General features: G+C 30.4%; 3 protein-coding genes and 1 long non-coding RNA gene across 6 annotated transcripts; 2 read left to right on the forward strand and 2 right to left on the reverse strand.

Moving 5' to 3' along the window:
* Window positions 1-4255: 4255 nt before the first annotated feature.
* Window positions 4256-6130, reverse strand: LOC111639058. The gene is made up of 2 exons (XR_002759002.1): window positions 5987-6130; window positions 4256-5557 (listed from the first exon to the last, which is right to left on the reverse strand). It is a non-coding gene; the product is annotated as an uncharacterized LOC111639058 (long non-coding RNA).
* Window positions 6131-6745: 615 nt separating this feature from the next.
* Window positions 6746-38314, forward strand: LOC111639054 (diacylglycerol O-acyltransferase 1-like). Of its 2 annotated transcripts, XM_023384825.1 has the most exons (15): window positions 9595-9806; window positions 16778-16865; window positions 21571-21611; window positions 21678-21763; window positions 23317-23369; window positions 25270-25372; window positions 30147-30287; window positions 30383-30463; window positions 30570-30673; window positions 31552-31632; window positions 31705-31749; window positions 32901-33013; window positions 34392-34545; window positions 37456-37518; window positions 37604-38314. In XM_023384825.1, exons 1-15 carry the CDS (start codon window positions 9685-9687, stop codon window positions 37751-37753), a joined length of 1425 nt encoding a protein of 474 aa, XP_023240593.1. In that variant the 5' UTR covers window positions 9595-9684; the 3' UTR covers window positions 37754-38314. The 2 variants fall into 2 exon arrangements, 1 of the variants encoding a protein (XP_023240593.1); XR_002759000.1 differs by lacking the exons at window positions 9595-9806; window positions 21678-21763; window positions 23317-23369; ... (8 more) ...; window positions 37456-37518; window positions 37604-38314 and adding exons at window positions 6746-7080; window positions 7163-7347; window positions 7639-7815; ... (2 more) ...; window positions 8352-8703; window positions 8791-8957 and having other exon boundaries at window positions 21571-21597.
* A 1398-nt stretch (window positions 38315-39712) lies between these two features.
* LOC111639061 (methionine-R-sulfoxide reductase B2, mitochondrial-like) lies at window positions 39713-63895 on the reverse strand. Of its 2 annotated transcripts, none has more exons than XM_023384835.1 (5): window positions 63451-63895; window positions 50737-50840; window positions 47368-47444; window positions 42039-42186; window positions 39713-39908 (listed from the first exon to the last, which is right to left on the reverse strand). In XM_023384835.1, the coding sequence occupies exons 1-5, from the start codon at window positions 63623-63625 to the stop codon at window positions 39807-39809; spliced, it is 606 nt and encodes a 201-aa protein (XP_023240603.1). In that variant the 5' UTR covers window positions 63626-63895; the 3' UTR covers window positions 39713-39806. The 2 variants fall into 2 exon arrangements, with proteins under 2 accessions (XP_023240603.1, XP_023240602.1); XM_023384834.1 differs by lacking the exon at window positions 63451-63895 and adding an exon at window positions 56954-57347.
* A 20425-nt stretch (window positions 63896-84320) lies between these two features.
* Window positions 84321-87627, forward strand: LOC111639052 (tubulin beta chain). Its single transcript, XM_023384823.1, has 5 exons — window positions 84321-84481; window positions 85539-85647; window positions 85991-86346; window positions 86433-87069; window positions 87136-87627. Exons 1-5 carry the CDS (start codon window positions 84425-84427, stop codon window positions 87315-87317), a joined length of 1341 nt encoding a protein of 446 aa, XP_023240591.1. The 5' UTR covers window positions 84321-84424; the 3' UTR covers window positions 87318-87627.
* Window positions 87628-144179: the final 56552 nt, after the last annotated feature.

Genomic DNA, 144179 nt, shown 5'->3' on the forward strand with positions numbered 1-144179 from the left:
TAAATAAATAAAAATGTTTGAAATTACATTTTTGTTATGTTCTAATTTAAACACCCACATTATAATATCCAATAATAGTTCTAAATTTTAACAGATAATAGTTTTGCAGAATTATTTTAATCAGAATACTTTTATAGACTAAAAATAATCATTTTACATTATTGGAAATGAACAATGTACAGTGTGTCCCATTAATAAATGTCCACAGGAGAGTAATGCTGCAAAGTTCATGCGGTATGTCAGCAGGACTGGGTTTTGTTGCATGAATAGAGGGAATGTTCCAGTTAATTCATTAATGCCAAAATTTAGTGTTGATAATTGAAAGTGAAACCACATTAAAGGGTAATTAGAAGATAATACAAGTGATAAGAATTTAATATGGTGAAGTACGATTACAGATTTAAATTTTGTTACAACTTATGTTCAAAGTGGTGACAATTTTCAGCAAGACAGTAATGAAGTCTGTACTTAAATGAAATTGTAATATTTATGCAACAAAACCCAGCCCCTGCTAACATATAGCTTGACCTTCAGCATTGCTCTCCTATGGACAATTATTGTTGGTGCATCCTATATATTTATTCATGAAAATTAAGACAGTGAAACTAAATTAACCATTCAGCAGTGACCGGTGGATATATCTGTCGGGTGATCGTATGGCACTGGTGAATGACAGATATATCTGCAAAATTCTTTTGTGGATATTGCCAAAAACTACCGCAAAAAAAAATTCACATAAAAAAAAATTATGTAACAATTAAAAAAAAACATTTCTTTACTAGACATTACCATTTCGGAAAAAGATTTTGTAAACAGTTATGAGAAAAAACGTGTGAAAAAATACTTTAAAAATTTCCCATGTTTATTCTCCATTACATAGGTATAGCACCATACCTGACTAACCCACTGCTGAAAGGTTAAATGTCAGTATACAGAATTTTTTAGAAATAACTATTATTAAACAATTGTTGGTAACATTGTTTCAAATTACAGTATTATATATTTATTACTTATTAATATGTTAAATTTTAGAAACTAGATTTATTTATAAGAAGTATTTCTTAATGTTTACAGGTTTTATTATAAAGATATGGATAGTTTTCCTAATTCTTATCCAGAACTTGAGTATGGAGATGGTGATGGAACAGTGAATGTAAGAAGTTTACGAGGATGTTTAAGATGGACAAACATATTCTATAGAGAATACAAAAGTATCGATCACATGAAAATCTTACAGCATCCACCAGTTTTGGATTACATTCGTAACCTTGCTGTTGGAAATTAATAATGAAATTAAAAGATTTTAAAGTGTTATTTGGTTATTACTTTTCCTTTCAACATTTAAATATATCTACTAGCTTAAATAAATATATAACTTATATATCTATAAAATCTTATTGAATAACTAACTTTCATTACCTTTTAGACATGTATCATGTATATTTTTTAAACTGTTTAATTTTGAAAATGTCATTCTAACTTCATCTTTTATTATTAAAGTAAGCTTTTTCATGAAACTATTTATTGTATTCAATTTTCGTAATAAATTGTGCCAAATTTTATTTTCAAATATTTTTAAAGTTTTTAATATATGTATGTATATATAAATATATTTATTTTTAATACATTCCTGTTAATTGTGATTGTGAACATTCCACTTTTTCAATTTTTTAGAATGTGTACTTTGTTTTTATTATTACTGATAAAAATATAGTATGTAGTATTACTTTTTGTAAATATAATATAAATTTGAATATGTAATTCAAATAAATTAATTTATAAAAGTTTATTAACCCTTTTCTGAGTGATTTCTCAAATAAATCTTCTTCTTAGACCTTAGTCCCACTTACCAGCAGGGTCGGCACATCTGGATTTTATTTTGAATCTCCATTTGGTCCAATCATGGGCCTGGTCGCTCTGGGTGTAGGCCTACAGCTTGCAGATCATGATGTAGTGTGTCCAGCCAACGCTACCTTGGGCGGGACCCAGGTACCTCCAAATTTAGGCCCATGTGAATGATGGAGTCGGCGTCAGCGCAGAGCACATGGCCATAAAGGTGCAAGCACCACTCACATGCTTTCTCATTGATCTCAGCAATGCCATACCGGGCTCTGATGTATACGTTGGGTTTCTCAAATAAATAAAACTTAAAAATCTGAAATTTAGTTAAACTATAATGAGAATTTCAGTTTAAGTACTTATCTATGTTAGGATTTCATCATCATTAGGAAAGAATTTCATCATAATCATAATATCAATTAGTATTTATTTTATATCTACGAAAGAATATAACAAAAAATGGATTTTGGAAAATAAACTGTTAAATTTGAAATTGTTAGGCTACTGCAATAGTTACCTGAACATTTTGAATCCTGTAAAACAATAGTCTTGGACTTTGTTCCAAAACAATTTATTCTAAAACTTTAGAATAGCATTGGGACAGAATGATAGATATTTTATTAGAGTTTGATTTGTGAATAGAGAAGGAATGTTACATTTAGAGCAAGAATAATGAAAAATTTGATTATTTCTATTTGTTATTTAAACAAAATGAGTCAGGCAACCATTGGACTTTAGAGTTTACATAGGATATAGGAGATTATGTCAGAAAATCAGGTGATGGGTGTTTAAAACACCTGAGAATTTCAGAATGGTCAATGTAGTTTTGAACTAGGCTTGCAGAGATGTCAAATTAGACATCCTAGATTTTACTGAAAGTTTAATGTTTTAGTACATTCCTTCCACTAATGCATGGTAACTTAACTTGTGCCAACAAGTAGCAGTTTAGGTGAAATTACCATTTAAACTTTTCCATGTACAGTATGTTGCATATCCAGTTCTATAAACAAATCGTAATAAGTGTGGAGTAATGAGTCCAGGTTGAAAAGCTTGACATTGTGAGTTTGTCCTGCTTTTTTCCAACTTTTTTCTGAAGTTTGCAACCCAGTGAATTATTAGAAAATATATTTGGCCCAAAAACAATATTTTGTAATTATTGAGGCTCATCTACATAGTTTTAAATCAACAACTGTGAATAGTTAATACTTTTGCTACAGTTGTTTAGAGATAGTGTAGAAATATGGAGAAGCCATGAGTTAACCATAATGTCAAAGTTATTCAACATTTCTCAATCAAGAGAGATTCAGTGAAGCAGTGTTCCACAGCACAAGTAAATTTGAGTTGCCTAATCAGGGTTGTTTTTTTTTAGTATATCATGAAGTGGTTTTGTATATGTTTCAGATTATATAATCTGTAAACATGTTTTATTATTTTTATACAAATGACTATAAATTTCAAAAAGAACTTTTTCATGTTCTTTGAAACAGAAATCTAATAAAGATATCTGTTTATAAGACTGGAGAACAACAGTAAATATAACTGCAATTTACAGTACAGTTATATTCAAAATACAGAAATTTATTTATTTACAATGATAAATATAAAATTAACTTACATTGTCAATTTTTTATCATTTATTTACATTAAAAATATAATTCTGCTTTCAATAATTTTGATTTAGAGTAAATGATCTATTTGTATGTACTGTACAGATGTAGGATCTTACATCTACATATATTTTGAAAAATCAATTCCCTTTGATTTTCAACAAAAATAATAAACAAAACTGTAAAACAGTTTATAAAGCTAGTAGTACAATAGCATGGAATGTTGGACCGAATACAGTATTTGGCATTATTCTGTATTCAGGTGTATTGAGGACCTGATAGAATATGGATTTGCAGTCATGATATGTACATAACTTTATTGATTTTATTGAAATTATAAAAGTTGTTTATATTTTTACATATATGAAAATCTATGAAATGGCTTTGTTTTGTAATCTCAGCATATCAAAGATGTGGCTGGAACAGGACACAGCAAGACTTTCATGGCCTACAGTGCTTTTCCTTTCTGACAAACTTTCAAATGCACATGAACGTTTTGTTCTGTCACATCTGAGATTTGAAGTCTTGGATGTTACAAAAAATTCTCCAATGTATTTTCGAATAAGCCTCAAATCATTTCCTTCGAACTTTTGTATATCAATCATAAACATAACGAAGAATATGATTTACTCAGTGAACCAAGCTTGGAACTCTATAAAATCAACTGAAATTTATATATGAATTTTAATGGCTTTGTTTTGCCATTATCATGTCTTGTACTGTACATATATTTTAATATTCATAGTAAATTAAAATTAGACTAGTTAATTATTTGCAACTTGTATGTTGAATTAAGAAAGATTATAAAATAAAGTTTTAAAAAACATATTATTATTTGTATCATTTACATATGCTAAAATAATTACAACTATTAAAGCATAAACTGAATTACAAAATACCTTACATGTGAATATCTAATGTTTAAATTCAACTAAATGACAAAATATGACAATAAGACTTATACAAAATCATTGAATTAACTTTGGTACAAGCAGATTTTTAATTATTTCCACAACTTTTGTTCTCCCACAATGAACTTTCTTGCTAATTTCAGAGCCAAAATTTTTCGTAATTTGGAATTCATTTTTATATCAAAGACAATGCTTAAATAACTGCAATTATGCTTTAAACCATTAAATTTGAGATAAAGAGTAAAAAAAAAAAAAAAAGAGGTAGCAATAGATTATGTCCTGTAGGCACCAGAGACGCACTCAAAACTTAATCTCAGGGAAGCCCATTTAAACGGATTAAAAAATGTTCAATGCAAACTTAAAATTCCCATCTAATGTGACTGCTGGTTCATAAGTAGTATAGAAATAGAAGACAAGACATAATATAAATAATAATTTAATTTTGATTAAGAAAAGATTTTTGGAAACTTCCTGGTATTTGTTTTCCTTTTTCTTTGAAGGCTACCAGGCCCCTTGGCCTCTCCTTTGAGTGCCTTCTGGTGGTCGTAATTGGGAGATAAATCCATTGTCATTGACAGAGTGTTATTGGGAGACAAGTCCACAGTCACATCCAGGAAAAGGTATTGAGTCCAGGTGAAAAGTGTCTAATCCAGTAAGAATGTCACATCTGGGTGCAGGAGGACGAATTGGGAAAATCGCCGCCTAGGCCAAGGGAACCACAGACACCACGGTCCCTCGAATTCGGTGGCTCACTACTCCATTTCCTCCCCATTCAGACTTCCGGAAAGCAGTGGCATCTCTGTTGTGGATGGAGAAACAGAACTCGACAAAACAGGAAGTGACAACTGTCCGAGCTCTCACTTCCTACATCCTCCACAATAAGGTCTGTGGCAAGCCAATTTTCGAAGACCTAGTACACTGGAGCATGGAGGTATCCCTACTCCGGGAGAGTGCCACACCACACGCACTTGGGAAGGTCATCACCCACTGCCTCTTGCTTGACGGTTCCAAACGACACCGAACTAATCGATTGGGAGGAGACATGGTCGAGCCCTTGGTACTCCAACGTCTCTTTGGGAGTGGTAAGAGTCAGAGAACCTCGTTGCATGCCATCGGAGCCTGCCGAGAAATCTCCCCCCCCCCCGGCACCACAGCCTTCCTCCGTGGGAACCTCCTGCCGATCCACTCAACATCTTCATTCTGTAAAAAAGAAAATTTACAATTAGTCGCGTCAAAACAAAAGCTTAAACTACATCTACGAGAAAAGCAAAGTGCTCATCGCAGTTCCCTAATTAAATCTAAAAGATTCGAATCGAAAACGAAACAACCGACCATCGAACAATGGGCCGAGATGTCTTCTGGTAACAATTCTTCCGGAAATATTAAATAAATTGATTAAAGTCCAGATACGTAGACTATCATGGCGGCTCATGTCTGATTTCAGCAAACAGAGGGGACGCACGTTCTAACCTAACCTATTCTACTAATTTGATTGGTAATAATTATGGTAATTTATTAGAATAGGTTAGGTTAGGTTAGGTTAGAACGTGCGTCCCCTCTGTTTGCTGGAATCAGACATGAGCCGCCATGACAGTCTACGTATCTGAACTTTAACCAATAAATTCTTACGTCTAGCGTGAGTATGGACTAAGACTTTCCTCAAAAATCTTTAGCAAACTCCGCAAGCAGCAAAAAAGCAACACAATCGGAGAGCTCAACAAAAACACGTCCGACTCCGAGCAGAAACACAATCGAACTGCGAACAGCGTTGCCACAATGAAATTTCAAAACGTACTAAAGCTCCTTCAAAAAATGTACTATTTCTATGGTCGGTTGGTTGCTTTTGATATTAATATACTGTATCATCATACTCAATTTTTGTGCTTATTTCAAATTCATATTCATGAATACTTTGAAATTAAATATTTCATAAAAAGATTTTATGAAAATAGTTTGTATGTTTTTTGTTAAATACAGCATTAAAAATTGATTTTTTAAAAATATAATAGTGATGGACAAAAAAAATGATAAATTAAATATGCGTGGACAGATTCAAATTAACAAAAGTTATTTCTTTTACCAAGATTACTAAAATTGAAATTTAAGAATTAAATTATAGTGGTAGAAAATAATATAAAAGTATTTATATTATTTATGTTCGTACAATTTCAAAATTATTTTGTGTAATAATTCGACTCTGACTTAACAGATATTTTGATATTATTACGATCTATGGGGCTCGGGATATAAATTCAGAATACAGTTTACCGAAACTGACACTTTTATTTAGATACACTAACAACAAAAAAAGTTATATCACTTGTTAAAAGAAAAACATCTCAGATATATTTTTTCCTAATATTAACTCTAAGAATTTCATTAGCAAAAGTGCATAGTTGCAAAATAATTCATATTTATGTTTGGGTTACAAATAGTTCAAATCGGCTACTTTTAAAGCACAGTTTTGTTACATTTTTATTTTCAGATCTGGCAACACTGTTCGTCAGTCCGTATCACTTTCAACATGTCTTTGAACATGACACAAGATGATATTTCAGCGGCTCCCGTCGTGGATCCCGAAGAAATTTTTGATAACTTGACGTGCTTTAATTTTGCACGCTACTTTCCCACCGAAGAGGCAGCGGAGAAATTTTGCCACATGGTGAGACTCGTTCCCCATCCGGACCTAACCGGCTTTGTACCGTCGTGCCCAAAGTGCGGAGGTAAGATTTCCTTGATTTCCTCCTATACACGAGTGCCGTATGCAGGTATCTGTTAGCTAATTCAATTTGACATATTTTTCAGGCGTGATGAGGAAAGAGCTGGCACCAGCGGATAGGTTCGGATTCGTCTACCGCTGTGAAAAACTACAACAAAAGAAAAAAATGCGCCGGCGGACTGGCGGCTCCGTCTGGCGGGCCGTTTGCACCGGTACCCTCTCTTGTACCCATAACACATTTTTTGAAAGAGCTCAGCTCTCAGCTCAACAGGTATGATATCGTGGCAGTATGCCATATTTATATATATTATATTTCTCATATTTCTTCTCTTTCTTTGTTCCTTTGTCTTTTGCCATTCTGGAATTTTACTGTTTAACCCTACCCTTAGGAGTTGATGACTCACATCTAAGACAATAGAAACTAGGTAGCTTTAAGGGGTTAACAGGGTGAGGGAAGGACACCCACAGAATCGGCGGTTTCACGTTACGTGCTTCTATAATTCGATCGTACCGCTTAAGATGATGTATGTTTTATGAGATTTTTTTTTTTTGTATTTATCAGGTGCTGATGATAATTTATGAATGGGTCAAAGAGGAACCGGTCACCGTCGCCGCAAAAGAATGCGGCGTGGCCCTGAAAACAGCGGTGGACTGGTTTAACTTCTGCCGGGAAATTGCGGAGGTTTTCGTCTCCAACAACCAAAATCATCAACTTGGCGGTTACGGAAAGCACGTCGAGGTGACGATCGATCCAAGTTTCTGACTTCGCCGATATGTCTATGTCTCTATATCTATATACATATGTTTTCTTTTCAGATTAATGAAACTTTTACTAGGAGACGAAAATACAACCGCGGGCGCGTTACCAAAGGCACCCAAATAACTATATTTGGTGCCTATTGTCGGGAAACGCGAGAGCCTATGTACTGGCATGTAAGTAGTAACGAAACATTATTTCCTATTATTTTTTTGCTTTTAGTGGAAGTTTTGTGTTATATTTTGTCGTATTCTTTCAGGTAGAGAACAAAAGCAGGCGCGTTTTATGGAGCCACGTGTCCAGATACATAGCCCCTGGTTCCATCATCGTTTCCGACAGCGCGCCCCAATATCGCGGTTGTACGACGATGGGCTTCTCGGAACAAAAGACCGTGAATCACAGCCAGCAGGGCTCCGGGAGGTAAGGAGGATGATACTGTGCTATGTGTTAAGTGAAAGAAATGAACGAGCGTTATTGAAAAGGATACCGAAAAGTGACATTTTTCTTTTTTCTTGCAGATTCGTCAACAGCGAAGATCCCGAGGCCCACACTCAAAACATCGAGTGTAGAGATCGCTGGCCGAAGAAGTCCATCAAGTCGCTCCGCACGGACAGGAGCCTGCAGGGGAGTTACGCTTGCAGCTACGTGTACAGGATGCGGTTCCTGTCCAAGTTGCCAACAATATCGGCAAAATTCCGGCAGTTTATCGGGGATATCGTGGCCGTCTACCCGGGCCCCGGTCGCCAGGGTCTCCAACTCAAGACGATCGGTGTGCCCGTGGATCAACATCCGCCGCCAGACGAGTCCTATTTCGATGTTCCCGTGCACGAGGGCGACGAAGAGGAACGACAGGGTGATGACGATCGCCTAGTGAGTAGTGCAGCTTGTGTATAGTGCGCATGACCAAAGGATACTTCTTTGCGAATGTGAAACCTGGATTATATGATTTTTTTTCAGACAACATCGGGCGCCACCAACACCATTGTCATCGACCCCCAGGACCTAGCCGAGGCGGGGACTAGCGGCCTCACCCCGTTCTCACCTTCATAACTTCAGAAACAGGCTAGGCGTCGCCAAGTAGCGAGAGGACGTCGCAGGAGATGCAAGAGGAGACGCTGTTGAAGGTGAGTAGAATTAGTTTTCTTCGCCTTTTACATTGGCAGTTAGAATGTGTGGTACAGTGCTTTTCGGTTAGCATGGCGCCAGTCAATTGATGTGATCTAACTCACGTGTATTGGGTTGATAATTGGTTCAGAGAGAATTTCTCAAATGGGTAAGCCGGAAATGATTAGTGAGTTTAGAAGCGGTTCCTATCGCTCGCGATCTCGCGCGACTCGATTTCGATCGAATCGCGAGCGATCGAAATCGAGCGACTCGATCGAAATCGGAACAAGCCTCTCGGAGTACCACTAGACTCCATATGAATAAGCCTATCGGAGAAAGAGCACTTTACGTAAAGCTAGAATCTCCATATAAAACCATTAAGTAATAAGAAAGTTCTGCACTTCCTTGGCAGATCGCAGGAATTTTTCCATGCGCGATAGGTATAGAAAAAGATTTTTTTGGTACCCGTAAAACGGAAAAGCCAAAAGCTTAAAAAATAAAACCATGTTATGTTTTTCGTTATTAAGATGCGTTTTTAATTTATTTTTTATTTTTTCCATTGTGTTAAAACGTAAATTTAACTCCTTATAAAATATTAAAATTTAAAAAAAAAAAAAAAGTGTTTTTAGAGGAAAATATAGATGGCGCTAATTTGTAAATTTAGTAGATTTTAGAGGATAATTAACTACGTTCCGCCTCTTTTCGAAGTCGTGAATGGTCGCTTGAGTGGTGCGTTGTTATTTAAAAATGTCAACAACAGATGTTACTCGGGACGAAAGAGTTAGACTCAGGCGAGCATTGAGCGTTACAAAAGCTCAAGAAATATCAGAAAAGCAGAAAAAAGAGCGCCAAGCTCAACCTGATCAACCGTAAGTTCAACATCACTTGTTAATCAAAATGCTTTATTTAGTTATAATTAAATGTAAATATTTTATATAATCTTAAAACTTAGATAATGGATGAATAAGTCTTTGCTTTTTTTTATACATAATAATTATAAAGTTTGAATCTACAAGAACAATATATGATACAAGATTCTAGATATAAAGACGACCTTTATCCTCTGTTGTTAAGATTATGTACTTTAAAAGATTGCAGATTATATAATTTTAATGAAAGCTATTACATTTTATTGATTAGAAATCAGAAAAATTAATATGTAAATTTCAAATGTTTGCTTTTGATTTTATTTTCATTCAAATTCTTGCTATTTTGCATGCTTCCTGTATCCTGTAAAGACACCATAATGTTTAAACATCCCTACAAATCCAATTTAATGCAATAACTCGCCAACAACTGCCGTAAATCATCTGGCTATAATTTGGAATAAATAATTCCAAATTATAGCCCAGTGATTTACAGCAGTGAGTTATTACACTGTAATGTTCTGTCGGTGAAAAAGTTTTAAGTTATAATTCCTTATTTATAGCCATTCATATTTTAAGGGAGTTTGCATTATTGCATTTTAATGCTTATTTTTTAATATGTAGCTGAATAAGGAATAAAGATTCTGGAAGAAAATGGTGTGTGTCGATAAATAAGAATTGTGACTTCGTCTACATTTGTTTTTCAATTTTGTAATGCAACAACCTCAAAACCTTAATATTTTAAAAATATAGATAAAGAAATAGTAAAAACCGCCCATTTCTATCTATAAGAATTCAAAAAAAAATAATTAACGTGAAAATAACTCTAAGTTTTTAAAAAATACAACTAACAAACTAATTTACTGGAGTTTATGGTACTTATAGGTTAAGAGAACGCCAGTCGGAAATAGCAATCAAAGTCGCGATTTTGAATGAAAATATCAAAATAACAATAGACTAGTAAATTTAAATCTAAAAAGGTTCTAAAAATGAAAAAAAAAATCAATTAGGATGATTATAGATATCACCTATTTGCCATATTTGCTGTATACACTACAAAACAATTTGCATATTCAAGTGGTTTATTATTAGAATTTGTGAGATTTTGTTATATCTTTATAAATCGTAATTACAGTATTGTTTAATTTAACAATTATATTAAATTTGACAAATAAAAAAAAATTGCATTATTTGGAAAAAACGCTATTTCCGACTGGTGACCTCTTAACCCATAAGTACCAAGTTTACTTTAATAACACTTTACTCAAGTACTTTTGGGCAACTAATGTATCTCCTAACAATTTGGGTTTGATTGCCCAAAAGTACTTGGAAGAAACTTCTTGTTAAAGTGAACTTCAGTACAGTAAAGCAGTTTGTTGTATTTATAAAAATTATTAGTAGTAACCAAATATTGGACTTTTCTGAAAACTGCACTTGTCATAAATTACAGTACCACTACTCAAATAATTAAAAATGTAGTATATTTTAATTGTCTAACATTTTTTGTTGTCTTAATTGAAATTTATTTCTTTGTCCTGAGGAAGGTCATTTAAGATCAAAAATGTTTGAAAATTAAAATTATGTTGCGTTTTTAAAGGTTTAGTTAGTAGTATTCTGGTATCAAATTTTTGTTTTTTTATTCTAGTTAAATGTGTTATCTGTTTCTATTTTAGTATGTCTCACTTAATCTTAAATGCCAATATAGTTTTCCAACTGATGTATCTAGTTTTAAATAAGATTGTGTTTCTGCTAAAGACCATCAACACGTTTAAAATAGACAACCCTACTTGAGAAAAACTAAAAAGAACTATAGAACCAGAAGTGATCTTTCACAAGATTGGCATCCAAAACTTGTTTCTGCAGTGCTAAATGACACACAATAATTTAGTGAGCATAAAAAAATTTAAATAATTTTAAATAGTATTTAAAATGTAGAGTTTTCTTCTTTTCTTCTTTAAAAGAACTAAGTGTTCTATATAATGGACCATATTTATGTTTATAGTATAGAACTATAAGAGGTGTAAGGAGCACTTTGCAACAGACTATACTGTGAATATTGTACCTTTTTGTTTTTTTTGCTAGTTTGATAATAGCTTCTAATTTCTTCTGATTCTATGTCACGACTTGGTGCATTTATAGACACTTGGCAAATAATTCCATCACCTACATTTACTTCTTACAGAAACGCGTTTCGGGCTTTCGCCCCTCTTCAGTCTGTTACGTCGATAGTTGACAACTATCGACGTAACAGACTGAAGAGGGGCGAAAGCCCGAAACGCGTTTCTGTAAGAAGTAAATGTAGGTGATGGAATTATTTGCCAAGTGTCTATAAATGCACCAAGTCGTGACATAGAATCAGAAGAAACAAGAAAAAGAAGACACGGTTTCGACAAATAACTAAAACAAGCTTCTAATTTTTTGAAATTGCAAATAGCCTCTGGAACAAATTGTCATGTTTTATTTTTGAAAAATTTTTATTTTACTACTATTTTCAGTTCATCTAAAATTTTTCTTTGAACCATGCTGATAATTTTTTTTTATAAAGATACACTTTTTTCCCTGAAACAATTTTGTTTTGTCAGAAAACCATTTAATCAAAATTGAAATATGTTAAACTCCTTGACTTATACAGCAGTCCTTCAAAGTACCTGAGTAAAGTTTATAAAAAAGTTAGAGAACTCAAAATAAAATAAGCAACATAAACCCAATAAAAGAATTGTTTTAAAAAAGATGGTTTTTTTTTCCAAAAAATAGGCATGGTGACATCTGAAAATGTCTGTTGAAGAGATCATAAATAAGATAATAGGCCTATATGTTAAAAGTTTAAAAACTGGTTGGCAATTGACAAGGAAATTTCAGTGTCTGCTTTATCATCATAAATATATCAAATTGTTACTGAAGAATGATCTTCAGGATTATCTAGATTAAGAAATTTAATAATTAATTTAGAAGATTGTTAAAACAATTAAAAATATTTGATTATATATATATATATATTTTTTCAAATTATCTCATTGAATAAAATTAGAATTTCCACTATTGTGATCTAATTTCACTGAATAGTGTTAGTACTCAATTATTATGAGTATAGGTTAATCCCAAAATGATTACAATGAACAGCATCTACTTTACAATCTACTGTATAAAACTGAAAAAATGGGCAGTCTCTGTCAGTGTATAGAGTGCCAGCAAAGCATAGCGACAAACCTAGGAATTGCCTGAGTTTGTGTGCAAGTGCACTACAGTGCAATTTGTAATGATGATATTTAGTATGCTCTGATGCCTGCATTTTTTTATTACTTTAATTTTGTCACTAAATATCTTGCAACAATTGTTTCTTTTATACAATTTGAAAAATTTTTGATATTTGAAACTTGCATAGTAAAATTTAGATAAATGAATAAATTCTTAAACTGAATAATATATATATTTAACTAAATTAAATATTTAAAACAGTCTCTATAGTCTTTTGATGAACATAGTGTTTCAGTGAACATATTACAATGTAAAATGAAACACTATGTTAATTCTGCACTGTGCATGCATGCACTGTGGTTAAGCTCTGTGTATATGCCTTGTATAAATAAAATGTTTGTTACATGAAGTGCCAAAAGTTATTTAGTGTTATTTTTACAATGTTTTTTTAGAAAGTTTTTCAGAATATCTGGTTATGTCATTCTACTTAATTTGCTTGCATATATCCACATGAAATCCAATTTAGTATTGTGATACATCCATGGAATTGCTAAATATCTCTGTAGTAATAGTTGAAAAAAAAATAGTTTAATTATGATTGTTTTTGTACTTATATATATCAAAATATTTTAGTTGAAAAATAAGTTTTTTCAAATTAAAATTTTTTCTTACTTTTGTACCTTATTTTAATTATCTTACTCTCCCCTATGGACATTTAAAGATACATTTTCTCAAACCCAATGTGGAGGCTGAGGTAGCCAGGGCTGCCCAATTCTCCATAAACTGTGGTGCTTTTTGTCCATTTGGGATTCCTTCCCAGATAGGATAAAACTACAGAACCCTGATTGTGATTTCACACCTTGTCAAATGGCTGGCTATGTGGAGTTTTCCTGCTGTTCATGTAACATTTAAATAAGTGGCAGTCTCCCAAAGTAAGTTCTCCCTTGATAGATTGCCAATGTGTTGTGTGCTGTTATTTCATGAAACCAAAGCTTTGAAAATTGACATCGAACATAAATGTAAAACACAAATTGAAGGAATATTCATTGTTTATGTTCGCCATTAAAGTTGTACAAGGTATACATGTTATATACAGAGCTTAGCTGTGCAGCAGATACGAGGTACATTGTGCATGCATCTCTCAATGATTTCATGTTTTAAGCCCACAAGTAAATTGGGGATTTTCTGATGGGATGTTTTATTCAGTGATCTTCCTTATTTTAATATATGCTAAATTTCACTTAGAAAAATTAACTAATGAAATACTTATGCTGTCTATTATATTAAGTTTTTCAAGTCTTATGCTAATTCAGACCATTGTGATACAACTTGTACAGATCTGAGTGAGGCTCATGGCAAACCTGAGCTATTGCTTGAAATTTTAAAATGACTGACCCTGATTTAGACATGAGCCACAATGGAATGGCCCATGCATACTGACATTGACCTATCATGATTACATTTAAACATATATTATAGAACATTAGATCTACTCTAATAGATATACAGTGTGGGCCAACGAAAACAAAATGAAAACAGAAAAAAGTAAAACAAACTATTAACAAACATAAAAAAACCTTTTAAGCTGGACCACATATGCAAGGAAAAAATAGATCATAAAATTAAGGCTGATAATGTGTTATCTGTTTCCAGATGTTCTTTTTTGTAGTGTTCACATTAAGCTTGACCACTTAATGATTCAACCAGAATTTAAGATTATTGTTTGTTTATTATGAATTTTGTACAACATAATCGTTATGGTTTACACAATTGCTGAAAGGGTAGAAATAGTAACTCTTCATTTCAGAAATCACGAGAATGCTTATCTTACTGCAAATTTATTTAATCAACGCTATCCAAACAAATATTGTAATGCAAAATACATTCTGGAGTTGGTTCAAAAGTTTCAGTTAACGGGTTCTGTGGCTAACAAAAGACACAACCCTGGACGTGAACGTCCAGTAAGAAATGAATCAACAGAGAGGTGGTGCACAATTCAAATATTTATTGAATACTTGATAACTTTTTTCTTATGTTTGTTACTTTATTTGAAATAAATGTTTGTTTAGTTAATAAAAAATGAATGAGTTTTTAAAATTTTTTGTTATCTGTTGTATTCAGAATCGCAAAAACTTTATTGCTGAAGATGTTCCCTTTGAGAATAAAATTGACCTGTCCGAGCGATTTGCTTGGACAAACACGATAACTCTGCTGTTTCGTTTTCATTGGCCCACCCTGTATATCTGGAGTGAAAGTACTACTAAACCAGCAAAAAATTATTCACTTGACAAGGTTGACCCCTTTTTAATACTGTTTATTTTGAAATACAGAAAAATTCTAAACCTTTTTCCAATTTCTTTTTCAGTTAAATGTTTGTTTATTGATTGGTCTTTTTTTACTTCAAAAATAGAATCTTAACCAGCAGATGAATTTAATCAATCTCAGTCAACCATGATTAATTTGCTGGTCGAGGTTGAACTTTTTTTTTAGTTTGAATAGTTTTAGTTTATATCTTATTCATAATTAATCTGTGGAAAGTTTTGGTTTTAATTAGTTTATTTATAAATATCATTATTAGAGGGTGTCTCTAATTTTTTGGCCACTCAGTGTATATACATTATGATTAAAAATTTTAAGTAAAATTTATGATCTACATTAAATAAAGTTCTATAAATTTATTTGTTGAAAGTTTACTTTAAATTTACTGATTCTAATTTTCTTGTGTGAATGAATTTAAAAATTTTCTAATAAATTTTGGCAATAAGTTTCATATCAACTGTCATCAAAATCTGTTCACCTAATCCACATCTATGCACCAACAGAATAATTAACTGCAGTTAATTAATAAATATTTCATCATAATTTTGGACTAAAGTTAGAAATATTAGTAAGAAATGAATTTTTGAGACATAATTACTTTGTATTTTAAATCCACCAAACTGAAATATAGAGAAATTCAAAAGTCAATATATATTTTAAGATTAATTTGCATGTTATTATTTGTGATTCAATTTCTTCCAATGAAGATGTATTAACATTCTGCTATTCTAAACCAGTTTTAACCATTCTTAAAATAATCTGAAATTATATCTTGGTTAACTGACATTTGGAAAATGCCATACAAAATTCCACTGATAAAAAGCTTGAAACATCACTATTTAAATAGATAATTATAGCTAATAAAATAATGTAGAAACTATAAAAACTTAAAAGTTATTGCTAAAAATGTATTTTCTTATTTATTTCAAAATTTAATGATGTATTCATGAGTATTTTGTTTCTTAAATATAATAAATAGAAAATTAAGCATTGAAATTTTAAAAAGTAATTAAATAATTGTGTAAAATATTTTTTTACGTTACTAATTTCAAAATTCACTCATTAATAAACAATTTACTTAGAAAACAATAACATTTAATATTCTACTAAAAATTTAATTTAATAAAAAAATAATATAATAATTTAGTAACTATTAAAACAGAAAATATGCAAAAATATCACAAAACGTCTAATCTTGGCATTTTTCCAAATAGGGTCAGACTAGAAAAAGTATCAGTAAATATTTAAACAAAAAAATGCATGATTTAACATTATTGTGGGAAATCTAGTTTGTACGAAATCTGGGAATTACACAGAGATATTATGTTAGTTCTTTTTTTCTTTAAATATTAATCTTGAATCAAATAAAACTTAAAAAATTTTTAATCAAATTTTTATGACCTAATGGATNATGAATAATAATGCACTTAAATTTTTTCCCATTTTATATTTTGTTTCAGATGCCATGTACCTCGAGATTCATTACTAAGTTCTTCTAGTGGATACACAAATTATAGAGGTTTATTAAATCTTTGTATTGTGTTATTAGTAAGTTTATTTCTATTCTAACTTTATGTAGACTAAAGTGATTACACACTTTAAAAACAAATATTAAATAAATGATTCCATGTTGCTTTCTCTTGGCATACAGAAAATTTAAAAAATGCATTAGAACTTTTGAGCTAAACAGCTCATCTTTGGAGGCAAAAAACTAAATTCAAACATATCTATAAAATTTCAATAGTTTGAAAATCATCACTGTTCTTAACAAGCTGACACTTTTTAAATTATTGGAGTTTTGTGGATATATTGAAATTTTAGATTTTTGTGTTGCCTCTGAAGATTTGTTTAGCTTGAAAGTACTAAGGCATTATTATTTTTTCTTCTGTACTCCTAGAGAAAACAGTGCCAAATCATTTATTTGACAAACCCATAAAAGTTGTGTGTGAATTAAATATTTAAGAGCATGAAATTAAAACATAATTTTATAATTTAGTAAGTAAATAATAGTAATAAAACAAGATAGCAGATTACAGTAGTACCTCAGGATACAAAATTAATTTGTTCTGAAACTGATATCGTATCATGAAAATGTTGTAAGGTGAATCATTTTTCCCCCATATGATTACATGTAAAACCAAATAATCCGTTCCAACACAAAAAACACACTCGAATTAAAGCTAAGTAGTACATTGAAAAAAAATAACTTTAGTAAGGAAAACACTGAAAACTGCATTTTGTAGTTGTAAATGTATGTATATGTATAAATAACCATAATAGAATAATAATTGATTTAAAAAAAAAGTAGTTTTATTTGCACTTTACCTGTGAGGATAGATGACGGTGGAGGTGTAAACTGGTGGCAGAGGAGAGGGAGAAGGGAAATGATACTAAAACTTAACTTACATAACATAATGTGACAATAACTTAAAAATAATTTAACACTAATTTTTTTATCTTTTCTGTTTTATATATTTTTTTAATTTTTTATTCACTGCTTTTTGCTTTCTTTCCTTCACTTCCACCTTCACTTTCAATGGATAGAAGTTGCTTGGTAAAATATCTAGCCAAAGAGGTTTGCCTACTTTTTAAAATGTGTCTAAAATAACTTAGGCAAATGTCATTACTCTGAGCAGCGATACGGCCAGTGTGAACCTTTTCTGGATGTTTCTTTACAATAAAATTAGTCACTTTCTGATAATACCTCAAGATTTCCTTTATCAAGCGAGAACCTTCCACAACGAAGCAAACACGTGGACTGAGACCAATGAACAGAAGTGAATAAAAAATGGCGCTGTGAACTAATGTAACGTCGTATAGTGAGTTTTTGTTTGTATCCTGGAGCAAAATTATGTTCAAATTTCATGTCGTATCCTGAAAATTTCGTATGCTGGAGCATTCGTATCCTGGGGTACTACTGTATATGAAAAAATTCGAAGGAAGTAAGTCCAGATACAACATTTAAGACCTACCCGGTGTGACAATTACTTTTACAAACTTCATTTGAATTTCCTGAAATATTTTGTTTTGAGTTTTTCACATTTTTTTGTTATGTAGCACTTAACAGATAATAAACCTTTTGATGACTTGCATAACCTCTATCAGCAGTCAACCAAGCATTGTTGGAGAACTAGGAAATAAATAGGCATCATTCTGCCAGGTCACTGTCTACTAATTTACCAACTATATATATAGTATATACAGTAGTGTTGATTATCCGAATCAATTGGGGACCGGGGTTGTTTTGAAAATTGATCTTTCAGATAACCAATTATGTACGAAAAAATACATTATTAATATAGTATATTAGCATATCCCAATAATAGCATATTAATATATCCTATGTTTAAATTTTTCTTCATTGTGTGTCGCTTTCTGTTGAATTTTCGTCAATGTTAAGCCTAACGAAAATTATAATAATCGTGGCTTAGTGGTACAAAATAAAGAAATAATAAAAATTATTTCTTTATTTTGTACAAACGATATTCAATAAATATATTGAAAAATATAAAAACAAGATTTATATTTTAGAAGTTAATCTAGTATCAAAAACATTTGATTCAGAACGACACAGTCTGACTGGAATGCTTTCAGTTAACCAACATTTTGGTTGATCGACATTCAGATAATCAATGCTCTACTGTACTTACAGATATGTACAGTACAGTTTTGCAAGCATCCACTTTTATGATTGGTACACATTTTCTGTTAGCTTTACATGAAATGCTATATTTAAATATCATATTTTTTGATGATATTAATGAAGCTTCAGTTGTATTTCTAGAAATATAACTTTAGTTTCCCACAAACTCAATGCCACAAACTAGAATGGATTTCATAAACATACATATATAAATGTTAAGTAAATTTTTTTTTGTATAATGTAGATCAATTGGCTTGAACTGCTATCTTGATGGACATTATAAATTGTATTAAAAAAAGTGTTTAAATAAATATTATTGCTATATAGTAATATATATATTTATAGTAATTGTGTGTGTGTGTAGGCAACTCTGAAAGTTTCTAGATATGTACAAACCATTAAATGTAATTTAATGATCATATCTTCTCAAAGTACTCCCCATCATATTCTATACAGTATTTTATCTTCTCAAATCAAGCAATTATACCATTGAATTTCTGAGATGATTTTTCTAGTTCTGAAGAAGCTGCCTCTCCAGAACTCTGGAAACTGTCTGAAAAGCAGTTCTCTGACTTAAGAATAGAAAATAATTATAAGATGCCAGAATTAGATTATGGGGGGAATTGAATACTTAATTCAGTCCACTGTCCTCTTTATCATATGTTCCAGGACATTATTGTGAAGAAGAAACAGACTAAAGTTTGGTTCCTTTGGACATCATCAACACATCTTTGAAAGACTTTTAGTAGACAAACGTAGAATACTAATTGGCAGTTTTTCAACCTTGTACATATGTTGCAACATAGCTAGTCCTTTTCTTCATTTTTGGGACATTTCATATTTATAGGTTATAATGGCTTATCTAGGAATCCTATATTGATAAATGATGATTCATCACCAGTGACAATCTCTCAAACATATTTTGATTGCTTATTTCCAAATCTTAGGATCATGTAGTGGCATTATTTCTCATAAGCATCTTCTTCCTCGTCTGATAGGAGGAACACAATCAACATAGCATCTTCCTAACAAACCATTCTTTTGTGTAAAATCTTGTATACAGCTGCTGATTTATTTCCTAGATTGATTTTATATGTTACATATCTGCTCTAACTTTAACATAGTCTCAACATGACTCATCTATTCTGTAACTGTTATTACAATGATCATTTTTGTCTCATCTTTGAGTCATCAGGAGTGTATCCAGAGGGATGCTTTTAATGCTGTAGTATCCCCTCAATAACAAAGCAATCAGTTTTGTTACTTCAAAATAAAAATAAATATAATAATTCATTTTAGTACTTATGAAACCATGCTGGTAATTGTTGTGCAACTTGAACACCAACTATATAGTGTATTTGAATAAAAATTCATATTGCATGACTTCAGTTAGGTGAGATTATGTAATTGAATAACATTCTTTGAAAAACAATAGTGGACTGGTGCCTTGGTCTCAATTTGTCTTGAGCAATGCCCATATTCTCAATCTTGGATATGCCACTGAGTCATTTACATCAAAGTGCACCAAAACACCTTCATATAGTACAAACTAAATTTTGTTAGTATCTTGCAAATACTGGAACAGTTGGTCCTCCTTTAAACCAAATTTAAAATTGTAAAACATTGCTGCCCAAAAATCAGTGCTGTAACTAGGCAGGTGCAATGGGTGCACCTGCACAGGGCTCACTTGGAAGGGGGTCCAAAATGCTGTTCACAAGAAATTATATTTAAAAATTTTTCTGCCTTTCTACTGCACAGTTTGGTGATTAGATTTTTGCCTTACTTAGACCCTAGATATCTCTGCTCACCAACATGAACATTTGAATGAATGGCAGAACAGACTGATATTTCAACGTGCCTATGTTAAAGTACGAATTCACATGTAAAATTGAAAGTTTTAAGTTTGAAGTGACAACTCTTATACCAAATATAGAAACTGAATCTCCACTTAATATTCTACAGGCTCTTCATGATTTTGGTTTAATTGAATCTTACCCAAATATCAATGTCACTCTTTGAATATTTTTAACTCTTTCCATTTCTATTGCTTTGTGCAAGAGAAATTCTAGCAAGTTGAAATTAATAAAAAATTATTTAAGATCAACTATTGGACAAGAGCAATTATCCAATCTTTCTATTATTTCAATAGAATACAATAACATTAAAAATATTAATTATTATGGTGTAATTAATGAATTTGCTGAAATGAATGCCAGAAAAGTGCAATTAAAATAAATCTTAATAAAACAAATACATTACAATAGCTTTTTAATATTTCCCCAAACTTAATTAATTAAGGTGCCTAAATGCAAATTCTTGCACAGTGCACAAGAATGGCTAGTTATGGCACTGCCATAATCAAAGACCACTCAATTACAGACAATCATAAGACCACTAGATATATTTTCTGCTGTTCTTAGAATGGCAGTTTACAAGAGAAACATCTATTGAATCAGAGCTGTTCCATTAAATACACACATGTAATGTTGCACAATATGTACTTTCTCCCCTATGATAACTTTCAGTGTGGCTTATGTATCAGTATATTGACTATAATTAATAAATAATTGTTTCGAAGAAATTAAATTAAAATTTATGTTTATAATGTAGATATTGTCAAATTCAAGAGTTGCACTTGAAAATATTATTAAGTAAGTATAATACACTTATCTTATTAAAAATATTAATAAAATATTAATATGATTTTGATTATCCAGATATGGAATATTAGTGGATCCTATTCAAATACTTAAAATTTTTGTTCATCGTCCATCAAAGTCTCCTACAGTTCTTCTGTTGCTAGGTATGTAAAAAGTTATTAATGATGCATTTTATTTAAATTGTAGTTTCATCATTTAAAATTATGATTATTCTCCTAGTCTTTTTTAGTTAATTAAAATAAAACATTTTTGAAAAACTTTTGGAAATTATATACATCTTACTCAGATAATGCTAAATTTATAAATACAGTAGAACTTCACTAATTCATGCATACTGGGAGAAAATCTAGTTCAAATTAGTGAGGTTAAATGCATTTTGTATGGTTGAAAAGTATACTTTATTCAAAATCAATTTTGTTGTGCTGTATTTGTTATACTGCAGTTTGATAAATTTTTACAATAGTTTTGAAATGACAAGAATAATGATGCTAGTTTTGTAAAAATAGCATCATTATTCTTGTCATTTTAAACATATTTACTAATTTGAAAAGAAGTTAATTCATAAAATTTTTAAAAATATACTTAAATATAAAAATATAATAAGATGATAATATAGATATGAATTTGAACTCAAATTCATTTATATACAATCTATCTGTTGACAATTTTATTAAAGTTAGAGCTTTAATATACAGCAATGTTTCTCAACGGGGGCAATATTGCCCCCATGTGGGCGTTTTTCCACGTTGAAGGGGTGATTAGTAATAATTTATATTTTGGGGCGAAAAACGATTTTCTGGGTGATATAGTAAAACATTATAGTAAGAATAATTAGATATTTTATTCATTATATTGTACAATAATTAAACAAATAACATTATACTAGTCACTAGTCTATTCAATGCACTACAACTTTGGCGTTAGTCTTGGCTTTTGGCATCGGAATTTTGAAGTGACGGAGGTGATACTATGTTGGAGGGGCGATGATTCGTTACAGATTGAGAAACACTGATATACAGTATACACTATCCACTTGTGTTGTCCTAACTGTAAAGTATGATGGTCTAGGACTGTTTGTCATGGTTCAAGCTGGATCTCCTGGTTCCAGTGATAGAAAAGTTTAAAGCTATTAGCTATAATGACATTCATGACAACCATGCATTTCCAATATGGTGAAGGCCCACTTTTGTACTTACATGAGAAAATGAACGACTCCTCAACAAACCTGATTTTTGATTAAAGTCAGATGATCTCATTCACAAAGCATGTTCTATTGAAGAATAAGATTGTTGAGATGACTGCTGAAGAATTTGACTGGCCTGTGCAAAGTCCAGATATGAACCATATTGAACATCTTTTGTGATGAACTGGAATGTTGACTACAAGCCAGGCAACAATGTCCAATGTCAGTGACTGACCTGACTAATGTTCTATTGGAAGAATGGAAGACTATTCTTACAGCAATATTCCTTCATCTAGTGAAAAGCTTTCCCTGTAGAGTGGTATCATGATAGTAGCAAAAAGTTGACCATCCCCATATTAATTTTCATCCTACTTGAAGGAAACTGTCCATGACAGGTGTTCAAATAGATAATATCAGATGGTATAATATAAAATAGATAGATTTTCTATATAATTACATTTTACAATTGAAAATTATGTAATTAATCTTTTAATTATGTGTTTTAATTTACAGGACTAAATATATTTATTTTGGGATCTCTGTTGATTGAATTAATGATGGCTAAAGTAAGTAAAATCATTTTTTATTATTTTTTTTCAAGAATTTTAAAAAAATTTTATTTATTTCTACTGACATACTTATCTGAAGCTATATTTAACTTTAAAATGTATTAATCATGTTAGCAGTATTTAAAGTATGGTCATTGGATCAAATTTTAAAATACAAAAAGTATCTCCTCCTTTTTCTTTTCTATTGCATTTTGTTTTGATTTAGATTTTTAAAAAAAAACTGCCATTACTCTTCTTCCTCCTTCCACAGCATTATTCAACAGGTACCGTCACCTCAGAGGTAAACAATGTTACTTAGTTTAAAATGATAACTTATCATGTCATTCACTATAGAGGAACAGAGAGCTATGGTGTGATTTCTTTAGGCAGAAGAACAAAAACTGTCACAATCCATAACAAAGTGTTGAAAGTATATACTTTCAACAATTGTCCAAAATATTCAAATGAGCAAAGAGCCTATGCAATCAGCAATGATCTGGCTGTTCAGTTTCAGCTTTGGCAGAAAGGGAAATGGAAAAAATTGTAATCTATGGTTGGGAACTTTTGCAACAGCCATCTTGCCACTTTAACCTATAGTAGTGTTTAGTGACTGTGTATATTTGGTCCAATGAAAAAATTTCTCAGAAAGAACATATTTTAAACAAAGAAATAAGTTGCATAATTTTGAATAAAATACATTATCTAAAAGTGTAAAAGTTAAAAAAAGAATTACTTTTTGAAATACCCTTGAAGATGAAATTACAGGTATTCCTTACTTAATATTAGTAATCTGTTCCTGACATTAACCACAAGACTGTATAATTTTTCCCATACAAATTAATGAGAAATAATGTGCTACAATGTCAACCCAAAATTTTCAACTAATTTCTGAAATTATAACTAAAACATCTGTGTATAAGCTGCAAACTATCATATTAGAACATAAAATGATAAATATATTGCTTTCTGATCACCAAATAGTTAATATGATTAACAAATGGTTGCTTTGTATGCAGTAACATGTGCATTCTGCAAACCATACCACAAATATTGTTTACAGTACAACATGCAATTAATATGCATAAATAGGGAGATTTGTTTTAAAAAAGTGCAGATTTCAATAAAAACAAGTTATAAATGTCATTACATTCTTAACAATGTACTGGTACCTAACACTTGTAAATTGGAAAATTGATTAACTACTGTTGGTAATATCATGAAAGCATGTTTAAGCTTTATTATAGATGATGATGGCATCATATGACACTGTGGTGTCTTTTCCAGATCAGCTGTACTTGAGATGCATATTCTATTTGAGAGTCTGGGTGCTTTACAAAATATCTACATGTGATTTCTAATATTCAAACCAATTGTATTTGGAATTTAACTTTAGACTTCTTGCATGTATTGCATTGTTAAAAATACTGAAATGAGTTTTTGGAATGTAAATGCACAAATTTTTCTTACATAAACATTGGCTAAAAAGCATATCTGAGAGAAATGTACTGCACAGTAAATGAAATTTGTGTATGAAACACCAAAAGGCATTCTATCAAGAAAATGTTAAGTAGAGGATGCCTGTATTTCTATATTTTATTGTTTTTCTCTTTGTTAAAATTTTTAAGATTAGAAACCAATACAATATGTATTTTATATCATATTTAGTTAATTTCACATTGAACCTATTGTAAAAAGCAATTATTAATGTAATTTAATAACAACAGAAGTTCAATCTTTGTTGTGAGTATATTTACTACATTGATTTAAAACTATTAGTATTATGTATAATTATATATTATCTGATTAAAATTTGATTTTCATAATATAGTCCTCCTTTATAAATTAGAATATTGAAAATAATACTTAGATATATTCAAGGATTTATATTATGTAGTTAATTCTTAAATATTTTATCCAGGAAAAAATCAAAGAAGAAAAGGGAAGACTTATCACTGTTGCTCACTTATCGGCACTTATTGTGCTACCACCAATATTTGTATACATTTTGGATTGCCATCCAGGTATAATTTTATGTATTTAAACATCAATCAAAACCTTGACAATCTAGTAAATAATTTAATGAAAAATTTGACAAACATTTTCAATCTTACACAAGATCTGCTTTAGGTCAACAACATTGAAAGATCAAAAATGTTCGTTGAATTTTACATTAAATTATTTACTGGGTTTTCAAGGTTTTGGTTGATGTACTTATTGTTCCAGTTATCAGGAGGAAGTTAATTTCATTATTCATTATTTTATAAATTCATTATCATCATACACCATTAATGAATTTAGGCCATGTTGACTCATTTCAGTCTCAACTAGACAGGATCTAGGAGTTGTTTTAGTGGATGTCCTGGTTGTCTTTGTCCTCATGGATGATACTGTAAAACTGCATTAGGTATCTTACCTAGTAGCATTCAAGATACATGTTGAAGCCATTTTTCTCTACGTGTGGAGAGTTTTTCAATTAATGGTTGTGTGAGGATAACCAGGGATAGTATATATTGTGTCTACCTCTTACTGGCAACAGATCTGTAAGATCTGTCCACTGAGTTGTAGGATGGCATTAATTATGTGGTCATTAAAGTTTGGGAGATAGGCGATCCTGAGATTGTCCTCTCCATTGTCAGGATTCCCGGCACCAGTTAAACTATTGTTCCGCGGTTTAACTCTTATTCAATTATTAGTGGAAAAATTTAAGTAGAAGGGCTATTTCTGCGAGTGAGGAGGATATGTAGGATATATTTCAGAGTCATGGCCCAATTAATTAAAACAAACAAGATTTAATAAAAGAAAAGTAAAATACAACAATACAATATTGCGAGAATAATAATTCTAATCTATTCTGTTCACGTGAGAGAGAGCTTACAATATTAGATTTATACTACCTTAACTCATATAGCATCTGTAATCTTCTGTAGAGGAGGACAGGAGATGGAGAATGAATGGAGGATCATCTTCTCTTATGAAGGTGCACAACATTAAAATATTGAGATGGAGACTGTTTTTTATGGCAGCAGACTGCCTGGAGTTATGTGGCAATATCTGTCATGAGAACTGCCTCCTATGGCATCTCAGGGTCTTCGAGAACTGTCCTTCTATGTGGCAATATCAATTATTATGAACTGCCCCAAATGGTGGGAAAATCTTTTTTTAGTTCCTTCTTTGGCCAATCTAATCCAAGACACACACAAGATGTGTAACGAGTGCAGAAAGAGTAAACAGACATATGGCCATCAGAATTATAGATAAGGCCGTATGGGAAAGGATGTTGATTTCTCTTTTCTCCAAAAATGATGAATGTAACTTCCTTTCTTGATAATAATATTTAGAAAAATATATTTTCTTGTAATAATTAATCTAACAAATCCCAATTTTCACAGTTGCATATTGAGTTCTTCCAAAATGTCCTTATTTTTTCAGTGCTCCAGTAGTGTATATCCAACTGTTCAGCACATAAACCTCATTTCAGCTGCCTGTAATCTGTTAATATCTTTCTTCTTTAGGGCCCAGATTTCACTTCCATACAAAAGAGTTGGAAGAGCCAGAGTTTTATATAATTTTAGTCTGGAATGTTTTTGTACAAGGTGGCAACAAGTGCATCCAACAATGTTAAAAATTCTTAAAAATAGAAAAACATTACAAAATCAGATTAGTAAATGATAGAATAATAGTTCTGTAAACATTTTTATATTACTAAACTATAACATTGTGCATTAAACTTTTCTGGAATTTTACTTTCAAGGTTCAGAGGTGTGCATTTTTTAGGATATAATATATTCCAGTCATACAGTGTTTGAACTATAACTTAATATCCTAGGATAAAAGTATGGTATTTAATAAAATATTTAGATTTGTAAATGAATTTTTAAGAAATCTTAAACAGAGTTATTGAAAAATACTATTCTATTTTTCAAATTGTTTCATCCACCTGATCTAGTTAAGAACTGTTAGAACAGCCAAGTATTTATATGCTGAAAGTTTTATAAGCCATGAAACATATACTCTGTATCTGTTGTTATCAGTTCATGATAAATGAATAAATAAAATAGTGAACTCATTTATTGGTCTTATTCTCAAAACTGCATGCCCTTTGTCCATTTTGTTTACTAAACTGTGGCATAGGAGTGGTCTTCTATGTCAATATTTATCAACTTTGCATGAGTACTTTTATCTCTTGTAATTCCCTTTGCTTGAGAGCAAATTTTTTTGGAATTATATATTAAAATATTTAATAACAATTAATCCCAACAATGTCAATAAACTTTTTTAGTAGTTTTTATATACATAGCTAAATATATATATTAAATCCCAACAATGTTAATAAACTGAAATGCTATATATTCCGTGGATGAATCTTCACACACAAATTTTCACTCCTTAGATTTCATTGAGAAGTCCAAGGTAGTCTTTAGAACGTATGAATTAGATTGGCATATATTTTGTCACCTTCTCTATGTCCTCAGTAAATGTGCTCTTCTTTGTTCAGTGATCTCTTCATTCAGCTCTGTGGATTTGCATTCCAGACAAAATAAAGTCCATCAAGAAGAAAAAAAGAAAGATGTAATTCCCTCATTTGATTTGTTCTTATGTCCTTTCGAATTGTCACAAACATCTTTCCCCCAATCAGTATGCTCCACAAAGATGGCCTGGTTGACCTTGATCCTCTTTGAATGCACACCTGGCAAACTGAGACCATTTTCACCTCCAGTAATAGTGTTTGAATGAGGCATAATAACTGCTCAGGATGGAAAGAGAAAAGAAAAAATAAAAAACAAACATGAAATGGGAGTGCCACACTCTAAATAGATGCACAACATTCAAAGAGATAAAATACCAATGTAAATCTCTTACGGGTTTGGCATTATGGTTCTATACTATTTCTGTCATTCAGGAGATATTACAAATGTTTAGTTTTTCTTAGCTTCTAAGATTTATTTAGGAAATACAGTGGGTGATCGGTTAACGAACATAATCTGTTCCAAGACTTTTTTACTATCCGAATTGTTCGTTAACCGATTATCGATTTACCATAGGTTTTAATGGGAATTTAATTTGTTCTGGAGACCCCCAAAAATAAAAAAATATATACTTTCTTACTATGTTTATTTATATGTAATAATAAAAATACATACATACATAGTCTTGCATTTTTATTAGTCATGTTTTTTCCATTTGAAAAGGTTAAAGAATCTGTCTAATATCGATTGCTTTTCTCTCTTCTTCAGGATTTTTCATAAGTAATTAATAGCATTGCAATTGTAGAAATCCCCAAGCCTCAACCTGGTTTGGATGCGATTCTAAGATCGTTGTTCTGACATCCTCCCACTTCTTCTTCAAAGGATTTTTAATAACAGATATTGGCATTAATTTTTTTTTTTCAGAAGAAAATATATCTTGTTGAATTTCTTGGTGTTCCATTATGAACTCTTCGACGTTCTTTATTTCTCAGATGTGATTTTTTTTTTTTTTACTCCTTTAGCTGCTTGAGTCTTCTTGATTATACAGTATTTTTCTTAAATAAGATTGAACTGCGACCTACTGTAGACCTGTTCACACCATACTTCCCAGCAACATTAGGCATCTTCTGCCCAATCTCTATCTTTGCTATTATACTCTCACCTTTCGAAAAGAAAAACAGACGCAAAACTTAACGAGTCCCTACCCAACAGTCTCGCAATTACATAAAAGAATTGTTTTGTCAGAAAAATAAAAGGCTGGAATTACAAGGGAGAGTTTCAAAGTTCAGAGGAATACTATCCAATCGGTATATACCAGCTTGAGTGTCAATGTTGACGTCTCTCACACTCCGAAAAGTTTCGAATTGTTGCCCAAAGATAAAGGAAGACCAATCGGTATTCATTATTTTATGTCGCTTCTTCTTGTGTTTGTTCTGTGGGGTGTTCATTAACCAATCACCCACTGTATATATAACAGTGGCGTGCTGTCCGTGGAAGCTGTGGAAGCATCACTTCTCTTGTATTTTCAAAAATATAAATACCTATTGTGTGATTATTTTCATATTTTAATGTACTTTGAATTCATTAAAATTAATATTTTATTATAACCGCATTATGTATCTTATTACAAATATCTATACATGTAAAAAACAATGGTAACATTGCTATTGTATATTTCAATATAAATTTGTATGCATACTGTATTCCCAATGGAAGCGCTGTATTGTCAAATATGGGCCAGCTTTCACTGCAAAAAAATATCTGAATCGTGTGAAGCAGCCAGATTGTACGATTATTTGTGCATGCGCTTTACAGAGCATCAATCTCACATGGTTTAGCTGGTGGATGCTACACACCAAAATATCATATAATGCTTCCAATGATTCTATCCAGGACCATCAAGCTTCCCTATCATCAAATGTCACCACACGCCACTGATGTAGGAAATCTAAAAATTTCCTTATATACTTATGTCCTATTCTTTTATGGTAATCTTAAACTCTTTCTCTCTAAAAAGAAGCATCCATAAATCAACCAGCAGTTTGACATAGTTCTGTCAATGTAATCCTGGTTGAGATCATTAGGATATTTATCATGGATCTCCTCCAGTCTGATAATGTCTGTACATATTGTGTAGGTTTAATGGTGTACTGATTTTGTCTGCAAGAGTTACTGCTTTATGCAGTTGTGATGTATCTTGTTTTCTGTAAAAAAATTCAGTGTCTCTGTAATGAAGATTTACTATAATTTTTGTACTGTTCTCTAAATTATTAATTCTTAACTATTTGATAATTTATTTCATTCAAGTTATCTTATATTGTTTTTATAGTTGCAGCCTCGATATTGATGGGAGAAGTTAGCATAATATTTCTTAAATTAGTTTCTTATCATATGGTTAATTATTGGTGCAGAAAAAGCCAGAAGACAATCACTAACCGCACACGTGGTCGATCATACACTGCAGTTGGTGGTTAGTGTGCTTTCATTAAATAATAACTGTTTAGGTTTTTTAAATTTTAACATTTTTGATAACATAATCTTTTTATAATTTTTACTTTATATTAGAAAGCATAGATTATTTAAATGGTGATTCTTCTGATTCAAAGTCTTCGTTAGTACATTATCCAGATAATTTAACAGTTAAAGGTAAAAATCTTATAATTTATTTAAATATTGTTTTTAATTTATAAATTTTTAATTTTTTTTTGTTTTGTAGAACTACAAAGCATAATTTATATTAATTTTTTTATAGATTTATATTACTTCATGTTTGCTCCTACTTTGTGTTACGAACTCAATTTTCCTCGTTCTGATCGTATTCGCAAAAGATTTTTGATTAAAAGGTTGTTAGAAATGGTAAGTTGTACATTTAAAAATTTATTTGATTTTAAATTATTTGTGATTTATTATAATTAGTTTTATTTAAAGAAAAATCGAAATTTTAAAAGATTACTAATGAATGAATTTTGATGAATACATAAAAGGCATAGTTAAGATAAAATTCTAAATTAAGAGAGTTTTTTTATTTTTATAATTACATGCATGATATTGAATCCTTTTGACATTCTTGACTTCAGTTATTTAGATTCAAAAATAATATGTATATATTAAATTTATTATTACTGTTGTGAGAACCAAGGGGGTATAGTGCCGAGCTTCTCCCCACTTATTGACTTCTTTGTCAGGGTATTTAAGAATATTTAATATATATAATGTCAGGCTTATCTGCTAGTTCTGAATAAATTAATCAATTTTAGACTGAATAAATATAAAAATTTTGTTCAATTTGATATCTACAAATGTAAATATGTAATTTATTATATAATTTAAAAATTTTTTAATTTCTGTGTACAGTCTTCTTATCTTACATTTTATAGTTTTTGTGCACTTCTATTGCTTGAAAAATAATTAATAGATTTTCACAAACATATTCTTATGATATAAGACAATAATAACTTGCATAAACTTATTTCAAGGTAATGTTTTTTAAATTACTGAACTTTTGAAAATATTAGCAGAAAGTTTGTGACTTTCCACAATAATTATAAATAAATATTTATATTTATAAAATGCCTTCATTACCTCTTACTTATTTAGCTGTTGCACTATAAATTATAGATAGGAGAGAATATTCAGTTCTGAAGAGAAATAGTTAGCCACTTGTTAAATTATATATTTTTTAAAAACATTGATTACTTCTTTTTTAATCTGCAAAAACGTTTTTTTATTTTCAGTTTATTCTTATACAAGTGATACTTGCACTTATTCAACAGTGGATGGTACCAATAGTTAACAATTCTTTCAAACCTTTGCAGGTATCTAATAAAAACAAGATTTTAAATTTGAAAATATCCTTTACATAATAATAATTATAAAATTTTTAATAGGAAATGAAGATTTCTCATGTCATAGAAAGATTATTGAAACTAGCAGTAAGTTTGCATTTTGTTTAATTGCAAATAATTGAAAAATATTTCTGAAGACAATTCTTTAAAGAATTCATCATTTAAAAAGAAAGAAAGAAAACATATTTTAAGTAGAGATTTATTTTTAGCAATTTCAGCTTGCCACGTAATCATATGAGGAGAGAACTCATGTAATGTAAGGAGCTGGCTTTGTTTATTACTTTCCAGCTAAATGCCATGAGAAATTTTTAAATCTTGAACAATTATTTACTTAAGGGATAGCATTGAACTTTACATAAATAAACAACCTTTGCTTTTTATTCATCTTTGAATGATAATATATACACACACTCCCATTGTGGTATGAAGTTAAGAGCAGTGATTCTTGGATTTGAAAAAAAAAACTTGTTAATTTAATTACATATTAAAATTAACAGGGTATTAAATGACATACATACCAGAAATTTCCTCCATTAAATCCAAAGTCCATTAAATTGAGGCTTTACTCTAATAACTAAACAATGCAACACTTTGGAGTTAGTTATTTATGTTAGTCAGATACTACAACTTAGTATCACCAAACTCCTTGCAAGTTCTCTTTTCATTTGATTACCTGGTGTAATGTTTTTAATTTGAATAAAAAGTAGGTAGGTATCAAAGTTTTGAATCTGAATATTTATTTTCAATACAGTATATAGAATATATAAAGATGTCAAAACTTGACTTTTATTGGATCATGATTAGACTAATTAAGAAAGTATATTGAACAATTTTTAGCATTTAATTATTTCCATGTTATTACATTTAGAAAAACACATTTATAAAGTATATTTAGCTTCACAATTTTCAGAAATTTAATTTTTATTTTAGCTAACTTTAAATTTTAAGTGAAATTTTTAAAATATTCAAATGGCAAATGCATTATAATGAAATTACAATAACTATTAATTATTTTTTTACAACAATAATACTATGATAAACATTATATAATAAAAATATTTCACACAATGAATGATGAAAACAAATTATTCATTTTATACATTTATAATTGAAATTTATATGTATAATTTTAAATACTGTTTTAATATCTGAATGAATGTAATTCTTTTTGGGGATCTTTACTAATAATTTTTTTCAGATTTTAACTTTCTCTTTAATTAAATAAAATATTTTAATAGGTTCCTAATCACTTCATCTGGCTACTATTTTTTTATTGGCTTTTTCATTCTTGTCTAAACTCATTTGCTGAAATATTAAGATTTGCTGATAGACAATTCTATAGAGATTGGTGGTAGGTATTTCCTGCTATAATTATTGTTCATTACTAACAATTTATAATTTTTTCCTTGAGAATACTAATTTGTTATCACTCAGATTAGTGAATATTGATAAAATATAATTCAGTGAATTACAGCTTTTGGAATATATAATTTAAATATATTAAAATATTACGTTTATGATTTATTTTTTTCATTATTAATTGCTGAACCTTATAATCTAATTTGTTGAAAGGAAAAGCAAAGTTATTCTCTACTGATTTCAGTCATGTCCTGTTCAAACTATAGTTATTGGTATTATTTCAGTGAGATTCACAATCTAATTGAATTTCATAGGCAGGCAAAATTTTTTGTCTTCAATTCTCAACACTAATCAGAATGAGTCGCAAGATTTTTTGATGACATTGACCAAAGAAACCCAGAATGCATTTTTGGATCAAGGGAGTAATCATCAATCAGTGGTGGATGTTGAATAAGGTTTGTCCATTGTTGAACTTGGATGAGAAGCATTTATTAGATAAGTTAATTGTACCTCATGCCAAATAATGATCTAGTTTAATGTTATGATATATTGTATTGTCTTATGGCATTAAAAGCAATGTTTTATTCAAAAAATTGCAACTCTCTTCAGGCTGATTTAATTAGACTCAGACTGACACAATTTTTCATATTTTTGTTTTCATACATTTCAAATGAAAAATCCTGTTTGATCTAATGTAATCAGCCTGAAGATGATAGTTGAAAACTATTGAAAATATTTGCAATTTTTTGAAAACATTGCTTTTAATGCCATAAGACAGCCAATACATTACATCATAAAATTGTTAGAAATGGATGCTTCTGGTGTAAGTATGTTAAATTGTCTTTGACATTACACAGTAAAAAATTACAGTAAAGACTGCATTACTCATACTTTGGTACTGAGATCAAGTTGTTGATCTTTACAAATTTTTCAAGTTGATCCACATCCAGCATGGTGTGACTATTATCTAGCTATTTTGCATTTTTGATCTTTCCTCATAATTTCCATTGTTTGTTGATATTGCTCCTAGATTGATAACATCATACTAAAAAAATTCATACATCAAAATTAAAGTTGGAGGAAGGATTGATTATCTTGATCAATTTTCACTATTTGGCACTTGGAATGGTTAAGGAAATAAATAAATTTTGTACATTTATTTTACTTGTATGATACTAAAGTTTAAATTTGAATGAAGTAGAAAGAATAATTATTTACACTTCTTAGTAATTACCAAATTTTAAATTTTGATACAGAGCAATAGTAATTTACTATATTTTAGATTATATATTCAAAGCACTTGTAATTCACTAAATTATATTGTCAGAATTACCTTATTATAACAAATATACTAAATGTTTTATTAATAGGAATGCTGAATCAATTAATCAATTTTGGAGAAACTGGAATATTCCTGTACATCAATGGTGTGTTAGACATCTTTATAAACCTCTTCTTGTTCAAGGATTTTCAAAACTTCAAGCAAATATTGCAGTATTTGTTGTATCAGCATTTTTTCATGAGGTATTAAAAATATATGTTGTTATTTTTGTAATCACCAAAAAAGAGGTTTGTGGGCAAATAAACAAATTTGTTGTCCTTCCAATCTGACATTCACTAGAGGTCAAGAACTACTCGATCTGTGAATTAAAATTGTCTTCTGAGTGGTTCTTGATTTCTGATGAACGTTGGATTGGAAGGACAACAAACCCCCTTTTTGGTGGTTACAAAACTAAGATAATATTCAGCAAATATTCCTGATATTAACTTATATATTTATAATTATAGATTATTTACATTATATATTTACATACAGATTTATTTCATATTACAATATTATCAATATATAAAAATACAGTTGTCCTGTCTATCTCAATCTCAGAGAAGGAAAAAATTCAAGATAGACAGGTTTCAAGATATAGCAGTAATAGTAATAAGTTTGATTGTAGGTATGATATTTTTTTAAGATATATCAAAAAAGTACTGATTTGTTTTGGTTTTATTCGTAAGTCATTATCAAATAAGAATTTGATATTATGATCAAAAAAAGAAAACTTATTTTTTTATAAGTCCTTCCTTATACAGTAGAGCATCAATTATCCAATTCAATTGGGGACTTGGGTTGTTCAGAAAATTGATTTTTCAGATAAATTAAACATTATATTAAATTATAATATCAGTTAATATTATGTAAAGAAAATAAAATACGTATGCATTTTAAAAAAGAAACATTTAATCTTATACAGTCTTGGGTTTTATAAATCTTGGGTTTTGAATGCCTCACTTTTTGAACAATTCGGTTCAAGAGCAAAATTTTGAATTGCTGTTAATCCTGGTTGCCATATGATAACTTGGTTGCTGAACAAGCTACTTGGCAAGAGCCTGCCACAGATGGTCAACTCCCTATACTTCCAATGTTAAAGAAGTCAATAGACCAACCAATCAATGACAGACTACTAATTCAGAAGTTATTGGTGCCAAGATTTCCTCGCATCATTAGTTGTCATGACGTGAATCATCAATTATGTTGCTATTTCAATTAGATTTTAATGTGTGTGCAGGAAATATACTATTTTCATTTTTTGGTACATGCCACAGTTGAATCTAAATCTAATTAATTAATAAAACCTGCATTAATTGACATTTGTGTAATATAAACGACATCCAAGAATTTGTGTTCAAAGATACTTAAGTTAAATTAACTATTTTTATGGATGATTTCTGAACATGAAACTTCTTTTGCTGGGAGACCTCTGACACCATTCCTTTGCTTGTTCCTTTGTTTCAGAATCATAGTAATGAAGCCACATTTCATCTATAGCAGTGGTTCTCAACCGGGGGTACAAACATAAATCGAAGGGGTACATCTAACTTTCATTATAAAATGGCGTATGTTAATCAGTTTGCTGTAAATTATTAACACAAAAAACAAAAAACGACAAAAACTTGCTTTAAAATATCCCAGTGTGAACACCGATTTCCCTTTTAACAGTCTAAACAACTTGTTTATCCACTTGATTTGCCTGTCTATTTGTGCTGAGTGAACATGTAGTCTAGTAAAATTACGGTTTAACCGATGATTTTACTAGACTAACTAAATTTTTAGGTAAATTAATGTTCGGTTAAACCGAGTATTAATTTTAGAATAGAAAAAAAATTTTCTTTTCTATTCTATAATTATTGCTCGATAAGATTGGGTCTTTTCGTGTTGTTACTGGACTACTGGTATTAGGAATAATGAGGCCTGGATCGTACCCCAACCATGAAATGCGTGTCACTGCATGCGCGCATTACTTGATATTTAGCAAATTTAGATGTTACATTTGTTACAAAAATTGAAAGATTCCTGTATTGTTCCGCACATTATAAATTCGCAGCCATTACTTTCGAGGTCGGTACACAATTATAATCTCTATTTAACAACGTGGGAACCAAATTTTGAAAAAATTTCTGAAGATTTATCGCAACAAATATCCCATTAAATTTTGTTAGAAATTATTTTAAAATAATTTAAATTTTCTTTATTGTTAATTATAATTATTTATTTTTAGGAAATGTAATTTATGCATGTATTCTGTGATTTTATATAATATACTTATCAAATAATAATAAATAAATGTATGTACCTAATTAACTTTATTATTATTTACGCAAAATAAGTAATTCACTTTTAGTTATAGTTAGTTAGTTTTTTATAGCGCTCAGTTATAAGGACTGTATACATCTAACGCAGTAATTATAAAATTTACATACAAAAATATAAGGGATACTGGAGAAACAACTAATGGGCTAATGGGGTACATCAACAAAAAAGGTTGAGAACCACTGATCTATAGTCACTAATTGGGCCATGAAATCCTCAACACCAACCTGGAACTATGCCAAAATGGCTTTGTAGGCAATCATGTAATTCCACTTCTGGTCTGCACTTAAAAGTTTTGTTTTTAAACCTATATAATACTGAAATCATACATATATTTATGAAAAGAGATTTTTACTTATGTTCTTTGAAAGAGAAATGTTATCATCTACTATGTTAATTCAGAACTACTAGTGTTTATTTTATTTAATCATTTATTATTAACAAGAGAAAATATTAAAATATTTAAAAAGTTACAAAATGATGTTTATAAAGCTGTTTTAAGGTATAAAAGTTTAAAATCTCTCATATACAAATTATTATTATTATCTAATATATTGTATATTATGAGAAATATATTTTTCATATTTATAAAAACTTATTTACATGTACAATTTCATACTTCAAATGCATATGATGAAAATAACTTTCAATGTAACCAATAATTATTGAGACATGTTGATTATTGTTTCAGAATAAAGATTTAAATTTTAGCTTCATATCTGTATGTAATTTCATTCAAAATTATCAATTACAGTATTCTCATTTTTACTAACATTCTATTTGCTTTTTAGTACTTAGTCAGTTTTCCGTTGAAAATGTTTCGATCGTGGGCATTTTTTGGAATGCTTAGTCAAGTATGTTTTTCATTTCACCTTCTTATAATTGTATGTAATTCTGAGATACTAATAACAAATTTTTTACAAATATCTTTTCTTTCAGGTGCCATTTGCTTTGGTCATTAGTCGATATCTGCATAAAGATTACGGAAATATGGCAGTTTGGGTGTCGTTGATTATTGGCCAACCCTTATGTATATTGGCATATTATCACGATTACTATGTCATTCACTATAATGAAACTACTACATAAATGTGTTAACAATGAAGGAAATTGCCAAAGAACATGCCAAAGTGTCTTAATATTTAGTCAGTATTTTTAAATGTATAATTTGCTTTGTTTTTTTCAATTGTTGAATACTTTAATATTAATTTTGTTAATAGAATTTATAATTGTTAGAAATTTTCATCTCTAGTCATTGATTTAAAGCACATTTAAAATTATTATAGCTATATAAATAGTTGTTGTAAGTAGAAAATATTGATTGATCAAGTCAAAGTGATTTTGGAAGAGAAATTAAAAGGAAAATTTTTATTTAAATTAAGTAAAAATTCTTCAATTTTCAAATGCAAATAATAATTCTAATCATGATTGTATTTGTTTTAAAGTATAATCAAATTAGATATATGCACTTCTTTAATTTCAATACATTGTAAAACTGCAATTTTTATAAAATTACAAATTATTTAATAGAATATTTTTTTATATTTTAAAAATAAATTTATTATGATTGTATATAACATTATATGATTGTATTGTGTTGTCACTGCTAAAATTTATATAATTTTGAAAATAAAATCATTACTTATTTCATTGTTCTATCTATTATAAGCTACTGATATGGTTCTTCCATTTTTTTCACAGCTGTAATTGGAGACCATAGATAAATATGATATAATGTTTAGTCAAAAATGAAAGGTATCGTGTCATAAAGAATAAGTTTGTATATGACATCAGTATAATGGTACGATCATAAAATATTGTATTTCTGTGAATATAAGAGGTACTATATTCTGAAAAGTATCTAAAAACAACTTGCATTTTTTTATTAATTCTTCCAATACTGTAAAAAAAAATTGTTTTGGCTGCTTAGTTTTAACAATGGTTATTGCAGAGATGTTGCTGAATGGTTATTGTATCCATACATTTAATTTACATGAGACAACAATACAAGCTTATAAGCCAAAACAAGCTGGCTGTTCTTATATATGAGGTATATTCTTGCAGGACATGTTTCAAAAAGAAGCAATTTACACATAAGAGCATATTCTTGTTTGCTTGGAAATACTATGTATAGAATTAAGTGTTTGAATTCTAGAGAGTAAAAAAAATTTAGTTGTGCATATAAACTTGATATCATGCCTGAAATCTTACATAAAAAAAGTCTATAAATTTTTTGCTGTAATTACTGTTTTTTGGTCAACACATGATTATATATATAATCATCATGTTCAGTAATTGTTATTGAACTAATTCATCCTTGTCCCCTTTTTTAAAAGGGGATAAAGATCAAATAGTCATATTCAAAATAAAAAATATATAGGCTTATTCCAATTATTAACAGAATAAAATTTTTAAGTATTTTGCACAGAAAAATTAGTGATTTGGAGAATGTATTTTCAGATCAGTCACTGTATGGGATATTTCTGATTGTTGGAATAAAAATATCTATAGGGTAAAGACTACTACTGTAAAAGTGAAACATGGCTGCCTCTATCTTTTTTTTACATTCCTGGCTGTTATAACAGGGAAAGTATAGCAATGTCAAAAAAATCTCCCCCCCCCCAAGATTTTTATATTTTGGACTCTGGACTTTGAAACAGCAAGAAATGGGGGGAATTTTCATTGTATGGGGAGCATGATTTTCTTTCACCCACTTTGAAGCTTAACTTTAGAAATTTTCGATAAAAGGAACAAATTTTGCAGGGAGGTTTGATGCTACTACATTTTTATGGGAAAAGAGGGGCACTTATCATATCTTGAGTGGGGTTGGACTTAATGAAAATTTTGCTCATTATTAGCATTTACAATGTTATTTTATAAAACTTCTCTACCCTCAAAATTAATAAAATATCATAAGCTTTTTGCCATTTTATAATAAAACTTTGGTGCCACCATCTGTTAAAATTAAGTGTTTTTGCCAGGAAAGTTATGCAACTCATTGCTGGATTTTAAAAATATGTAGCACAGCATATTTTATTAACAATAATGTAACTGAACTAAACTTTATTAAATTTTAAATCAACAACAAAATTCAACAATTATAACCATCATATACTTATAACAAAATATAATTGCTATCATCTCATTTTTTGGACTTGAAATTTAAAGCCACACTATTGATGCAGAAACGTTCACCAGTTGGTTGCGGACCATCTTTGAAGACATGTCCGAGATGAGCGTTGCACTAGAAGAGTTTAATAAATTATTAAACATGAGAAACATTTTACAGAAAATGAAATAATTCTGTTTACAGATGTGGAAATTAAACTTTATGATAAAATACTAAATGGTCTAATACTGAACATTAATGTTTGCTAAAAAATGAAGTTAATAGTTCTTTCTTCAAGAAACTATGAATGTGCTGAGATTTATATTAATCTACAGTGAACATCGCAATATGTTGATTGTCACACTGTAATTAGAATACCATCTTCATTACTCAAGAAAAAATTTACATTTGATAATGTCATTCAACCATACATATCATAATACAAAATAAATGACAATTTGCATGTTAAAGTTTATATACTATAATTTTGACACCGTGATCTTTGTTAAAATATACACTTATGAGAACCTAACTTTTATTAAAAATTTCACACTTTAAGACAATGCAAGGAAAAAAAAAATGTAAATAAACATCAAACATTGGTATAATTGGCATTTTGTATTAATAATGATGATAATTTTCATTCAAATAAATCTAAAACTGTTTTAAGTAGAATGCAAACTACAGACCCGTCTTGGTTAGTTAATGTAAATAGAGTATGCATGGTATAGAGATTGCAATACCAGTGTTCAGATTTTTCTTATATTGCATTCAATTCAACTTGCAAAAAGTATTAATGACTGGTTTAAACTAATGTTTTTTGAATACAGAATTAGTAAATTTTGTTACTTCAGGTCAATGTGATCCCAAAAAAATAATGAATCTAAGCTCTCTACAAAAGTGTTATCCCCAAAAGGAATGTTATTTATAGTTGGTATTCCAAATATTCATATGCTCTAAAAAAAAAAGGCAAAATTTCTGGATGGCAGAGGATTATTGGCTTCATTACAGCATATCTACTATAGAAATAATGAGACTAATGCATTTTTCAGCTGTTGTTGAACTGCTAGCTTGAAGACTCCAACTTCGTGACAACTTAAATGTTAGTCTGCAAAAGGTTGAAGTCTATCTATCATAATTATTAAGTACCTACATGGTGAATGCTAATATTTATAAACTTGGTGAATACACTTTAATGAAGCCAAATCTTTTCCTATTTCTTTTTTTCATGGAATATTATAGAGCAAAGAGATTTGCTGTAATCTCCATTTTCCATATTGTGCTAGAAGTAAAACTGTGCTTGTAACATATGAAGATCTTCAGACATTCAAAATACATTGGAGTTATTCCATCAAAAACTAAAGATTGGCTAATTCTTGATCTGAAACTTTGGGTCACTTCTGGAGGAAAATAATAATTGGTCACTTTTAATTTTAAACTTGAACACTTGTTTAATTTTTAAAATCAAAAACACATTGCAAATGAAAAACACAAGTATGAATACTTCAGATTCTAACCCTCTTTTATACAAGTCAACCATGTGCATATTTACTTCTAGTAAATCTTGCAGTTTTAATTATTTTGGCACGAGTATTCTTTCTCTCTCAGATGAAAAATACAAAACTAAATTAAGTGCATTACTTTTTTGATTTCTTCAAATTCCATTTTTTACAATTGCAAATTCACTAATAAATACCAGTACATGTATGAAGTATACTGTATAAGTGAAATAAATTGGTATTTAGACTATTGTTGAACTCAAAAACTTCTAAATTAAATGATAAGAAAGTCTACAAATGATACCATTATGTAGTGTAAGTTTCTTATTCCTATGATATGCTGTCTATGCCATTGCAATAATTAACAAACAAAACAATGAAAAACTGAAAAATATTGACAGATGATTTTATTAAATTATACATAATTATATTTTAGCACTTTATTTTCTATGTGACAATTGTTATTAAAAGGATAAGTATGTTTTATATAATTTAAACTTATTTTCAAAATTAGAAAAATACCAAAAAAGTGATATTGCAATCTCTAAAGGTATAACATTGAATCAAGGAAACATTTCATTGCAAAATTTAAGTTTTTACAAATTAAACAAATGAAATAGCAAAAAAATCTATTTCAGCTTTTCAGACCTGATTTTCAATTACAATTGTAAAATATTCATAGGTCTTACTAATGCAATAGATTTTCTAACTATATTAGTGTAAAATATAGTTAAAACAAAACAACAACAAAATTATTTAAAATTACCTGTTTACAAAGTACTTCGGTACGCTTTCGCCCAAGAGAATTATCGGGTTTTCTGACTACATTGGCTTGGGATTCATCACCAGATTTAGCACCATGAGCAGTATGAAAAGCTGGCCATCCACAACCAGAATCATATTTGGTATCAGAACTGAAAATTTCAATCATCAATGATGATCAAATATTACACACAATTATTTAATAATACAAATTTTTAAAAATCTACTACTACTACTAATTAAAAGCTTTAAGATTTGACTAATTGTTATAGTGCAGTTTAATGATACAGAAAAAATGGTAAAGTCATGTTTTTAAATTCTAATCTTCAAATCATTATGAAATCTTCCAGTCTAGTCTCTCCTTTAATTCTTAAAATTTGGTATTGACTAAGATCTATACCAAATTTTTAAGTTTTTCCTGTTCATTGATATTCAAAGTTAACCACTCAGCAGTGAGCGATGAATATATTCATCAAGGGCGATCGTGTGGCAGTGGTGAGGGACAAATATATAGGTAAAATGCTTTTGGGAGTATCACCAAAAACTAGCCTAAACTACTGTGAAAAAAAATTCACATGAATTAAGTCTTTTTTTATTGTTACATTTCTTTACTAGACATTACTCTTTCAGAAAAAGATTTTGTAAACAGTTATGAGAAAATTTTGCATATTTATTCTCTATTACTAAGGGGTGTAGTATCATACATGACGATTCTACTGTTGAAAGGTTAACAATTAAAATATATTTTTCACTAGATGATCAGGCACTTGTAATATTTTTGTTCCGTTTAATGTGAGATCAAGAGATGACAGCAAATGGTTAGTTTTGGTACAAGGATCAATGTAGGAAATGTTTGACATTGACATTTTCATTCAATTTGATACCCTTAAGTCAAAAGTTAAATTTTACATGGCTATGTCAATCCTATATCCCAGATGTTAAGAGATCACTTAGATTAATGAGTTTTAATGTCAGGTTCAATATATAAATCATGCCCAAATTTTTTTTTTTTTTTTTTAAATTGTTTAATACAAATAACAGTTAGGGCTATAAAATAATTTATTTATTGACTATACTGTTACATTATTCAGATATTAACAAATAAAGTCATGCACTATCATCATTAGATTGATTAGTGTGTGCATGAAAAAATCAGCAGTATGCACTGGTGTAAAATGTACAGTAATATTGGAAGTGTTCAGATTGCATATAATTTAAAGATTTTTGCAAAATTCAATAAAGATTTGTGAAAAAGCCGATTATTGATTTTTCAGGACTATTAAAAACCATGAGATTTACTGTATAGACATGTTAAACATTAAACAAAATAAAGATGGATTATACCAATGTAAAGATAAGAAACTCAGTTTATTCTTAGTAAATTAACTAATTATCATCACTTCATAAAGCACTCAAATACTTTTGACATACACAAAATATTTAGAACATTTCAATTTTAAAATTCTCACATGCCAAGTAAAAAAATTAAAATAACCAATTAGTGTCTTATAATTGTTAGTATTATAAAGAAATGTAAAATATTTAACCACCACATAAATTTCTAGTGAATTCATATTCCTGTGTGTGAGAGTGTTAGTCTGCCTGCATAGTTGCAGTGAAGACAGTAACATAAAACAAATCTTTATTTTGAGAAATGTCAGATACTCTAACAATGTAACATCCTTCTAATGTAGAGTATATCCATCTTCCAAAACATGTTTTGCAAGCTCTGTATAAGTTGAAGGAACAATCAATCATACGTATCCATGTTTTTAAATATTGTAACTATCCATACTGATAATTTAGTTACAAAAGAGATGGATGGTGAATAAAAACAATCAAGTTTAAAAAGAGACATCCAAATGGGAACAACAAATGTTGCACTTTAGTAAGTTTAACTACATATGCTGAAACCATAATATCCAGACATGATCAAAGCAAATTGGATAGTATTCATTTCTTTTTGTAATAAATCAGCTGAAAATGTTGGTCTGCATATCATGTACTGGCAACCATATCTTCTATGTTTATATACTTGTGTCTGGAACAATTTATTAGGGATTATAGTGGGTGAAATATTAAACCTGTCATATATAACAAAACTTAATTATTATTCATAGAGATACACAATTTCCTTTTTAGATTTAAATTATGATTGCTCAGTTTCACAGTCAACAGAATTTAATGGTAGGATCTATAGATAAAATACGACTCCCATCAACCATTAACCAGTGTGAATATGGTTAACATTTGAGTGACAAATGTTTTCATAACCCCTTCTGGGCTTTTCTTCAGGCTTTTTTTTTTTATGGACCCGGATATTACGGCAGACTTCCCTGGAGCCCAAATTATCCTTACCACCCTGCACCCAGAACACCAAGTGGTTGGAAGTGATTGAAATTTTTAAGGCTTGCTGCAGAACTGCCTACATTAATTTTAGGGAAGAGATGTGTCTTTCAATGGCATAGTAGGCTTTACTAGACAACAATATTTAATTTTCAATCTTATTTAAAGAGTGCACATATGGTATTCGAAGCCTTACCATTCAATTTTATATTCAAATGTTAACTGCCAGCTTGTTTCAAACTAAAAAAAAAAAAAAGCCTGAAGAAGAGCCCAGAAGGGGTTACAAAAATTTTCGTCACTCAAATGTTAATTGTATTCACACTGGTTAATGGTTAACAAAGTCGTATTTTATATTCATCCCAGTGTGTTGTGCAGTTAAGGATCTATATATTTAGTTTATGTACAGATTCAAACAAGAATTTCTGTTGACACCTCCCATGTAATAAGGATATTATCAACATAAATATAAGACTGGAAAATTAAGAGTGATGGAAATTCAGAATATAAAATATTTCAACTTCTCATTAGTATTTCTCCACCAACATTGAGGACAAGGAGAAACCATTGGGAGATCTGTTGTTCTAAATAAATTATATTATTGAGCATTAAATAATTATTGCTCAATATAAGCTCAATTGATGCAATTGAAAATATAGAAAAATATGCATTGGGAAGCCTTTGATTATCAAAATGTTGCTGATAGACATCATCACCTTAAACATAGGAACAGAAGAAAACAGATATAAAACTGAATAGTGAATAAGATTGATGTTGTAAGTGTTGATCTGACAGTTTACAGCATATAATCCATAGGATTATTAGAGCCAAAGCTGCTAATTTGACACCACCCATAAATACATCTTGTCCCAGATTGTTTTTTGAAGCCCATAAAAATGCTAAGTGTAGGTTTCTGTGTTATTTCTGTACTTGAAGAACAACTGAATTTATAAATAACTGTTCTTTGCACTCCATTTGGTTTCTATTTCAGTCTTTGTTTATGTTGTGTTGTTCTATGTGAGATATATTTTGTTTTTGTTGCATGAAGTGAGTATTTTCTAAAGTGTAGGAAGGCATTGTATAGTATTTCTGGTAGTGGTATTTTTGAGTTTCAAATATGTGATGCCCTGAGTAAGAAATTTTGGCATTTCTTGTGGATTTTTGATTGTGTAAGGAAAATGTTTGACTAGTCCCTGCTGCAGAGATCTGAATATTGTCTGTACTAGAATATTTTATCATCTGCCGTGTGGGCACTAAGAAGCTTGCCTCTTAGTGGACTCGCTAAAAGAGGTCTTTTAGCAAGCCCACAATATGGCAGCCAGGTGGTGAGGACAGGGATGACACATCTGGACAGACCACCACCTGAAAAATTTCTGGGGCTTTTTGACCCATCTGGATTTGATCCTGGGTCTCCCCAAAGTGGAGGCTGCCACCTTGACCACTCAGCCATCCAGCCATTTTTTCAGCTAGTTAGAAAAAAAAGCACTGACATCATCCATGCTTTCTTTTTTTTTTGGTGCTTATTATATAGGTAATGTCAATATTGCAGAAACATCAACATTTTAAAGATTTTTTCCAGTTACTAAAAATAGAAGTTTTTCATTGCCTGTCAGGTTTGTTTCCAAAAGAAGAGTTACATGTTCTTTTTATTTTTTATTTCTGTGGCATGAATCACCTTTGAACAATATTTTTTTAGGCAAACATTTAAAAAAGATCATTTCATATACTCCAGATGATTTTAGCATATGTTTCTGTACAATTTCTGGTAAACCTTTTCTTGTAAATCAGTTCATGCAAAACTCTCACATTTCTGTATTTTCACCACCGAGTTTGAATAAATTTAAGCAACATGAAATAGTTAATAATAGTCACACCCCACTTTGCTTTGAATTCAATTTGTTAACTGTTAGAAAAAAAAATTCAAACAATTCAGATAAGTTTTCCATTGGTAGAAATATTCTTGTCTCTACACTGTACAATTCACTTCTACACACAAATTTCATCATTTAGTTACTCATGTTTATGCTTACTTTTCTGTTCTGTGATTCTTTTCTGAAGTTTTCTAAAATCTCCTTGCTTATCAGATATATAGACAAAGTAGTTAATGGAATATTATGTTTCTTTTTGCCTTCTTCCATGTCATTATGATAAAATATATTTTTTATTGATATTATCAACAATATCTTTTTCTCTTGTTCATCATTTCTATGTACCTACTTAGTAATGAAAATAGTGGCCATTAAATGTATTGACCATCAGTTATGAAAATGTCAATATGAAATTCAAACTTTATAGTGTGAATGTTTAGATCCATATAAGGAGATACATATAGACCAACCCATAAATTTAATTGGCCAATAATTCAGTAAGTTGTCAAATTACAAATATGTTCATTACATTTTTAAACTTTCAAAATTTAAAAAAATAACAATTTTATTCTTAGTGCTTTAAAACACAAATACCTTGAAAATACGAAAAAATAAAGCATACAAAATTAGACTTGAAATAAAGTCTCTGGTCTTTAGATATCAAGTTAGTAAAATGTGATCTATGAACTATATTGACTTATATAAACAGAATGCATTGAGTCTAAAGAAGTTAAGTTGAGAAAAAAATAACTCAAAATTTGAATTAGCAAGAATTTCAAGGAGGTTTGATTTAGACAGTCTACTGTATTTCTATTGTTTTCAAAATTCAAAATTTAATATTGCTAAAAAAGTGCAGAGACAAACAATTTTAACAATTACAATACATAAGTTTGTTTGAAGAATATCATTTTCATTTTGATCTTGTTTCTCTGAACAAAAATGACATTTTCTGAGCAAAACTTCTTAATATAATTAATATTTAACTCTAAAAGATATTTTCTTCTTGATTAAAGGTATAAAGTTTTTAAAAACCTTTCATCAGACAAATATTTTTGAAATTTTCAAACAAGAATAAATTTTATATCAATATAATATTAATTATAAGATTAATTTATATTATACCTGAATAATTCTACTCCACAGCAAACACAAGTATAAGTTCCTTCTTCACAATGATGATTGTACTCACCAGTAAAAGGCTATAAAAAATGAAATAAAAAATTAATATCTCAAGAAGACTATTGGAAAATCAAATCTTAAAAAAAAAAACAAATAAAATGTATAGCTTTATATGTAATGATTAAATTAATAATGATATCAAACTCATCCTTGATAATGCATGAAATAAATGTTTCCATTTAAGAATTCCAGGACACTTATTCTGTTTTTTAAAAGAACTAATTTTACTATAGTAATAATTAATATTGTTATTCTATATTTAAAAATAAATTATTAAAAGAGAAATAGTTAAGCTATATTATATTTTACACTAAATTAAACTTGTAAAAACAAAAATTTTTAAATAGCTGAAAATCAGATTCAGTGAATGAAGTTTCAACAATAATTTCTATTATAGGTATACCTCGCCTTACGTCTGTAATTGGTTCCAAGAGAGGCAACTTAAGTCAAAAAACGACGTAAGTCGAATTTACTTGTCACTAAAAACACCAATATTGAGCAATTAAAATCATTAAATAAGACAACAATACAGAAACACAAATGTTTTCATGTTTTGTTCTCTAGGATTTATGATGATTATATTAACATTTACTGTAAATGTACATATTTTAATATGATTTTATGTGCTTTAACACTTTTCTAGTGTGGTGGATGGACATAAAGTCAAATAAAATGACTTAAACTTGATTTTTATTTTTCCATATATTTTTTGACAAACAACGTATAATCGAGAACAACGTAACTCGAAACGACGTAATTTGAGGTATACCTGTAATTTAAACTGTCCTTTAATGAAAGAAATCTGTTGTGAAAAAAAATCAGAATAATACTGTACTGTTATGTACAAGTTTTATAATTACTAAAAATTCATTCATATTCAAATTCTGATGATGTAGTTGTGTAATAATCATCATGCAATTTATTGTATTATAATAACATTTTATCGTAATTATTTTATTGTAATAAATATCATATCTTGATAAATATAAAAGATTGAATATATTCAATGTATATTAAAAAATCTAAGATAAATTGTTCTGTTAGATTATATAATTTTAAATCCATCCAAATCGATACAATACTCACTTTAAAAATTTATTAACTTAAGATTGTATATTGTAATTTTTAACATTTTAATATTAAATCCTTAAATGATTATAATCAAAGTAAGAATTTTATTAACATAATTCAAAATTTTAAATTCAAAATTCTGATTTCATATAAAAATTGTATAATAAATTGTACAATTAAAATTTTCACAAAGGCCATATTTACAATTTTTATTTATTTACTATTATGTAAAAATTATTAGTGTTTAATGATGGCAGTACCAGCAGAGATTTAGATGCAGGAAGAACTGAAATATTTGAATAACAGACTATAAAGAAAAGTGTTAGAGTAAGAGCTATTTCATTTTAGGAATCTTAATTTTAGTTCTACAATTTCTTATACAATTTTTATATATAAATTTTGATAAAGGCCAAGTTTATAATTTGTAATTGTTTATTATTATGTAAATGTAAATTTGATTTTGTAATATAATCTAATAAAATTATTGAAAAAAAAAATAAAAAAGATGCCATACAATCTTTTATTTAAATTTAATTCAATACTAAATTTGCAAATCTGAAAGAAATGCAGATTAGCAAAAATGTATGCAAGAAATATTATACTTTAGCTTACAGACTGTCTGCAAAACATTTATGGTAATCATTATTATTTACTACTATTGTAAATTTCCAAAATTTAAAGAGTTGCAGTACTAGAAATAAGCTACAGGTAACCCCCGTATAACACGGTAATTACGTTCCAAAAAATTGCCGTGTTATGCGAATCCATGTTATACGAAACAAAGAACTAATACGAAAAGGAGGGTTAGGTTCCAAAAATTAAAAAACATGCTAGTATATTTTCATAATTAAGATAAATATCTTCATTAAAATTTTTTAAGTGATACATATTAATATAAATTAAACAATGTTTTCTTCGTCATCACTAAAAACACTATTAATTAACCGAGAGCGTTTTCTTTTTGGCAAGTTATCCTTATCCTCTGAGCATTTTTCTGCATTATCTTCAGATCCATGCTTTACCTTTTGCAAAATGTATGTAATTTTAGATTGCTTGCTTCTAGTTAAAAGGTCTTTATAAATTTCCTTATATGGTGCTAAGCACTTATGAAGAATAAAGCAAGTATGGAATAAGGGAAAAACATTCGGCAACATCAGAAGCAGAAGCGTCGCGATCTGGCAACATTGAAACAAGTTTCGAGAAGGACCACGTGTATCGACAGAAGGCGAGAAGAGAAAATTTACATACTTAAGTACTAATAGTATTTACTATTATTACTTACAAACTATTATTACTTAAGTATGTAAAAATTTATTACATTTCCTGTTGTACAAGGGTTTTACCCAATTCTTGAACCATGTCAGAGTGAATCCGTGCTATAAAAGTACCGTGTTATACGGGGGATGGTACCAATTCTCGAACCGTGTTAGAGTGAATCCGTGCTATAGAAGTGCCGTGTTATACGGGGGTTACCTGTATATTATTTTCAAACTCATTAAAATGATAGGAAATGCTAAACATACATATCAATTACATACCTGTTGATTATCAGTTAAAATCATAGTATAAAGCATTAATAGTTATTGCAAATACTTTGAATATGACATGGAATTATTGATTAATATTGCATAAGAAATACTGAAGTAAAAACATTTGGATTTGAAATATTAATTAATTTAATTTTTATTTCAATATAACAATAAAATGTTTTCAAAATCTTCAAAATTAGATATTACTTTTTTAATAACTATTAATCAATTCTGTTAACAAGTCAAAATACTGTAATAAAACTTATAAAATTCCTGAACACATAAATATCATTATCTGAAAAGAATTAGAAATTAACACATACAATCAAATTGATTTGCTTACTAAAAAAAATCAGATAAAATTTTATTTAAAATACTATATTAATAACTTTCTAAAAATCTACATTTTTTTCAGAAATTAAATAATTTTTAATGAAGTTGTACATTTTTAAAATCAGTAAAAAATTTTAATAAAATCCAATTTTATGCTAACTTTTAATAATTTTAACAGTGGATATATGAATTCCTCAAAAATATTTCACCAAAACATTTTTGAAGATATGCTTTCTTAAGAAGTTTAGACAGAGAATTTGACTTCTGATTTAATTACGAATGGATCAAAACTATGTTTTACCAATACAATTCTATACAATATACATATTAGTTTTAATTATATGCACTATTTTTTTATATCTGTAAATATTATGCTCACAGGTTCAGTTCCTTTTTGGCGACATACATAATATTGCTCTGGGGTTAATTTTCTTTTCCATTCTTCTTCTGACAGTTTTATTTTAGCACGGTCAGTTTCATTTTCTGTAATATAATTTTAAAAATAATTGGAATTATTAAATTTATTATTATGATCTACAATAGTGCACTAATTAATAAGATACATTTATTTTAGAATTATTATGAATTATTAAAATTAGAGTCATTATTAATTTAATGAAGCTATCATCTTCATATATTTATTACTTACTAGTAAAATGGGTTATAGGAATAGTATTAACTATCTTAGCTATTGACTAAAATTAGAATTACAATTCTATCACCAGTTTTAAATATTTACTACAATATATATTACAAATTGGTACTTATTAAACAATACATTTTTCTTTAGTTTTAATAATTATTTCATATTATTGAGTTCAAATTCTATTCATTTCTATAAATTTATGTGTACTTCATTTTCATTAAACAATTCAGTATTAAAGCAGAAATCACATTTTATTTCCTGTAATTGTACAAATTTATTTCTGGTAATTCACCAACTAACAGCTGATGAATTATCAGACAGTCACATTAAAATTTTCATTAAAAACAAGGAATTCACCACTTGAATGAAAAACACAGTATAAGATTATGAAAATATTTTATTATGATCTTATACTATGTCTTCATTAAATTGGTAATTATTTTCTTAACATTTGTAAATATTTTTTATTTCTCATCACTTTTATCAAAATATAAGATGAAAGTATTCATTGTAGAAAATGAGCAAACATTTCTTTCTGAAAAATGTTTTTTAGTTTATTATACTAATTGTACAACTCGTGAAAAAAGAATCATCATCTTGTTTTCAAACATAATAATTTAGAAAAATCACTTACATTTGCCTTTTTAAATCAGCAAGCTTCAGTTCTTCAAAATGCAAATATTTTAGGTCATTAAAAATGATCAAAAACAGGTGAATGTAGGTGATTTTGTAATCAAGTCAGTTTGTGGTTGTGTTATAATAATTTAGTTAAAGTTGTTTTACACAAAATGTTTAAAAAGTTATACAAAAACTTTTAAGGATGATAGGTGCCATTCATTAATTACATGTTTACAGCTTAAGGAGAACTGGTAGCAGTGGTGTGCTATGAATGGAAGCTGTGGAAGAACCGCTTCCCTTGTACTTTATTTTCTAAAATGTAAACACATATTTTGCAATTATTTTCATATTTTAACGTACTTTGAATTAATTAAAATTAATATTTTATTACAACCACATTATGTATTTTATTACAAATTTCTACACATGTAAAAAACAATGATAAGATTGCCATTGTATATTCGATATAAATTCCTATATTCATATTCCCAACAGAAGTGTTGTATTGTCGAATATGGGACAGCTTCCATGGCAAAAATTTTTGAATGGTGTAAAGCAGCCAGATTATATGCATGCACTTTACAGAGCACCAACCTCACACGGTTTAGTTCATGGATGCTCATATTTTGGTGTAGCATCCTACGCACCAAAATATAGTATAATGCTTCCAATGATTCTATCCAGGCCCAGCACAGCTTCCCTATCATTAAATGTCACTGCATGCCACTGACAGGTAGTTATAAAAAGTACAGCATTGTATACAATGGACAGAAAGGGACATTGTCTACATGGACTTTTTAGTGGTATCAGTGGCATGTATATTTGTCTTTTAAGCCTACTTATTAGTCATATGAATAAACTATCAGTTAAAAAAGTTCTGCAAATATTTTTTAAGCCATTGTTTCAATATCAGAGGGTTCATAAACTATTGTACATGATAGGGAAGTTGTGCCAGCCCTGGATAGAATCATTGGAAACATTATACGATATTTTGGTGTGTATCATCCATGAGCTAAACCGTATGAAGTTGGTGTTCTGTAAAGCACATGCACAAATGCCTATAATCTGGCTGCTTTACACCATTCAAAAATTTTTGCCATGGAAGCTGTCCTATATTCAACAATACAATGCTCCCATTGGGAATATGCATATATGAATTTATATTGAATATAATAGCAATCTTATCATTGTTTTTTACATGTATAGAAATTTGTAATAAAATACATAATGTGATTATAATAAAATATTAATTTTAATTAATTCAAAGTATGTTAAAATATGAAAATAATCACACAATATGTATTTATATTTTAGAAAATACAAGGAAAGTGATGCTTCCACGGACGGCATGCCACTGCTATTGTATTGTACTGTACATGTAATTAAAAAGGAGGAGTTTGCCAAAAATATATCACAGTACACAGAGGGAGGAGATCAAAAGTCTTTTAAAAACTATATTTGAATATATTACATAAAAAATGCTATATAATTAATACCAATAAACTACCTAGAATAAATCACTGTATAAAACAAAACTATAACAACAAGCAATTATTTATTGTGACTTTGTCACAATGCCAGGCTGCAATTTTTAATCATATTTTTAATTTATTTAATTTAAAATATATGCTCTCCACCTCGAATTAGTACTATAGTAGCTTGCCCCGGGTACATAATACTTTTCCATTAGCAATGGAGTTGTACCAGTTATGTAGCTAAAATTTTTTAATTGAAGCATGACTTCCGGTTTGCATCAGAAGTTCATATATAGTTAATCAGGGCCTCTGCCCCTATGCTTTCCATATCTGGTCTTGAATTTCATTTATCTAACCCTGTTCTCCAGATTAAGGAAAGACAAATGGATGATAGTTGGAATTTATAGGTCTACAAATTCTTCAAACTGAAGCCAAAAACTATACATAATAAATGGATGGCCCCAAAGAACTCAAAATAAATAAAATATCCTATTAAAAAATCAGTTGACAAATCAACCAGGCTTGAGATCAAGTATATTTTCAGTTGCAATCTTCAATGTCAAATGTGTTATACAATATTGCATTTAGACATAAAGACAGTATTTCAAGCAGCTTCTGTAATAAAATTTATGTAAATTCTCTGCAAAAAACTTTGAAATAATGCAATAATTGAATATTAATATGAAAATATTAAACTATTACAGTTTATGTTTAGCAATTTCATAATTTTTCTTTATAAGAGTCTCCATTAACATTGTAAGTTATAACTGAAAATGTTATCTATCTTGGAAATGGATAAGATCCTTTTTTATTGAAATTTTTACCATAATTTTTATAATAGCACTTTATGTGTATACAATCTAATTATTTTTGTAATCATTATGTTCACCAGTTTTTAAAATTATAAATATAAGTTAATTAAACACTCTGGAGAGACGATGTCCAAGATAGAAAGAAGCAGACAAGACAGATTAAGGATGGAATTTTGACTCCATATAAACATGGGAGAAAGCAAAGACAAAAGAAAATGATGATGATGATGATAAAATAATTAAACATTATTATGAATCTAGCAAATAAGTTACATTTCTAGATCATTTTGTTTAAAAAGAACATGTTACAGATGGCACATAAGTAGATAATAGTTTTTGTGGCCTTTTTTAAGTTGCAAGAATTTACAACAGTATGTAAAAACACATCAAAAGAATTTTTGATATATCATATATATAGAAATGTATGAAATTTATTATCTAAAATTTTGGAAAAATACATATTTGCAGAGCTCAAAATTTCCCTGTACAGAAATTTATATTAAAGCATCAGATTCATAGTTAACTTTCAATGTTACTGCTGTTCTTTCAGTTTTATTTAAATGTATGTAATTTAAACACTACACACACTTGAATAAAAAATAAAAAAAAAAAAGACTCAAAGTGGATCTAAAGTCTATTTGGAGTGTTGGTTTATTCAAGCCTAAAGGGATATTTGAATCTGTGGGTTTATTTTTTCAAAAGTTGTGTGTGTTGGTGTGAGCAGCCACAAAGGTCATTAAGTAAAAATAAAAATATAAGTCTAAAAAAGTAACATGGAGAACAAGAAATGTGACACAAACAATAATTTACATAATTACAATTTTCAATAGATTGTTTACAGTAGTCAGTCAATAGATTGGAAAATTTGATTAGAATAAACCCATGTGGGTTTACTTTTTTTAAATGAAACTGGAATGTGGGTTTATTTAAGCCCACATTCCAGCTACCCTCGATTAGACCCACAGATTAATTTAAACCTGTGGGTCTAATCAAGTGCATACAGTATTTTAAATTTTCTGTTCCATGCTCTTTTGATACATTTAGATTTGATTTTTTATACTCTTTCAAATTGTTTCAATATCTTATTTCATATTTGTATGATTTTATAATTCACCAAAATTTTGAATATTGGATGAAAGACAAAAATATAAATTGTACATATTATAAACCATCATAAAATTTAAAATACAAAGAATAGCAATATTTTAATTTTGAAAAATGTTCACAATGTTTAATAAAATCTAGTCTAGTTATTTTCATGTAATCAGTACATTTGAATCTTAAACATGAATTGCAATAACAGTAAATTATTTATATAAATTAATTTTTAGAGATCTATTGATTATTTTAGAGATCATCTTTGTCATAAACTCTAATTATTGAGTCTTCTTTATATAAATCCATTACAAATTTAAAAATAATTCACTGCTATACATTTTATGAGGAAAAAACAAATTTTTATCCTAATGGAGAGAAAGATATCTGACAAAACCAATAATAAAGACAAAAGTACTTGTATTAATTTGTAGTCAAACTGCTTTTCTTTTTCATAAATTATTGATGTAATATTTTAAAACAGACTTTAAATATGTAATAACATTAGTTGATCAGTATTTGTAAGAAAATCATAGTTTTGTATTTTCTTCTAAATATATGGCTTTGGAAATAGCTTTAAACTTATTAACAAAATTATACAGTAAAAATTTAATTCATATATCTTTATTCCTTTTAATCGATGATAAACTATGGTTTATTGTCTTTTCAAAACACATTTCGGCAAAAATCATAATCAACGTTCATTTATTTGATATATCATAACTAACAATAAAGCACATCAAAGAACAGTTTTATATTTTATTGATAAGTTGTCAATACATGGAAAAATAGTACAATAAGGTAAATCAAGAAAATAATCAAACTGTTTAAAAGGTAGTAGTATAATCTTTTCTTGCTATCAGGACTAGATTTACCTAAGCTATAGATAACCCTAGGCATTCAAAATGTTTGGGTCCTAAGTGACTAACATGCACAAACTGTTTAGGAAGGGATACTTTTCAGTTAAAAAGAATTAAGAATGAAACATGAAAAGCTTTCAGATTTAGCTACTTTGTGCATCAAAAAGACAACCTTTAAAGCTTGTCATTTGATGATATCATGTGATTTTGATAAGTGATCTTGTATACCAAAAATCAAGAGAAATTTAAAAAGTACCCAATACTGTTTAAACAAAACTTAGTATAAAAATGCTCAGTATAAAAATAAAATAACATTTTTAGTTACAAATTTTTTTATTTCAATTTAAAATTTATTTTTAAGAATCTCGACAAAGTATGGGATCTCAGAAACACCCACAACTTAGGATCACGACCATGGTAATTCAGCCCCATCCACCGTGCCATTCCTGGATAAAACTAATCAAAACAATAAACGGCACCACCAAAATTAATAAATGAAGCCAAAACTAACACAGATAAAATGCAAATTGTTTCTAATATTCAAAAATACACTATATACACTATATACTAATAATAAATTCCTCAAATTTTAATCAAAGTAACATTATATCTCAACTGTTGATATTAATTCACATACACAACTGTAATTTTACAAACAGATTAATATTTAAATAATATATATATATGAAAACAGATTCATTGAACATAATGAAATGAAGTAAAAATTAGAATCAGAAAATTATCCTTATTATGTAATATTGTATTTGATTATACTAACATTTTCTATTTAAAGTATACAGTATTTTAAATGTTAAAATACATTTTAAATCACCTACACTAAAATTTAAACTTAAAACAAACAAATTTATATAACATAATAGGCTTGTATATAGATCATATGATGTTATGTAAGAGTGTAAAGGTACCAAATGCTTTGGAAATTCTTCTATACATTCATTTTTACATTTAGTATTTAATTAATTACTTTAACAATTGTTTTAAGAATTAAATTCATTGGAAGACAATGATAAAAAGTGGCCTTGTCCTTACATTATTATTATAAAATTAACTTTTTTTTTTCTGTATTTACCTGAAGCTTGGTTGCATTTTTCATCCTTAGAGTCCATTATGGAGCCAGAAGTGAAATTTCTAAAGCATAAAACTGATTTATCTTCTAACTTGAGATTTTTCTGGGAGTTTGAAAGCAAACGAGTGTAATATTTAACGGGGGAACGTATGGCACGACTTAAAACTATGCAATTCATTAAAAAGGAAGGAAATGCATTGGCTTATCAGAAAAACTGAAGGTCGACCAAATTCTACTCTACATTAATCTTATTGTTAAACAGGAATTTAAGATACTAAAAATAAATTGGTTTAAAACGTCTTATACACTTTAATTGAGTTTTGATTAGTGATTTAAATTTAATTTCATTCGTTAAAGATGATTAAATTGAAACATTTAATAAAGCGCATCTGCAATATGACGAAAAGACGACGATAATAATCATTAAAACTAAGTGAAATTGAATATTTTGAATAAATAATCTTTATTTCGTTTTCCGAGAATTGTTGTAATATATTAGAATGTTAATTATTCAACCCCCACCGCTCGTAACTCTAACTTTACTTCGGATGAGTCATTGATCACGTGGATGAACAGGANAAGTGATGCTCTTCCACAGCTTCCATTCATAGCACACCACTGCTACCAGTTCTCCTTAAGCTGTATACATGTAATTAATGAATGGCACCTATCATCCTTAAAAGTTTTTGTATAACTTTTTAAACATTTTGTGTAAAACAACTTTAACTAAATTATTATAACACAACCATAAACTGACTTGATTACAAAATCACCTACATTCACCTGTTTTTGATCATTTTTAATGACCTAAAATATTTGCATTTTGAAGAACTGAAGCTTGCTGATTTAAAAAGGCAAATGTAAGTGATTTTTCTAAATTATTATGTTTGAAAACAAGATGATGATTCTTTTTTCACGAGTTGTACAATTAGTATAATAAACTAAAAAACATTTTTCAGAAAGAAATGTTTGCTCATTTTCTACAATGAATACTTTCATCTTATATTTCTCATCACTTTATCAAAATATAAGATGAAAGTATTCATTGTAGAAAATGAGCAAACATTTCTTTCTGAAAAATGTTTTTTAGTTTATTATACTAATTGTACAACTCGTGAAAAAAGAATCATCATCTTGTTTTCAAACATAATAATTTAGAAAAATCACTTACATTTGCCTTTTTAAATCAGCAAGCTTCAGTTCTTCAAAATGCAAATATTTTAGGTCATTAAAAATGATCAAAAACAGGTGAATGTAGGTGATTTTGTAATCAAGTCAGTTTGTGGTTGTGTTATAATAATTTAGTTAAAGTTGTTTTACACAAAATGTTTAAAAAGTTATACAAAAACTTTTAAGGATGATAGGTGCCATTCATTAATTACATGTTTACAGCTTAAGGAGAACTGGTAGCAGTGGTGTGCTATGAATGGAAGCTGTGGAAGAACCGCTTCCCTTGTACTTTATTTTCTAAAATGTAAACACATATTTTGCAATTATTTTCATATTTTAACGTACTTTGAATTAATTAAAATTAATATTTTATTACAACCACATTATGTATTTTATTACAAATTTCTACACATGTAAAAAACAATGATAAGATTGCCATTGTATATTCGATATAAATTCCTATATTCATATTCCCAACAGAAGTGTTGTATTGTCAAATATGGGACAGCTTCCATGGCAAAAATTTTTGAATGGTGTAAAGCAGCCAGATTATATGCATGCGCTTTACAGAGCACCAACCTCACACAGTTTAGTTCATGGATGCTCATATTTTGGTGTAGCATCCTACACACCAAAATATAGTATAATGCTTCCAACGATTCTATCCAGGGCCAGCACAGCTTCCCTATCATTAAATGTCACTGCATGCCACTGACAGGTAGTTATAAAAAGTACAGTATTGTATACAATGGACAGAAAGGGACATTGTCTATATGGACTTTTTAGTGATATCAGTAGCATGTATATTTGTCTTTTAAGCCTACTTATTAGTCATATGAATAAACTATCAGTTAAAAGAGTTCTGCAAATATTTTTTAAGCCATTGTTTCAATATCAGAGGGTTCATAAACTATTGTACATGATAGGGAAGTTGTGCCAGCCCTGGATAGAATCATTGGAAACATTATACGATATTTTGGTGTGTAGCATCCATGAGCTAAACCATATGAAGTTGGTGCTCTGTAAAGCACATGCACAAATGTGTAAATCTGGCTGCTTTACACCATCAAAAATGTTTGCCATGGAAGCTGTTCCATATTCAACAATACAACGCTCTCATTGGGAATATGCATATATGAATTTATATTGAATATAATAGCAATCTTATCATTGTTTTTTACATGTGTAGAAATTTGTAATAAAATACATAATGTGATTATAATAAAATATTAATTTTAATTAATTCAAAGTATGTTAAAATATGAAAATAACCACACAATATGTATTTATATTTTAGAAAATACAAGGAAAGTGATGCTTCCACGGACGGCATGCCACTGCTATTGTATTGTACTGTATATGTAATTAAAAAGGAGGAGTTTGCCAAAAATATATCACAGTACACAGAGGGAGGAAATCAAAAGTCTTTTAAAAACTATATTTGAATATATTACATAAAAAATGCTATATAATTAATACCAATAAACTACCTAGAATAAATCACTGTATAAAACAAAACTATAACAACAAGCAATTATTTATTGTGACTTTGTCACAATGCCAGGCTGCAATTTTTAATCATATTTTTAATTTATTTAATTTAAAATATATGCTCTCCACCTCAAATTAGTACTATAGTATTTTGCCCCGGTACATAATACTTTTCCATTAGCAATGGAGTTGTACCAGTTATGTAGCTAACTCCTTTCATGGGAAAATTTTTGAATTGAAGCATGACTTCCGGTTTGCATCGGAAGTTCATATATAGTTAATCAGGGCTTCTGCCCCTATGCTTTTCATATCTAGTCTTGAATTTCATTTATCTAACACTGTTCTCCAGATTAAGGAAAGACAAATGGATGATAGTTGGAATTTATAGGTCTACAAATTCTTCAAACTGAAGCCAAAAACTATACATAATAAATGGATGGCCCCAAAGAACTCAAAATAAATAAAATATCCTATTAAAAAATCAGTTGACAAATCAACCAGGCTTGAGATCAAGTATATTTTCAGTTGCAATCTTCAATGTCAAATGTGTTATACAATATTGCATTTAGACATAAAGACAGTATTTCAAGCAGCTTCTGTAATAAAATTTATGTAAATTCTCTGCAAAAAACTTTGAAATAATGCAATAATTGAATATTAATATGAAAATATTAAACTATTACAGTTTATGTTTAGCAATTTCATAATTTTTCTTTATAAGAGTCTCCATTAACATTGTAAGTTATAACTGAAAATGTTATCTATCTTGGAAATGGATAAGATCCTTTTTTATTGAAATTTTTACCATAATTTTTATAATAGCACTTTATGTGTATACAATCTAATTATTTTTGTAATCATTATGTTCACCAGTTTTTAAAATTATAAATATAAGTTAATTAAACACTCTGGAGAGACGATGTCCGAGATAGAAAGAAGCAGACAAGACAGATTAAGGATGGGAATTTTGACTCCATATAAACATGGGAGAAAGCAAAGACAAAAGAAAATGATGATGCTGATGATAAAATAATTAAACATTATTATGAATCTAGCAAATAAGTTACATTTCTAGATCATTTTGTTTAAAAAGAACATGTTACAGATGGCACATAAGTAGATAATAGTTTTTGTGGCCTTTTTTAAGTTGCAAGAATTTACAACAGTATGTAAAAACACATCAAAAGAATTTTTGATATATCATATATATAGAAATGTATGAAATTTATTATCTAAAATTTTGGAAAAATACATATTTGCAGAGCTCAAAATTTCCCTGTACAGAAATTTATATTAAAGCATCAGATTCATAGTTAACTTTCAATGTTACTGCTGTTCTTTCAGTTTTATTTAAATGTATGTAATTTAAACACTACACACACTTGAATAAAAAATAAAAAAAAAAAAGACTCAAAGTGGATCTAAAGTCTATTTGGAGTGTTGGTTTATTCAAGCCTAAAGGGATATTTGAATCTGTGGGTTTATTTTTTCAAAAGTTGTGTGTGTTGGTGTGAGCAGCCACAAAGGTCATTAAGTAAAAATAAAAATATAAGTCTAAAAAAGTAACATGGAGAACAAGAAATGTGACACAAACAATAATTTACATAATTACAATTTTCAATAGATTGTTTACAGTAGTCAGTCAATAGATTGGAAAATTTGATTAGAATAAACCCATGTGGGTTTACTTTTTTTAAATGAAACTGGAATGTGGGTTTATTTAAGCCCACATTCCAGCTACCCTCGATTAGACCCACAGATTAATTTAAACCTGTGGGTCTAATCAAGTGCATACAGTATTTTAAATTTTCTGTTCCATGCTCTTTTGATACATTTAGATTTGATTTTTTATACTCTTTCAAATTGTTTCAATATCTTATTTCATATTTGTATGATTTTATAATTCACCAAAATTTTGAATATTGGATGAAAGACAAAAATATAAATTGTACATATTATAAACCATCATAAAATTTAAAATACAAAGAATAGCAATATTTTAATTTTGAAAAATGTTCACAATGTTTAATAAAATCTAGTCTAGTTATTTTCATGTAATCAGTACATTTGAATCTTAAACATGAATTGCAATAACAGTAAATTATTTATATAAATTAATTTTTAGAGATCTATTGATTATTTTAGAGATCATCTTTGTCATAAACTCTAATTATTGAGTCTTCTTTATATAAATCCATTACAAATTTAAAAATAATTCACTGCTATACATTTTATGAGGAAAAAACAAATTTTTATCCTAATGGAGAGAAAGATATCTGACAAAACCAATAATAAAGACAAAAGTACTTGTATTAATTTGTAGTCAAACTGCTTTTCTTTTTCATAAATTATTGATGTAATATTTTAAAACAGACTTTAAATATGTAATAACATTAGTTGATCAGTATTTGTAAGAAAATCATAGTTTTGTATTTTCTTCTAAATATATGGCTTTGGAAATAGCTTTAAACTTATTAACAAAATTATACAGTAAAAATTTAATTCATATATCTTTATTCCTTTTAATCGATGATAAACTATGGTTTATTGTCTTTTCAAAACACATTTCGGCAAAAATCATAATCAACGTTCATTTATTTGATATATCATAACTAACAATAAAGCACATCAAAGAACAGTTTTATATTTTATTGATAAGTTGTCAATACATGGAAAAATAGTACAATAAGGTAAATCAAGAAAATAATCAAACTGTTTAAAAGGTAGTAGTATAATCTTTTCTTGCTATCAGGACTAGATTTACCTAAGCTATAGATAACCCTAGGCATTCAAAATGTTTGGGTCCTAAGTGACTAACATGCACAAACTGTTTAGGAAGGGATACTTTTCAGTTAAAAAGAATTAAGAATGAAACATGAAAAGCTTTCAGATTTAGCTACTTTGTGCATCAAAAAGACAACCTTTAAAGCTTGTCATTTGATGATATCATGTGATTTTGATAAGTGATCTTGTATACCAAAAATCAAGAGAAATTTAAAAAGTACCCAATACTGTTTAAACAAAACTTAGTATAAAAATGCTCAGTATAAAAATAAAATAACATTTTTAGTTACAAATTTTTTTATTTCAATTTAAAATTTATTTTTAAGAATCTCGACAAAGTATGGGATCTCAGAAACACCCACAACTTAGGATCACGACCATGGTAATTCAGCCCCATCCACCGTGCCATTCCTGGATAAAACTAATCAAAACAATAAACGGCACCACCAAAATTAATAAATGAAGCCAAAACTAACACAGATAAAATGCAAATTGTTTCTAATATTCAAAAATACACTATATACACTATATACTAATAATAAATTCCTCAAATTTTAATCAAAGTAACATTATATCTCAACTGTTGATATTAATTCACATACACAACTGTAATTTTACAAACAGATTAATATTTAAATAATATATATATATGAAAACAGATTCATTGAACATAATGAAATGAAGTAAAAATTAGAATCAGAAAATTATCCTTATTATGTAATATTGTATTTGATTATACTAACATTTTCTATTTAAAGTATACAGTATTTTAAATGTTAAAATACATTTTAAATCACCTACACTAAAATTTAAACTTAAAACAAACAAATTTATATAACATAATAGGCTTGTATATAGATCATATGATGTTATGTAAGAGTGTAAAGGTACCAAATGCTTTGGAAATTCTTCTATACATTCATTTTTACATTTAGTATTTAATTAATTACTTTAACAATTGTTTTAAGAATTAAATTCATTGGAAGACAATGATAAAAAGTGGCCTTGTCCTTACATTATTATTATAAAACTAACTTTTTTTTTTCTGTATTTACCTGAAGCTTGGTTGCATTTTTCATCCTTAGAGTCCATTCTAGAGCCAGAAGTGAAATTTCTAAAGCATAAAACTGATTTATCTTCTAACTTGAGATTTTTCTGGGAGTTTGAAAGCAAACGAGTGTAATATTTAACGGGGGAACGTATGGCACGACTTAAAACTATGCAATTCATTAAAAAGGAAGGAAATGCATTGGCTTATCAGAAAAACTGAAGGTCGACCAAATTCTACTCTACATTAATCTTATTGTTAAACAGGAATTTAAGATACTAAAAATAAATTGGTTTAAAACGTCTTATACACTTTAATTGAGTTTTGATTAGTGATTTAAATTTAATTTCATTCGTTAAAGATGATTAAATTGAAACATTTAATAAAGCGCATCTGCAATATGACGAAAAGACGACGATAATAATCATTAAAACTAAGTGAAATTGAATATTTTGAATAAATAATCTTTATTTCGTTTTCCGAGAATTGTTGTAATATATTAGAATGTTAATTATTCAACCCCCACCGCTCGTAACTCTAACTTTACTTCGGATGAGTCATTGATCACGTGGATGAACAGGACGTAGATTCTTTTTTCTCTCTCTCTCTCTCTCTCTCTGTCTCTCTCTCTTCTTGAATGGTTATTATTATTATTTATGTTATTTTATTGGATTAAATGTAATTTTTTTTTATTTCGTAATTTTACCCAAAATCTATTCGAACGAATAAATATTGCGGCAATCAATACAAACACCCAAATGCTTCGAATAATTGTAAATAATTTCTGTTTGAATAATAATAAATTATCAATCTCTAAGAGATGTGTAATGATGCTATTATTAAAACGGGAAACAGAACTGTTCAAATAAAAGAATGTAATAATAAAATAACAAATATTTCCATGTGCGTAAATGTCTAGATATAGTAAGTTATATTCCTGTTAGTTGATGAGAGTTAATTCCTGAGACTATAAAAATTTGCTGATTAATTTTAATATTAAAGATCAATTAATATAATAAATATAATATATTTTATATGGTATTTTGTGAAACTCCAGTTCCGCAAATAGACTTTAAATATGGTCTTAAATTTCAGTTCATAAATAATCAAAATTTGCTAAAGCTGGCCTATATTTCCGGAATTAAGTTTAGAATACTGAAAGACAGAAAATGTACGAGGGGTGTTCAATATCTCCATAACTTTATACAAGCTCAATGGTAAGGGACCGTCCATTAATTACATGAACAATTTTTGGTCCTCTCTCTGTTGTTACAGCGATGTATTTTCGGCATAATCCTCTCCTTTAATTGTGTACATATTACATGAATACCCTGATATTGAAGAAATGACTTTAAAGAAGTTCTACAAATACTTTCTGATAGTTTATACACGTGACTAGCGAGTAGGTTTTTATAAGAACTAATACCACTAAAGAAAGTCCACGTAGACAATTCCACGACCCCCTCCTTCCTATCCATTAATTACGTAAAAACTGTATAAGTAATTAATGGATGGCCCTAAGATATCAAACTGAAAGCAAAACAAGAATAAAGTTCAGTATTTCTAATTTAATTAATAAACTTTATTTCTTTTGGTTCGAAACATATACGCCAATGCTTAACAAGTTTTTCAAACCCGTCTCTAGAAACGGATTGTTCGCGGAATCATTTCCTTGTGTATTTTCGTCATAGGTGAAATGAATTCCTTTGAGAAATCTTTTGAGAGTAGGAAACAACCAAGTCTGAGTGTGTTAAATTAGGGCTGTGAAGAGGGGGTCAACAACTTCGAGTTTCTGTATATGAAAGCACTAGTGTGGAGTTTAGGGTTGTCATATTGTAGAATCATTGGCTTTATCCACAGTTCCTGCCACTAATCTTGCATATATTTCTTTGGACACACTTTTGTAAGTTAAAAACTCTATAACTGATTGTTTCTTGACACGCATCAACACAATTGAAAAAAAATATAATCCACTTTAAACAATTAAATAAACACGTTCGATGTTCAACTACGCATTAAAATTTAACTTATGAAACAGAATTATGCATTTTTGTTGTCTAACTGCTTGCTAGACAACAACTCCTGCATGAAACAATTACCTGGAGGAATTACTTATTGAGCGGTCTACCTAATTATGATTTTCCTGTTGAAGTGCATCCTTTTTCTATGAAAATTTTTCTGACAATTTGAGAAAGATTCGAATGCGAATCTCTCAAAATGGTTTTCTTCCCCTCTTCCTTGGACATTAAAATAATTTTTATTCATGCTTAACACAAATTCAGTTAGATTCTCAAGGTTGATGATTAAGGTTCAATACATGTTGACCATCAATGAAAAGAAATTTATTTAACATTACGAAATGGAAAACTTTTGTATTTTGATTATCAATCAAATCCATGTCTGCTTTCTAGTCAAAAGTGACTATCAGCAGGCATAGATAGTCTTTTCATTTTATTTTGACTTATTGTATGAATTTCTGTAAGTGAAAATAATAGTCTTTGTAGCGGCATGAAAACTAGACGAGCTTCTATCATTAGCGTACAGGTTTGCATCTCTCTGAGGATGTATTATCTTCTTCCTCCGTTGCCTCCTTATACGCTTCCGCGTATATATTAGGAGGCAATAGCGGAGCCAGAAATTTGTAGAGGAGATACCGAGAGAAAACAATCTGCTTCACAAAATTTTTTACTACCAGAGATAACCGGCTTTACTCGGAAAAAAACCCTCAGAAAGGAGATGCAATTGCACCCTGAGCACCCCCTTAAATTCGTCTCTTTGCAGAAGAATGTTATTCTAATAAAGCAAAGCATAATACTAATAAAGTTTGTTTTTCGTCATTCTCTTTATTAGTTTTACATTTATCAGATGAATGTACAGTATTACAACAGGATCCTAATAGAGGAAAAGTAATAAAAATAAAAAAATAAAAGATTTATCCAGGAAGCAATTGAATACAGATTCATATTGTTAAAAGTCTAATACTTTTTAATAAGCTTTCTCTATTTGACAAATTAGTTTATATTTTAAATGAAAACAAATATTAATTTATGTGAAATTATACAACCTATATATGTTATCTAGAAATTAGTTCTGTCATTCCAGGTTAAACTCAAGTGTTCACATCTCTCCGGATATTCTAACTGGCAAGTATATGACCTACTGACCAGTTACTCTTACACAACTTCTACATTCTGTACTTGATTAAAATTGAATATTTCCATAAGACATACTGATTTCATTAGAAAGTATACAGTATTTAAATTAAACTTAGACGTATGAGTTACAGAAGACAGCTAACACGTGCCTGTCGCTTCGAGAACCCAAATATAATCTGGATAAAATATTCGTGAATGATTCGAACCGGATACGTTGGACTCTCTTCTCACCATCCGAATGCCATTATGTAAACCTAGCCGAATTCATAATAGACATTAGTAAAGAAAGAAACAAAACCTACAGATAGAAAACAAAAAACGCTATACTGTATCTTATTCAAAATAAGATTGAATAAATATTTTTATATTAAATTTTATTAAACTCTCCCAAAAAATCAAAACTTTGCTTTGTTATAGAAGAATATTAGAATATAAATAACCCGGATATCATTGAACTTATCGTAAATTCTCTAAAATATGGGTTTTCTTGATCTTCCATTTTTCACTTAAGTTATGATAATATTCGAGAAAACTGATTATGATATATAATTGATCGAATATAAGAAATAATGTTTAAATTGATCTCGAAAAGATTATTTAACTACTAGATATGTCGTTTATAGATTCAATAATTCAAAGATTATTGTTAGATGCAAAAGTATAGTAATTCGTACTAACAGTTTTCTCAATACCAAAATATATTTTTAAGTGTGTAACTCGTCCATTTTTACATTTTTTATCTCTTTATTTTAAAAACTAAGATTTTAATCAATTAAATATGAGGTTTATTCACACTGGCCAGCACGGAGTATTCTCGAACTGACTTTCATGGAACCACATTGATTGGTTCACGAAAAGAATGTGTATTTCTGTGCTCGTCTATGCCAGTCCAGCGTGGATCGACTAGTTCTTCTGGCAGCTAACCAACATTTTAGTATTAGCAGAATTGATTTTTATCTTTTTAAGCCAAATTATGAGAAATGTAGCTTTTATCTACGTTTAATTAGCTTATTCTTAGAGAAAAAAAGAATAAAGCAATTTATTCTTGAATATTAACAGATATATACTTCTCAAAAAGTATAATGATTATAATAAATAGATGGAATATAATATGAAATAACGAATTGCTAGTCCATATTTGTTAATATAAATCAACTTTAAGGTTATTTAGATTAAATTTAGAACTATATGTAAGATTATTTTTCTCTGATAAGCAAAGTATATAGCCTAAAACGAGTAAATTAAATATCACGTAATGAATAAAATGCAATCATGGGCTTTGTTAAAATTCATTTTGTTAACGTTTGTTTGTTAAAGATAATCAGCAATAAGCTATATATACTATAGCTAGTCTTAATTGTTCTGCATTATATTAATCTATACAAGATCTGCCTGATCTAAATTACATTTAAACTGTTAGCAAAATCCATCACCATTAGTCAATGGGTAGACTAATTAAAAATTATAGGGTTATTTTCAATTATCATCTGTAATAAAAATTAAATTATAAGATGTATTTCTAATTTGCTAGATATCTTTTTCTTACATTCTAATTCTTCTTGTTATTTTTTAATAATTAACGAATTCGATAGTTTAGATCTATTTAATAGCAAATAATTGAAACAAAATATTCTTGTTGACGGGTGCCAAAAATACAAAAACAGTGTTGGTGTATTTGTATACAGATTCACCGTCGAATTACTGACCGAGATCTCTTTTTAATCCGGAATTACCAGAGAACATTTAAATTCCTGCGACTGCCAGATCTGTTTGTGGAATGGCCACAGCTGGCATTGCGTGTATAGTGCGCGTACATTTGGATTGTCTGTATTGCAGCTGTTGATAAATTCTTTATTCTGCGTGATTTTTACTTCATTTTACTTACATTTAACCCTAGCTACAGCTTCTAAAAGATGAAAGCGTCACTGGTATCAAACGTAAATATTACATTTAATACATTCTTAAGTTATGTTTGTAACAATCCTGAATGGTTTAGAGAAATGGAAGGTATAATTACTGGTTCAGGATGTGAAGCTGAGTTATTATTACGTGCTGACCTGACCTCGGGTGGTCTGGCAAAATCGTTAATCCGGCAAGACTTTGGAATACAGTGTGTGGGAAAATTAGTAGGAAAACCCTGTATATGTAATAAATAAAAAGCTCTCTCCCTATTGAAAAAATCTATTATTTAATCTATAAATAAAACAATTTTTTGTTAAATATTCTCATTAAAAATTTTTAGTTTTATAACATGTATTTTGAAAAAATGAATTAATAAAAAAATTATTAAATAAAAATAAAAAATTACTATGAATAAGATGCAATAAAATATCTGTATAAGTAAAATTACAAAGTATAACTAATTGCATTCCTATTTATTCCTCATTTGCAATCTGAAATTAAGAAATATTGCTATGGGTTTTAGAAAAATTAAAATTAAATGTGCAAAAGGCGAAAAGTAACGCATATATTTGTTGATTTTTATATGTAAATCGACTAAATTACATTATACGCATTATTTAAATTGCAAATTATCTTGCTTAAATTACTTTCTATGCATTCTTTTCTCTACTTCTCCAGTTAATTTTTGCATTTCTATCGCGATCTCGAAAACTACATTTTGGAGTTTGTTAGTTCTAGTCCAAATGTTTCCACATTCTATACAGCCTTCGGAATATAGGAAAAATAGCCTGCTGTGTATATCAAATATGGCTCGTGTTTCTTCAGCAAGTCTGCGTAAGCCGTGAGCCAAACATCTAACGTGAATTAAATTGGAATATAGCATGTACTGTACGAAGCAACTTCAATAACTAAAACTAACGTTGGTACTACTCTCTCTCCGTGCGTTTGTTGGTTGTAAAACTTATCTAAAGTTTAAAAAATAGAAGAATATATAAGTAAATTCCTTGATCTACAGTGAAGAAACGAAAAAGAAAATTTTTGAGTAAACCGTTAATAAATTCTGTTAAAATCGGTAATAAGTTGTGGAAGAGTTAGTATTCTCCATTTCTAAACAGAAAATCATACGATGTTTATAGGCTTTTTCATTGTCAACCTTACCGAGTAAGCAACTTCCCAGGTATCTTCCTTCAACACCGGTTGTTTCATCTATACTAATCAAAATATATATTTGCTATATGTGTATACATATAGTAAATTTATGTATTTTGTATATATTTATCCCTCACAATTTTTAAGCACACGAAAAAAGGTTAAGAGAGAAGAACTGCAAAAATAAATTTCTAAGTTCCAACCTTTTCATAGCACATTCCAACGTATCTCTTTCTTAATGCGGATTCGCGAGAAACCGATCTGCACACTTTTTAAAAAATTTTTTTAAAAAACAGAGTTCTGCACCTTGGCAAGTGGAATGTTGGCAGCTAAAAACGTTGGCCAGAGCTAAACATGAAAAACTCATCTTTATCTTTGGAAGGTTCTCCTACCGATACCACGTTGATTTTTGTCAGAAGTACTTGCGTGTTTTTCTTGTCTTTTTCGTTTGGCATTTTTGTCGTGCTGCTTAAGCTGATACATGCTACAAGAAATCTGTACAAGTGGTCATATAAATTATTTAACATAATTCGAAACGGAATATCGATACTAAGGTCGCACAGTTTGCTTACCATTTTCTCGTTTGTTTGGCAAAATACTGCTATATTTTTTCGATAGATTGTCTACAATATATACCTTTGTCGAAAGATTTTATCTATTCTCTAAATTTAGCAAAAATGATTTCGGTTCTTTTGGCAATTTGAGAGAAATAGGAGCAAATTGCAAATCTTCCTGTTACACAAGCTGTTAATAAAATGCTAAGAAATTCGTGTCGTAACCTGTTACACTGAAAAGTAACTAATCGAAATTCCTAATTAACTTTAAAAACAATAACTACAGATTATCTGAAAAGTAATTTAATTAAATTATAAATCACTTGTTTAAAAAGTACTTTAATTAATACTTCAATTAATTGTACAACTTTTACCACCAGTTTTCGTTTTGTTTGTAAATTGTTCTCGTTTTTTTTATTTCTCCAAAAGCACTAGTCCAGATGAAAGTTTTATTTATTTAATTTATTTTGATCCCTCACCACTGTAAAATTACATATAAATTCGAAGGAATAGTAAGGAAACATTTCTATAATACTAATAATGTATCGTAAAAAACTTCACCCGAAAAGTAAGATACTAAAAAATAATTTTTCGTGATGCAGAATAATATCTCAGTTGATTATATTTCTAAAATTCATAGCATAAAATTTAAAATTTTGGAACGATTTCGTTTTTAAACTCAAAGTTGAAACATTTACAGTTGAAATTTGCCAGTCAATGAAATGCATATTTTAAATTTCCACACGTAAATTGCGTAGAAAATCCAACAAAATTACTTAAAAATTTCTAAATTAGTGTCCTTCTGTTATGTACATTCAGTGTAATTTTAAAAGGAAAAAGCATATGCGCATATAGCATGTAATTACATAAAAATTCGAGGATTACTAATGGTATGCATTACGTACTTACTGTATAAAAGTTCTTCAAACAGCTTATAAATATTAAGTTGATAGCTAATTCTTCGTACTGTACTGTAAATAAACTTATCGTGTAAACTGAGCTGAAAAAGAGTAATGAGCATATATAAACAAAGACATTTTCTATATGTTTGATCGGTTTATAAAATAAAATGAAAGATGAAATTATGCTTTAATAATAAAAGTTAGTACATTATGAATATATAAATATCATTTACAAGAATAATGCAGCTCTGTATAAAAATGCTATTTTATTATAGGCTATATTTTTACGAATTTATCAACACAGAAAAATTTTTCATAAGAAGTATATTTTATACATTATTATTTTACATTAAAATTATTTTTACTTTTCATTTTTCCTCCCTTTCTTTTATCAACTTTCTGAAAATTTACTTCGATTAAGGAATATTTTGAGAAATCCACCTTTATAAATTTAAGTATTTTCCATATTCCATAATCATCTAAACCTAAATTAATGAAAATTAAATAGTAACTGAGAATGCTAAAAATTTCTCCAAAAAAAAACTATTATTATTATTATTTCTTAGTTTTAAAACAGTTTAGAACAGCTGAGGTATAATATTTAAAAATTTCAATGTTAATAATATATAAAAGTTTACATATCTTATAAATATAATAACTAAATTGAATTTGATTGGAATTATTCATATGGTTTTAATCTAGTTCTGAGCCTAATAACTTGATCCTAATTACTTTGAGATTTTTAGGTGATAGTTGAAGTTATCTGCTTCTATTAATCTTGAGTTAATAGCATAACTAATAAATGGAGAACAATTTTAGTTTCAGTTAATTTAACTAACAACATAATTAGTACTTTAATACCTCTCATTTTGTGATTTTGTCTGTCAATTTTATAATTTTGAAAGTCGATAGTTTGATATTTAAATTACAGAAAACAACTTAGAAACTGAAAATAAACTGCTAAAATAGGTAAATACAGATTTTTAACATGAGCCAATGAAAAGAAAAAGAAATTACATGACAGTTTTACATAAGAATCAAACTTTAAAAATTTACTTTATTATTATAATTTTTTCAATTACATTTAGAGATATTAAATTAATATTGTTAATTTTTCTAACTTGAAGAATTTTAATTCATTGCATATAATCTTAAAAGCAATAATCATTTTAAAAAATGATTAAATCGTTTAAAGTATAAAATTTAAAACATTAATGAAAGCTTATTCTTTAAAAATAACGTATTCTATATCTTTATGCTACATAATAAAATATAATTTAGTTTTCAAAGATGATGAAAAATAGTTTTAGTATTTGTCAAGGCACCAACAGTCTATTTTTATCGTCATTTTATCTTTTTAATTCTTTGTTTAACGTTCTTTAGCAATTTACCGAATGCTTAAAAAATAATAAGCTTTTTAACTTATAATTAAATTTTTTAAAAACATTTCAATGACATTAAAACTAAAACTATTTTTAAAAAGTTTTCGAAAATTATATATTTTAAAAGGTCTGTTTCCATTTCTAAAAATATAAATATTTCGAGTTAAAAAATTCTAAAAAAAAACTTTTCTTATGTGTTAGCTATATAGGCCTAAACTTTTTATATTTTAATAATTTAATTAAAAAAAAACAAATTTTATTGCTCTATTAAATTCGAAAAGAGAAATGAAAAAATATATTAAGTATAATTAAAGGATAAACTTAAATTTAATAAGAGATGTTGCGATTATATAAATAGATTATTACCATTATCAAACAAACCTCGATTAAATTTGTAATTTATAACATTTTTCTACATTTTTATCGTCTTTATAAACTACATTCTTACACAGTTTAAATTTAAACTATTTTAATTTTCTGTAAGATATTTTTCTGTTACTAGAATTAAGAATCGGCATAAAAATCTATTTTATACTTAGAAAACAAAAGAGAAAACATTAAACATCTAAATTATATTAATATTTCTATCCGAGTAGACTATAGAATATAGCTGTTCCTACATCTAAACTAATCTATAAAAGAAAATGTCTAAAAAAACAACAACAGAATTTATCTCTGAAATAAATATTTCGCGTGTCTTCCGTTATAAATAATATTTATGAATGGCTTTTGATAAATAATTAAAATTCTGATTGTAAATTAAAACTTAAATATTTATTTGCAAGAATGTACTGTACAATTATAAGATCTATTGAAGTTTGCTGTGATCCGGTGAATGGCTTTATAAAACTCTAATCGTATTAACCTATATACTATTTCGAAGCAATTAATATCGAATACATTTATAATTAAAGAAAATGACCGATATTATTCTCTCTGTAGTTGAGATATCGGATAAAATTATTAAACAATCATTAATGATTTATAGGATCAAATTTATCAATGAGAAAATAATTTTGTTGTAAACTCTTCACAGACAGGACTTAATAGATAAATAACGAATTTATCATAACAAATTGCTTAGTAAATGACATTTATTTTTTTAATATTTAATGCTTAATCTCAACTCTCAATTTTGTTAGAATAAATACAACTCTCTCAGTTAATTGCATGGTCCCTAATTTAATAAACATTACTCATAAAAGCAAAAATTTTTAAACATTAAAAAAACAAAATACAATTTTTTTATTTACTTATTAGTTTATTATTACTTAAAAGTATTAATTTTAATCTATATTCAAATTTTTAAGGCCATTGAATTATGTCCAGGTAGATTATCAACACTTAAATTATCATTAAAATTTAATAAATTTCTATGAATTTAAGTACTGCTAATTTTGTAAATATAATTGATACATTTATTAAAATAAAATAAAAATAAACTGTTTATACTAAAAGAAATTTTGCCAATCAACAGATTTATTTAAGCATTTAATAGAATTTTATATACTTTGTGCAAATCTTATAAACTAACGTCCTCAGAACAAATTTTTGTACGAGTAAAGTATAAGAAAAGCTATATTTCTATTAAGTACTACATTCAGTTTTTTCATATTAATAAAATTAGTTTTTTAATTTTCAATTCTTTTATATAATTATTCTCTTCTTTTCCACAGCTTTTGTATTTTTATCAATATGAAAATTGAATTCTTTGAATCATTCTGTGACGTAATGATAAGAAGATTATAGTTATGGCAACGATGAAAAACATGTATAAGTGCACGCATATATCAGTCTACATTCCAAATTTTGTTCATATTTATTTCGGATTTTTGGTTATGTATTAATATAACAATTAAAGTATAATTATCATTTGAACTTATATTATTTATCAAAGAACTTTTTTAAATTTTCTATTATTATACTGTCTAAATTCATTTTTTACTTTATATCTGTTATTTGATTAGCATTATTATTTATGTTATAATGGTCATAAAAACTGATTAAATAGACAATTAGAGGTATATTATTGGTGTTTAAATAATTCAATAGTAGATTAGGAAAATTATAAAAGTACTTCTGTTTTATAATTTATTAAATATGTAACTAATTTAAGAAATTTAAATATATAGACTACCATTAGATTTTCTAATAAAAGACATTTATTTATTTATTCTTAACTATGAATAAGTGTATATCTACATCCTGAAACATTGTCTTATCGATTAAACGGTATTTCAAATTTCACAGAATGTATATTATAATTTTAAAATAAATAAATAAAAAGTTAAAATGTCTTTTGTATACTTTAATGGCTTATCTTCACCAGAACAAATAGGAGCACCAATAACGAAGCAATTATAAATTTCTGCATGAACATGGCCAATTAATTAGCCAGTTTCTTCTTAATCAAATGAAACAGATTATGTAACTGACGATGCTTCTTTACTGAACAATTGAAATTCCTTTTGATCACGCAATTTTGTAAAGATTTTCTTCAGGTTTTGCGTGCAGTTTGTATAAACTTATACTATACTTTAAAAAAAAAAATTAGAATAGCATTGTGCTGTATTATATTTTAATTAGCTTAAAGCTGCAGCCTTTCTGTACTTAATTTTAAAGAATATTTTATAATTCAGTTTGAAAAATATGTCATTCAGTGAAGTGCTGAGGACTCTAGTATTTAGAGCTTAAGATTACTACTGTATGTGAAAAAATTCACTAACCCGGCAAATTTTAAAATTGTGTGTGGTGTTATTTGTTATGAGATTTTATTTTAAAACTTTTTATATTATTAATTATTGTAAAATGGTAAAAAGCTTAATTTTGAGGGTAGAGACTAGTTTTATTTTTTTTTTAAATGCAAATACTAATAACGAGTAAAATCTTCTTTGAAATAAAGCACAAAATTGCTATGTAGAACTTTTTGATGAACACAGGAACACTTTTCGATGAAAAATGTAGACTTTTCTTTTCATTTTTTACAAAAGGAAATGCATTTCGGGCCATTTTCTCATCGTCATAAGTTCAACAATGCAATTTTGTGCTTTATTCCAAAGAACAAAAGAGAGAACAAGAAGCAATCAAGTACTAGAGTAAAATCTTCATTAAGTCTGACCTCACTCGAGATATGATAAGTGACCTCCTATCTATCTTCCCATCCTCTCGATCTTTAATTAAACACCAAAATTTAATAATAGCAAAAATCCTCAAACACACAAACCCCCCTGCAAAATTTAAGAAATTTTCGATAAAACGCACAAAAGTTATTAAGCTTCAAAACGGGTGAAAAAAATTATGCTCCCACACACACGCGCACTAACATCTATACACACAGAAAACCCACTATACTATATAACAGAAAAATCCATTAAATTTTTGTATTTCAAGGTCCCGAGTCCAAAAATTTTTAAATCTTGGGAGAGTCATTTTTTGACCGATCACTATACTTTTCCTCTGTTATATACTGTATAACATCCGGAAAAGTAAAAACTGAATCATAAGTTATAAATAAATGCTATTATTATAACATGCATGATTTATTTTTATGTAGCATGGAATTAATCTTCGATAATAAAATTACATATGTGCTGTACTCTACTGTACGTCCATTAAAATATTAATTGTATCAACATCAACTAATGTTTTAGAAATAATTCCTTCAAATCCGTAATGATAAATATTGAAATTCTATGTGTAGTTAATCTCGACCTTATTACAATTCTCTGAATCGGCATTTCTCAGCTATTTGTTTAGATATCACCAGTGGGATTGGCAGATAATGTGGGTGGTACGTACAGTACAGTACATTGAATTGTCAGTAATCATTTTCAGAAGAAATATGAGTAATTGAAAGCCATAAAAGTAAACATTCAGTCTACGTCTAAAATACTTTTTTCTTTTCTTAAAATATTTATAAGTATTTATATAACAACAACACCAGTGGATGTAAACAGCGTCCTTATATGTGTGCACTTAGAATTATTAATATAGTTTTATATAGTTACTGAAATCGAAGTTTTTTGACCTATCTAAGTTAAAAATAATAGAGATTGGAGAGGTCATATATTCTATTACCGTAATTGATTTATGGTAATTTTGTTTAACATCTGTTTTATTATGAATAAATACAGTTAATAAACAAGTGTTCAAGTGTTTTGGTTCCGGTAAAATCTAAACCCATGTTACTCTGACTTTTTAGGACATTACATTTAAATACCAGGGATTTGAGCTCCCACTCATTTTTTCAATCTGGATTTTGGTTTCTTTCTTTGGGTGGATATGTAGATTATACTTTTGGGTGGGAGTTAATTTGAAATTTCGATCATTCATCTAATACACGAAAGTATACGTCTACTTTGTTTATAATTATAATAATTTTAAGTACAATTACTCTTATAGAAAAGCGCCACTGTTATTCTACTGTATGGTATGTTAGAGTAAAAAAAAAAACTAATCTTTACTAGAGGTTAAAAATTATATTGATTGAGTTGACCGTATCAGGTGAAACATGTTGAATCGATTATCTATAAATCATCACCTGCCTGTAAAAAGAAAAAAATATATATTCAATTTTCTATGAAAAATACTTGTTTGTCACATAATAGGCATTATTTTCTACTCGTAATTGTTTGTTCAGTATTTATTTGATATGTTTTGAAAATATTTAAAAAAAAAAATTATTTACCTTAAAATAAAATAATCGAATATATTGCAGTAAAATAGCAACAATGTCGATGATTTTTATTTATTAAAATAAATACATATTTAAGTTATTACCAACTTAAATTATAAATAGAGCTATAAAATTAAACTCTATATTATCAAGAACTTGTTTTACTATATGTAGATTTTAATGATCTCTTTTAAGGCTAACTTATCAGATAAAATTTTTATACAGAATAAATATATTATACCATATGTTTTGCAAGTCTATTGTCGATTTATTATATACTTATTCGGAAAATATATTTTTACTGAATTTAAATGTCAATTTAATTTCCCTTAAGAAAAAAGAAGTTAACTTAGACATTTTCATGCATACCTGCATAAATTATTGATCGGCATCATTTATATCCAACTTTTTTATATAGAGAACGATAACCGCTCAAAACTACAATCGATATATCTACATATTAAAAATGTGAATAAAATAATTTAATGAAAAAAATTATATTTGGTTGAAACATATTAAAAACAGTTATAAATGAAATTTAAAGAAAATTGCTTAATTTATTTATCAATAAATAATTAAACTGTCAATTAATTTAATATTTTAAAAACATTAGACTTTATTTAAATCTTGTTATGCTTACAGATGTGTCTTGAAAAGTTAAAGGGCTTCAAGATTTCTATTTAAATTAAAACTAGTTTTAAATGTAGTATAGCCCACGTGTCCTTAATCTTCGGAGAATGACTCAACCTGCTATAACCCACTAGTTTGGTTCAACTCCCACATTACTTCTTTCAAGGTGAATCCGTATTTATCACTCTTATATGGTTATAAAAAAAAAATTTTACAACCATTAATATTGCATGTTTAATTATCATTTTATTAACTACAGATATTTTTAAAACCTTTTATATATTTAAGCCTTAATTATTTCCTTTATTAACTACAAAACTCAATGTTTTTCATCATCAACTTCTTCAAACTTTGTATTAGATTTAGAATTAAACTGCAACTTAACACCCCAATGAATCCGAATAGAGAAGAGGTCATTGTCCCCTTGTAGTTTAGCCTGCTAGACAATGTCACCTGGCATCATATAGCCCTTAACCCGGAAAAAAACCGCATTCTTGTCTTATAACCCAACCACATGCTTCCTTTTGTTGATGAAGCGAAAACATTTCCAAAACAGACAAAACTCTTTTCTGTTATATCAAGTTCTGCATCGTTAATTTTAACATCTGCCGAAAACTTGGATTGTTTCCCATGATTGTGATTTGATTTGGTCAGTTAACGTCCTCTAGTAAAAATATTTATCTGAAATGATGAGTTATGTAACTTATTTAATGAAAGTAACTTTATAACAAGTTTTGTAGCAGTTAATTCGTGCTGAATTTTGATTAGATTATTGCTTCGGGTGAAGAAAACTCTTGTGAAATAGTGCGACGGATTCATCCTATTGTTAGTTCTGTGTTACAGTAGGTATAATGAGAAAATGAAGTCACGAAGCATATTTTTTCTCATGCATACACTAACCATAGTTAGAGGCAGTTATATTGATCAAAGTAATTATTATTCATATAGACTTGTATATATTTTTTGATTAAAAGACCTGATAATATATAGATATATAAAGCTTTTATATATAGACCTATATATTATATATTTTCTAAAAGATGTAATGTAATCAATATTACGTAATCTTATCTAATTACAATTATTAATATTTAAGGGTTAAGTCAATATTCAGGCTAGTCTATAATTAAATTTACATATCTATTGATGCTAATAGATTGTTACCTAAAATAATTTAAAAGTTAAAATAAACTGTAAAATATTACAGGTATATACAACAAAGATAATAACGTCGATATATAATTACTTTTTACAGAAAGTAAATTTAGAGAATTAAAGAATTCACTAAATCAATGTAATAAATTATAATTGAATAAAATGAGATTCTTAAAACAAGAAAGATTTTAATAAAAGCTGATAAATTTAATGATTATAATATATATAGATTATAATAATTAATTTCTTTATTATCTTTCATTAAAATTAAATTTAAATTTGCTAAGGTAAGGCTATCATATACGTATATAGTAATATAACTTAGCAAATTTATTATACATTATACTACAAAATAAATGAAAATTATAGTTTTAATAGTCTAAAAATTGTTTTATTATATAGTGTTAAAAAAGGATCGAAACATTATTAAGTAACTTATAAATATCAGAAAAAAAAATTTAAAAATTAGGATATTCCACAGTGGATTACATTCTCCAACTCTTAAATCTGAGAAGTTATTATTGTTATCAATACTACATCACAGTTATAACTTAAAATAAATTTATTACCTATTATTTTTATTAGTATCTTTTATTATGTTGTTACTTAAAAATTCTTTATGGTTCATACTTTAAAAGTTTGAATAAATAAAAAAATATAATAACAATTAATTGCATTGTAATATATGTGTACATCAGAAGCAGTAATAAATTGAGTTTAACTTAAAGTATTTCTAGCATCCAGATATTTCAGTCGATATTATCACACAGGAATTTCTCCCGGTTTAATGTTTGAAGGCTGAGAGTGACGATGCATAGAGTTTTTAGAAAATAAAAAGAATAATATATTATATCATAACAAATAAAATAATGCAATAGAAAAACAAAAAACAGTAGCGGAAAAATTCGGGACAGGAGCTACGATTGCCTAACTAATCCATGATTCAATATCTGCCATACAAGATTTAAGTAGCCTACAATATAAAGATGTTTTTTTTTTTCTTACTCTTTAAAAATTTTTAGTGAACAGCAAAAGAAAACACTTTAAAAAGTAGTCAAGCATGATTAGTAATTAAAAGTCACGTGATACTCAAATAATACAAAGTCAATAACGAGATGTAAATATAAATTGTAGTACGTCGTGCTTATCCAAGTGCAATGTTTGGAGGGACAGGAAATATGGATAATGATTTTGTGTGTTATCATTTTATTTATGTTTTAACGGAAGTTTTATGATTCTAATATTATCATTATAATGCAAGAATATAATCAGTTTATTTTATTTTATCTCAATTCAGAGTATTTTAAATTATTTGCGACTTTAATCGTGAATAATGCTAACATTAGTATGAATAATTTATAAATTATCCTTTATAAAAGCTATTACAATTACTACTTTAATTAGACTAATGTCAATCAAAATATTTTTATCGAAGCTTAATTATATTACTAAAGTTTCTTAAACTAAAAAATACAATCCAAATCCTAATACCAGTTCCAAATCCAAAATCCGAAAAAGTCTATCATAGAAATTCAAGTATTTAATAAAAATTTAAGTCCTTCTAGAGAAATGAATAAGAAGTTGACACAGCATAACCTATGTTTTCGAATGACAAAACAGTACTGTACATGTCCTAATGATCACATAGGCTTATTAAAAAAAAAAACAATTTCAATGATTCATAAGTAATTTTGATAATTACTTCTCTGCATTTCTATGCTTGTGTACTTCTGTTACAATGTTTAATATTTTATAAAATTAGGCTTTTATGTTTATTAGAAATTTCTCCAAATATGATATAATTATCAAATTTAAAACAATTTACTGTTAATTTCAAAAAAAAAATCGGATGATTTTTATTTGACAATTTACACAACAAAATACTGCAAAGACAATGAAATATCATTTTCATACCCATAAAGACCGTACAGTTCATAAGCTAACTGGAACATAACTTCCTCGTATTCGATTTTTCGAGATGAGGTCAGTCTGGTGCGTGACTGTTAAGTGTAACCATCTGGCAGCTAGCCCGATCACACTCCCTAGCTGCATCTCATGACACTTTGGTGAGAAGTTTATAGCATAGACTATGTGATTTTCCATTCAATACCCGCATATCATTTTTAAATCTTAAATCAAAGTATGAATTACTTAAAACTGAATTAGTTAATGGCTTAATAAACATAAATATATAAATATATATATATATATTTTTTTTAAATTAGGAAACACTAATATCTTTAAATAACAATACATTTTTTTTCTTCTAATAATTTAATGGATAATTTAACCTTCAGTTTATAATACACTTTTTTCTTATTAAGCAACCCACGATGGCGCCATTGAATTCAGGCTGAATTACTTCTTTTATAAGTAGGGCACAGGTTACATATGGAAATTCATAATTAAAGATTATTATTAAAATCAACCATTTAATTTTCAATTTATTAGTACTAAAAAAATTAAATTAAAAAATGCAGTAAGTATCAAATCATCATATCTGAAGTTACAGATAACAAATTTCATAAATAGAAAAACTAACATGCAAAATACACCTTTTATATGTATATGTGTGTGGGTGTGTGTATGTGTATGTGCAGTAATATTTAATTTAAATGAAATAATTAAGTGGTATATACATATTGATTGAAATATCTTAGATGTTCAATCAATGTGCAGACCTGAAATGGTAGTAAAACAACTTTAGTATTTATAGAAATGCTTAAATTAAATATATAAATAATTTAATTGTTTTTAATAATGTATATTTAGTTTTCTATTAAAAAGTAATTTGAATGTAAAACCAAAAATATATTACATATACATTATTTAAATATTTAAAAAGCAAATATGATTACAGTAGTCTTATTTTAAAAAATTAAAATAATAGATATTTATATTTATAGTTTAATATTTAATCTTATACCGAAATAATAAAAAAATAGAATAAAACCAAATATAAGTGTAAAGAAATCTAATGAGAATCTTATAATATTTACAAATATATTATGAAATATATTTAAAACATCTACTCAAAGCTTTTATATATTTACTATAAAATAACTCATTACAGAATGCCAATAATCAATAATGATATTAAGATATGTACTGATATCGATAAATGTCTATGAAATATAGCGTATAAATAATAGTTTTACTACTGTATATAATTTATTATTTTGCATTAGTTCAAAATATAGAATATTAGAAAAAAAGAAGGAAGAAATTTTTGTTTTATTCGTTCCTTTAAAAAAAAAAATCAAATAGTTTCACTAACTGAATCTTGGATAGAAATTTCATTCAGATGTTTATACTGTGAATAAAGTTTACGAAACATTTGGTTATAATAATTGAAGAACTTGACACAAACCCGATTAAATATATTTTTTCCTCAACATAATAAACTGACCCCTTTTTTTTTTGTATTGTTAAGTGTTTACCTGTCTTCCTTAAAGACCACATTTGGACATGTTAACAATTAGGCGTGGTTATGTTGGGAGTTTGTTCAGCTGCACTGCAGGATTAGATCATAATAAATTTCATCTGTTCGGATTAAAATTCGATTGAGATCTAAAATTACGAATTTATTAAACCCTAGAAAACTATCAGATCAAACGTATACGTACGTAATAAAATAATTATAAAAATCGATCAATTTGTAATATTATGTCCGTGACGTCACACCCGCAACACGAAAGCAGGTGTCGACGACCGCGCATGCGTCTAGGGACGATGTCGCCCGATAGTCTGAAGGCTGGCTGAGTCGATATTTAGAATTCCAGTCTAGTCATAAAAATTAATCAATTTTAATTTAATTTGATAACATTTAGTCACAAGAATAATTTCTGGCCAATTATTTTAAATGCAAATTCTTCTAAAAATAAGAATAAATAAATACAATAAGTATAAAACGAACGAAACCATTGGATTAACGAGATTTCTAAAAGAGAGAGAGAGAGAAAGAAAAAAAAAATGTCGCTCATCTTGTGATGCTGGATTTTACCCCGAGTGAGATTTTCGACAACTGGAATATTGATTACAGCTGAAGTTGAGTGCTTTATGGGAAGACCTAGCGTCTCCTTGTCCGGATAGGTTCCACTTTTTAGGGGGAGATGGATTATTTGCTTAAAATTTACCATCCATCATTATTAAAGGTCGATATAACATTCAATAGGTGGTCATTCGCCTTTTAAGATAATGACTGAATACATATATACATTATTACATTAATACGAAATATACGAAAGCCAGCGAATGAGTCATATCGATTCAAGGTTACATCACTTTTTGATAAGGCAGAGGGAAGTCTGGAAATATATATATATATTTCGATGTATAACTTAGAATAATATAACCTTCAAATTTCATTATATCACAGAAGATATAAATGATAATGATTTGTTTATAATAATGTTGTAAACGTTGAGTAATTAAACAATCAAAACATTAGTTGCAATTATTATTATAAATGGTCATTTTTAAATGGTAAAATTTTCAATCTAGATAATAGATGCTGTCTGGAGTTAGCTACCTTGCTTCTGCTTGCTATATTGATTTGTAAGCATCGCCATAGCAACAGAGAATTGTGTCGAATATCTAGATTTTACGTTGATCAAAGCGCAAAAATAAAAATCCTCATACGTACAGTCGAATTGGAAAATATGAAAATTCCTTTTCTAATAGATTTCCTGTATTGAAAATATACATAAAAATATTTTTTATATATACTGTATATTTATTTCTATCCTTTCATGCTTTTTAGAATAGCTCTATTGCATACTAAAATGTTGCAAGTCTTGCAACATCAACTAGATTTAACACCTACTCAGTTGACTAGGTTAGAGATTTCATCAAGGAAACCCACATCCATCTAATAGATCATAGGGATTTTTTTTTTCTCTACATAAATATCTGATATTTGTCGGTATTGTTTACAATAATATCTTTAAATAGGATCCTTTTTATTATGAAAACAATTAATAACCTGACCTCAATCGCCACGTGTGAATCTCGACCTCTTACTTAACTACATACAATAGAGGGTTTAAGAGCGCATGTATTATATTAATCGGGGTTGGCATGACTCATTTGGTGTTTGTCATCAATTATAATTTATTAAATATTAAAATTTGATGGCTGATGTTAAACATATTATCGATGCCTTTTAAATTTAGCCATTAATAATTCTTCACATCTTTTTCAAATGTTGGTGTGTCTACTGGGTGGAGGTTGACACGTAGAATCGGCCATTGTCCGTAAAAGGATGTTCTGTGCACAGAAACCGCAGCGTACGGAAAATCGACCAATAGGGATGGTAAAATTTGACGTCACGTCAGGGCGGACGTTACAGTACATGCGTATTGAAGACAACCGCATTCGCCTCCTTTAAAACCGAGCGTTTGCCAGCGTCGAGGAGATTTCAAAACTGGGTGTGGAGGAACAAAGGACGTTGATTTAACTACTAGAAATATCCGAAAATGAGAGAGATCGTACATATTCAAGCTGGCCAATGTGGTAACCAAATCGGTGCCAAGGTAAGTTGCCTAATTTTTTATCTTAAATAGTATAAGAATTAGTATTATTAAATCTATTACGTATAATACGAATGTTTAAAGTAGTCTTTTAGTGTTTGCTTTCTCATTCTAAATAATATCCCTAAAGACTTCGAGTCGATTCGTTTAGTTTCTTTGTTTAGTTCTAGGACTGGTCTATAGATCTCATTTAATTCGTACGTACGCAGTTAATACAAACTATGATTTTAAACAGAGTAAATCACATTTTAAAAGTAATATTTAATTTTTATTTTAACTAATCGTGACGTCAAGAAGGGAACTTGGATGATGTAGGTCTTTGTTCTCCACCCGCCAACTTGGCATTTCGACAAGCGCCAAGTCTCGCTTTGTTGGTTCGCCATATTTTCGGGTGAACGTTTCATCTGAAATTCTATAAAAATGTAAATTCTATAGATCTCTAACCTAAATATATAAAATTTTTGTAATAATTAGCAATATCTTTTAAGCTTAAGATCTACTGATCGTTAAAAAAAATTATTTGGAGAGGGTGTGAAACAGTTCAGATTGTAACAGTCATCGAGTGTGACAATATTTTCCGTTGATAATTTAAAACAGCGAATCATTTTTCTCCATTCTCTTATCTATACCATTAAAGAATGTTCAAAATTTGAAAAGTCGGATGTTCGTTACTTTATCCGGATGTTAGAAATCAATTCATTTTTAGATTTTTCGCTTTCGGTTATTTTTTATAAAGACTTCTCCTTCCTGGAATATATCACGAATCCGGTTTTTTTCCTGTCTACTCTTGGTAGAATAATTGTTTCGTTTTTATAACCAGGAAATGTAAATTGGCCGCCACGTCCTGTCTTCTTAACGTCTGATCCTCTACGCTATGACGTCATGAGTTTGAAATTTCAAATTGTGTCGCGTTGAAAACTGTCGTATCGATTTTGTTCTCTTGTTTATTTTCAAACCCAATTCGTTACTAAGGAAACGAATACTTTGAAATTGCGTATTCGTGTTATTGGATTAAATTTTTATATTTTTTGAATTTTATATGTGTATTTTTTATTTATAGTTCTGGGAGGTGATCTCAGACGAGCACGGAATTGACCCAACAGGCACTTACCATGGCGACTCGGACTTACAACTCGAAAGAATCAATGTTTATTACAATGAAGCTTCTGGTAATTATATTTAATGATTTTCATAATATTAAACATTTTATCCTCTTTAACCTTGGACAACTACTGGTGTTGGCATAGTTAAGAATTTGAACAATTATTTGCAAATGAGGTCAGTCTTCAGATATATAAAGCGACAATGGAACTCCTATATATGGTTGCCCTACTTATTTCACAGGGATTAAACTCATTGATTCAAAACTTTTAATAAGCAACCCCTTTTTCCATTATTATTATTATTTTAAGGGCTTTGCTTTTCTAATAATGTTAATGACTTTAGACAACTACAGTAATTTTTTTTTTTAGTGTCAAACTTGAAATTTACATAGTCTCTTTTATTTTACAGGTGGCAAATATGTTCCCCGTGCTATCTTACTTGACTTGGAACCAGGGACCATGGATTCTGTTCGCTCTGGACCATTTGGGCAGTTATTCAGGCCTGATAACTTCATCTTCGGCCAAAGTGGTGCAGGAAATAACTGGGCCAAGGGTCACTACACAGAAGGAGCAGAATTAGTAGATACAGTTCTAGATGTAGTTAGGAAAGAATCTGAAAGCTGTGATTGTCTCCAAGGTTTCCAATTAGCACATTCCCTTGGTGGAGGTACCGGTTCTGGTATGGGCACATTACTCATCTCTAAAATCAGAGAAGAATATCCAGACAGAATCATGAATACTTTCAGTGTCATGCCTTCTCCTAAGGTTAGCTTATAATATGCAGTTTTTACATTTTACTTTTGTTACATTGATACATCTTTCTTAAAAAAACAACTTTTTTTTAATTTTAGGTATCTGACACTGTTGTTGAACCATACAATGCCACTTTATCTGTACATCAATTGGTTGAAAACACTGACGAAACTTACTGCATTGACAATGAAGCTTTGTACGATATTTGTTTCAGAACCCTTAAGCTCACAACTCCAACTTATGGCGATCTCAATCATCTTGTATCTGTTACCATGTCCGGTGTCACAACATGTCTTAGATTCCCCGGTCAGCTGAATGCAGATTTAAGAAAACTTGCAGTCAACATGGTTCCATTCCCTCGTCTTCACTTCTTCATGCCCGGCTTTGCTCCACTCACATCTCGCGGAAGCCAACAATACCGTGCCCTTACAGTACCAGAACTTACCCAACAAATGTTTGACGCCAAGAACATGATGGCAGCATGTGATCCAAGACACGGTCGTTACCTTACAGTTGCAACAATTTTCAGAGGACGTATGAGTATGAAGGAAGTAGATGAACAAATGTTGAATGTCCAAAACAAAAACAGCAGCTACTTCGTGGAATGGATACCTAATAACGTGAAGACCGCCGTTTGTGATATTCCTCCACGCGGTTTGAAAATGTCTGCTACATTCATCGGTAACAGCACAGCTATCCAAGAATTATTCAAGAGAATTTCCGAACAGTTTACCGGTAAGTAGTTTTTACTTTCTAGAGAAGAAATGGAATTATTTTAACTAACATATTACTGTTTTACAGCTATGTTCCGTAGAAAGGCTTTCTTGCATTGGTACACCGGAGAAGGTATGGACGAAATGGAATTTACTGAAGCAGAATCAAACATGAATGATTTGGTATCAGAATATCAACAATACCAAGAAGCTACAGCCGACGATGAGGGTGAATTTGACGAAGAGGAGCAACCTCTCGCAGAGGCATAATCTGTCAGATCAATTTTTGTTTTTGGTTTACTTTTTTTAAAGCATTGTAAAAATTCAGAATTTGTACTAGTAATGTTTTGTGAAACAGTCTAACTTTTCCACATTCCTAGTGTTGTAGGTTTCTTCTGTCAAAAAAAAACCCCTAATGTTCAGTAAATTGTCTTCCTATGTTGGCTCCATACAGAATGTGAAAGGTCACTTTCCCAACCTCTGCTTGATGTTTTAGGAAGAACTGTTTTTGTATGGAGATTCTGTAACTTGTTTATGCAACTCCCCAAATAAAAGAGGCAAACTGTCTTGCATATAGTTCTGTTTCTTGTCAAAAAGTGTTTTATTTAATCTTCCGGATGGAATGTTTAAGCCCAATTCAGCTTGAGAGGGTCTGAATTTCATAAAATTTAATTTCACTTATCAGAATATTTACATAATACTTTGCAGTTTCGTATAGAGGGAAACTATCTTATAAATATTGAAAAAAGGTAATTACTATCAGTAAAATAAAATATTTAGGTGTTGATATAAATTATCAAAATTGTTGAATTAGGATTGCCTAAATTACCAAATCTTGCTTAAAATTTAAGCTGTATAGACGTAATTTCCATTAGAGTGATCACGAATGCCTTTTTATAAGAAGGCTGGAGACAATTATTAAAGAATTAGCCTACCGCTCCGAAAGATTTGAGATTGAATCCGGGCGATCGAAAAACGGAATTTTTCGTAGACTAAGTTCCGGATATATCTCTTCCAGTCTCCTTGCTTATTTTTCCACAGTCCTCAGTGCCCATAAAAAGCACTTTAATAAAAAGAATGCATCACAATAGCCTCGACAATCTGCTCTTGTAACTATAGCATAAATTTAGGTCTTAATTAACTAATCGGTTGTAATGTGACTCAGTTAAAATGAATTAATTCCATTAGCATCGAGTAATACAGTAATATTACTTATATAGGTAAAATATTGGTGATTTGCAATCACGATACGGAGAGTTTTTGCTAGAACGAAAGTAAACGAACCACGTTTACGTTATTAATTAATACAAATTCAGCTACGTGGGTTGTGTTCCCCCCCCGCACGGACGGATTTAGGATTCCCCCTCGCACTTCGAAAGACTTGACGTTTACATTTTGCACAGGACTGCAAAATAGAAGCGGTTCTGGCGACAAAGCAAGATTCTGATAGTTTTTGTATATTTCAACTCCTTTATAAAGTATGAATAATTAAATTTAAACAACGTCTTCTATGCATTTTTACTTTCCCGCCTCTCGTAACGGAAAGTATGGCAATCGGTCAAAAATGATTCCCCAAGATTTTTACATTTTTGGACTCGGGACCTTGAAACGTCGATAAATGCAAAAAGTAAAATTCGGAGATTTTTTTTCTGTGTATGAATGTTAGTGTTTGGTGGGCATGAATTTGTTCACCCTCTTTGAAATTTAATAGCTTGTGCTTTTTGTGAAAAATTTCTGAAATTTTGCAGGGAGGTTTGTTTGTTAGGGATTTTGATGGTTAAAGGTCGAGGAAATAAAGGGGATGGTGTCATATTTCGAATAGGGTCGGATTTAATGATGATTTTACTCATTAGCATTTACAATTTTTTATAAAACCCATCCCTACCCTCAAAATTAAGCTTTTTGCCATTTTATAATAATTAAAAATTTTTTACAAAATGTCATAACAGGTGGCGCCACACGCAGTTTTAAGAACAGCATATAAGGGTTTTTATATCTATTAAACGTTGAAGGGAAAGTTAAGCAACTCGTTGCATGATTATTTTTAAAATAAGCTTGGCATCTCGAAAAGTTAATTCCGGGATTTTATCCTCGGAGTAAAAATTTCCCATCCTCGTTCTAATGAATTTTTGTGACCAGAACTCCCCTAAATTCACGGTCCATAGGTTTTAAGGAACAGGGCCAGCCAGTGGGCGGTGGACCGCACACGGTACCGCGATCCTGCATGATCAAATTCTTGCGAAATTTAAAAAATTGATCATTTTATTATTCACTAACTTTCGCTAATCTATTTAACGGATGGCATGTTTACCATTAAAATATTATTCTGTTGTTCGAAATTGCTTTTTTTTTTTTTTTTAATTCAAAGGCCCAGTACGACAACCTTGCACCGGACCCTGCTATTTCTCGGGCCGGTCCTGCAAAGAAGTATGACTGATTTTTTTACGGTCTTACTATTGGCGCTATGTAGTCAGTTTCTTCTGAACTATATTCTCATAATCATTGTCGAAGTGTACGAATAATTTGAATTGTCAACAGTTATCTGATCTCAAATATGCTACTGTTTTATGAAACGTGAATTTTCAGTGTATATGGATTCGAAAGAGGAGTAACGTACTATGGTCAAATTTTATTTTAAAGCCGGTTATCGGGTGCAGAAACTTTGGAAATGGTGGAAAAAGCTTATAACAAAGAGGCACTAAGTCGCGCGAACACTTTTCATGGTATACCAGATTTCGTGAAGGGACAGAATCCATAAAGATGATGATGCAGTGGTTGCCACAAAGTCGAACAGATAAAGCCGCCGCAAAATTGGTAAAAAATGTTCGGGGAATCGCTCCTCGTATGATAGCAGAAGAATTGAAAATATCGAAAAGTATAGTTTTTCTCATCTTAATTGAGAATTTAAACATTGTGCTTAATTGTACAGCAGTTTTTGACTCTAAAACTGGACATAAATAACATTAGATCACCCAGACTATTTTGTTTTTATTTCCAAAATTAAAACTTCAGTTGAAAGACGAAAGATTCGACATTTCCGAAATTGTAAGTATTGTGATCAACCGAAAGTTTATTACAAAAGAGGCATTTTCAATAGTAAAGCAACAATTACAAAAAGACAGCTCAACAGTAATTATATGGAGCTTCTTTAATTTAAAAAAAAAAAAATTATTACTATTCTGCTGAATTTCTTATTTTATATAAATCTCAAAACTTATCGACGAGCGCTGTGTACTTTTATTTAATTTATTTTGAAATTTAAACACAAGGTAGGAGAATAACGAAAGCTTAATGTAATCCCCCTGAATAAACATACTGCCATCCTTACATGCATCTATATAACACCTTTTCAACATAGTCTATAATAGACTATATTGCAAATCCGAATAAGTTCTTAAGAGGCTAGGCTACATGACCAGATACAGACTCCACCTCCCACTATAGCAGTTAATCCGCGCGCTAATCTTGATATGGTGCGTAAACTGAGACGTTGTTGAAGGTGAGTTTACAGTATTTCATTAGTCTTTTACATCGGCAATTAGAATAAATGAGCTAGCGTAGAATCAGTTTCGAAGCGCGAAATTTCGGAATGCTATTCGTAAGATAGAAATGGTCAAACGCGATGTTAATGAAACGACGCTTAGTGATCTCTGTAATAACCCGGGCTTGTTTCTATTTTTTACCGAGAAATATCGTTGGAATGAAAAATCAGGCTGGTTAAGCAGGCGATGGACTTAATGAGGCGCCATGCCTATCTCACTCGATGCGATAGTATTTCTCGTGTCTTACGAGCTTTCAATCGTCTCTAGTAAAATGGAAACAGATAATTTTTAGCATTGCTTTGAGAAATACTTCAAACATTAGAAGGTTCTGTACATTCATGCAAAACTTCGCCAACATCCTGAAGCACCATCTTACTTGGAAAACACAGGGTAAAGATGGCGATTTAAAACGTGTTCACATACAGTATATTGTAAACTTGAATATATAATGATAAATAGTTTAATTTAATTCATAAATATTAGTTGAATATACTATTGGGTTGTTCGGAAAGCAAGTTCGTTTTTTTTCCGTGGAAAAAAACACAATATTTTTATAATAAATAAATATTTTATTGACTTATANTAAATATAATAACTAAATTGAATTTGATTGGAATTATTCATATGGTTTTAATCTAGTTCTGAGCCTAATAACTTGATCCTAATTACTTTGAGATTTTTAGGTGATAGTTGAAGTTATCTGCTTCTATTAATCTTGAGTTAATAGCATAACTAATAAATGGAGAACAATTTTAGTTTCAGTTAATTTAACTAACAACATAATTAGTACTTTAATACCTCTCATTTTGTGATTTTGTCTGTCAATTTTATAATTTTGAAAGTCGATAGTTTGATATTTAAATTACAGAAAACAACTTAGAAACTGAAAATAAACTGCTAAAATAGGTAAATACAGATTTTTAACATGAGCCAATGAAAAGAAAAAGAAATTACATGACAGTTTTACATAAGAATCAAACTTTAAAAATTTACTTTATTATTATAATTTTTTCAATTACATTTAGAGATATTAAATTAATATTGTTAATTTTTCTAACTTGAAGAATTTTAATTCATTGCATATAATCTTAAAAGCAATAATCATTTAAAAAAATGATTAAATCGTTTAAAGTATAAAATTTAAAACATTAATGAAAGCTTATTCTTTAAAAATAACGTATTCTATATCTTTATGCTACATAATAAAATATAATTTAGTTTTCAAAGATGATGAAAAATAGTTTTAGTATTTGTCAAGGCACCAACAGTCTATTTTTATCGTCATTTTATCTTTTTAATTCTTTGTTTAACGTTCTTTAGCAATTTACCGAATGCTTAAAAAATAATAAGCTTTTTAACTTATAATTAAATTTTTTAAAAACATTTCAATGACATTAAAACTAAAACTATTTTTAAAAAGTTTTCGAAAATTATATATTTTAAAAGGTCTGTTTCCATTTCTAAAAATATAAATATTTCGAGTTAAAAAATTCTAAAAAAAAACTTTTCTTATGTGTTAGCTATATAGGCCTAAACTTTTTATATTTTAATAATTTAATTAAAAAAAAACAAATTTTATTGCTCTATTAAATTCGAAAAGAGAAATGAAAAAATATATTAAGTATAATTAAAGGATAAACTTAAATTTAATAAGAGATGTTGCGATTATATAAATAGATTATTACCATTATCAAACAAACCTCGATTAAATTTGTAATTTATAACATTTTTCTACATTTTTATCGTCTTTATAAACTACATTCTTACACAGTTTAAATTTAAACTATTTTAATTTTCTGTAAGATATTTTTCTGTTACTAGAATTAAGAATCGGCATAAAAATCTATTTTATACTTAGAAAACAAAAGAGAAAACATTAAACATCTAAATTATATTAATATTTCTATCCGAGTAGACTATAGAATATAGCTGTTCCTACATCTAAACTAATCTATAAAAGAAAATGTCTAAAAAAACAACAACAGAATTTATCTCTGAAATAAATATTTCGCGTGTCTTCCGTTATAAATAATATTTATGAATGGCTTTTGATAAATAATTAAAATTCTGATTGTAAATTAAAACTTAAATATTTATTTGCAAGAATGTACTGTACAATTATAAGATCTATTGAAGTTTGCTGTGATCCGGTGAATGGCTTTATAAAACTCTAATCGTATTAACCTATATACTATTTCGAAGCAATTAATATCGAATACATTTATAATTAAAGAAAATGACCGATATTATTCTCTCTGTAGTTGAGATATCGGATAAAATTATTAAACAATCATTAATGATTTATAGGATCAAATTTATCAATGAGAAAATAATTTTGTTGTAAACTCTTCACAGACAGGACTTAATAGATAAATAACGAATTTATCATAACAAATTGCTTAGTAAATGACATTTATTTTTTTAATATTTAATGCTTAATCTCAACTCTCAATTTTGTTAGAATAAATACAACTCTCTCAGTTAATTGCATGGTCCCTAATTTAATAAACATTACTCATAAAAGCAAAAATTTTTAAACATTAAAAAAACAAAATACAATTTTTTTATTTACTTATTAGTTTATTATTACTTAAAAGTATTAATTTTAATCTATATTCAAATTTTTAAGGCCATTGAATTATGTCCAGGTAGATTATCAACACTTAAATTATCATTAAAATTTAATAAATTTCTATGAATTTAAGTACTGCTAATTTTGTAAATATAATTGATACATTTATTAAAATAAAATAAAAATAAACTGTTTATACTAAAAGAAATTTTGCCAATCAACAGATTTATTTAAGCATTTAATAGAATTTTATATACTTTGTGCAAATCTTATAAACTAACGTCCTCAGAACAAATTTTTGTACGAGTAAAGTATAAGAAAAGCTATATTTCTATTAAGTACTACATTCAGTTTTTTCATATTAATAAAATTAGTTTTTTAATTTTCAATTCTTTTATATAATTATTCTCTTCTTTTCCACAGCTTTTGTATTTTTATCAATATGAAAATTGAATTCTTTGAATCATTCTGTGACGTAATGATAAGAAGATTATAGTTATGGCAACGATGAAAAACATGTATAAGTGCACGCATATATCAGTCTACATTCCAAATTTTGTTCATATTTATTTCGGATTTTTGGTTATGTATTAATATAACAATTAAAGTATAATTATCATTTGAACTTATATTATTTATCAAAGAACTTTTTTAAATTTTCTATTATTATACTGTCTAAATTCATTTTTTACTTTATATCTGTTATTTGATTAGCATTATTATTTATGTTATAATGGTCATAAAAACTGATTAAATAGACAATTAGAGGTATATTATTGGTGTTTAAATAATTCAATAGTAGATTAGGAAAATTATAAAAGTACTTCTGTTTTATAATTTATTAAATATGTAACTAATTTAAGAAATTTAAATATATAGACTACCATTAGATTTTCTAATAAAAGACATTTATTTATTTATTCTTAACTATGAATAAGTGTATATCTACATCCTGAAACATTGTCTTATCGATTAAACGGTATTTCAAATTTCACAGAATGTATATTATAATTTTAAAATAAATAAATAAAAAGTTAAAATGTCTTTTGTATACTTTAATGGCTTATCTTCACCAGAACAAATAGGAGCACCAATAACGAAGCAATTATAAATTTCTGCATGAACATGGCCAATTAATTAGCCAGTTTCTTCTTAATCAAATGAAACAGATTATGTAACTGACGATGCTTCTTTACTGAACAATTGAAATTCCTTTTGATCACGCAATTTTGTAAAGATTTTCTTCAGGTTTTGCGTGCAGTTTGTATAAACTTATACTATACTTTAAAAAAAAAAATTAGAATAGCATTGTGCTGTATTATATTTTAATTAGCTTAAAGCTGCAGCCTTTCTGTACTTAATTTTAAAGAATATTTTATAATTCAGTTTGAAAAATATGTCATTCAGTGAAGTGCTGAGGACTCTAGTATTTAGAGCTTAAGATTACTACTGTATGTGAAAAAATTCACTAACCCGGCAAATTTTAAAATTGTGTGTGGTGTTATTTGTTATGAGATTTTATTTTAAAACTTTTTATATTATTAATTATTGTAAAATGGTAAAAAGCTTAATTTTGAGGGTAGAGACTAGTTTTATTTTTTTTTTAAATGCAAATACTAATAACGAGTAAAATCTTCTTTGAAATAAAGCACAAAATTGCTATGTAGAACTTTTTGATGAACACAGGAACACTTTTCGATGAAAAATGTAGACTTTTCTTTTCATTTTTTACAAAAGGAAATGCATTTCGGGCCATTTTCTCATCGTCATAAGTTCAACAATGCAATTTTGTGCTTTATTCCAAAGAACAAAAGAGAGAACAAGAAGCAATCAAGTACTAGAGTAAAATCTTCATTAAGTCTGACCTCACTCGAGATATGATAAGTGACCTCCTATCTATCTTCCCATCCTCTCGATCTTTAATTAAACACCAAAATTTAATAATAGCAAAAATCCTCAAACACACAAACCCCCCTGCAAAATTTAAGAAATTTTCGATAAAACGCACAAAAGTTATTAAGCTTCAAAACGGGTGAAAAAAATTATGCTCCCACACACACGCGCACTAACATCTATACACACAGAAAACCCACTATACTATATAACAGAAAAATCCATTAAATTTTTGTATTTCAAGGTCCCGAGTCCAAAAATTTTTAAATCTTGGGAGAGTCATTTTTTGACCGATCACTATACTTTTCCTCTGTTATATACTGTATAACATCCGGAAAAGTAAAAACTGAATCATAAGTTATAAATAAATGCTATTATTATAACATGCATGATTTATTTTTATGTAGCATGGAATTAATCTTCGATAATAAAATTATATAAATGATGTACTGCACTGTACGTCCATTAAAATATTAATTGTATCAACATCAACTAATGTTTTAGAAATAATTCCTTCAAATCCGTAATGATAAATATTGAAATTCTATGTGTAGTTAATCTCGACCTTATTACAATTCTCTGAATCGGCATTTCTCAGCTATTTGTTTAGATATCACCAGTGGGATTGGCAGATAATGTGGGTGGTACGTACAGTACAGTACATTGAATTGTCAGTAATCATTTTCAGAAGAAATATGAGTAATTGAAAGCCATAAAAGTAAACATTCGGTCTACGTCTAAAATACTTTTTTCTTTTCTTAAAATATTTATAAGTATTTATATAACAACAACACCAGTGGATGTAAACAGCGTCCTTATATGTGTGCACTTAGAATTATTAATATAGTTTTATATAGTTACTGAAATCGAAGTTTTTTGACCTATCTAAGTTAAAAATAATAGAGATTGGAGAGGTCATATATTCTATTACCGTAATTGATTTATGGTAATTTTGTTTAACATCTGTTTTATTNAAAAAAAATTTGTATAGACTGGAACAAGTAATAATCCGAGTGTGTTCGATCTGGCAAACATGGTCGGTGTGATAGCATGTCCCATCTAAGTTATAACAGTTTCTGACCAGTTACCAAACTTGTGTGAAATTTGAAATTATCGTGGTAAAACACTACACCCGTTTTGTTGATCAATTCTGGCCGTCTTTTCTGTTTGATGATACTGTATTACTCGATTTGTTTACTCGATGGCAGTACACTTTCAATCAATTGTTAAATTATCTCGTAAAAGCTCCAAGAAATTTCCTTAAAATCCCACCAAAGAGAGCATCTCTCTTTAAGAACATGTGGAACCTATATGTCGAGCTTTGAAACGAAACCAATTTGTTTCAAGTAATCATGAACAGTTCAATTTCACAAATTTAATCTCTTAGTCACGTGTTGTTATTTCACAGTTTGCTTCAATCAGTACCTTTATTTTGTTTTCATTGGCTTCAACTGGCCATCCAGAACGTGGTGCATCTTCAATATTGAAATTGCCAGAACGAAATTTTGTAAACCAGTTTTGACACTGTCTTTCTGTCAACACATCATCTCCATACATGTACCCCAATTTTTTCCTTGCTTGAACAACATTTTGATTTTTTGGTAATAAAAAAGCAAAATATGCCGAAAATAATGCTTTNATACTGATAAAAAAATATCAGTAATATAAATCCAATATCCGGTAAATCGTTTATCGTTTTAATGGAATGTTTCAATTTTAACTTGTAAATAGATGAATAACAGAATAATAATTTCAGGAATTTAATCTTAATATTGTTATTCGGACAATAAATTAATTTTATCATAAAAATAATAGTCACGACCGATGAATCATCAAAAGTTTTAGTCCTATATTGCAAATGTATGTATAAAATTTAATGTAATGGTTAAGACAAGTCGGAAAAATTCGGATAAGGGAAGGGGAAGACGTCACTGAACTCAATCCCCCACCTCCTTGTCCGACATGTTTTAACCTCCTCCCTCCCGTCCAGTGTGGACGTCATTTATGGACATCCCCTTAGATTTAACTCTAAAATATAAATGTGCCATTGCCCTGGAATTTTTACTGTAACCACCAATAATAGCTCAACTCGCTCTCAGAAACACAACAGATGTGTAGAAAGGAAGAATTACGAAGACATTTATTATTTATTTAATTAAATATTTCTATGTATTTCTATAAGCTGATTTTTCAGGTCGATTACACGTAGATAAATGTAATCTATTTATTACTTGAATTAAGTAATAATATACAGTACTGTATTATATAAACAAGAGCAGTTACGCTGATCTCGGCGCCATCTGTTATTCGCTTTTTAATCCATTGTTTTTAAATGTAAATACAGTATAAATTTAATTCTCCCTGTTTAAAGTTAGAACGTTGTCTTTTTGCATTCTAAATATAAAAGCGCTTTAGTCAATAATGGATAGATAGGCTGTATAGATTATATCGCTCCATCTGATATATCTCTCCCTTATATGCGCGATATAACGAGGAACTACTGTATTATAGACGGGGCGTCAGATTCCATCACAAGGGAAAAATGGTAGACGACCAGAGGAGAAAACATTGTAATTTGATCTTCGTATTTCAATGTGGTAGAATAGTGTGATGTGATGTGCTTCATTTTTGGTGTTATTCTAAACATTGTTCCTTTTTCCTTCTTCACGTTTAATAATTGAAATTATAACAATAACAATACAAAACATTTTCATACGCATGGGTATGAATGAAAACAGAACACAGAGAAATCTTTTATTAAAAATCCCTGTTGAAATTCGATGGTCCCATGTGCTAGTTGTCAGAAAATACAATACATCTGCTTACTGCAAAATTGCTATTTGAGTACCGAAGAATTTGATATCCCTAACTTTGATTAAAATTCATTAATGGTAATTAAAAAACATTTTATTTCTCAATAATTGAGGAATATTTCAGCAATGATCAAATCTTCAGCAATTATTTATTGTGACTTTGTCACAATGCCAGGCTGCAATTTTTAATCCTATTTTTATTTAATTTAAAATATATGCTCTCCACCTCAAATTAGTACTGTAGTATCTATTACCTGTACATCATGCTATTCCTTTAACAGTATAGTCGTGCCTGTCGTTTATCTAACACCTTTCAGGAGAAAGTTTTTCAATTGAAATAACATAATTTTCGGTTTACATCGGAAGCTCTTCTATAATTAATCGGGACCTCTTGTCCCTATGCTTCCCATATCTGATCTCGTCTTTTATCTATCTAACTCCGTTCTCGATATTAAGAAATGACAGATAATGGGAAGTTTATAAGTTTACAATTTTTTCAGATTGGACTGTAATTAAGATATTTTTGGGTTGCAATTTGAAGACCTATAGATTGTACAGCTATAAATCCCCACTGTGTTTCTGTCTGTCCCTCTTTAGTAACTTACCGATTACGGTAACATAATGCACGGTATTTCGAAGGTTTCCGGATATGGAAAACATTCGTTAATTATAATTTTGTCCGAGTTAGCGGGGACTTACTGCATATAGGGTAAATGAGGGTTAGATGGCGAACACGTGTAATTGCTTAAAAAACTAAAAAGTAGTGACTCGTATTAATGTATTGTGGTAGTCGAAAGCCATGTTTGTTGCGTGCTGTTTACACGCAATTGCTGTAAAAATTGAAAAAAAATCAAATGTTTCTGTTTCGAAGAATGTTTTACCCGTGCTTATGTTTACTGTAACCTCGAAGTAGTTAGGAGATTAAGGAGCAATTTAGGAATGAACAGGACTAGGACATTAAAGTCTCACTTAGAGATTAGTACTGGCACGAACACAACGCTTACAATACCCTAATAAATAAAACAAGGACAAACACTTTGAAGGATTTCTGTACCAACACTTGCTGTCGCAATCCCTGGTCAGAACTGTACTATTTAGCTTGTAACTAATGATTAATAGGATCATTTGGCATCTACGCAAGCGTAGTGCCCTGCACCAGAATCAGTTCGGCTTCTCTAAAAATAAAGGTACTGTAGATGCCATCCGCCAGGTTGTTAATTACATCCACCAGGCTAAGCTTAATAATCAGCATACAGCAATAATCACTATTGACTTTAGAGGCGCCTTTGATCACGCTTGGTGGCCTTTATCTTGCACACATTACACGCTCATCACTGCCCTCAAAATCTTTACAAACTTCTTCAATCCTATCTTAGCGACAGGAGTGCAGGTGTTTATACAACACAAAATAACATAATCATACTCATCACTTGGGGCTGATCTCGGGGATCCAGGTCTCTGGAACATAGCCTATAACTCCTGCACTTAAACGATACCCTGCCTCCTGGCTGCTGCATACAGGGCACAATTATCCCAGCTTCACACAGAAACAGTGAACGCTTACAGGACATATGCAACAATTACCAGTGGAGTATTATGCACAGGCAACCCATTAACACAGACAAATGCGAAAGCATGATAGTTGGTAGGAACGCGCCACTCGTCAGGAAGCTTACCCTTCGAATAGGTGCTCACAGAATAAAGCAAACGATGGAAATTAAATATTTAGGTGTTATTCTTGACGAGAGACTTAACTTCACACCCCACATCAAATACATCATGGACAAAGCTAAAAAGACGGCCAATGCCCTTATTAGTATTGCTAGGAACACATGGGGCCTTGTCCCTAACGCTACTAAGCTTATTTACAGGGGTGCAATTCAGCCAGCACTCCTCTATGCCGTACAGGTCTGGGGTCACGTGACCTCCATAGTCCATAACCGTAAAAAACTGTTATCTGTTCAAAGGATTGCAACTCTCCGCATTTGTAAGGTTTATAGGACCGCATCCACTATTGTCCTTTTGTTAATGTCAGGGTTGACCCCTATCGACTTAGAAATTAAACGCATTATTTGGCAGGAAAATCTCGTCAGCTTACCCTGGCGAGATTATAGCGACTCGGCTGTCTACAAAATGATTAGAGTAGGTAAGATTCCTCCCAGTTTGACCTTGATCGATGATATCAAAAAATTCAGCATCGACAAAAATACCCTCCCGACATATGATTACTATCCCTCCCATCAGCTTGCCCCTTACGTTTACTTCGAAGATCCAGATAATCATCCCATGTTTAGGGTTTACACTGCCGCTTTTGTAGTTTACTCCGACTTAGGCCGCGAGCTTCACAACGCTTGCTTCCGTCTAGGTACACACTACTCAATAGCACAGGCGGAAACTTTAGCTATTTATATGAGCTTAATTCACATTAGGCGTAGGAAGGACAAAAGACACTACTTACACTATCGCGTTTATTCTGACAGTTACACAGGATTGCGAAGTCTGGTAGCCGCTTAAAACTCGTCCATCTCATTCCCACATGGTCATGCGGAGGTTCTCTGTAGCGAGACCGCTGACTGTCTTGCCAAACAAGCTACAAAGTCTTCGATCACTAGTACTTTCAGTTACATTCCTACCTCGTACATCAACAATCACGTCAAGAAGCAAATCTTCATTCTCTGGCAAGACAGCTGGAACCATGACACCACTGGTAGGCTCACCTACACTTTCATTCCCAAGGTTGACACTACTGCGACTCTTCGCCACTTTTACCCTTGTTACACCCTCACTCAGCTACTTACAGTTGTGGTTCTCAATCCGTGGTCCGCGGAACACGGGTGCTCTGTAGCCACTTCAAGTGTTCCGCGAAAAAATAAATATACAATTAAAAATTGCTGCAAAAGAAAAATCAATACAATGTAAAATAATTTTTGTATGAGAATGTATTTAGCAAACGATGTCGTCATCTATTAGACCGAGTGCGCTTGATTTCAAAAAGGTTTGTCATCTCCGCTTTAAAGCTGATGTATTGTAAGTGTTCAGCGGAAAAAAATGTGAAAGTTTAGTGTTCCCCGACTTCAAAAAAAATTGAGAACCACTGACTTACAGAACACGGCAACGTTAAACAATACTTGCATAGATTTAACCTTGGGGACAATCCAAATGCGATTGTGGTATTCAGGAGAACCAAACACCACTTCACTTAGTTTTTCTCTGCAATAGGTACTGTACAATCACATCTATATATATAACCCATTCATTTCGTGTCCGTCCCGTAACCGTTTCATAACGGACACTACAGGCGCCCCTATCGTGTGTCATATTTCAAACACCAAATTAAATTAACAATTTTATTTATTATTTAAATTAACAATATAAATTATTATTATTCATTTGGCCAATAAATTATTATTTGGTTAATATAACAATCTTCTTATCTATATATATAACCCATTCAACGGGTGTTTGTCCCGAAACCGTTTGATAACGGACACTAGAGGCGCCTCTATCGTGTGTCATATTTCAAACATTCAAATTAANTCGTTTAAATATTGGCCTCCCTTCAATGGTTGAGCCGTTGATGCCAGCTAAAACACGCAAATATTTAACAAAAATAATATTAAAGTAGCCAAGATATAGCCAAATATTGTAATGCCACATCATTAGCGGACATTTGTAATTTGCCGACTAGAACGGTCGGTTAACCGAGGTGACGGTTAATCGGGGGTCGGATAATCGATGCTCTGTTGTAATTCAATTTTTAATTTAAAAAGTTTCATGTAGAAGAAAGTCTTGCAGATGTTCTAATTAAATGGAAATATATAAACTGTCAATACTAGTTACATTTAATTCAATTAGCATTAACAAAGAAAATACCAGCAATTTGCTTATGTTGATAATTTCCTTTAACAATTTGGAACGTTTTTTTGCTAAAGATGCAAAGCTAATTTGACAATTGCAAATTAGTTGGGATCTTGCCGATTGGATCCCGAAAATGATTCCAAGCATCAAATGCTTATTTCTTGATAAAATTTGTTAGTTTTTACATTATTTATTTTGTTTGTTCGGTTTGTTATTATAGAAATGCGTGGAGAATTTGGAATCGGGATTTTTCGGATGTTTTCGTCTCAGAAACGTTGAAACTGTTAAAGGAAAAATTTTAGTGAGGTCTTCCCAAGCGAACGATCCAGTGTGATCGTTATGGATCTTTCTGTGTGGAAAAGACGAGAGAATTATACCGTAATTTGAATTGTGTTCAAAGTGAATGGCATGTCCGGCAGAGCTCTATACTGTATATATATTTTAAAGAACTTTGTAACTAAAACGATAGAAGTGTCAGAGAGTTAAGAATAGTTACGCCACTGGGTAGTACCTAGAGAATAAATATAAATTGGGACCATGTAGCATATACACTTCCATCGCTATTACAATAGCAATTTTTACACTGGAACAAGCATGCACCACATGCATACATTTGTGCAATGCCGAAAAGAATCTCTTTTGCCGCTGGACGGATGTTTAAGTGAACACCCTGAATGCATTTTCTTCATTTTTGCTATTTTACCGTTAACAAATTAATTATTTTAAGTAAATTTCGCAAATAAAGAAAAAAATTAATTAATTAATTATGTTAAAACTACTTAATTATGTATTATTAATAACTACTTTTTATAAACAGTATATTATATTCACTTATGTTTAATTAAATTCCGCGATTCTTTCAAAAATAATTTAATAAACGGTTAAAGGTTTTTAAAATAATTTTTTATTTCCTTAAAAATGTAATTATAATTGTGTATTTTAAAAGAAGAATATAAGCTATTTATCAAAAAACAACATCAGTGTGATAAATTACGGAGATTCGACAGTAAAATGGTTGTCTTTCACGACAACTTCGATTTTTATATAGGTCTATTTATCAAATTTAAAAATGTTTTGGTCATTACATAACGGAAGATAATTTTTCTTTCTTTCGATATTCTTTTTAATTCAAGCAATTCTTCACAATTTTATTGAAAAACTTAATTATTATTCCTAACATCGCAATGCATCAACTCGTAATTAAGACCAATAAAAACGTAAGAAATAAGACGAATATCAATAAGTTTTTCTTAATTCTTTATTAAATTTGATAAGAAAGACTTTATATAGATCTATAAATAAATTTTTCTGTATTTAATAGAAATCGGAGTGCTTATATCGTTTCATACAGTAAAATGAAACAATTTGAAATGACTGATACGTCTTAAGATCTAATACAGGTACAGTATACGGGATGTTAGCGATAAGATTGAATTAACTTCGGGAGATGACAGAGCATTAAAAATTGATTGCTATTAGGAAAAAATGCCATTATTCCAAAATGCTTAGTCTAAATTTAGTGCAAATTTATTTCTGCTAGTCTCCTGCCAATGGTATGGACCTACGGGGTGTTTATTTTAACTCTCTGTCTTGTACTCACTAAGGCTTTTTTTACCATTTTTTGGTTTGGCCGGCCCATCGGGTGGTGAGGAAAGAGACCCGACGTATACGAACGGACTACCTTTCGAAAAATTCCTACAGTTTTTTGACCCGTCTGGATTCGATTTCGGGTCCCCAGAGTGGTAGGCTGCTACCTTAACCACTTGTCGAGAGCAAAGGACTCCTCCGAAAAATTGTTGGGGGCTTCAACCTGTCTTTGGATGATGGATAAAAATGCCTTTGCAGTTGTTGGTACTTGTCTCGCGATCGTCTTTCTCGTGGTCCCTCTGGAACGTGTAGAGTCTGGATGTTGTGTATGTGTTCCTCGCGTATCCACTACCCCAACACTGGGGTTGAGAGATGTCCCGGTTTGCCGGGATCGTCCCGTAATTTTTTCGACTGCCATCTAGCGACAGGAGGACTTTATTCTAAAAACTGTTTTTTTTTTTGTGGTTTTAGGCCCCTTACCGCTCAGAGAGCACAAAGAGGCCAATAAAGTATTTTTTTCTTTTTCCACATTTTAAATGTATTTCTGTCACCAACAGAATAAAAATACACATATATTGCATGTCTCGGAATTAAAGCACCCCAGTATCTTTCGGGAAGAACTCATTTTGTCCCAGATTTTATCCCCAAGTACCTGGCAACTCTAATCAACACCTCCTCACATTCAGGTGAAAGAGATGTATATGGCGGTCAATTCGGCAAAAGCGGCCATCCTGTTCCCATCGGTCCGATGATGTTTTATGTTTCTCTCATCGTGTTATAATGGAGTCGAGCTGTCTATGTACTGTAGTTGATTTAAAACCTCTGAATAGTTTTTTTTAAATATATATGTAGTTTAAAAGCCTATATTGGATTACTGTGTTTTCCGGTTTTTCGTGCACTAATAAGGACGGAACACTATTCTGTATCAAAATCCTTCCGTGAAAAAAAATGTGATTTTTTAATGTATTTTAGTATGCTGAATATGAATCTGTAGTCCAAAACCTTCTATTATCCACAGTGTTGTTAAAAAATACCACTATTTTCAGATAACTATTTCTTTTAGACAGATTTTCTGTTACTATTGTTTGAATAAAACATAAAACCGGGGAAATCATATTTGCTTAATATCGGGAATTGTTTTAAAAGGATACTCGAGTCGGGTGCTACATCTTAGTAGACACAGGTGTCAGCTGTCAGGTGCCAGGTGGAGCTTCAGCTGCCACAGGATTCATTTTATTGACTTAGCAAAGTTCAGACTTAAAGGAGTTTTGCTGCATTATGGCAACAAACATCCGTCCGTTCCGGTCGCTCATGCGATTCACGCGAAAGAAACTTACGATAACATGAAGTAAATAATATTGGAGAAGATAAAATACAATGAGCGTAAGTGGAATGTGTGTGCTGACCTCAAAGTTTTTGCAATGCTAACGTGTCTTCAAGGAGGATACACTAAATTCTGTTGTTTTTTTTTATGTAAATGGGACAGTCGAGCAAGAGCCAGTCACTACTTGATAAAACAAGTGGCCCGATCGCGCTGCAAACTTACAAGGTGAGAAAAATATTGCTCTTCTTGCTCCGGTGAAGAAAACTAAAATCCTCTTACTTCCTCTTCTTATCAAGCTCGGTTTGATGAAAAACTTTGTGGTCAGAGAAGGAGGAGGCATTGTTTACCTGAAGCAAAAGTATTCTCATCTGAGCGATGCGAAAGTAAGGAGAAATTTATGATGGTTCCCCAGTAAGGCAGCTTTTGAATGATTCTAGTTTCAAGGAAAATCTTAACCAAGCGGAGAGGACAGCGTGAGACGCATTCGCAAACGTGATCAAGTATTTTGGGGGAATGTACGAGCTAACAACTATGAGGAAATCGTGGAGAAGATTGTAACGTCCTACCAAACATAGGGTTGCAATAGACTATGCTACTCAAGATTCAACCATTTCCTACATTCCCATTTAGATTTTTTCCCGCCAACCTAGCAGTTATTTCTGATGAACATGGAAAAAGGTTTCATCAGACTCTTTCTCAAATGGAAAAGTGTTATAGCATAAGATGGAATGAAAGCATGTTAACAGATTATTGTTGGACTCTAAGAGAGAGACTTTAGAAGAATATAAAAGGAAGAAAACATGTCATATTTTAAATGTATAGAATTATGAAAAAGGAGTAATTAACATAAATTTATTTGTATCTAATTAGCCAATTAGAAATGTGTGTTGCCTTTTGTTAAAACCGAATGTTTTCCTTCAAAAATCTCATTTCTCTCGAAAATGGTGGGTGTTAAGCATTTCTTTTGCTAGATTCGAATTCACCACCATTGAAACTATAAATATCAGTGAAAATGTTTGATGGGAGCGGAAATAATTGCAAAACAATGTAATCGGGAGTTCGGTGTGGTAACTTTTTTTTACTGTAATTTACGTAACCAAGTAGTCACGTCTCTAAACAAATATTTTGATTCCTTATCAAAAAATGGCAGTCAGATGGAATATTTGGAATTACGAATTAAATTTTTAAAATCTCTATCAGTTTCAATAGACCGTGTATAGATAATTAAAGAAATATGATAACTTTTAAAATTTAATTTAATTATTCAAGATAATAAATTAAACACTTATAAAAATAACGTAAGTAATGAATTATATTGCAGTACTAAATACTGTACATTTGTTATATAAAACTGAATTTTTAAAACAAATAAATCTGATTCTTCTGACTTATTCTGTTAATTTTATAACAAAGTTACATTTTAAAATAATAAATTAATTAAATCAAAAATAAATGCAAATCTACTAAATGTTTATTTATGATAAACCTTTATATTTGCACTTATTTTTATTCTTGAGGTTTTGTTATATATGACAGAGGAAAAGTGGAGATCGGTTCAAAAAATTACCCCAAGATTTTTACTTTTTGGACTCGGGGGACTTTAAAATGTCGAGAAATGCAAAAAAGAGTAAAAAAACTTTGGAGATCTTTCTATATGTATGGATGTTAGTAAGTTATGTGCGTGGGGGCATGATTTTGTTCACCCTCTTTGAAGCCTAATAACGCCTGTGTTTTTTGTCAAATTTTCTAAAATTTTGCAAGGAGATTTGGTTGTTAGGAGGATTGATGATATTAAATTTTTGTGGTTAAAGGTCGACGGGGTGGAGAGATAAAGGGGGGTGGTGTGTCATATCCGGAATAGGCTCGGACTTAATGACGATTTCATTGGTTATTAGCATTTACAGTTTTTTATGAAACTCATTCCTACTCTCAAAATTAAGCTTTTTGCCAATTTATAATAATTAAAAATATAGAAAGTTTTTAAAATAAAATATCATAACAAATGGCGCCACCAAAATTTTAAATGTTACCGGAAAGTTAAGCAACTCATTTTCTGGTTTTTTTTAAATTTAATTAATTGAATATACATATATGTGTGTTTTATATATTGTATATACTGTATAAAACAAATTTCCAAAGCTAAATGTTGGATTTATAATACTGATAAAAAAATATCAGTAATATAAATCCAATATCCGGTAAATCGTTTATCGTTTTAATGGAATGTTTCAATTTTAACTTGTAAATAGATGAATAACAGAATAATAATTTCAGGAATTTAATCTTAATATTGTTATTCGGACAATAAATTAATTTTATCATAAAAATAATAGTCACGACCGATGAATCATCAAAAGTTTTAGTCCTATATTGCAAATGTATGTATAAAATTTAATGTAATGGTTAAGACAAGTCGGAAAAATTCGGATAAGGGAAGGGGAAGACGTCACTGAACTCAATCCCCCACCTCCTTGTCCGACATGTTTTAACCTCCTCCCTCCCGTCCAGTGTGGACGTCATTTATGGACATCCCCTTAGATTTAACTCTAAAATATAAATGTGCCATTGCCCTGGAATTTTTACTGTAACCACCAATAATAGCTCAACTCGCTCTCAGAAACACAACAGATGTGTAGAAAGGAAGAATTACGAAGACATTTATTATTTATTTAATTAAATATTTCTATGTATTTCTATAAGCTGATTTTTCAGGTCGATTACACGTAGATAAATGTAATCTATTTATTACTTGAATTAAGTAATAATATACAGTACTGTATTATATAAACAAGAGCAGTTACGCTGATCTCGGCGCCATCTGTTATTCGCTTTTTAATCCATTGTTTTTAAATGTAAATACAGTATAAATTTAATTCTCCCTGTTTAAAGTTAGAACGTTGTCTTTTTGCATTCTAAATATAAAAGCGCTTTAGTCAATAATGGATAGATAGGCTGTATAGATTATATCGCTCCATCTGATATATCTCTCCCTTATATGCGCGATATAACGAGGAACTACTGTATTATAGACGGGGCGTCAGATTCCATCACAAGGGAAAAATGGTAGACGACCAGAGGAGAAAACATTGTAATTTGATCTTCGTATTTCAATGTGGTAGAATAGTGTGATGTGATGTGCTTCATTTTTGGTGTTATTCTAAACATTGTTCCTTTTTCCTTCTTCACGTTTAATAATTGAAATTATAACAATAACAATACAAAACATTTTCATACGCATGGGTATGAATGAAAACAGAACACAGAGAAATCTTTTATTAAAAATCCCTGTTGAAATTCGATGGTCCCATGTGCTAGTTGTCAGAAAATACAATACATCTGCTTACTGCAAAATTGCTATTTGAGTACCGAAGAATTTGATATCCCTAACTTTGATTAAAATTCATTAATGGTAATTAAAAAACATTTTATTTCTCAATAATTGAGGAATATTTCAGCAATGATCAAATCTTCAGCAATTATTTATTGTGACTTTGTCACAATGCCAGGCTGCAATTTTTAATCCTATTTTTATTTAATTTAAAATATATGCTCTCCACCTCAAATTAGTACTGTAGTATCTATTACCTGTACATCATGCTATTCCTTTAACAGTATAGTCGTGCCTGTCGTTTATCTAACACCTTTCAGGAGAAAGTTTTTCAATTGAAATAACATAATTTTCGGTTTACATCGGAAGCTCTTCTATAATTAATCGGGACCTCTTGTCCCTATGCTTCCCATATCTGGTCTCGTCTTTTATCTATCTAACTCCGTTCTCGATATTAAGAAATGACAGATAATGGGAAGTTTATAAGTTTACAATTTTTTCAGATTGGACTGTAATTAAGATATTTTTGGGTTGCAATTTGAAGACCTATAGATTGTACAGCTATAAATCCCCACTGTGTTTCTGTCTGTCCCTCTTTAGTAACTTACCGATTACGGTAACATAATGCACGGTATTTCGAAGGTTTCCGGATATGGAAAACATTCGTTAATTATAATTTTGTCCGAGTTAGCGGGGACTTACTGCATATAGGGTAAATGAGGGTTAGATGGCGAACACGTGTAATTGCTTAAAAAACTAAAAAGTAGTGACTCGTATTAATGTATTGTGGTAGTCGAAAGCCATGTTTGTTGCGTGCTGTTTACACGCAATTGCTGTAAAAATTGAAAAAAAATCAAATGTTTCTGTTTCGAAGAATGTTTTACCCGTGCTTATGTTTACTGTAACCTCGAAGTAGTTAGGAGATTAAGGAGCAATTTAGGAATGAACAGGACTAGGACATTAAAGTCTCACTTAGAGATTAGTACTGGCACGAACACAACGCTTACAATACCCTAATAAATAAAACAAGGACAAACACTTTGAAGGATTTCTGTACCAACACTTGCTGTCGCAATCCCTGGTCAGAACTGTACTATTTAGCTTGTAACTAATGATTAATAGGATCATTTGGCATCTACGCAAGCGTAGTGCCCTGCACCAGAATCAGTTCGGCTTCTCTAAAAATAAAGGTACTGTAGATGCCATCCGCCAGGTTGTTAATTACATCCACCAGGCTAAGCTTAATAATCAGCATACAGCAATAATCACTATTGACTTTAGAGGCGCCTTTGATCACGCTTGGTGGCCTTTATCTTGCACACATTACACGCTCATCACTGCCCTCAAAATCTTTACAAACTTCTTCAATCCTATCTTAGCGACAGGAGTGCAGGTGTTTATACAACACAAAATAACATAATCATACTCATCACTTGGGGCTGATCTCGGGGATCCAGGTCTCTGGAACATAGCCTATAACTCCTGCACTTAAACGATACCCTGCCTCCTGGCTGCTGCATACAGGGCACAATTATCCCAGCTTCACACAGAAACAGTGAACGCTTACAGGACATATGCAACAATTACCAGTGGAGTATTATGCACAGGCAACCCATTAACACAGACAAATGCGAAAGCATGATAGTTGGTAGGAACGCGCCACTCGTCAGGAAGCTTACCCTTCGAATAGGTGCTCACAGAATAAAGCAAACGATGGAAATTAAATATTTAGGTGTTATTCTTGACGAGAGACTTAACTTCACACCCCACATCAAATACATCATGGACAAAGCTAAAAAGACGGCCAATGCCCTTATTAGTATTGCTAGGAACACATGGGGCCTTGTCCCTAACGCTACTAAGCTTATTTACAGGGGTGCAATTCAGCCAGCACTCCTCTATGCCGTACAGGTCTGGGGTCACGTGACCTCCATAGTCCATAACCGTAAAAAACTGTTATCTGTTCAAAGGATTGCAACTCTCCGCATTTGTAAGGTTTATAGGACCGCATCCACTATTGTCCTTTTGTTAATGTCAGGGTTGACCCCTATCGACTTAGAAATTAAACGCATTATTTGGCAGGAAAATCTCGTCAGCTTACCCTGGCGAGATTATAGCGACTCGGCTGTCTACAAAATGATTAGAGTAGGTAAGATTCCTCCCAGTTTGACCTTGATCGATGATATCAAAAAATTCAGCATCGACAAAAATACCCTCCCGACATATGATTACTATCCCTCCCATCAGCTTGCCCCTTACGTTTACTTCGAAGATCCAGATAATCATCCCATGTTTAGGGTTTACACTGCCGCTTTTGTAGTTTACTCCGACTTAGGCCGCGAGCTTCACAACGCTTGCTTCCGTCTAGGTACACACTACTCAATAGCACAGGCGGAAACTTTAGCTATTTATATGAGCTTAATTCACATTAGGCGTAGGAAGGACAAAAGACACTACTTACACTATCGCGTTTATTCTGACAGTTACACAGGATTGCGAAGTCTGGTAGCCGCTTAAAACTCGTCCATCTCATTCCCACATGGTCATGCGGAGGTTCTCTGTAGCGAGACCGCTGACTGTCTTGCCAAACAAGCTACAAAGTCTTCGATCACTAGTACTTTCAGTTACATTCCTACCTCGTACATCAACAATCACGTCAAGAAGCAAATCTTCATTCTCTGGCAAGACAGCTGGAACCATGACACCACTGGTAGGCTCACCTACACTTTCATTCCCAAGGTTGACACTACTGCGACTCTTCGCCACTTTTACCCTTGTTACACCCTCACTCAGCTACTTACAGTTGTGGTTCTCAATCCGTGGTCCGCGGAACACGGGTGCTCTGTAGCCACTTCAAGTGTTCCGCGAAAAAATAAATATACAATTAAAAATTGCTGCAAAAGAAAAATCAATACAATGTAAAATAATTTTTGTATGAGAATGTATTTAGCAAACGATGTCGTCATCTATTAGACCGAGTGCGCTTGATTTCAAAAAGGTTTGTCATCTCCGCTTTAAAGCTGATGTATTGTAAGTGTTCAGCGGAAAAAAATGTGAAAGTTTAGTGTTCCCCGACTTCAAAAAAAATTGAGAACCACTGACTTACAGAACACGGCAACGTTAAACAATACTTGCATAGATTTAACCTTGGGGACAATCCAAATGCGATNTTTTTTTACCAAAAATGTTGTGTATACAGAAGTTTTATGATGGGATAAATGACGGAATACAGAATACAGCTAAAGAATATCTTCAGTCCGTAATACAGAAATACTATTTGCTGTGTATTGATCTGTTAACATTACTTTTTAACATGAAGATTTGTATATATTTATACTTGATTTTTTAATCATATTAATTCTATTTATTTGAATAATTTTGAGCAAAGAATAGCTTCACTTTCTCATGTACAAATACTGTTTGCTGTTTGTGTATTGATATTTTAAGTTTAGTTTTTAAGATGAAGAATTGTATACATTTATATAAATTAACTCCATCAAACTTTTAAACATTAAGCGCACACAACTTTCATATATTAAATGCATTAAACATGCCTCAGGAATTTGCAATGCTGCTGGAACGCCCACTAGGGGGCGTCCCGGGCTACTAGTTAGGGATAGTTTAATGGGAGCTGCTATTTTTGAAGAGTACAACTAGCCTTGCAACCCGCACCAACTCATTCACACGCGTACAATGTTCAATCATCTACTCGCATTCATATCCCTTAGTGTAGTAGGGCTCATATCTTGCTCACTCCGGGGGCACGGATGGCAATTAGCATTCCCTTGCTTTGTTTCAACTGTCGGTATATAGCTGCCTTTCAACTTTGTATTTAATTCTTATTTTCCGTCTTCTTTTTCAGTCTAAATTCGGTTAGTTTAAGTTAGTACTAGGTGTAAGTTAGATTAGAGACTCCTAGCTTGGTTTCCGGTTAGGTTAAAATAGATTAGAGTTTGTAATCTTTAATCATCCGATCATGTTCGTCCTATGTTATGGTAGGTTAGTTTAGTTAGTGAGTAAGTTAATATTTAAGATAATAATAAAAGTAAAAAACAAAAAAGTAAAAAAAATTAGGGGTCTTGCTTGTTTGTTTTTTGTCCGTCCGTTCGTCTCGTCTAGTTTGTCGTTGTGTTCGTTTGTTTTTTCGCGCTGTCTGTCTAGCTGTTAAGTAGCCTAGTATTAAGATTCGCGCTCACGTTCAGTTTCGTTAGTATTAAATAGTTATAAGTCTTTCTACTAACAGCCACTCGGCACTAACTTCTACACTTAGCTATTCGTGGCGGCACTAAATCATTGGTGTTCGCTACACTCAGGTTTTCTTTTAGACTCTTCGGGGACTATGGCCTTGCAGCCTAAAAACTGCACGCCAACATCAAACATAGAGGGTACTGTATCCATACGTACCTTTCTCTACTATCTATCTCCTTTTCCTCCTTCTTCACCTCACCTTTTCCTTACCCTCTTTTCCGCCGGCTAAACATCTCGTGTACGGCCGATGTCTTTCTTGTATGTATGTATGTATGTAACCTCGAAAATCTTAAGATTAGCGGACGATTTTTGTTTCTTGTATGTAGCCTAACACAATGAAAGCTTGAATAATGAGTTTAACTTGTAATCAGTGAAAAATAACATCGTAGACTCTGGTAGACGGTTTATCAACATACCGTTCGCCAACTAATATACACCTCTAAGGGTTGGATGATAAATTAGCAGAAAATTATATATTTTTTTTTCGAAAAAGCACTATTATTTTGTTGTTTAGTATGATAAGAAAACGCCAGTTCAGTCAATTTTTTAAATAAAATTTATTTTTACAGTCACAGCTTGCAAAACTTTTTACACCATCGCACTTACCCTATATATACTTCTAGGACATCACATACTATGTTTATGCACACCATTGTAGTAGTATCTCAAATCGGAACAAAATTGATATTAGAATTTTTCAGACAATCAGGTTATAAACTAGTCTATTATGTATTGAAAGCGTCGTTGTGTCATCTTAATTTTAAAATTTCGGCTCTTTATTACGCCACGATTCAATTTATTACGAACTTATGTCTCAACCTTGCATCTTATTACGTATAGACACCTTTTTTTTGCATGTTTTTTTAAGAAAACTTTTCTCTTTACTCATTTACTTTTCCTGTATTTCACTTGCGAGTCATAAAATATCATAATTCAGCAGAAAAATAATTTCTTCTCGTTTTGAAGTATAGGACGTTGAAACAAAAATCTGCTTCTGTTCTAATTATTTCTCCTATTCTCTCAGATTGTTGTAGATTTTGTATTGAAAATATTAGGAAATCAATAGTAAAACTTAAATTAAGATATATTTTGCACAGCAAAATTACATTTTGAATTCATAAATGTTGATTATTCCATTATAAAGCATTTATTCTCTTTACTTGATGTCAATTGTTCTTTTAATTTTTCATTTAAACAGTTTTTCAAATCTTGTAACTTTTCTTTGTGCCTATAGGCTAATAAACACTTGGCAACTCCACGACCGCATTATATTACGACAAACACAAAAATAAGTGTCTTACAAGTCTATCGAACATACACAGAACGAGCAATTATTTATTGACATCGTCTCCATGCCGGATTACAATTTTTAATTATATTTTTAATTTATTCAATTTAAAATATAGGCCTTAATTTTAGTATTGTCTTGTCTCTGTACCTCATACGCTTCCGGTTAACTATAGAGTCATGCCAGTCAGCTATCTAACTCTTTAGGGGAAAATTTTTTAACTGAAATAACGTAACTTTTATTGCAAACCGGAAGCTCGTATAACGTTAATCAAGACTTTCTGCTCCTAAGTATATCCATATCTAGTTTCTTCTTTCATTTATCTAATACCTTTCTCGAGATTAAGGAAGGACAGACAAACAGATGGACGACAGTGGAAATTTATAGGTCTACAATTGTTTTCAAATTGCGTAAAAGCACCGAGACACTTGGAAGAATTGTAGATTATTCGGCTAAAATATAATCCTAAATTTTATCGTGTTTTAACTAAAATGAGCTGAAAAAGTCACAATTTAAGTTTAATTTTTAGTTTATCCATTTGTTTTTGAATAATATCAGCTTTATCTTCTTAGTAAAGTTCCCGAATAAAGTTCCAAATGGAATAGAGGACTGTTACTTGTTTTATTCAAAGACTTGAATAAAGTTATAATTAGTCGTTTAATCCTAACTTTATCCGTAACATATATAGCATATTTCTTCGAGTCTACAACGTATTTTCCCCAATTTTACTTGTCTGGAATAATCATCAGTCATTGCTAGTACACTAATAATAGACTTTTTCTCTGTACTGATCGACATTTATATCAGTTCAAACGAGCTTCGCTAGTAACCAGCATTTAATTTAAAGTTTTCTATTATTCAAAATGTTATCAAGACGACATTATGATGCAGAATTACAACATAAAATTATCGTAACTTATATGTAGAAAAACAGGGAAATAGAACTGCCGAGCATTACTTGTTTCGTGGCATTATCTATTATTATTCTATTATTCAACAAGACAATAAAATTCATTATTTTAAAACGTTTCTTTCATTAAAAAATCTTAAAATTCGATTTAAAAATTACAATGTGTCTTAGAATCGAATAAACGGGATACGTAGGCCTATATGATATAGCTTGTATGTGTTTAAGTATATAATATATACGAGAAATATTATAGAATCAATATTACATGAGGGATAAAAGCAATTTCATTAGTTAATATTTTAAAAAATAATAAAAATAAAATGGTAAACTATTAGGCTTATATATTAAATCGCTCGTTTAAAAAAGATTGTGACTGCTAAATAATGGTTTATTCTTCGTTGTTGCGCTCCTTCGAGGAGTAACAAATAAACTAAAGCTTTTTTTATTTTTATTTTTTCTTCCATTGCTTGAATCGTGTATGTGATGGATTGTGCTCACGTACCCGAATCTCTGTACACGAACTGTTTGTATTCACTAAAGGAAGTAGACTGCGAAATTTGATGGTAAAAGTACTATAATTAATCCGATTTATCGTTTTCGTAATACTACTATTATATTTTTTAGCTTTTAAGAATTTAAGACATATTAAATCTTATTTTGAGCAGGACTTTATAATTATTTTTGATGATAAATATCATTAAATAGGCATTCTCTTTCTTCCTATTCCTTTGTTTTTTTTAGTATCTTGCTCAATTTTTTTAAAAGTGAATATCAATATTTATAAATTTTAAAAGAATTTTAAAAATTTCGTATCTTTTTTCACTTTAAAACTACTTAATGTCGAGTATAATACACTAAACATCTGACCCTGGCACACCCTGAAATTACTAGGTGTTCCCTCAGAAAAATTCCTGGCTTCGGGATTGATTCGTTTTACTATATTTTTGTATCTAAATATTCATTTATTCTGCTATTTCTTTCTTATATTTATTATTTTTTCTATTTCCAGTTTTAGTTTAGTTAAATTCCGTAATTATTTAAATTATTAATATAAAAGTAATTCGATTTTTCTAATACACTAATATAGTTTTAATTTCTCCTAACAGATGGAGCCACACTAACTAGATAAACTATTTTTATAATCGTCAAGACACGTTCGAATTTATTTATTAAAAAGAAAATACAAAATTAATTTTAAAAATTAGTTAACAATTAAATATTTAAAAAAACATATTTAATTTATAATGGAATATACAAATAATATAAAGTATAATAAAATAAATCACAGTAAAAAATTTATAAAAAGAAATTTTAAAAAAATATATATTAATAATNTTATTTTTTTAATGTTAAAATTATATTTAAAAAATAAGAGAATTAAAGCATATTTTTTTCTCCATAAAAAATTCATTTTATAATATTTCTTATGGAAATTATTATTATCGAGATAATAATAAATAAAAATAGTTGATTCAATAAAAACGAGGGTACATTTTCATTTCTTGTGTTTAATTTTCTTGATTGTGTCGGATTATTGGCAAAAATATGGCGTTAATTAAGAACGGGATTAGATTTTTTTCCAGCGAAGAAAATGAATAAAATAAAATACTAACTGTTTGAAAAATAAGGTCGCATTTGTGTTTGAACGTATATATTTTACAAATGGAACACAATATGACGTTTCATTTCCTTCAAGTACAAGATTTTCTTTCTCTAAATATAATAAAAGATGGTTTTATTACAAAATTTGTAAAATAAATTTTTAATTTTTTATAAATTATTAAATCCCAAAAATGCATTTTATATCTGTTAAATGTAGATACTAAAAAAATATTGTGTACAGTTACATGGATATTAAAAGCCATTAATCGATATTGTTACCGACAGATGGCGGTACTTACTATAATAATTCTTTAAAAAATATATACAAAATAATAATTTAAGGTATATTTTTATTTGCTTTTTTTTAATTTTTTAAAATAAATAAATAATTTTTGATTAATTGCTAAACATTAAAGAAATGTATTATTTTTATATCTATTAAATTTTATTTAAAACGAATTTTATATGGATACAAATCATAATTATCAAATGACGATAATACTTTAATATAATAATTCTAATTTAAAATAAATAGATAAGAATATTTTCTTAAATAATAATAATTTAGAAAAAATATTTAAATCGATTTATTTATTTTTATTTTTATAATTGCATTTTTAAAGTTATTTTTATCGTTAATTTTGAATAAATGAAGTGTCGCCATCTGTCGTGCAAATTAAACAGATTTGATAATATATTTTTAAGTTAGATTAACAATATTAATGTCGAATGCAGCAATCATTATCAAGATTAATGACAAGTCAAACTTATCATTTCGGCACGTCTGGCTTCTTAACATCATTGCTTTCGTCACGAAATAGTCTTTTCTAGAAGAAAAAATAAAATAAAATATAACAATATCGACCGTGTTAATGCATTACACATTAGTAAAGATCGAAATTTAATGTAAATAAAATATTAAAAATTTATTTTAATTATTATTTTTTATTATATATTTTACACGTTGTTTCGTAGTAACGAATAAGAGAAGAACGCCATTGTCTTAAAACCATGATGTTTTTAGGTCGTATTGTTGGAGTTTTTTTTGTTTTTAATTGCAGTTTTTATAATTAATCGAAAATTATTTTAATTAAATTTATTTTTAAATGCGAAAATATTTAAAGATTTCTTATAAAATTAAACTTTGTAGCGAGGAGAACTTCATCAAAAGACACCTAGTGGCAAAATTCCGAACGAATATTGTTAATCGGAAGATTGTCGAGTGTGTAAAATCGAGTAAGTATTATTCGTTTTTTTCTTAAATTTTAATTCCCGTATCTTAATAATAATTAGTGTATTAGTTACGTAAGTGACAATTTAGACGTAGTGACGTAATAGAAAAATTGTTTTCGTTCGTGATGTCATGCAAGCGTATTTTGCGTTGTTGCCGTGCGTGAGAAAATATACGTAAAAATAAAAAAACGTTTCTTTCGTATTAAAAATAATATTTTAATAATTATATTAAACTACGACGTATTAAAATGTAGTTTTAAATATTAATTACGGCTGCAGAAGTGAAGGCGCGTTATTGCAGCCACGCTATGTAATCCGATTGGAAGAATATAAGAAATAGGATGTTTTTATTACACAGAAGAAACCAGCGAGAAAGAAACTGGTGTAGAGTGAAAGAAGAGCGTATGACAGCATGATTGACAACGACCTAGCTTGGTTCGACTATCGCCATGACGACGGTTGTGAGGCAAAGAGGGACGAGAGTGGGGATATCCAGCACCGATTGAACTGACAGAGGGGATGTCTAAGGAAGTGAAGAATGACAGACATCCAGTCGTTAGAGCAGCGAACAACAGCTGCAGTACTGGGGACAGTCTTTACGTCCAGGACGTGAATCCATCACGCCCGGGGGATTAAGCCTAACCCGTGGCCTAATGGCCCTTGTGACCAATACTGACCGTCCATTCGGAGCAATGACGATCCTTCCTTCCCTCCGCTTTGCTATTGCAACCCAGTCTACACGTCTTGCCTCTAACACCTCTCTCGGGACCTACTTCTTTGGGTGGTTTGGAAGAAAGAGGAAAGAAAAGAATTCCGCTTTATTCCAAGACAACTTCTTTCTGTCTAGTGTGGGAAAATAACTCGATACATATTTCGAACTTCGACTCAAACAACTTTCCAGCACAAGCTCTTGATTAAAATTTTTATTCTTTTTGCAAAGCCTATTTACTTTTACGGTAAGAAATTTGCCTGAAGAGACCACTTATTGCCTATTCTGTTTTTATTTATTCTTTCTGTTTTCCTTTGAATAATGCATTTTTATTGCATATTTTTAAACACTTAATCAGTCCGTTACAATTGCGGAAATTATAATTTGCAAATGAGAATTTTACATTCTGCCAATTATAATTGTTTCTCGCAGACTTATAAAGCAATTATTATTGATAAGCGAATCGTAGCCTGTGTTTTCCTAGTGTTTGTTGATTAATTTATCATAGTTAGAGGCCACGTAGAAAAAAAAAATCTACCCCGTTTCGTGTTGTAAAGCGTGAAGGAAGCGTAGTAATTTTTTAGCAAGTGGAAAAGTTGCCGTTCCAGTTAAGTATCTGCATACGGATAGTTAAAATTATCTTTTACTAATTCTGTAAATAAACATGAGATAGAAGAGAAACAAAGTAGTATAGAATGCCTAGAAAATGAGACCCAACTAGCAAAAATGTGACAGCGAGAAAGATGTCAAATGCTGGCTTGCTAGAAACGTCAGCTGTTTTTGATATTCACCCTCTATGTGATTAACGACTTAGGGATAGATAGAGTTAAAATCATTAGGAGCTAGACAAAAAGACGGTGAGGAAGAGGGGGAGGGTTTTGAGGGACGATGGAGATAAAAAAAATCCTCCAGCCATAAACACACTGCTTCAGAATAGGGCAATAAACGCGACACTGTTTCATTAGTGGGGTTGCTACAGAGAGGGGAGAAAGAATGGTACCGTTAAATCTGTTTTTTCGTCCGCTTTCTTTTCTCGTTTGAGGGGTCGTCACAAACAGGGGCTGTTTACTAATTGATATACGCCAGCTACGGTTATAATGTCGACCTTTTTAGTCTAAAATATTCAGCGCCCGCCGGCTTCACATTAAGGCCTTCCGTAAGACTCAAGTTTAATGGAGTCTCCAAAGTAACAGATGGTTAGGATATATAGTAAAAATCTTATTTGTTTTTTATATCTTCCAGTTATGTTAAACTTCTGTCTTCGCTCTAGACAATTGCAGGATGCTCGAAATTTTCAAACTAGTCTGAAGTTGACAAGTAAGGAATTACTCGGATAATATTGTTTCAAACAGTTCATAGTCTCGAATGCAAATCTGTAATTACTATCCTCCGACTGTTTCTTCTAAATGACAGGATTTATTTTCATTTTTTAAGTTTCCTATTTTTTTCCGAAAGTTTACAAAGTCAAATTCCTGCCAAAGTATAAATTATGATAATATATTTGTCACGGCGGTCGTACGGTAATTCTATTAGTTACACAATAACGTAAATGCTGTACATCGATGACATTTAGATAATGAAGTTTTAATCTTGTTGGCAAAAGTACTCGGAGAATCATACTCGTCCTTCGTACAGTGTAGTATTGCAAAGAACCCACCCATCTATTATCTTCGGGGTAATAATACCGTAATTCTTCAACGTAAACTGAGTTACGACTCTGACATTATAAAAAACTTCATATCTATCAACAATCATCATTTCTGTCCATTAAAGTTTGTCTCAATGGGGAAACAAAACCCTCTCCTGACCCGGACGGTACCCCCAGTTCTTCCTTCTCTATCCTCCCCTTGAGAGTGACATATCCAGCAATCCTTCACACGGGGGTTTGCGAAAATTAAAAGACAGTCAGCTGGCGAAGACAGGGCGCTAGGTTCTCAGTTCTCTTCTCTTAATCTCAACTGTCAGAAACTGATGAGAAAGGAAACGGCGGCGTTCATGCGTCATGTCACAAACTAACGGGATTCCTTACCATGTGAAGAGACAACGGGGGATGTTAGAAGGTAGAAACCTACAATTCAATTAAGCGAAAACGAAAAGAATACTTTTGACAGGAATGGGCTGGGTTTATGTCCGTCATGATACCGAGACACCGTTGATTATTTTAATCTTGGCTTGACATTGAAATGACGGCACTGTCTTGGCTACCCCCTTTTCTCCTCTTCTGCAGAATTCTGCTAGCAGTCAGTGTTAATTAAGTATTCGCATAGGGGGATGAGAGAAGATATGCGTCAAGTCAGACCAGGTCGAGGCGCAGTTTTCTTTGTCTGGTGTCTTCAACCGATAAGCTTCCAACTCCTGTCTAACCATTGTGAGCTCCAGTTGTAATTAACACTGTTTGGAACGTGATTTATTTTTTCTTAGCGTTATACTGTCTCTCTCTCCTACACTTCGCTAGTTCAATTCCCGTTCTGTAAGAAAGACAACCAAAAGGACAGTCGAATAACACTTTTGTCTTTCTTTTTGTTACATTTTTTAATCGAGTATGTATATTGTGACAAGAAGTACGCTACCTGTTAACCTTGTCTCTTCTTATTATCGTCTGAAATGCTTCCTTAACTTTTCAATAGCCTAACTTTATATTTAAAATTTCCATTTTTTAAAATATTTATCCAATTCGAAATACTTTTTTACAATTTTAAACCAATTCTGTTGTTGTTTACCCCCACGAATTGCGGACAATTCAGGTGATGGTCGAACATTGATCAGACATTGTCACCTTCCATAAGTCCGCATGACGGGTCGCGTCATATTCACGGCTTCACGCGCTCTGACATCCGGCCAGCGCTTGATTGCCCCGCATCCTGGGGTAACTCCCTACGGATCTATAAGGCACCAAAACGGACGTTACTGGCAGGACCCTGCGAGCCAGGTTGTCAGTCTCGTGGGGAAAGTTCACTCTTTCGGTGCATTCATCTATCTTCGTTGTTTCACGTCGAGGGAGCCGTGCATGTTGTACAGTTCTGTACAAGTTCTGTACACAGACCTGTCATCTATAATCCATCACCGCTGTTGACGCAAGCTTGAGTATGGAATGCGCGAGACAGACGGGAGCACTCACTTCTCGGAAACTTAAGAATTCTTTAGGTTAAATTTAATAAGGAAATTCTAAGAATTAATCCTAAAGACGATTTAAAAAAAGAAAAAAAAATTGTTAAAATCCGTTCCTATATATCTTTGCTATAATTGCGTGGTTTCGTGAATAAATATTAACCGCTGCACTCCAGTAAATAAGATATCTTTCACTCGGAAATCATTATTTGTTTATATAATTAAATTATCAATTTTCCTCCTTATTTAGTTTGGTCGGGTGACACTTCCTCACGAAACCTCTCAACCCGAAATCTAAATAATAATCAATTTATCAGCTCTGTTTTTTTTTTCTTCGTAGCATATATCAAAGACGCTAGGTGCCAACATTAAATATTCATCATCGCAATCCCCCCCCCGAGTGATATAAGACAGAAATTAAATAATTAAAAGTAATTTGCGAATATAACGCGCGTTGACAAATTCGAAGCGAAAATCGACGTATTTTAAAATTCGAAAAAAAAAAAAAAAATGTTTAACGCTAACAATTCCCTTAAAAGTATTTAATTATATGCAAAATTTCTATTTATATCGTTGATATTAGCGAATAGGCGATGTGAAATTATAAGGGTGATGGTCAATTAACCGCGACATCGGTCGAATGATTCAATTTACAGCACATTCGCTCACCAGATGGCGTAACGGATATTTATAAATCCTAATTATTGTTATTAAATATATCAGTTTACAATAAACTTTTACGTTATCAATCACTTTATAATAATTATTATTATAAATACCTTACAAAGATTAGCTTCTTTTAAATCTGAATTCTTCCCATTATATTGCGACTGTAATTCCCTTTATTAGAAGAAAATTCAAAGAGAAAAAAATAAATATTCCCTTTTCTTTTTTTCTTTTTTTAAGGTCGCATCCATCGATATAACGTATCTCGATACAAAGCAGAATCTTTTTGTAATTCATTCATTACGCTAGAATTAATTACGCCGCTTTGTATAGAAATCTTATTGAAAAAAGTAACACTTCAGCCGCAGATTTTGACGTAAAAAAGTCATAAATGTGAAAAATGTAAAGCTTTGGAATGTTCTCAAACGTCTTTTTGACTTGTTTTGTGAGAACGGTGCAACAACCTCTATAACGAAATAACCAGGTTCAATAGCTGCTTATATAATACATCACAGCAAAGACAGCAGTTATCACGATTTCAGACTTTGCCACAGGCCACACGTGGATAAGTCAGGATGGATTCTCAGGCATGGCTAGAGATAAATAGAATGAATTAATTATGGAGAGACGAACACATCCAGCATACACGATGCTTTTATGACTGTTTGCATAAAGGTTAAGAGGCTAGTTGACCTGGCAGTGACATAGCTGCCATCCGATCATTTGCTTCAATTGACTCATTCCATTCACTCCAACGACGTTTAAGCTTGATTGAATACCGATAAATAAAAAACAAATTGCATAAAATTATATCGAAAAACTGGATTTCTTTTATTTTTTCTTCTCTGTCTTTGCTCAATTGGCTCGGTGTTTAAATTTTCTTACGTTTAATTAATGTCTCATTTATATATATATATATGTTAACCTACTTTTATATTAAGGATAAATTTAATTAAAATATTCTAATGAATTACTAAAGAAATCCTTATATATAAGTATGATATATTTAGGCTATACTATATATGTACAGTGTTTATTGTGTTGGAATTTTAACGAGTATACCAACGAATGACCCGCTTTAGATATAGGCTCTTCTTACGCACTATTGACTTTTAGAAAAGAAAAATTAAATACAAAGATTATTCGTTAGTTAAAATAGGTTTTTATAAAGATAATAGTATGGGGTATTATGACGTAAATATACAGGTAACGACAATGTATGAATTTCAGTTCACCCACTTGTAGATGACGTCATGTTTCCTTGCCAACCAGGATTTCGTGATTGATTACTTGTCACCGAGTAGAACCGTGTTTTTCCTTGTGTATCGTTGTTAGTAAAAGATAATAGCGAAGGGGGTAGAGATAGTTGTTTAATTGTATATTACCTTGCTTGGACGAGTTAAAATGACGACTGTTTTTTTTTCCGTGATAGAAAACCTGGCACAAACCGAGTCGTGCCATTATTTGTCATTTTTATTTAGTAGCAAGGACGTAGCGAAGAACAAATATTGCACGCTAGGTTGAAAAATATAGTAATAATTAATTTCTTCTTAATCAAATATATAATTAACCCGAGTAAGAATAATATCATATAAACTGCGTAACTTGTTTTGATTTACGTCCGAATATTTCTGTGTTAACAATTAATATTCCGGTGTTACTTTTAAAGAAATTTGCATTATGCAAATGATGATAATCAAATTATAAAGTTTTTTTTTTCTTTTTTAAACGGTTTACAACTATAAATAATTCTTCTTTTTGTCACAAGAGGGCGGGATATGGCAGAAGTTTTATGTCTTTTCTGATAAGTTACCCTTAATGGGCTAGCCCGATTGTATAAAACCTAGTTTTAGAGATTTAATTAAAGACGATTGTATTTAAAATTATAAATAATTCAATCTAATATAAAATAATTGTAAGAATTTTTATCAATTGTAATTTTTCTAAAGGGGAAAAAACCGTACTTGTGTAACACAATGTAATCAATAGATCGTCACACCGTGATGTATAAGTCGAAGGATATGTAGGTCAGAGAAGTGACGCCGTCACCAGCGCTATGATATCTCTCACTTCATTTCCTCTGTCTGTGTGTCATTTCTTTTTCACCCCTTTACTACCCTCTCTACTTTTTCTCTCTCTATGACTAGAAGGAAGTGTACCATCATCGGTCTTTAGTGCGCGAGCAACAATGATGTATAACACATGTATGATGTCATATCATCTTCCATTATTACATTAGATAAAAGATGTCCCACGAGTGAATTGATATAATAATTCTTTTAAAAAATATACTTTGTATCTATTACTCAATCGATTTAATTTGATGGCAGCCATTTTTTTATTTTTATTTTTTTATTTTTTATCACTTCTCCGTATAAAAGTAAGAAAATTAAAAGCCCATTGGAAAGTTTTTGAAACTCGCCGAGCCAATAAACACTATAGAAAATAATGTTTGGTGTGCTTATAACAAAATGAACATTATGAGATCGTAACGTCGGTTCGTACCTGGATTTAAATGCTTACCGAAGGCATTAAATATTTAGCAAAAGGATATAATCCATCGCAAACTGTTGAGTACTGGAAGTGTTAGTGTTCAATGGCATTACGCAGCTTTATAAGGAAGAGAAACAAGGAGTTTTTCAACGCTGACCGCCAGGCACTATTTCGACCATAAGACTGATTTATTGGTTGGTTAATGTCGCCAGATAACGTAGTGTTTTAATGGATCTAAGGCCGAACATACAAATGCATTCGGCCGTGTTGATTTATGCTGAAGTTTACAGCTGGGCCAGAAAAGGCATAAAAGTTTAGCTTGCTAGAATACAGTACCTCAGACGCCATTTTTCGTCGGGTAGGTCGAATGAGAAATGATGAGCAAGGTCTCGGACTTTAGCAAGAAACTTTTCTGATTCATTGTCTAACTCTAGTCCACGTGACCGAGCTTAGAATTATTACAAGCAGAGACAGTTCGGTCCATTAGCATGTGTCTTCCCCCTCAGACATAAAAGTGGCGATATTTACAGATAAAGGAACGATAAATTACGTGCGCCAGTAATAAATGACACAAGACGATATAAATATACAGCGTGAAACGTCTACGTTTTTGCTTGGCGTGCGGTTTCTCTGACAAAGACTTTTTGAATTGTAGGATCAGAAGAACCATCATTTCTGGTTTTAGAGATTTCGGATTGAATGCAGTCTACTTAAGTCCCAAAATTAGTAATTTAGTTTTTCTTGATAAAAGTACTCTGATTTATTTTATGCAATTCTATATGTCTGCTAAACGTATTTTCATAATTTATCATCTTACAGTCGGTAAATATAAGCTTATAAATCACGAGAAAGTGGTACCTGTTTCCCATATGGGCCGTTGATCTTCAAACTGTAAGATCCTAATAAAATAATTTTTTTTTTTTAATATAAGCCATTCGACATGCGTTTTGGGGTTTAAATAAATAAATTCGAATTTTAATTGGCGTTTTATAATTAAAATATATTGCACGAGCGTAATAATTTCAATTTAAGATTTATGTATAATTTATTCTTTTCTGATTTAGTTCTTTTAAACCTTAAAATTTTCACAAGAAAGTTTTTTTTTTATTTTTAACGGAGCAATCCTGGTCCTCTATCAAGTACACCGACCGAAGAAGAGATTTGGCACAAGATTTCACAACTGTCGAAGATGATGTCTTCTGCTTGGCTGATTCTTTTCTATCCAACTCACATATATCTCTCCTTCCATTTAATACGCATGAAATATATCAAAAGTGGAGTGAATGGAGTTTTTCGTACACCAAATTCTTGTATTCGTGACGGATAGTACAGAAACTTACGTGACATTGATGGGGAACAGAGAACCACTGCTTCTATCTATACCTTGTGTCAACACACTTCCGGAATTTTAAATTCCCGTATCCGTTCAATAAAAATATTTCTTCTTCATTCACCTTATATCGGTATGTAAGAATTTGCAGCTTGGTGCATTCAGAACTGTTTTTAAAATGAAGAGAGAAAATTAAATTTATTCTGACACTTATGCCAGCTACAGGTAGATTTTAGATAATTTTTTAAAACCAAAATATTTCATTTACTGCAAATTAAATAGTGTGTTATCTATGCTTATAGTCATCATTTTAACAGTAAATTTATTTTAACGCCTGCGAAATTTAATAAGTGTTTGAAATGTATTTATCTTTATAACCTTAAGAATTATACTTCTATGAATTATATTGATAGATAGCTCTAGACCATTAGATAAAATTTACGGGGTGATAGAAGAAAGTTTTATTTAAAAAAAAAAATTATATATATGTGTGTTTGTGTGTGTGTAATAATAAACGACAAATGGCCGGAATTCTTAACTAAAGTGTGTGTGGATTTCTTATCTTTAAAAATTACGTGAAAGGACAATCGTCTGTTTATAACTATTATTACTTACCACATGGCTCAAGTTCACATATCAACTATAAACATGGCATTTGGCACAAGTTATTATAGATAGCTGTCTAAAGATGACTCTCATAAAGTTTTCGCTGTGTACAAAGGTCGCTGGGAGGCGGTGTGAAATATAGGGCCTGGATGACGTGGTATTTCCTGTCCCACTATGTACATTCATCAGGTCACGTTTAAACTAAAACGTGTCTTAGATTAGCTTTACGAGCTTACCTATAATATTTTTCAAGGTAAAGTCCATCCACGCGAAGACGGAGACAATATTAAAATGGTGCATCTATTAGATTAATATTAAGAAATATTTCCTGTAGGGAAAGATAGCTTTCCGAGTCGAGATAATCGACTAAAAACAAACATAATTTACGATGTCTGGACGCCATTAAAAATCATATCATAGGTAGGTTCTCAGACAAAGAGCTAATTAAAAGCGTGAAAAATAAAAGATTTAACAGAGGTCAAGAGAAAGATGGTGCCAATGATGGCGAAGAAGGGCAGCGAAGGGGTAGAACGTGATGGCAGCCCGAGGCTACGACAGCTGATGGAAGAGACAGTGAAACGTATAAACATATTAATCATGGTGTCTATGTTGTTTATGTATGACAGCCGCCATCACCTCAATAACTAACAACTGGATGGAATTGATCAGAAACCTGTTTTCTGTTTAGATATAGTGGGGCGTCAGGCTATTTCAACATTTTAAAAAATAAGTTAAGGAGTCGTATTACTTTCAATGAAGTACGCATCATTGTCCTTTTGTCAATGAAGTGCTAATGAAATGTCCTAAATTGGAGATTACGTCCAACTGGTTGGTTTGCAGTCATTAGTAGCAAGGAGCAGTCGTAGTCATTATGTCGTCCATTAGTCCCACAGTGCTATGTCGCGAGCCTTTCCATGCCCATCTACATACCTCCAGTTTGTAATCTTCAACCGCAAATCGTCCGTGTCGCCTCCTGATTGGCTACTTAAAGATGATGGCGTCATGCGATCTGTGAAATTAAACTATATACTTCATTGTTTCTCAAGATTGACGCAGTCCATTTAACGTATCTTGCTCGATTAGCGACTTAGTCACCTTCCCAAAGAACACATTTGGTCCACTTCTCTCCCCCCCTTTATTTGCTTCGACAATAGACCAATCGATTTTAATGACGATTCAATCCTCCTCTACTATTTAGATATATGAATAATTCAATATTGCAACTCTTAAATTTCTTCAATTTCTTCTCCCGGATTATTTCAATAGCAATATTATTATAAGTACTTTGTATTATGTCTCGCGTACGGCCTATATTTAAGAAGCTTAGAGATTCAAATTTTCCTAAAAAAAATAAAAAAAAAATGTAAATAAAATGAAATTAATTCCGCCGAAATTTAGTTAGATGAGTAAAGATATCGCCTTTTTATTATTAAATAAAAAAAACAAAATACAAGCAATGTTTTTATGTTTAAAGATTATTTTTCTCAAGCTCGCAATGAAATTTCGGATGCGATTCTCTCCTGTAATCTTGCATTATAAGATAAATAGGATCATTCTGAATTGCAAAGAGTCCACATAAGAATTTCACTTTCTTTTTCTCTCTTATGTACACATATTTCTCATTTTTCCAATAAATTGCCATCAAGATGCTCTTCTTACACAATAATTCAAATTATCCGCTTCTTTTACAAATGGCGGATTGCACGTAGAAATTATAATTAAGCCCTTAAATATTGTTATAAAAATTGTTAAAAATTGCAAAATTTTTATTTCTATTCTATAATTAAAACTTTTTTGAAATCTTTAACTGTTTCGGTTGTAAAAAAAAATGAATTAACGGTAATCGTACCGCCATCTAGGGACAAAAAAGTAAGTTATTCATTTTTTTTAATTTTAAAATAACTGTATTGTTGTTTTTAATTAATTTTTTGTTTCCTTTCTCTATTTAAAGCGTCGATAATTATCAATTATTAAATTTCTTAAGTTATTTATTTACTTATTTATTTTTTCATTTGCGGATATTTCCTTTCTCTTCATCTCTGTTACGAGGGAATACAGATTAATATTATTCTGTCTACGATAATAGTTATTTAAAATATATAAATTTTAAATTAGGTTTTATTTATATAATAAAATAAATAGTCGTGCCAGTTAAATATTATTATAGTTTGGTGTAATTTATTTGAAAATTTCAAGCAATTTTCTCTGTACCTTTGCAACAAGAAGGATTGGCTTTAAAAAAAAAATCCTCGGGACATCCCATCTGGCATTTGAGTTGATCTCATTACTCGTGTGACGATGACGGGGGAGAAGTAAAGTTGGAAGATAAAATTAACAAAATGTAGGTAGTGCAGTTTGCAGCAAGTTGGAGAAAGAAGACCGAAGGTATCATCAACAATATGGCTACAGATAACAATGCCTGGGAGACAGAACTGCTGGACCATTTATCACGTGAAACACCGTAGCCAATGACCAGAGGCAAAGGAATAAAAGTACTCATTTTAAAAACACCGGGGTACCGCTTATTGTTCGTGCGTTGGACTCTTGCATCAATTGATTGATTGCTGACATTGATAGATAGGTAGTCTGCTCTGTCAGGTGGAGCCCACTCTGTGCCGCCTCCTAATCTAGTGGGAATCTCCCCGAAGTTTTTGCATACGTCGGCCCTCTCAATCATGAGCTTTGAAAACCCTCCTTCTATCGGGCCATTCTTCGTGAGTAGAGTTCGGTTTAAAGTCGAACAAGGTCGGCTTAGATGCCTCTCGAGTTTTTCTCTTATGAAAGTGAAAATTGCTTTGATTCTACCTAGTTTGTTTTCCACTGCTCCAGGGTCTTTGCTGCCAATTCCGGTTTCTCCCCTCCACAAGTTAAATCTTAACGAGATGATTAAGTTGTCTTAGAAATTATTAAAATTACGGAAGTGAAATTATTACCGAAACACTACAGTGACTTTAATTTCGGAATAACGTTTTTCGATTTTTTTTTTCATTTATTGCAATCAGTACGTGTTTAATTTCTTTTCTCTGTTTTTTCCGTCTATGACTATTAATCAGTCCTTGCATTGGTATTAATTTATGTTGAAAACAGGCTGTTCTTTTTAATGACTCTTATTTATCGCCCAGTCATATAACGAGTATAAAATAGGATTTTACCTTCTGGAATTTGTTGTTCGGCAAAATAGTTCCTTCGACTAAAGTCAGAGGTGTATGTGACGCATCCTTTTAATTAGAAGCAAGTCGAGGAAAGGCTGCTACCGCCATCTGTCCTCAGTCATATATCACAGACGGATAGAAGACCAGAGGATCAAGTCAAGGCGATGGAAAGGGTTTGACGGCGGGTGGGATGAGAAGTAGAGGAAACACACACAACCCTAGTGCCCGGTAATGATCATTTTGGTCCGGTTTTCATTTCGCTGTTTGACAGGATGCCATTTGTTTCGTTGAGTTGTTGCGGACGCATAATTTATCACAGCCCGTGCCACCCATGCATCAAGTCAGATCCGACAATAGAGGCGACCCTGCAGTTCTCCCTTTCCCATCACACATCCGTTCCATCTGGACTGGTGGACAACTGATGGTTGCAGATATAATAGCCTTCTAACTAATCTCCATGGGATCCGTTGTCCACTTGGCATTGTTGTCCTACCAACACTTAGACTAAATAACATTCATTTATTCTGCTCTGCGTCAATAGAGTAACTATCGTTACTTGTACATGTCTGATGACTTTCCATTCATTTTCCGCGCTTCATTTTCTCGGTGGAATTTTTAAATTAGAAAAAAGTAAGGACGTTGTAGGGGAAGTACTTATAACAATAAATCTATAGACAATTAAAAGAGAGAGAGTAGTCTTGACTAAAAACCCCCCATATTGTTTTGATTCAGAATGGCAGAACGCTATCGTAAGAAAAGGTTTAAGAGGGGGGGAAATTCCAAACAGCAAAGAAAGAAAACATGCAAAGTTCTACATAATTTGTTTTTTCCTCTTAAAATTTAACAAAAAACAAAATACATTTTGGAAAATTCTTTCTTTGGTTTTGGCCAGGAATATTCAAACTGCGATTAAAAATGATTAAGGAAAAAAGAAATATATTATGGAAAAATGAATTTACTACTTGGTGAATATTGAATTTTCAAAAACTTACCAAAAGTGAAATTAGCGAAAAACTGAAAATGTTCTCCATTGGGGAAGAAATGTTAATTTAAAATTTTTAAGGGAGGGAAAAAAAATAATTATGAGACGGCCGTTCACTGTTGGCCAATTGAACGATTCAAAGAAGCCAATGAGTTCTTCGCTTCCATTACGCAAGCGCTTTGCTAAAATAGCCTCATGCCCAGTAACTGATTGTAATTAGCGAGGTGAAAAATACTCGGCCGTCAGCATAAAGTAATAATTTTACCTTAATTAGCAAGTCAATGATGCTGTGGGGTTTGGAATTCGACACCTTAGAATTACAAACTAAATCTTAAGAAACGATCTTTTGCTCCCCCCTCTCATAATTTTTTTTTTCTTTTCCCTCCTTAACTCCGACGAACGTCCATCTTGCGTGGAAACTGTCTACCATTAGTCTCGGAAATGTGGAATTTTAAAAACCTTTTGCCTGACTGGTCTTGTCGCTTCGATAAATGGCTCTCTATTGATTGGTTGTTATATTTAGCCGTCTTGATTACTTTAATCACTGCTCTCTACATCTCGTCTTCTATGTTCTTCTCTGTGTTTCGTGGTGTAGCTAACAAAAACTACTAATTATTTTCAACGTTCGGCTCCATTACCCACACTGCCTTATAGAAGTTCTGTAGTTTAATGATTGAAATTCCCAACCGTTCTTAAAACTCCAACTTTGATGTAATTACTTAGTTTGAACAAAATTAGACATTCCTTGCCATCTGAATTGGTAAATTCGGCACCGATTTAACAAATTTAGTTTAAATTTTGACTTATTTGTTCAGCAAAGATTGCATCAGACAGACAGAAAAGGAAATTAGACAGTTTGGCGAATTCCTCTTTTCGGTTCTCTTTTACCATTCATTCCGATTAATCGGGAGTAATGAATATATTGTTTAGAAAAATTTTAACCGTGTATTTTCCACATTCAATTCCATTTTAAATGTTATTCTTGATAATTAAATTAAGAAAATTATGACAATAATGGAATGAATGCTATTTTTAAATTATTTTATATAATTTTTTTTTATTAATTTCATTTGATTTTACAATAAAAAAAATCTTTCATCATAATCTCTTATTGGAATTTTATTAAATTAGTTCGCTTTAAGAGTAATTGAATGCTTACTTTCTTTAATTTTGGTTTCTATTTTGAAACACTTTGTCAGATGAGAAATAATGATTCAGTTGAACTTCTATCGAAATTTCATTAAAAATGAATTTTTTCTCTGATATCAACATTATCTGATGATCATTTTCAGAGCTTTTTTTTCTTGATTATTTCTAGATAAATTTAGATAATTTTCTGAAAAACGAAACTCTGGTTTTCCCGAAGATTGTGCCAAAAAATTTTTTCCTCCCGTAATCCCAATTGTTATACAGAAATCCTCTCTAAAAATAATCCTAGTCGAACTAATGAACTAAACGATTTAAATCTTATTGAAAAGTCTTAAAAACTTAATTTAATTTTTTTAATTAAAAGACATCTTAAGTTTTTTTTTTTAACGAAAAACTTTAATGCTTAAATTTTAAATGCATTTTTCGAATATTAAAGTGCATTAATATGTTTTGTATAATTATTTATTTCATTTAAAATTCAACTATTTTCCTTGGAATTGTCTAAATTGTTTCGTATTTTTACATATAGATGGCATAAGTTATTTTGGAACTTTATATCTTTTCTGCAATATTAATGGTCTATATAATAGGTACATTGATAGTGTACATAAAGATGGAAAAGAGGAATTGTTGCCTGTAAAGGGAAATCCATTTTGAAAGGTAGCGATAAGTGCAAGTCCATTTCGGCTCCATTTATTAATGTTTCTCTTGACGGGCAGAAGAAAGTCGGACAGTAAAATACGAATTGTCTTCCTGTGCGATTAACCATCCTCAATTAAGCTAGAAGAGACGACCCGTTAGAAGAAGAGATTGTGTTTCTCATCAACTACATGACAGATAGAGATCTTCGCAGAGAACAATACTCCATCAGCTCACTCCCATTGCAAGTGTAGGTGAACCTGCTTTTTTCAATCTATCCGGTCATTATTTCAAGCCTCATAAAGGCTCGGTATCCACTAACATCCCAAAGTACTTAAGAATTTTCAATTGGGCTTTATATAACGTCATATAAATTAAGAAAAGGTTTTTCAACACCCCTAAAGGAGTTGCTAATTAAATTTTATCACGACTCCAAAATTTAAAATTATATACTCGCTAATTTGGTTATTTTCGACAAACTGTCAGAGAGTGTGTTTAATAGGATTTAAGTAGATTTAGCATCAAAAACGTACCTGGTATCTACTTCCATGTATTCCCATGACAGATATTGTCTGCAAGGGGGGATGTTAGTGCCTGTGTGTCAAACACGTCCGTTATGATGGATAGTTGCAGAACGTCACAAAGGAACATGGACTCATTACTATAGCACTGTGGCACTGCCAGAAATTACAAGCTTAACATTGGAACACATTCAGATGCGTACTGCCATCCGACAGTGACTGATGGGTGGTGTGCCTCCCGCTCTACCCATCATGCAGATGTCGGCTATTTCCCATCTGTGGTTGAAGTTCATCTCTAACCCAGCACGATATCGACAACAACACTAATTGTGACGTTCAACTATATAATTGCAATAGCGGTAGCTCGATTAGATTGACGCTAGCAATGATGTGATTCTTTTATATTATCAACTATTCAAGGATACTTTTGCGAAGATTTCTTTTCAAAAAATCCATAATTAAAGCTAAATAAATCAATAAAAAAGCTAATAACCAGATTTTATGCACGCAATTTTTCAAAAGATTGCATTTTCTTTATATTAGAACAGGTTATTTGCGTTTACACTTAAGAAATTTTAAAAATTCATACGAGTTAAGACAAGATTTCTGATTTTCAAAATCAATTTAATTTTTTTTTATGAAAAAGAATGAAATGCGGCAAAGTCCAATGTGCAAATTCAGACTAATTTCAGATAAATGTCTTATTCTAGGAAATTTTAGTAGTGATAAGTATTGCATTTGAAACGATTCTCGGAACATGACTTGATTTCAGTAAATGGGAAAGAAAACGAAAGAAAAAAAAACCTACATGTGGTTTAGTAAATTAACGGGAATATTTCCATCACGTTCAAATATGATCGTCCAATGAAGGCATAAAAAATCATCTGTAATCACTTTTATTTCTCATAATTAGCTATACTTACTAAATTTGGCGCTTGTTCCTAAACTGTTTATCTTCATTAATGGATAGTAAATTTTCTTGTCACCAGGTGGCGGTGGGCAATCCGTCATATAGCACGTGCTGAAAGTTTTTCTGGACTAATTAAGTGAAAAAGTTCTTGCAGCAAATCGTGCATCATACAGTATTAAAATAAACATGAAGGTCTGCTCCGATACGTGATGTTCGACTTAAATGATAATGTATTTAATCCTTTCATGGGCATTTGGTACCTCTTTATGTTCATATAATTAAATTTGCATACGAGGCCAGCACTTGTTTATAAAACATGTAATGTATATTGGTAAATATTTCCTTTTATAAGATAAATAATTGCTATTTTCAATCAGTTTGTGAGATAGATTCTGTGAAATAACCAGTTGAAATGCAGAAAAATCGGTCATAATTCGGCGATTTTCTTAAAAAAATTATAAATAAAATAGTGAAGATTGTTTTATGAAGCATTATTTTATTCGACTTGCAAATTATTCAAGCCTCATAAGATATAAAGAGTATTAAGACTATGAAAATAAAAGGTAAGTAGCTTAGAAATTCGTATAAATTGGTTTTAAATTTCTAAGCGATTTTTTTTTATTAAATTTCATTAAATCATTGAAAATATATGTGAAGATATTCCGCAGCAGCAATATTAAGTGTAATATTTCATTTGCAAGTTGTGTCAGCTTTCTTTTTTTTTTCTTTAAAGAAAGACTGATGGTGGCATAGATCGGAGGAAACTGGTTATTGGATAAAATGGACTTATATCGGATCTTAACTTCATATCTTCATAACATTGATTAAACAAATATGAAAAGAGTTAGGGCAAATTTTCTTCTCATTCCGATGATCATTTCTACGAACGAAGAGATGGAGCAGAGGAAAATCATTACTGTACTTCTTCATCATCAACCAAGGGCTAGTTAAGAACAGGACGAGAAATTCGGTCACGCCTCAGGAAAAAGCGATTTCTTCAACAAACTTTCCGGCCGACTGGCTGTACCAGCTGCTTCTTGCATTAACGTGCTTTCTAATGGCCGCAGGTTAGAAGTGGGAGGCTAGTAAAAAGAAAGAAAAAAAGAAAAAATCTGTGTGACTTCCTCTGATGTTATTACATACATCACGATACGTGTTGAGTTGTTAATTCGCTACATTTCAAAATTACGTCGTCTAAAGACTTTCCAACGTTTCGCCCCATGCATCATCGAGGTTACAGTTTTTTCCTCTCTCTCTTAAGATCTTGCGGTCTCAGTAATTTCTGTGACGCGCTATCATTTCTGTAAAGACATTAAATATGACACGTAGCAACGTCATTAACATTTTACACCACACTTTTATCATGGCTTTCTAGCTCTTGCAGGGCTTGGCCTCTTTTTGACTGAGTTCCTTCTTAATACACTGCATCAATCACCATTTGATCATAAGTGAATAATGATTGGTATAATGGCATCACGTGCTTATTTAACACCCTCGGTAAATCTCGCAAATTCTAAATAAGGCGAAGGGATGAAAATTGTGGTCTGTCAAATCTCGTCATCACCCTATTAATGGCTGTTATTGGTTGAGTTTTTTATAGCGTGTAAATATTTAATAAAAATAACTTTTTTGCAGTTGTTAACTTATTCTTTGTTAGGGTTTATTACCTATTTTAAGGACTGATAAAATTGGGAGCGGTATCGACATCATCTCTTTACTTGTTGAAAGAGACAAACCGGAGAGGGGAAGATTTCGCACTTTCATTTATAGTTGACACCAATGAACAAAATATCCTTAGTTGAGTCTAGGAGACATGCAAACAATACGAGCAGCGGTGTGGGAAACGCGATCACCTATGCTAAGGTCAGGAGTTACTTTTTTCTCCTATCACAATTCTACTTGTGTTCCCAACTGACAGATTTCTAGTTATTTATTGACTATCCCCGGATGTTGTACAGAAATTCAATCCACCCTACAGTCTGATTACGCATTGTAAGACTTCCTTCGCGACATGCGCAATCAGTTCCCACATATCTCCATCCTAAACTCAAACGTAGAAGACAAGCGACAGACGAACACGTGACAGTGTCGTGAATTACTACGTAACATAAATCACGTCACGTATGCCAAAACGCACGTGTGCAAGCGGTTCTATACAAAGGATAGTCTTGTCTACTTGACTGACTTACGATCGAGGGATGGTGAGTGAAAGAAAGAGTCTTGAAATGACAGTCTTGATGCATGCAGATGGACAGCTATAAACAGATGGAACATCTGTCCTCTATTTCGAGTTTAAGATTTTAATTGGAATTCTCTATCTTTAAACTTCTCAGAAAGGCTAAGTACTGGTTATATTAAGATCAGCGATCAGATTTACACTCGACATTCATTTCCTATTATGAAAAATCACCACTGATTGATTAGTTACATCACGTCGAACCAAGCCTTTATCTTCCGCTTTTGTCACGTGATCTGGGATTATGTCGTATGACGTGATCACCATACCCAGTAGGGTTAATACTTGTCATAACTATAGTCTCATCAGTAATCTTGTGATAGAAGTAATATTAATTCCCCTTTGCCATTACGCCCTCGGTGGCAACTTCCGGAAACTTTCGTTCGGGTTAAAGTTGATTATTTCTCTTAATCATATATCTTTCGAACATCTTCACAACTATATTCAATACGTAATATGTTATCTAGTTAGGTTAGAGGGTCTTTTAATTATCATTTCAGGATTACGTTCATATTTTTTACAATTCTTTATAATTTAAGTAGCTGTTATACGTTTAAGTATTATATCAAATTGTTTCTCGTGATTCTTAAAACCCTGATTGAAAATGTAGAACATTTCATATAGGGATTCAAGATTGATGATGAACTTGTTAGAAACGCAGTTGTTGAAGATGGAGAGAGACCATCCTGCTCCACTGGCTAGCCACGATGAAAAGTTGGTGACACAATGCAGTGACACATTCATTTCTGAACGACATGTCAATACACAGGAGGGCCGATGGGTAAGCAAACCATTTATGACAGAAGAAAACGTCTTCAGAGCAAAGAGTTAGAGGAAAAAAATTATCTAAAGTTAGAGCTATGACTTCTCTCTTTGTATCTCCCAATTTATTTAAAACATATAGGATATATATATATATATTTCAATAGCTAGGAAACTAAAGGACTTTTATAGATTTATTACAACTCTAATGCTCGTAAACTATAATCCATTGTTTTTATCCTAGTATGCGGATAAGAACTAAATTTGTGTTAATATCAATACAAAGATATTAAATAATGGATTAAATAACACTAAATATTTTAATCAGAATTACATTTTAGCAGTTTTATCAACTCCGAGTTAAATAAAACTAATATTTGATCTTGAAAAAATATTTTTGTAATAATAATTGAGGACTATAGTGGTATATCTTTTTAATAGCCTTATTCTTCTTAGAATTTATCCCATAAATTTATTATAATTTGTTATCTGACTCTTCCAATAAAATATAGTAACTGGTAGATCATAAAAGTAGTTAAATATTTTACTGCCTGCAGGCACAAATCATATGTCTTTTAGAAAAGTCTTCGTATGAAAGGTCTTCTTCCTCATCGATAACAATTCTATTTCTTCGAAGGATATAGGCCTACGGCTGATAAATATTTTATTTTTAGATATAGATAGATTCGTATATAAAATAATGAAGCTTTTTTTCGTAATATGTAACCAATTACAGTTTTATTTTCCATCTTTTTAATTCCATCTCTACATTTAACGCCTCTATATAAAATCAGCAACAGGTTTGTCCTAGGTAAAAATCTATCGATCAATAAAACATAGATTAGCGATCGACAGTATTACATATTGAAATTAAAGAAATTCCCACATGCTTTTATATAAAATATTAATTTATTTGTATACGAATAAAGATAAGATTTTAAGTGGTCATACAAAAATTATGAAATGAAAATTAATAATAATAAGTTTTGTAGAATTATTTCTAAATTATTTAATTGATTTATTATTTTCAAAAAAAATAATAATAATAAAATAATAATATGCATTTTAAATTGATTATTTTATATATTTAAATTAAAATTTTTATTCTAAAATAAGCGCTTTTCTTTAATGTCGCTTCGATGTAAAATTAGCATACGCTAGTCCATTCCGGAAAACTATACAGCATTGTATTACCCCTATAATATTTTCCGGAAGTGATTCTATCAGCTTGAGGGACCACCGCCAATTGGAGAGTGCAAGAACAGCGAGTCTATGAATACCCCACACAACAGATAGACAGCTGATGAAAGATGATTCCATCTGATAAAGTAGAATTATCTTTCTATTTTCTGCATCATTCTGCCCTTTTCTTTCAATTATTTTGTCGATTGTTGTTAAATTATTATTTAAAAAAAAACATTTATGAATAGACTTATAATAGCCTGTACTTAGAATAAAAGGATTTATTTGAAGTCTTGTTTTAATTTTTTCGTATTCAATCTTCTCATTTTCAATAAATCCGTTATAGTCTACGGTTGAATTAACTCTTACATTTACATTTTATATATTAGGCCTATAGTTAAAAGAATTTGTCTAGAGTAAAATAGAATTAAATTGAATTTTTTTTTTATTAACGATATGAAAATTTAGACAGGTACCTAATTTATTATCTGTGATTTTTTCCACGTGGCTCATTTTTCTTAGTATTTTTAATAAATCCTTTAATCGTAAATCTTTAAAAGCACCCAATAGTCAATATGCTAAAACTATGTATAAATTCTTCTTCGCCTTATAAATTTAAAATAGAGTAAGTTTGTAAACATTGCAATTTATCATTTACTGGAAAGATTTGTTTTTAAAAGGACTAGACGAATTAAAATGTGATATATTCTAAAATAGATCAGTACGCCAAGTCTTCAAGTCTGATTGATCAGAAATGAATAATTTCCCGTTCTTCATCATACTTCTATCGAATTCCGGCCGATTTATTTGTGTATAAGTTAAAAATTTGCCGATAGATTTGCATTTCGTATGCAAATGACACTTGATATTTAAAAGAAAGGAGGGAAAATAGTAATTAAGTTGGAGCTTTTTAAAAAGAAATTGATAACCTAAGAATTCAGACCTATAGATCTATCGATAGAAATGAATCCAAGTAAGGAAATTAGTATTTGAAGTGATAATAAGTTATATAATTTGGACGAAAATCTTTTTTAAAATGCTTGCAAACATTCCTGGAGAGAATTGATGTTCGAAACATTTCTAATCCACACTCAACAAATGCTTTTGAAAAATCAAAATGAACAGTCAATTAAATAACTTTAAAGTTCAAATTCTGTTTTACAAATACGTCACCATTTTAATTAACACTTAAGCCTTGCCTTCCGTACACCAGAGACGATATCCAAACATCATACACGTAACTTAGACCTAATTAGGCTTAGTATCACGGAGTATTTTTATTCCCAGCACGTCACTAGGACCAAGATCCCCCCGGGGGGTCTGTCTTTATATCCTTCTCTTCATTCGACCATTTTCTGTTTGGCCTTCTCACGGGACAAAACAGTAACACCGAGTCAATCAAGCAAGCTAGGTCATAAAACAGGTAGCAATTAATCAAGGCCCCGGGTCATGGCTACTCCTATATAGATGTCACCGTTGTTATAGGGGCGAGATTATTCTCTTCAGTTTCTTTATGACGTAGCTAGAAAAATCAATAACTCGTGAAACGTCAAACTTCAGACATAAGCTGACGATTTCTTTTGTAACCAGTCTTAAAATACAGTGGCTTCCTGAATGATTCTCCATTTTTACAACTTACCCTATCCACTTGGGTATCGTGTTTTGTTACGGAATATGCAGCATTAAGTCTCGACTGTAAATTGCATTAGGAAGCAACTGTAATCGGCCTGAAAACGTAGCTGTTGTTTAATTGTTGGAATTCAATAATTCTCCACTATTTAAGCAGAAAGTATTCTAACCTATGTTTGGAATTTGTAATTTAATCAAGGTGTTATCCTAACATTACGCAATGTATTACAGGCGTAGCTGTTAGCACTTATAGGTATATTAAATGCATTTATATTAAAAAAATGTCAATGGATTGATCTTGAAATTGAAACATATTGGATTAAATTTTCCATTACGTTTCTCGCAAGATATGACGATAAAAATATGAAGTACGCGTGAAACTATTCATCTGTGAAATTCTGTTTCAATATGAGGCGGGTCAGAGGTCAAGGGGATTGGATTTCCACTATGAAATAATGGGGAACGAAAGTCGCTACTACGTCATCAATCTTTTTGTAATGAAATGACTGACCGGTTCTAAAATCTATAATAGAGTATTGTTTTATTTTAAAGAATTATTTTTCTTTACAACAAAGGAATACTCTTGTGAATTTTATGAGAAGAATAAAATTAAATGAGTTATGAAAGTAAGAAATCTTGAAAACCGGGTCAATCATTCATGATTAAAAAAGTGTTTAAAAAACACTTTACAAAACTTGGAGCGATTCTTTCTTTAGTGGTTTTGATCAGGTTCAAGACAACAATTACACATTTTTCTTTGAGGGTGTTTTGGAAGAGTAAATTAGATTGTTCTTTGGGGGAACTTCTTAGTTTAAGTTCAACAATCTTCAATGAGCAACTTAATAAAGCAAGTATATTCCCAAAGGAGACATAATTATTTGCCACCAGTTTTCTCCACTTGTTAATGTTTTATTAACATCGCAGAAGTCTCCGGTGAATATAAATTCACCGAAAAATTTTGTTCTTATAATGCCTCGGGATGGAACACCGGTCCTTCCTCCGAGTTCTGCAAAAAACCATCTGGGACATCATTAGTGGCTTTGAGGACTTTGAGAAATTATGCATTGACCACAGCGAGACAAAAATATACCAAAAATGCTTGAATAAATTCTGTATAATCAAACATTTTTTTTCCGCGAGTCTACCCGAGTGCTGCTGCTTTAAAGCAAAGAATGAATTCGAATTCGCCCGAAGGCGCATTTAATAAATGATGATATCTTATAAATTGTGGGGCCTTACTACGGCCGTAATTTAGCAAATATTTAGTGGGAACCAGCCGTAAACAATTATTAACCTACAGTTATCGTGGATTGGCATGAATCCAAAAATTGACCAATTCCATCTGTGAATTAATAAAGTCGGAGAAATTAAATCTGTTTTGTTTTATCGGAAGCCAAGGCACTTCTTCGCCTACAAATAATTATCGGCAGGTGAAAATCCCTTGTTCGGTTCTTTCCAGAGAAAACGGCAACTGCAACTACGATCCCTGAGGAGCCGTCGGTAAATGCCTATCATTATGAATGGGGTAATAGGGGGTGGTAGATTCAGAAAATTATAGGGGAGACACACAAATCCCCTAGAAAGAATGACTCTAAGTGCGTCCTGATAAATCTACCGTCTATCTATCCAGCAACAGAGGCTATCAAAGTCTAATCCCAAGTATCTATCCATTTTACAGAAGTCAGTCGACAATCCATTTTATTCTTTTCTTTATTGATTTTTTCATCGCCAATTTAAACCTGGAGTACGATTAAGTGTATTTAATCTCCATACAACAGCAATACCGGCGATAGAGGAAAGGATGTGCCATCCCGTCTAAGGGGACTGGAGACAACATGCCTTTCTTCCCCTCCTGTAAAACTTACTCGCTGACATTTATCCTTCTATTCACAGCAAGTGTACAATCGCCTAGACGACTGGCGCATGCGCATTTGCGATTTCATTCTATTCCAAGTCACGAGCGCTTCATTCATTCCACGATTCGAGGCGATATATGACCCACTATAAAAACGGTTAGGTGCGGTGTCACAGTCAAATTGCTTCTCCCCCTCTGCGCTGTGCGCTCCGATAGGGACTCAAGGGGGGAAGAAACAAAAAGGAGTGTTATCGATAGAAGCCTCATGGTCCAGTCGCTCGGCAGCCGGTCGTTTAGAAGGGTTTGTAATATATAAGAATCTTTAAGACTGGACTGGGAAAGTTAGGTCAACCAATAGAAAAACACCCTTATATATTTAACAAGTTCTTTTTCTTTCCTCGCGGGATATAAATTTAGGTACAAGTCTCTAACTCTAACATTGAATGTGACATTCTCATAGTCGGTCTGGTTCTCGACATGATTACCCTCCGTTCGTCATTTCAAGCCTGGTATAGCTTGACTGCTCCAATTGAAACAATCGTAAGAAATAAGTTAAAAAATATGCCCAGAATTAAAGTCATCTAACTGTAGTTTATTAAATTTAAAAATTTATGCTTTTAATTCTGACATTAATTTGATTATTTAAGTTAACTAACTGTTGAAGTTGGCAAATTTTTACCGAGCAACTATATAACTCGATTAGACCACAAGTGTCAACCAAGTTTTAATCGTATTTAATAGTAATGAAAAACTTTTTATCCGTTCCAGCCTATAACCTACACGCTTCATTTTAACTAATTTGTAAGACTTTATATTCCATTGGAAAATTTGCTTAAGTGAGATTAAACTAATCAATTATAATTAAAGGCCCTCTATTGTAACCCTTTCGCTATTACGTCTAATTAATTATTCGTTCATATTAATTATAAGCTTATATTATAGGGTCTATATGGATAAATGAAGCCAGTTATGCTAATAGGCTCTTTACTATTAAACAGTGGCCGTTAATCCTCCGTTTTCGCTATTGATTTCTACAAATTAAGCGATCTGATTTGCTTCTTAAACTATTATTAGTTTATATAATTATTTAAATTTCAAAATGAGTGGGTGTAGAAAATCTTAAATATTTTTCTACCTAATTAACCACTGGTGAATGATAGACACGAATTATTTTAACGCTATTTTGCCTTTTATGATAGTTTAGTGACGATAAACCATTTTCTTAAGAAAATAGCAACAGGCCACCCAACCATTAATCGTACTTCAGCCCCATTTCCTTATTGAGATCAGAAGAAAGCAAAAACTACGAAAGAAAAGAGGAGGAAGGGAGGGGGAAAAAGAAAAGAAAAACACAACAGTAACGGTATAAGATGGAAGAGCGAAATGTGTAGGAGATAATAACTTCGTCTCCCCATCTCATTTTATCCCCCTTCGACATACCACGCACAGTTTTTCTTCAACCACCTTAGTGGATTTCTGATGGATTTCATGAGTTTGGTAGTGACAGCTGCTCTCCAAGCCGAACCGGTCACGCATTTCCAGAAATGGAAAAATATATGAAATTAATCTTCATTTCTGCAACCATTTAATTAGGTCTTGTCGGCGCGTATAAAGCTGTGGATGTGACGGGTGGGTTGCAGCACACCGACAACTGTCACTATCATCCGGCCATGCAAGCGTTGCCGTCGGCGGCCGACGATGTCATCGTAATCGGCAAATGTCCCCGCCAGTCGTCACAGTGAAGGATTACGGGCGGATGGTGGTTGACAGCAGCTCTGAGAACCTCATCGATACAACAGAGATTCGATAAAGTGCCACCGGCATAAAAGTGATTCCGACGATCTTCAGAGTCACATGTCTGCACTTCGGTGTCATCCCACTCTTGGGCAGGGCTCGAGTGCCGTTTTCGGTTCGAAGAGGTGGAAACAACACCACCCCGCAACCATCTCTATGCAGTTCTTATAAAGGCCGTTCTGCACAACTGCCGGTCCGTTAGAAGTGGAAGTTTTACTTTTTTTTCCTTTCACTTCGCTCGTAGTGAAGGTCGTTTCGCTTCCGTTTCCGGGTTTGTTGGTTCTGCGGGGATTGTGAGGCTCTGTAACAAATCGCTTTATCATATACTAAGTCCACTATGCATATTTCACCGTTTAGTAAACCCGTTTCTGGAATAAAATCTGTTGCTAAAAAGCTTTAAAATATAATTTCCAAGAATTTTATGGCTTTAACGTTGACCGATATACGGATTTAAACTTTTACCATCAAATTTTCATTATACGGATATGTATTTAGCTTTATAGAATGATATAAATTACAGTAAACTAATAGAGAATTACAATAAGTTTAACCTATCAATGATGGAGTTAGATGGATAGATGCCAAATGTGCTCATTTTCAAATTATTATATTGGCATTATTAATTATTCTCTTCATTATTCTGCGTCATAGAATGAGAATAATAATTCTGTAAAATAAATGGTTTCTAGTATACGCGAGCAGCGTTATAAATTACAGTTATTAGTTATATCATAATGATGTGATAACTTTTACAAACTGATAGTCAAAATTGTAGACCCGAACTATTCCGTTTTCTTTTTTCTGCTGCGAATTACCTTATTGAAAACGAAAACTAATTTATTCATCTCGAGAATTTTAAACTTCGGGGATGGTAATAATATAAAAGCTTATTCTACACTACTCGGGACATACAGTAGTTTGCTTTCGGTGAATTGCTTCAAGAAATTTTGTTTAAAACACTTATCTCCGAAAAAAAATATTCATAGGCGACTATTTTTTGTTGGAGAGTCGAATTCGAGATGCTTCTAAATAATATTCTTAAAGAAAACAATTGAATCTTCTTTAAAAGGAGGGGGAAAAGAACCCTTCATAGCCACTCAATGTGTTTGAAGAAAGTTCCGTAAGTTGACCATTAAGAAAGTTTACCGAATATTTATGTAAAATAATCCACTAAAGTAAGCCATAGTGGATATTTTTACCACCTTTTCTTC

This window comes from Centruroides sculpturatus, unplaced genomic scaffold (assembly GCF_000671375.1).
Source record: "Centruroides sculpturatus isolate CEXI.00-Female unplaced genomic scaffold, Cexi_2.0 scaffold1300, whole genome shotgun sequence".
Lineage (NCBI taxonomy): Eukaryota > Metazoa > Arthropoda > Arachnida > Scorpiones > Buthidae > Centruroides > Centruroides sculpturatus.

Bases quoted from the DNA above. Each gene is read 5' to 3' on its own strand.
- LOC111639054 (XM_023384825.1), top strand. From the start codon at position 9,685: ATGTCAACAACAGATGTTACTCGGGACGAAAGAGTTAGACTCAGGCGA. The intron at 30,674-31,551 runs GTAAGTTGTACA...TTTTATTTTCAG, and splicing joins TTAAAAGGTTGTTAGAAATG to TTTATTCTTATACAAGTGAT. The intron at 31,633-31,704 runs GTATCTAATAAA...AATTTTTAATAG, and splicing joins ATTCTTTCAAACCTTTGCAG to GAAATGAAGATTTCTCATGT.
- LOC111639061 (XM_023384835.1), bottom strand. From the start codon at position 63,625: ATGAATTGCATAGTTTTAAGTCGTGCCATACGTTCCCCCGTTAAATAT. The intron at 50,841-63,450 runs GTAAATACAGAA...ATTATATTACAG, and splicing joins AAAATGCAACCAAGCTTCAG to AAAATGAAACTGACCGTGCT. The intron at 39,909-42,038 runs GTAATTTTAAAT...AAACTCTTCTAG, and splicing joins CCGAAGTACTTTGTAAACAG to TGCAACGCTCATCTCGGACA.
- LOC111639052 (XM_023384823.1), top strand. From the start codon at position 84,425: ATGAGAGAGATCGTACATATTCAAGCTGGCCAATGTGGTAACCAAATC. The intron at 85,648-85,990 runs GTAATTATATTT...TTTATTTTACAG, and splicing joins TTATTACAATGAAGCTTCTG to GTGGCAAATATGTTCCCCGT. The intron at 87,070-87,135 runs GTAAGTAGTTTT...ACTGTTTTACAG, and splicing joins AATTTCCGAACAGTTTACCG to CTATGTTCCGTAGAAAGGCT.